Here is a 135,148-nt window from a genome sequence, read left to right as displayed (position 1 = left end):
GACATCTAGCTAGTTTCAGGTTCAATGTAACATGGCTGTGCACTAATTATTAATAAAACTCCATATTTTTTTTTACCCAAAATATTAAAACTTATTTTAATATGCACTCACTCCTATTTAAAAAATGAATATTGAATAACAAACCTCAGTTGGGGAAAGTATTCGTAGGTTCTGGAGGCCTTCATCAGAACATCAAAAATGGAGGATGACCCGATTCTGGACTCCTTTTCGGTGTCATGTATAGACTTGACATACAGAGTCACTGTTCTGCAACTATTTTAATATTTACACCTTATTATAAGATACGATTTATTTACAATAATTTTAACTTCAAGATAATAGATCTTAATCCAGATAATTTTCAATCGTCATTCTCGTCGTTAACGAAGGAGAGAATTTCCTCTGTCACGCTACTCCGTACAGTTCAATCGTAATTTCTTAATAAAATAATTTGTGTTAAACTTAAATTCATAAAAAGATAATTTTAAAGATCATACATACCCAAAATCTTTCAAGACGTGGAAATTAATAGAGCCGTCAACTGCCACATGGCCCTCTGCATAACAGTTTTGCAAAATCACGGTGTCGTCTATTTCATTAACTACATCATTAATAGTTAAACTCAAATGGATCTTTCTTATTGATGACTTCGATGTTTCACCGTTAATAGTGACTATTTTAAAATATTCACAACTCTCCGATCGTGGCGATGTTGACATTTTGGCGCTATCCGAACTATCCATACTTTGAATTAGAGTTACTGGCCTTTACTATTAATATATGTTACGACTTCTTTGATTGGATAAGTGAATTGATGTCAGCCAATTAGATAAACCTTTACATTTGACAAAGCTGGATGATCCCGTCGCCTTCATAGATAAGGTACGAATCGGCCGAGGTATGCCGAGTGGGAAAAAAATGGTTTTATTTATTTTTTGAATGTTCGTCTGTAAGATGTCGGCGGAAGAAATAAAATTAAAACATGAATTAGACACTTTTATTTTTATTTGATTTTGGCTCAAATTAGGGTCGGCGCTCCCGTAAAACAGGAAATAAAAAAAAGTTGGCCTAAAGAAAGAAATGAGAAAACTGAAAAAAGAAAAGGCGCTAAAGCAAAATGTGAAAAAATAGACGTGATTTAACAGTATAATGGAAAATGTTATTAGTATTTGTTTTTAATTTATTGAGTGGTAATGTAACAACAGTACTATAAAATTTATATATATGTTGCTGTTACATAAATAAAAAAAATATTTCCCCCCAAAATATAAACTTACAGAGCAAATTTTATATGTATTTCTCTAAAAATTTATAATTTTCCTCCTTCAATTGAATTTTTTTCTCGACGTTCGAAATTTCCCAACATGGACGAAATTACCCCATTTCCCTGTTCGATATTACCCCGTTGCCAATCGAATTTACCCCTTCCGTACCTACAACACAAAAGAAATAGATTTCATATCTAAAGACGAAACAAAGCGTCAAAACACAGAATAAGCAAGCTCTCAAAACGTGTAATATAAAGGGATATCAATGAGCACCGAGTGTTTTCTGGTTGCAACTGTATTTACGTTCAAGACCAATGGTGTACGAAATTACCCGGATTGACTCTAATTATTTTTTATTACACATCATGTTCCTCAAATCATTTAATCATTTTGTTTCACATGAAAAATCGCGTTTATATAGCGTGTATATCTTTGAAAAAAAGGAGGAACTGGGAGAGACTAAACAAAACTAGAACATTGAAACTTTCTTTGTCGACTATAGATTGTTAAATTACATGAACATGATAAATGAATCCAAATACCACTCTAACTTATAGACCTGAGAGAAAGCATATTAACCGAGCACAAAGTTTGAGAAAGTGAATTTATGGATATAAATTGTTTGGTCATAAAATTTGTGCTTTTCTCTTATAAAATGTAATGTGTAATGTAATTTATTACTTTAACAAAGTAATTGTAATCTAATTAATTATTTTTCTGAATGAGAATAATGGTAATTGTATTTGTAAAAATTCCAAAGTAATTGTAATTTAATTCATTACATTTCAAAGTAATGGACCCCAGATCTGATTATGGAACAGTAATAGTGTAATAAAAGAGGTATTACGTAAAAATGCATTACGTTAATGCTGATTTAACGGTCGCAAACATCCGTTTTACCGTCTCCGCTTACGCGTCGGTGGTAAAACTCAGTTTGCGACCGTTAAATCAGCATTAACGGTCGCAAATACCAACTGAGAAGCTAGTCATTTCCTAATTGATTGATTGATTATATATTGTTTTAAGTCCCATTCGAGAATATTTCCCTCTCGTTTCTTAACAAATGGGCGTGTCATTATGTAGCAATTGACGTTCGATAAGAAACACCCAGACTTTCCACTCAAACAAAAAATTTTACCACTTCAATGCGCTTCATTGTAATATCTGATTGATTGTATGTTGTTTTACGTCCCATTCGAGAATTTTTCACTCATAGAGACGTCACCATATATCGATGAAGGGCTTCAATTTTAGACCTTTACTCGGCACTCAGGGCCATTGAGCAGTGAGGGATCTTTATCGTGCCAACGCCTGCAGTGACACGGGTTCTCGGTTTTTAAACAAAGGATCCGCAACTTTCACTTCAAAGTCCCTACCGCATGGCGGAGGAACAGTTACTATCTATTTTTTTTATTTATAACTAAGATAACAAACTAATTCTGAGAGTTTTTGTTCCCCGCTTAAGGAAAAAAGAAGAGCATGCGTAGATCGATGGGGGAGAGGGGGTGTCGGACCCCGATCCCCCCCCCCCCCCCCCGGATTTGCAGATTTATTATATTGAAGCAAATGAAAAAAAAAACAATATGATTTCTTATCTTTTAAAATGTGTACAGATTCTTTTTACTAATATATAAAATTCGCGCATTTGCCTTTCTGGCTTTAGGTGCTGTTGTATCTAAGAGACGTGCAATATTGTCTGTGTTTTAAGTGTGCTAAGCATTCTTCTAATGCTTTATCTACAGCTAGTGATTTGGTTTCCCCTCAGCCTTGCAAAGATTCCACATAGGCTGAGGATGAAGGTCTGAATACTACTCAAAGAATCCGTATTCTGGAATGAAGTGTTTCTATTAACATCATTGATTAAAATATTTATAGGAAATGCTCACAATGAAAGCGCAATTTCCTTACGGTTACAACAATACTAAATACATGTACAATGTTTATAAGGCTTTGAACCAGTTTTTTAAAATAAGCATTATTCAGAACTTTTCCAAAGATCCTCGTATGCAGTGCTTATTATCGGCCGCAATAGCGGCCGATCTATTTGTGGTTGTGTTAGAAAGTGCACATGGGGAAATGAGACGTACATGTAATTTCTTTACAATTACTAGTTCAATAAAATAATTCTCTAATGATAACATCCATAAAATCGTAAGTAAATATTTTAAAAATTCTCTTTAAATGAAGTCTTAATTGTTGTTATGTTTCAATTTCATTCTCATTTCTAACCAGATAATCATTAATTTATAATTATATAAAAAAAAGATTCTACAATAGGTACTCCCCAGCCCGGGAGTGTGTAAAATATGAACAAGTCGTAATGATTTTCCGGATAACAAAGTGGTAAAATTGCATGACGTATAAAATTAAAAAGTTGTTCAACCAGTTAAAGTTTGTTTGTTTGTTTGTTTTGATTATGCTACAGCTGCGAATGACAAAAGGATATTTTTTCTACATTTTGCACCGTGCCTTGTAGCATAGAAACCTAGAAACTATCGGCATCATCACGTGACAAAGATCCAGGGTATCAGTACGTGGTTCATTTTGAGATCTGAATATAAATATTATAGGCCTAGTTATATCTTCATTTTAATGACAATAAATTCTTATCATTTATCACTGTCTTTATTATACTGATGAATCAATTTGATGAACAAATGCACTAAAATTTCCATTTACTTATTTATTTTTTTATTTTATTTATTTATTTAATTATAATGAAAGAAAAAGTGAGCAAGCTCACATATCCCACGCTCCCCCAAAACTCAACAATGCAACACGTAATGAAAGGCACAGCACATTTAAATGCACAGTATAATTCAAAAAGGGGCATTACTTGTAAAAAATCATTACATCAAAACTTCTTGCATATAAGGACATTCAAATCTTTGGATGTTACAAATTTAATTGGGCTGAAGTTTCTAGATAAATAATGGAATCAAAATTTCTTGGTAATATACAAATCTATACATTATGTCTGAAATACCTACAAAGTTTCAGGAAATTCAGTGCAGGAGTTATGCTGACAAACTGTATTTAAATTCCTCAGTGACTTCTATTTGTTAATGAGTGTAAGTCCATGTCCAACAGATGACAATTTACACATTTAAATAATCGATGGAAACAAAATTATGATGTAGTCGTATGAATTTGTTTATATACTGTTCTTATGAAATTATTTAAGGCAAAGCACCAATTTGAGAGGGGTTGGGGTGGGGGCTGGGGTGAGAACTATCGAAGATTTTGTGTATGTGTGTTAAATCATTAATATTTTGATCTCAAAATCAACAGGGGTCTTTTAAGGTCATAAAATATTTCACATAAAATTTCATTAAAAAAGCTGATTCCAGTGGATTTCCTTATTACCTAGCTGGAAAGTTTCTTCAATAATAGGCAAAACTCTTAAGGCAAAAATAATGGAATCAGAATTTCCTGGTAATATGCACATCTACACACTGTGTACTAAATATCTGCAAAGTTTAACAAAATTCTGTGCAGAGGTTTAAATGAAGTTGCATTAACAAACTGTTCATATCTTTATTCAAGATATGGCCAAAAAATCTAAGTTGAAAAGTGCCGAAATTCCCAGAAAAAATAAAGGAATCGGAATTTCCTGGTAATATGCACATCTACACACTGTGTACTAAATATCTGCAAAATTTGACCAAATTCTGTGCAGTGTTTAAGAGGAGTTGCCCTGACCATCTGTTCATCTCTATATTCAAGATATGGCCAAAAATCTAAGTTGAAAAGTGCTGAAAGTCCCAGAAAAAATTAAGGAATCGGAATTTCCTGGTAATATGCACATTTACACATTGTGTCCTAAATATCTGCAAAGTTGGAGGAAATTCTGTGCAGCGGTTTATGAGGAATTGCGCTGACAAAACTGTTCATCTCTATATATTATTCAAGATATGGCCAAAAATCTAACTTGAAAAGTGCTGAAATTCCCAGAAAAAATAAAGGAATCGGAATTTCCTGGTAAAATGCACATCTGCACATTGTGTTCTAAATATCTGCAAAGTTTGACGAAATTCTGTGCAGTAGTTTATGAATAGTTGCGCTAACAAAAAAATAGGACTGACGGACTGACACACTGACTGACTGACGGACGGGTCAAAAACATTATACCTCACGCAACTTGTTGCGTAGGGTATAACATTATACCTCAGGCAACTTGTTGCATGGGGTGTAAAAATGATCACTCATTTAGCTTTGAATATCTTGTGCTTTCCTTTGATGCTTCATTGTGAAAGTACTTTTTGGAATGCTAAGGATGTTTTGCATCAATTTTACTTGTTAGGGATATGTGAACCCGACGTATCAAACTTAAGCTGTCTAAAGTTAATTCTTCGTTTAACCAAACTTCATACAGTGTCAATTCTCCGCGAACTACTTTCCCTACGAATAATGGAATTGTATCGTCACTTGATACTGAGCTGTTTGAAGCTTGGCGTTTAACGTCACCTATAAAATTCAAAACCTAGGAGGGAGGGAGGAATAAAGAAAAATTTAAAACAAATGTATATTTCATCAAATCTATTCCGTACATAAAAAACCCCCACTATTGAGTAATAAGAGTATTAGATTTGATACCTACAATTGTAAGTTAGTTTTGCAAGTAAAAGGTTCTTTCCAGGTTCATTTGGAGAGATGAGCCTCCAAATCAAAGAAATTGTATCCGTTTTCTGTTGATAGAACGCGTGTATATGTGAAAATTTTTAGTTATATATTTCATGTTTCATGAACAAAGGGTTGAAGTTTGATTTTAATAATGGCATTTTGGAAAAGTGATTGGAGGAATATGTGTGATTTTTTCCGGCCATGAAAACATTTGGTGTTAGCATCGGCAGTTACTTGCGAAATTAAGAAGTATTTTATAAAATAGTTTCACTCCTATATCATTCACAAAAACTTCATTAAAATGAATTACAGTCTTTGTTGTCATACGGGTTATTATTATTATTATTATTATTTTTTTTTTTAGATAGATTTGCTGAATAGACTTGCCTTTATTGTACGTAGTAGGAGGGAACTTTTTTTTTTACATACACTTAATCCAATAACAACTGAATAAAGATTGATCGTAACAAGGTGATAGTACATCAAATAATTAAATATATGTATCGTGCATGTCCAAATTCAGAAAGAAAATCATATAAATAAGTTATAATCACCATCAAATGTTGGAAATCTTGTAATTACACGGTAAATGAAGTTCTTCAACCATTCATATACGTCAGGCAGATGTTCATTTGTCATCAGCAAATTATCACACATGCATGCAGCCTATCTTTGTCTGTTTATATGGAAATAGTAAACTAGTGGTTGAAGCGAGTGACCCATCAGTTAAAGGTGATCATCAACAATGACTACAACATTAAATCTAAATCATATTAAACAGAAAAGGGGGCGTAAATCTAATGCCTTTGATCTGATAATGAGTTTTGTGACAGACGAGGAGGAAAGGAGTTAGTAATGCTTAAGTAGAAAACTTTAACAGTGTCATTATTTCTCAGTATATATCTTAACAATGTTCCAAGATCAGCAACTAAACATTTTTCCTAAAACATGTAATTATGCTGTTAGTTTTTTAAATATATGTAGAAGTGCTTTCCAACTTTTTTGTGTTGGTGATGTTTCGTTTTAGGGGGGGGGGGGGGGGGGTTAGGTTTGATAATGATCAAGAATGCAAGACTATAGCAGAGGAATTTGATTATTCTGTCTTCTATACATCTTATCCTCAATGATATACATCGTAGAAACACTACCAAAAAAAAAAAAGAAATTTACAGGTCGGCATCATGTAAGTCTTCACATATTCTGTATTCAGTACAGTAAAACACGCTTATAATTAATTGACGCTTATACCGAATTGATTTTCATTCCCCGTGACTATAAAATGTATTGTGAACTTAACAGATATAACGAATTACATTTTTAACGAAACAAAATCGTCCGTCCCCTGGCACTTGGTTATAAGCGTGTTTTTACTGTCCCTTAAAAATTAAGATTCATTTGTTTCCTTACACGAATAACTGACAAGTTGGTGATTTTTGGTGTTATGACAAAATATCAGACACTCGGTCGCTCATTAGGACGGATATCTGCTTTGTCTATTTATGGAACAATATATACACTGTACTTGTATATATATACTGGGCCCATTTAAATTAACGAAAACATAAGCCCAAACTAATTGGAACAGAATTTATTACTTTGTAATAAATGAAATCTAACATGTACAAAATATATGCAGGAAAAATTCAAGAAGAGCTAATGAATGATTTAATTACCTATTGGAATAAAAAATGAAAAGGGGAAAACTCTTAAATCTGTCAACTGTTTTCCTGAAGTTTTTTGATGTGTTGGTTAACGTCCCTCTCGAGAATTTTTCACTCATTTTGAGACGCCACAACTTACCAGTGGAGGGCTGCAAATTTTAATCTATATTCGGCACTCAGGGCCATTGAGCAGTGTGGGATCTTGTTCGTGCCAGCACCTACTGTCACACAGGACCTCGGTTTATAATGTCTCATCCGAAGGACCGGTCTCTACGTGCCGCAGAACGATTCGAACTCGCGACGTAGAGATCAACTCCTTCCTCCACGACTCTAGCCCAGACTAATTGTCATGTTAAAAAATTGGAAAATGATGTAAGGCCTAAAAGCTTTAATTTGCTGCTATTTCTCAACATTGCTGGTTCGTATATGTTTCGACAGAAATTCGAACATGAAAATGCTTGTGGATACGGGTTCCACAGTCACCTTGCTGTCAAGACACGTACTCGACTCTTTTAAGAAATATGAATCGTCGATTTTGATTACCGCTGATGGAGAACCTATGACCTTTGTAAGTCGCTGTACTTTGAATTTTGGCATCATGAACGATGAATTTTGTCAGTCAGTAATGGTAGCCAATTTGGTAAATCTCCAAGGAATTCTTGGATTAGATTTTTAGCTCGTAATCATGTTACATTTGATACTAGTAGAGATGTTTTGAATTTTAAAAAAAATTTAACGTGGTCTTGACGAGTGATTCTGAAGGAGAAAACACGTGCGCGCGCGTGCAAATCATCCAGACTTGTACAATTCCCGGAGAGTCAGAAATATTTTTGAAAGGAAAAATTAAAAGGGCGAAAAATCTTCATACCAAAGTTGATAAAACAGACAAGACTTGGAGGTGGTATTTTCTGTGTTAAACCCCACGCTAGAGACAGTTATACTTATACTGAAAGGAAAAAGAAACGCAGGGTAACATAATATGCGAAAAAATTTTCACTGTATAACCGAAAATTATGAAAATTGGTCAGAGGGATATCTTGGTTACTGTGCATTAAAGTCAGTGTTCAGAACTACACAACCGTGAAATGTATGACGTCATATAAGGAGAGTGATAAAATGCCGAAAACACGTGCATAGCGAAGACGACATGTTTTTCAACACATCTCGTAGTACGAGTACCATTTGCTGCACTTAAGTTGTACACATCGGTTTTCGATATTTACAGTCGATTTGTATTTCTTGAAATCAAGGTACGGTGGACGAAAGTACCATGGGGTCTGGTTATTGCATTGCCTAAGTCAGGACAAAGACAACGACAGGTTTCTGTGCAGCTTGTTGTGAATTTTTCCACAATAGAACGTTTTACCCGGTCTCAGAGAGGGCGTAGAAAGGTTTCCAACCAACCGTGACGATGACTTTGACACGTAACAGCGCCACGTCAAGATCGGGCTATTCATCCTGCCACCTGTATAATCACCATCACATTACCCTTAAACTGCTATTAATACAGCAGGCTATCATAATCGTTACATTCACCCCAAAACTGAAGGAAATCGATAGCGCGATTTTGGTTTGTGAGCTCGTCAACTTATGTAAGTGTTCCTTTAACTCCAATCTAATTAAAATTAGGCTTGTAATTTTCGCTCCTCTACGATACGCTACAATACAAGATCTAACAACACCCCGTCCGAGGTCACCTCAGTGTGACCTTTGATACAAATCAATTAGCCAATGAAAAATAACCAATGACGTCAAGAATCGACCAATGAGAAAGTGTTTGTTATATGCTTATCGCTTGGCATTTAAAAATGGCTGCGCCCATTGAGAAAGTTACGAATTCGCTAAATATACAACTGAAGCCTCAACAGCTGGACATTTTGCAGTGTCTGCTTGATAGGAAGGACTGCATGGCAGTTTTACCGACTGGCTTCGGTAAATCATTACCTTATCAACTACTTCCGTTGGTACAACGAGAAATCGGCCGCACTGGGATTGTACTTGTTTGTTGTCCCCTTGTTTCGTTGATGAAAGATCAGGTTGAGAGAATAAATGCAATTAAAGGTGTAACGGCCGCATATAAAGGTATATTTTATTTTATTCCCAGTTTTTGCTTCATGACGTTTTGTAACCCACTTGCGAACTGATATTGCTATTCAACAGGTCTGGTACAATCACTAGAATTATCTACGTAGCTTGAAATACCTACATAGCTTTATTTGCCTACCTGAGGTAGCTTTATTTAGCTACTTAATCAAACTTATTTCTGAAATTAGCATTTTCCTTATGAAGTGCAGAAAATTGCACTTTGATGCAGTGATAATTTTCAACTTTGAACTCATCTGAAAATAATTCATGAAAAAATCACTCATAGAGATGTGTGTTTTTTCTGCACAATTGCAATCAAAAAAGTTCTAAAAGTTTTGGGGCTATGTACAACAGTTAACTTGTGACCAAACAGTTACATCCAGAATGAAATAGCAAAGAAAACCAGTTTTGGTTAACATGAGCACAATGTAAAGTAATCATACTTATCCACGCCTCACTGCACACAAGGTGGTGTAAAGTTACTCAAACAATGGAAATACATCTTTTCCTTAAAAATGTTCAAACGCAACAATGTTTAAACTATCTCTGCTTTGGATTGCTTTTTAAATAATTCCTAGAATAAATATTACTAGACATTTATTTGCGACTTTTTGTCTTCTTAAAAAAAAAAGCAAATTGTGAAAAGTTGCCCTAAAATAGCTAAATAAAGCTACCTGAGGTAGCTCAATAAAGCTACGGTAGGTAATTCTAGCTACGTATGATAAATGTACTGATTGTACTGTACCTGTTCAAGAGGAATTTTCTATTCAAAGGAATTATTTAATTTAACAAACACGAATATAACATGAATATAATTTATGCAGCTTTTTAAAACACTTACTACCAAACAAATACATAAAATATAACACGGGGCATCAGTCATTAACTCAATATTTGAAAATTGAGACAGGATAATTGATCTTAATCTTGGTTATACTTGAAATACTATTGAAACCTTGCAGAAATTTTATGACTTTATATGTTTAATAAATACCAAGTTTAAAGTTTGGCAAAGAGAGCCTTAGTTTTGTTCTGCCATGTATGGTAAAATATTACAATAAACTTTATATCTATGGTCTGCACAAAAAAATATCATTCATATGCTTGTTTTCCTGTGATCACCTGCTGCATGTCATCCACTTAAGCATGCTAAAAGCATTCCCTACTTTTTACAGGTCAAGGTCTAGATAAAGAGATTTTGAGTGGCGAGGTAGACATCATATTTGGAAGTCCGGAGTCACTGTTAGGTGAATGGCGGGCTGAACTACAGCAACTCAATGTCACTGCAATTGTTATAGATGAATTTCATTTAATATCAACGTGGTAAGAATTTTTAAAATACATTTTAGTTTTGATATACATTCAAAGAATTGTAAAATGAGGGAAGAAAATTTTTCTCAATATGCTTCATGAACTAAAATATTGTAATTATATATGTTATATGTTTATGCCCATTAGGCCCTGATTTGGTAATAAATTCTATTCTTATGTATTCATATATTTCAGGGGACAAGATGATGAACATATTCACAAGAGAGCATTTAGGAAATGGTTTGGTGTCTTGGAGAATTACGTTCCATCTTTCCAAATGCGTCACTGCTTGCCCTTAGTGCCACTTGCACACTGAAAGTACAGAAACGTGTGTTGAAAGTGGTATCCTTTAAGCCAGATTTTACATTTGTGTACTTGTCACCGGACAAAAGAAACATCAAGTATGTTGTAAAGAAAGTGGCAAATGACATTGAAATGGCAATGACATGGTTAGTGGATGGACTGGTGAACATGGGAAGTCTATTTCCAAGAACACTAATTTATTGTAAATCAATTAGTGATGTGGCAAAGATTTACGATTATGTGTCAGACGAATTACCAGAGGACTTGTGCTCAAATATAGCTATGTATCATTCAGAGACTGAAGAATCTATCAAAGAGACTGTGTTATTGTCCATTCGGGAGAAAGAGAGCCCTATAAGAGTTATTGTTTCCACTAATGCTTTGGGTATGGGGGTGGATTTTAAAGATCACACAGCATTATTTTATTTGGTTCACCTCATTCTATACTTGAAGTGGTGCAGGAAATTGGACGTGCTGGGAGAGATGGTGAAAAGTCTGTGTCTTTGCTACTTTATAATTCCCATCACCTTGCCCGATGTGGCCCAGAAGTAAAGAAACTCTTTAAGAGCAATGACTGCATAAGAATACAGATGATGGAATCATTTCTTAAGGAAAGTGAACTTGATAAAGTAAAATCTTATGCAGGAAATTGTTCATGCTGTGACGTATGTCAGAACAACTGTTTATGTGGGGATTGTTCTCAACTGCCATTGGAGAAATTGTTTTTAGGGAATCATGTAACTTTTCCCAATGATCATGAAATTTCAGAAGATTCTGACTCTTGAGAATAATTCTTCTCGACATGGGGATAACAAGAATTCTGTGAGCACCAATTATGGCCCAGCTCTGATTTGAATATACACTTTCATGTTAATATACAAAAGTTCTTTTAAAGAAATATTGGCATGGACAGATGCAGGGATAAACAGGAAGTTGACATCAAATTCAAACAAAAATGAATCCCATCATATGGCATGCTTAAAAAAAGAGCGTGCTAAAATTTCAGGCATCTGCGAAGAGTAGCTGCTGAGAAAACATGTGAAAATTTGTTAAGACAGACACAAACATAAACGCACAAGGTAAACCAGTATACCCCCCTCTCCTTTGGGGATATAATAATTATAGGAAATGCTAATAAATTATATTATTTGGACATTTGGTATGATATATTTTGTGAAGTAATTTACAGGGTTCGAAATTCACTACATACAACTCGCAAAACGCGAGTTAGAATTCCCCAATTGCGAGTTAAAAATTAGGTAACTCGCAAAAACTTGCGAGTTGATTTTTTTTGCATTGAAACTGTAACAAAATTATATAATATGACAGAACACAATGCCTTTGATTTAAATCAGTAATTTAAATAAAAGTCACACTGTAGTTGTATTTTGTGTATTGTACAGTAGTTACTTTTTCCTTAAATTTTTATATAAATTTAACTTTATATGAAAATTGCGAGTAGTCTTATAAAATTGCGAGTTCACTTTCTTGGTACTCGCAATTATTTGCGAGTTGTAATTTTAGGGAGTTTCTAACCCTGGTAATTAAATATTCAATAACATATATCTGCATTTTAGAGTTATATATTAGACAATTACTGCTGGTTTTTTGAGGTCAATACGATGATTTAGAAACCCGAGGAGTACAATATTCACCGAGCCCGAAGGGCGAGGTGAATATTGTACTTCGAAGGTGGCTAAATCGTCATATTGACCGAAAAAAACAGCAATAATTGTTTTATTATATGATTCAATGATTAAATAACACACTCATTAAGCAATCCATGCCATCTTACTTGTTCACATCTACTGAAGTACTAGCCCAACATAATGAAAGAAACAGGGTTAAAAAACAGTTGTATTATTCTGGAATTTTTAAATCTAGGTTAGGTGCAATGTAGAAAAATAAATGTCAGGCACATATATAGGATTGATTTTGAAAAAGGGGGCATTAAAAGGAAAAAATTGACAACTTATTTGAAAACAAATCTTTGACCCCCCCCCCCCCCAAAGAAAGGAAAAGAAATCTCCCAAATCAAAATTTTATTTGGTAGAATGTAAAGGTCCATAAACTTTTCGAGGGAACTTTCATTGAAATTTTTTATCCTTAAAATTTAAATTAAAACTTAACATTCTCAAAAGTTGGAGAGAGGGTTAGGCCTCCTGCAACCCCCCCCCCCCTTCCCCTGACCCCTCACCCAAGAATCTATGTGCCTTAATGTTAAGTTCGTACGAGTGGATGTCAGGTGCAAGTGAAATAACTTTCCAAAACTATTTGCATCAATTTGGAATTTTCCTATCTATTTTTGTTCCAATGTAGAATAAATAATTCCTTATACTGACCTGAAGATCATGTGCAGGTCAATATAACGTAGTATTTTTCTAACATTGTTGGATCTCAGCCAATCAGAGAGATGGGAATTATTCATTCATATAATAATCATATTTACTGAAAATAAAATAAAAGACGCTATTCTGGGACTACCGGTAATCATATTTATAGCCAAGTGCTGAAACATTGCATAAAATATTTTAGATCAAACATTTAAGAATTTTAATGAATGAACAAATATTGAAACCATTATTATAATAATCAACATCATTTATAAAGCTTTTTATCTTAAGACTGTTGCCTATAATTGATGCCACTTGTAACACCTTCCATGCTATATTGATATAGTTACATACTAAAACAAATGCTCATTGACTAAATAATGAATAAGGTACCGGTATGCATCACAATTTCACAGTCACATAGTTACATACTAAGACAAATGCTCATTGACTAAATAATGAATAAGGTATGCATCACAATATCATAGTCAAACGAAATTGGCAAGTTCAAAATTTACAGTCTCTTAGTCTTCCATATGGTGACCATGGTCTATGGCGATGCAGCATGGTTGACAAGCCTTGAGAACAATTTGAAAATGGATTCCTGTCTAAACCAGTTGTTTTTACTTTTAACTTCCTGTTTTCATTTTTCTGTAAAATGTTATTCTCCAGTAAATCCTTTATACTTTCTCAACATCAGTTGCATAGGAAGGAAGATGATGAAATCCTTTCCTTTGGCCAAATTCACCTGCCTCTTCGAACTGTTTTGTGAATTGTATGAGCAAAGGATACTCTTTCGAATGTTTCAGTATACTTTCCTTAGTTTTGTGCCCAGTACAAGAGGCTTTGCTGTCTCTGTTAAGCATTTCAATGTACTCATCCAAAGCAATGTTGTTATTCTTGCCACCTTGGATATTCACAAATCTGTTTGCTATGAATCGTTCCTCCTGGTCAGCATTAAGAAGTCCTGAGGACAATGCCGTAGTATGAATGGAGCAAATGGAATATTTGATTTTATTTGTTTTGTGGTAAATTGGAAGCTCATACTTTGCAGATCGTACGCATCTTCCACCATCCCCCATATCTACTGCACTGTCAAACTTTCGATGGAGCATAACAAGTTTAAAAAGCATCAACACATAATCATGCAATTCATCATTGCTGCATTCTTTCTTTTTCTTTGTCTTACTCAAAGAGACGTCATGAAATCCAGACTCGTGAGCTTTTAAAGAACTTACTCTTTTATAGTCCTTTTCAAAATGATGACATTTAAAACGACCATTTTCTAATGTCGAAGTCCAGTAGTTTTCCTCATGCTGAGGATTTTCTAGAACACTCCTTATTTCCTCACAAATATCTTGACCATCTTCAAAGAACCATTTTTCCACCAGCTCCCTACACACGTTATTCAACCACTGAATGCTGTCATTGGGTGTCATTTGTGAAAAATCTGGAAGTGGAAGATCATTCATGTCTACCGACCCCAGCTTGTCCATAAAGAGCACTACACAGATGGCATCAAGAATAGTATAATAAAGCATCTTGTATGCTCTGTACGCATTCTTTACTGGTCCTTTAGCACTTCTATGGCCCAAAAGGTTCCTGTAGTAGTGGGCAGTACATGGGTCACCTGCCATGCCAGTGCTGTATGTAAGCTTATAAATGGCCTGCAAAATTAGATTTAATAAAATTTATTCATTAAAACAATATTTTGCACCTAGGAAAAAAAATGACAGAACTTTGAAATATAAGCAATTTAAATGAAGTTCTAACAGAACGTAGTTAATCTGTAAGAAGTAAATCAGTAAGTAAATATTCACTGACTGCCTTAAAAACTTTTTTTTATTTTATAGAAAGTATTTTATAAGACTTAATAAATAGTAACTGTAAGGATATAGGTAATTTTCATTTAAATTTTACTTACTTCGAGAAAATTCATCAATCTGTGAAAGTCTTCTGATTTTGAAATGAATCCCTCTAGCCGTCCTTTTGATGTCAGTGAATCCTTGAGTGCAACCTGTGCACACTGTATTCTCTCATCAGTGAGACGACCCCCTTTAAAAAACGTAATGCATAATACTGGCTTTCAAAATGTTGCATATTTGGCTGCTGTGGTTCAAGATCAAAGAATATAATTAACATCTTGATTTGTGAATATCATCAGTTTACACATCTTGGATTCATTACATGCTTTTTCACTATCAAGTATAGAGTCAGATTTACCAAGGTATTTAAATGCCTCATTGACATACCTCCAAAGAAAATAGCATCAACAACCTCTTCATTCTCTAATGGGACATACAGGTCGGTAAGATGTCTAAGGAGCCGAATCACTTCGTCCGTTTTATTTTCATTCGTATCAAAGAGTCCCAAAGAATACTGAAAAAAAATCACCTCTGGTTAATCATATTATCTACATGTACAAGTTGTAAAGTTAAAATTAATGATTTTATAGAATGTGAATCTTACTTTAGTTTTTGTTTTTGTTTTTAGTCCTGCAAAAGCTGAATGTTCATGATCCAAGTGCTTTAGGAAAATAGTCTCAAAGTGCTTTGACACTTGGGGAACATGTCTAATAATGGCTGAAGCAAAAATAAATGTTAGTTCCTTCAATAACTGTGTTTGTTCGAGGACAGAGGGAATGTATGTGAGGTTTTCTTCGTATCCATTTGACCCCGCTGGACTGGTGGTGGTGTACCTGTCAACAATGGCATAGATTTGGAACAAATGGAGACTCTCTGTTTTTCTGTCACTGGTTCGATAAGAAGGGAGAATGTCCTTGTCCCAATTGTCACCCACCAACTGGAATTTTTTGCCAACCTCTTCCTTGTTGGTCCATTTTATCTATAAATATTTAATTCTTGTGTAACATATCTTTTGATTTGATAAAAAAAAAATTTTGTGTTGCCTACGTCACAAAGTAGTCAAAAATGTATCAATCTGCTTGTCAACACATTTAAAATTTGTACAATTTGAAGGCATTTTTGAAGGGCAAAAAGTCCTAGTTTTTATTAAGTGTAATGACAAATATTAAATTGTTATACGGAGTGCATTTCATAGCTACTAAAGATATACTTCTATAACCTTGGTTGGAACAGTTAATGCTTTTTTGTAAGCCACTTTGCAGTTTATAAAGTGTAAATTCATTTAGTAAATAAATGTATACTAACTATACCTAACAATACTTGTACAGTTAAACTGTCAACATGTATTATGTTACGTGTGTTAACTTTAAACAAGAAGAGCTGCAAAAAACATAACCTCCCTGGAAAAAAAAAATTACCTTTAGGATTTTGAGTTCTTCATCCAACTTATCCTGCCAACTTGTCAGTTTATTGTGAAGTGTCTGGGGATGAACACATAGTCCAGCTTTACAAAGTGATTCAATGGTCTGTAATGAAAATAACAGTTTAGGTTTGATTTCCTTCATTTCAAGCAAAGGTAATAATTTGAATTTTTGAAGGCAGAGGGAAAAGAACCTTGAAATCTTAAATTTAAGTATCCTGCAGCCCCCCCCCCCCCCAAAAATGCACTTACTCTTTGAGTACAACCACCACGAGCAAGGATAAAGGCTGTTATGTAGTGCAAAGCGGACATCTCTTGATTTCTTCCATGCAAACATATAGCACTGGCCTGGAGAGCATCACATGAAAGAAGGGTTTGCTGAGAATCCCTGGGGGTGGATTTTGCACCATGGATGATATAACAGAGAGAGTATTAGGACATCTGTTCTGAAGATCTTTACTCAGATTTTCCCACTGAAAGTTAATGAAATCTTCATATTCTTTTTTTTTGAAGAAATGAACCAGACCTTCGATGACAGATTTTGCTACACTCATCCTCTATTATTTTAGTCACTGCATTCACCACAATGTTGGGATTTTGCTGACATAAAGTGTTCACAATAGTCTTGTCTACATTTTTGTTGTCCAATATGGCTTTACATACAACTTTGTGTGAAGGAGATACAACAAGCACAGACTTTTTTCCACTTGGGTAATTAATTGACACCTACAAAGAACCAATGATAAAATTTTAAATCCTATTTTGTCCCTAATACAAACCAAATTACCATGTATATTTAAACATCTTTATGTGTGATGAACTGCTATCAATTCAGTTTTTGAATAGATTAATTATCCAAATTATTAGATTTCATTTTTACTTTTCAAAATAAATATGGATATATTAAGTATTATAAAAATGTAGAATAATTGATTGAATGACTTATACATGCATATCTTAGTAGGAAGAAATGCAGTCTTACCATATCAAGCTGGAAAATTGTAAACTGGTCAGAACAAACAGGAAACTCTTGAAGTAATTAACTGGAAATAACTGCAACAAATAAAACAAATAATAACTAACAAATACAACAAAAGGCCATAATGCTCATCTGATTCATGCTCCTGCTGTCCTTCAGAAGATTTGTTTTATAATTTTTCCCCTAATATATTCCTTTCTATAATTTTGATCCCTTATGTGGATCCATCCTAGCCCCTAGTGGTCATGACTAATTTGCACTTTAAGCCAAACTTTTCTAAGGGATATGGGGACTGAGTCCTACTAAGCAGTCTATTCATAATTTTAACACACTTTGAATCCACACTGAATATTTGCAGTTTAATCCCCTGTACATTGTAGAGCTTATTACAAAAAACAAAAAACCAAAAAAAAAAAAAACAAAAACAAACAAACAAAACAAAACAAAACAAAAAACAACCTATGTCAGATAAAACTGTATTATTGTGGCCAAATGCACCCTACACATACCCCTGGGGCCATGAATCAAAATTGAATCTACACTACCTGTGAAAAATGGGGGAAAAAGACAATGGATGGATGACTGACAAACTTTGATCAAAAAAGCTCTCTTGAGTCTTTGCTCAGGTGAGGTAAATAACAAAACATAAAAAAGAAAGTTTAATGAAGTCAACCAAAACAGTCACATGTTAAAATGCAATAAACATGATCAATCTGGTAAAAAAGAATTCCAACAAAACTAAAATGTATTTCATGTATAATAGCTTTCACAATAAATGAATGTTTTGGATGACCATTGAACATGAAGCATGCATATAACAACATAAAATTGAGAAAAGTCTCACCTCTACTTCCCCTTGACCTTGAATAATCTGGTTAGATTTTTCAATTTGTTTTTCAATATCTGAAATACATAAAAACCTATTAAAGCTATGAAATAAATTCATGATGACATTTATTAGAGTTTATGATTTTTTTTTAAAATTAATGATACACCATATTTACACCAAATTTGCATATTATACAAAGTTGATTTTACCATGATTTAATTTGAAATTTTTAAATAGTTACTCTGCTAATGACCTATCATTGATTAAAATACCTCCACTGGGGGGATCTCTTATGTCCACAAAAGATAAGGATTTCCTTGCTGGCTTCTTGTTTTCTTTGTTAGCAGGAACTGTAATAGTAATAATATGAATTAGAAAAGACTAATTTGGGGAATTGATGTACTGATAATTGATATACTGATAATTCTTATATATCTTATGTATCATGTCTTATGCAAACACATCCCCCCATACATGTGTGATCTGTGTCTGGCATTTTGGAAAAAAATCATTAGGCACTTCAGAATACATTTACATGAATGAGGAGGCTGGAGCACAAGTTTCAAATTCAAGCAGAAGATTTGACACTTGAATTGTTCCTTAGTATCATTATGCACTAGAAAGGCACAATAAACATGTTCAAATACATGTATATTTAATTTATGTATTTCGTATCCACTTGTACAAACTATTTGGAAATTTGACAACATTCTTAAACAATCACTATGACATTTATTAAATTATCATACAATTAGTCTAATCTATCATACCATTCTTAATTGTCATACCATTTGGATGTGGCAACATATTCCTAAACATGGATTCAGCTAAGGTATCAACAGACTTCTCTGCTTCACGAACAGACACCTGCTGATTTTAAAGAAAAGAAGAAAGCTTGATTTGATTCCATTTGTCCACCATATAATTAAATATATGAAAAAATAAACCTTATTATTAACTGTATGGAAGTCAAAATCTAGATCATGTAGATTGCTCAATTATATAATCAGTATAGGCAGGATAAATTTGTCCCCTCTGCAATGTACTGAATTGAACAAAATTGAATTCACATATTCCATGAAATCAAAAAATTCATATAGTTAGTGTCTGCTGTCCAATCCTTTTATGTTTCATTCATAACAATTAAAATATTGTAAAAATTAAAAGTCGAAAAACTTAAAATATTGAATACCTGTTTCAAGATGTCTCTATCAAGGGTACGTTTTGTGTTGTCCCTAAACACGCTTACTGGCGCCAAATTCACTGGAGTGACTTTTCTGATTTGTACTAAAAGAGGATCTGTTGTTGCACACACTTCTGATTTTGAACACTTCTTTAATCTATCCACTGAACTCTTTTGTTCTCGCTTCGTGACAGCAAACGATTTACTTGGCGATGGCACACAAACCCTGTATCTATCCAAGGTAGCATTCAACGACTTTCTGAAATGTTCTCTCATACTCACAGCTTCTCTTTCTATTTTAAAAACTTTTTGGACATTTCGAAAACACTTTTGGCATACACCTGCGTTTGGAGGAAATGTGGTCCGAGTGTCCTCAGGAAAGCCACAAACATTTTTTATATCACCCACTCTTTCGGTTGTAAGTCTTAATTTTTTGTCTACATATTTGTGAATCACAACTTTTCCTTCGTTGTCCACTGACTTACTTATGAAAGAGAACCCGCAAATTACGCATACCATTACCGAGGGGATAAATTTTAACTGGCGTCATGGGCGCCGCCATTTCGTCCTTTCGGATCTAAATTTAACTTTCATAACGTTCGGAACTTTTCTTGAGTTATCGAGTTGCGGTACCTTCAAAATTTTTACCAGCGTTGATTTCATTGGTTAATTCAAAGGTCACACTGAGGTGACCTCGGACGGGGTGTTGTTAGATCTTGTATTGAAGCGTATCGTAGAGGAGCGAAAATTACAAGTCTAATTTTAATTAGATTGCTTTAACTCGCGCATGCGTGCGTCGATTGCCTTCTTTTGGCATCTTAACTCCCCTCCCGATGCTGCCAGGGTTTGTCAAGATTTTCTCGCAAACAATAACATTTATCCACTTGACTGGTCTCCGTCAAGTCCATCTTTTTCGCATCAACCGTCTGTGGGACTAGGGGACGATAAGGTTTAAAATGTCCAAGCTGGTCTCAATCAACTAAAGGCTGCCTTCTCGGAAGGGTTGAATAATATCCCTATTAGAAAGATAAATACACTGATGAACTCCATGCATGGGAGAATCAAGGCTGTGACAGATGCGCGAGGGAGACATGTGAGATAATGAGAATTTCATTTTTCACTTTTGGGGAGTACCGTCATATGAGTTTCAATAACTCATGAATTGTTTGGGAAAATCAAATGAGATTTTGGTTACATTTTTATTAAAGATAATTTTAAATGTTAGGTGGGATAACTGGAAAATACGTCTGAAATGTATAACCTTATTTCACCTAAAAATTTTACCCTGCGTTTCTTTTTCCTTTCAGTATATGAAAACGCTTACGTTGCTCCTGTCGAACCTGTAACGGGAAATTCATCACGAAAGACTCAATGAGTCAATAAAAATTCCGACGGACCGACCACATACGACTTACCAGACCACTTAAGTTCTCTTATGTCTAATGTTTCTGATAGATTATCAGTAAAAGAGAAGCCTTTTAGCCCAGTATTCAGAATTTTTTGTTGAACCCGATGGACGGGTATGTCAAACAGACCTTGTCCAACACAAAATTAAGCTTAACGTTGAAACAGCTGTACACATTCCAGCTAGGCGGTTGCCTATACACCACCGCTTAGCAGCTAATGAAGGAATAGACAAAATGCCCAAGCTCAAGGCCTAGTTGAACCAAATAAATCGCCAAGGGCAGCACCCATCGTATTGGTTAAGAATAAAAGACAATGCCACTCGATTTTAGAAAAACTGAACTTGAATACAATAAAAGAAAGCTATTCCTACCCAGAATGGACGATTCTCTTGATTCGATGCCAGGCGCCAAGTACTATTGTACACTAGATCTTGTTCAAGGTTTCTTTCAGGTTAAAATATATGAGGAGGACAATCCAAAAACGGCTTTTGCCACTCACAGCGGGTTGTACCACTTTCGTGTAATGCCTTTCGGTTTGGCCAATAGTCCTAAGTCATTTGAACAACTAATGGAACTTGTGCCCAGTGTTCTACAATGGGAGCGTTGTCTTATTTATCTTGATGACATTGTTTTCGGAAAACGTTCACAGAAACTTTAAACAATTAGAAACAAGTTTTTGATAGGCTCAAGGGTGTTAACTTAAAATTAAATCACCAAAAATGTACCTTCTTTGAAGGTGAGGTACGATATCTAGAACACAGTGTCTGTCGACAGAAACAAATGTGATTCAGAAAAATCAGGGCAGTCTCGGACTGGCCGACGCCTGGGTCAGTCTCTGAGGAATTTTTTCGACAATAGCTTTTTGGCTGATGCAATTAACACAGAAAAACAGAAAATTTTCATGGAACGAGGAGTGCGACGCTGCATTCCAAAACGTAGAAGCTTTACTTTCAGCACCGATCTTGTCCTATCCGACACGCCAAGGTCAATTCGTGTTAGACCCGGATGCGAGTAATTCCAGAATAGGCGCGGTCTTGTCGCAAATTCAAGATTGCGAAGAACTAGTCATTGCTTAAGCTTGTAAGACCCTTTCTTGTTCTCAGCGAAGGTACTGCACAACCTACCGAAAATTGCTCGCCGTACTTTTCATTTAAAAAACATTTACCGTTCACGGTAGCTCAGTCGGTAGAGCCCTCGCTCCGTGAACGGGAGGTCGTGAGTTCGAATAATGGGTAGCAACTGTTCCCTCGCCATGCGTTCGGCACTTTGGAGTGAAAGTTGCGGGTCCTTCGGATGAGACTTTAAAAACCTAGGCCCTGTGTCACGGCAGGCGTTGGCACGATAAAGATCCCTCACTGCTCAATGGCCCTGAGTGCCGAGTAAAGGTCAAAATTTGAAGCCCTTCACCGGTATATGGTGACGTCTCTATATGAGTGAAAAATTCTCGAATGGGACGTTAAACAACATACAATCAATCAATCAGATATTACAATGAAGCGCATTGAAGTGGTAATTTTTCTTAGATTGAATAGAAAGTCTGGGTATTTCTTATCGAACGTCAATTGCTACATGATAACACGCCCATTTCTTAAGAAACGAGTAAGAAATATTCGTCGTAATGCTGTAGGAAATCTCACTCTCTGCGAATAGCAACGTCATTTACACTGAAATGGAGACTTTATAAAGTTAGAAGAGAGGGTTAGAGACCCTGCTTTTGTAAAACACATATTGCAATATGTACATAATTATGGATGTTATTAGTAACATGTTTACTAAAGTTACCACAACACATCTATCGGTCGAACTCGATTTTACTTGGTGTTTATGTAGACTGTCAATTTGATTGGCTATGTTTATTTCAGTATCTATACTTACCTGCATCGAACATTTAGCAATATGTCACGGACTCCTACTACTGTGCCCGAATTATTTTTAGAACGAGTTATTTTCCCTAAACTCACTCTCTAATACCCGACATCCGGGTACCTCAGTTTATGTTCGGGCAGCCATTTTGGTTTCACGCGGGTTTTTTTCTGCGGTGAATTTTTTCAGGCTTTTTACCTACTACTTTGCGTATATCATTCAAATAATTGGTTTAACCTTTAATTCTAAAGTTTTTGATCGTTATTTTGCTTTTTAGCCGTGGTTTAGTTTGTGTTTGTCGTTTACTTTACCGTAAATTACTTAGGTTGGTACTGACCACGTGTAGTAATTGGTAAGCATTGCAGACGAATCCTATAAAGCATGCAAGCGATGCCAAAGAGAGATGTCGTGCATTGACGATCAAGAAGAATGTTATCGGCATCGTTCATGTTCAGAATCTAGTCCTTGCAGGGTGTGTAAGACTTGGTCGAAAGATAAACGGACCGCGGTTACGTGCATGATAGAAAAGCATAAACAACAAAAAAAAAGCAAGAAACCTGCCACGGTGTCTAAAGCCCCCGAGGAAAAGAAGACAGCGACACAGTCAGATTCTTCTAAAGGTAAGAAAGTCGCTCTGCCGGGGGATAGTCCTCAGAAGAATATCTCGAGTATTCAAGTAGCTGAGTCTGCTGTGGAAGTTCGGAACGTTCTGTCCTCAGAACAAATTCCTATAGCATACAACGAACCTGCTATGGCCCGTCATTCCTAGGACATTTTAGACCATTGTTCGGCCGTTCCGTCCTCGGAACACGAGAGCCCTAGCGTTAGGCCAGGTCATTCCCATGACCAATCAAGCCAGAATATTGCAACTCTAGTTGGAATTGAATTTTTTTTTTCATTTAATAAGGATCAGACATCACAAGGGCAAATGCCCTTCATGTTTCCCCCATGGATGATGGGAAATAAGCAGGATATTATAGATAAAAGAGTATCTGAATTGTTGTCAAACAAGTGCCTGCCGAGGCCCCTAAGGAATAAGACAGAAGCAAGTCTGGCACTAAGCACAGGAGATTTAACAAGTTTCAACCCCTGTCAGATAAAGTTTCAGATTCTTCCGAAGAGTCTGAAGATGAAAGAGATGTTGTTCGCATAACAGAGTCATCAAATGAGTTTGATGAAGTAGAAAATCGCTCCGAGACAGGTCAATCAACTTCTCTCCCTTGTACTTCGAAAGTTGACTGGAAATGCTTCGTTTCAAGAGTTGCATCAGACCTAGGCATTCCTGTGAAGGAAAAGAGGGGAGAGACGGAGTACAAGTCTTATGTCTCCGAGCATCTATTAATTCCAAAGGAGGCTAAACAGTCTGGTCTGCCTTTGGAAGGCTCAATCGTGCACATATTGGAAGAGGTTGATAAAGAATGGCAGGACAAGGGAAAGATTAGATGTTTTCGGTCACATGATGACTAGAAATACATGGTGGATGAGGATCACTTTAAGAAGTTTTGTACCTCTCCGCAGTTAGATGAGAATATTGAAGAAGGTATTATGAGTTCTGCAGAGTCAAGAAGCCAAAAGAGTGCAATGCCTTATAAGTTTAACAATAAGACATTTGAGTCTACAAATAATGAGTTAAGAAGAATGGACACGAGCTCACGACTCTTGCTTAGACAGATTTCTTCTGGCTCATTGATTACTACATACTTAGACAGAGCAGTGTCTGACGAAGACAGGCATGAGGCTACCCAGGCTTTATCTCAGGTTTTCCAGTCAATGGCAGATGTGACTGCCAGAGTGATGTTGAACTCTGTTACTATGAGAAGGGGTCTTTATCTTAAAGACATGGCCTTCAAGAATAAAGCAACTGAAAATGAATTACTGCGTCAATCTGCAATTGGCCCAAAATTGCTTGGTGGAAAGTTTTTTGAGGTGTTGCATACACAGCAAAATGTGCCACGTACGTATCACGTACGTTAAACGTATGTGATACGTATGTGACTTCACATACGTATCACATGAAAAAAGCACCACGTACGTTAAACGTACGTTTTCACACATATGAATATCATGCGTGACACGTACGTTAAACATACGTATTGACTACCATACGTTACACACACGTTGCACATGTACGTTATTCATACGGTTCACGTATGAATAACGTATGTGTGCAACGTGTGTGTAACGCATGTTTTAAGAAACATGCGTTTAACGCGTTTGTTAAATAAACTGCTCATATGATATATGTATAAGTTCCATACATTGAACATTTTTTTTCACATACTGTAAACAGGTTAAACAAAAATGATTCAATTCATGCATTTGACATAATTTTCTTCAAAGGCTTATTTTCTTTTCATCTGTTGAATGATCCACATTTTGAAGGTACATATCTGGTTATCCTTCACCTCAAATTTCCTGATCCTTATTGCTCTTAAGGCAATCACAACAAAAGACATATTCAAATCTAAGCCAAATTTAATGTTGAATTTTTTGAACATCAATCTATTCTTCTGCAATTCTCTTTTATCTGTAAAGAAAAAGAAAATATTAAATGAATTTGCATAAGGAAAAACACAATTTTTTGATCAATATTATTTTCCACATATAACTCCTGGTTGATTCCCTATAGAACTAAAATATAGAGTTGAATAACTACAGTTTTTTTTTATTATTAATAATCTTGGTCATTTAAACTAGACTTTTCACAATCCTCAAGTATCTACCTTATAATCCTCTACTTGACAAATTTAAAATTGAAGTATTGCAAGTGAACTCAGAAAATAAAACTTGTTCATCATAGTTATGAACTTAGTTTGTTTGCTTTAAACTCAGGAGGAGCATTATATAGATTTTCAATGAATCGATACATAATAACACTATATGATCAATGAAGCCTTGCCCTAACACCTGAATCACTTAAATTACCCTGGGGCCATGAATTTCATAATTTTAGTAGAAGACTCAATGCTTATTACAATCATGCTAACAGTTTGCTTGATGTCCAGGTTTAAAGAAATTGCATTAATTTTGATGGTTTTAGCTCCATCCCTTTGGCCCCAGGGGGAGCAGGGACCATGAAATTCACTATTTTTGTTTCCATTCAACCACAGATGCTTTATTAATTTATGCGATACAAACTTGATCCCCAATTGTGGCCCCTTCCTACCCCCGAGGTTCATGATTTGAACAAAATTGAGTCTACACTACCTGATGATGCTTCCATATTAACATGACTAATCATGGCTTTTCTGTTCTTGAGAAGAAGATTTTTTCCTATATATTTTTATGTAAAACTTTGATCCCCCATTATGGTCCAACCCTATCCTCAGGGGATCATGATTTCAACAAACTTGAATCGACACAACCTGAGGATGCTTCCATTTCAAAATGACTATTCATGGCTTTGCTATTCTTGAGAAGAAGAATTTTAAAGTTTTTTCCTATGTATTCCTATGTAAAATATTGATCCCCCATTCTGGCCCCTCCCTACCCCTGGGGGTCATGATTTGAACAAACTTGAATCTACACTACCTGGTGATGCTTCCTTATCAATATGACTAAACAAGGCTTTGCTGTTCTTGAGAAGAAGATTTTTAAAAATTTTCTTATATATTCCTATGTAAAACTTTGATCCCCCATTGTGGCCCCTACCTACCCCCGGGGCTCATGATTTAAACAAATTTGAATTTACACTTTGACATACAAGGTTTCCTATAAGTTTCAACTTCTTTTGGTCCAGTGGTTCTTGAGAAGATTTTTAAAACATCCCACTAAATTTTCACTATTTCTTAATTATCTCCCCTTTAATGAGGGTGTGGCCCTTTATTTGAACAAACTTGACTCCCCTTTACCCAAGGATGGTTTGTGGCAAATTTGTTTGAAATAGGGCCAGTGGTTCTGGAGAAGAAGTCGAAAATGTGAAAAGTTTACAGACAGATGGACAGCTAGACAGACAGACTACAGACAAAATGTGATCAGAAAAGCTCACTGAGCTTTCAGCTCAGGTGAGCTAAAAACAGATAGCAATAGGTCATGACTGACTCAGGTTACCTAATTAGTTAAAATCTTTTTTTTGTGATTTACATGTAAGTCAGCTCATGCAGGTGCAAATATTGCTTATCACAGATATAAATACAACAGTAAAATTTTAGACATAACCATATGTCTAACAATTAAATTCTATATAATAATAATAGAACTTACCCTCAGCATTAATCTTTCATAGCTTGGCATGGACCTATATGTTTTTGTGTCTGTTCAAAGTGTATACTTTTTGTCCTTGAGGTAAAAAAAATTGCATTTCAGACTTGTAAAGGAAAACAAACAAGATGAAAAATTACTTATTTTACTGATATTCAGATAACATTTAACATTTTCTCCTCTTGTGATTTAAATGTAATGCACATCATTACATGTTATATGTAATTGCAAGTCTAAAAGCAATGGGATCAGAAAATCTGATTTCTTTTTAAAGAGTATTACCATAATGCTGGTTAAACTTTCAGAATCTGTTTTTGAAGTCCAGACTTGGCATTTAGGTGTTTACATAGGAGATGTCAGAGCTTCAGCCACCATCCTGGAGTGTACATTTAAAATCACATAAAAAAATCACAATCTCATTAAAATACATTAATTATATTCATAAGGACTGTATGAAAAAGACAAGTGAAAAATAAGTGTTACACCCTGATTGCCCTAAAAGACAATTTATATTTCCTCTACATGTTTTGTAAAGAAATACATTGGGTGGGTGGAACTTTTTCCATCACGGGTTTTATTTGCATCTTATTGGTAGGCTAAAAAAAATCAGTTACAATAAATATTTTTTATAACAATATGTTTTAAACCTCACCTGAATTTTGATATAATGTGCCAGTGTTGATTCACACCTGGGCTGGGGTGCTGACCAAGACAGCTGACTGCGTCAATATTTTCTTACTTAGTTTACATTACGTTATACACTAAAATAAAAGAAACACGCCCGTTAGTTTACATGCAACACAGTCTGAAATATAAAGTAATTAAATAACTGTTGATGTTATATATTCCTCACCGTTATCCTAGCCCTCCATACACTGTCTTGCAGACGTCAGACTTCTTACCAGTGACGTCACCCGTAACGTAAATAATAATTGGAGGTGAAAATTCCGGAACGTATATTTTACATATTTTAGTATTATGCGGACGCTACCTACTGTATAATTATCTAATATCTATATAGGTGAATTCCATTTGAGTTTTGTTGTGAAATTATCGTGATTTTCTTTTTTTTTAATTCAGCTTTTGCTCCTGAATTCGGAATGATTATATCTACCGATGATCGAGTTCAATTTTATGTGCCTCTACCGATATCCGATATACACATTACGAAATTGGTGTACTTGTAAAGTTGTATGTAGACTATGTTTTACTGCTCTAAGAGTAAACTATACACCAATGCGAACTGATTACTCCATGTCAAACATGCAAGTGGACGTAAGGTAAACAATGTGAAATAAATTGGAACATTAAAGACGCAAAACACGCACAAGTCAACAACGCACACACCTGTGAGCTTTCAGAGGTGATTGGGTTTTAATCATCGATCATGCTATGATATTATTTTTTGAAAAAAAAATAGTTTAATCTTTAAAAATATATTACTATATAATGATTAAAATCCATGCAACTTATGATCTAGGGTCCCGTTTTAAGAGGGATTTTATACTTAGACCAAGTTGGGGAATGGTCGCAATACTCCGTTTCATGAATTACACATTTACCAGGTCCAGCACAATACCCCGATAAAGGTATATAGCTTGATAAAGCTATATACCTTTATCAAGGTATTACAAATACCTTGATCAAGGTATTTTATGTAATGAAAATACAAAAAAAAAAAAAAAATCCTAAAAAAATTAAATTTAAAAGTCGAATTATGAGTTGTGGTCAGTGTGTTCACTCGTGCATGAAAAGTACTCAGGTATCATGTAAGAACGTCCCCTCACACGACATGCTTTTATACTGATTTCTTGGTGTTTGGGTACTTTACATGCACGAGTGAATTTACTGAGAACAACTCAGAACTCGACTTTCAGTATTTATTTATTTTTTTTTTAAGGATTTTTTTGTATTTTCATTTAATAAAATACCTTGATCAAGGTATTTGTAATACCTTGATAAAGCTATATAGCTTTATCAAGCTATATACCTTTATCAGGGTATTGTGCTGGACCTGTTTACAGGTTATTGATTGTTAAACATTATCTTGATTAGTTCTCCATATTCACTTTGAACTATTAAGTAAAAAAAAGTATTTGGTCTGAGGTGTACTTTTGTACAAAAAGTTCCTGTATTTGAAAATGTCACCAATTTAAGAATATTAAAGCCCCAGCAACAATAAAACTTTTAGGGATTTTTTTCACTTATTGACTAAAATTAAATACTAATTTTACTAATTAATTAAACATAATTGAAATAAAAAAAAAAATAAAAAGGATTGAATTTAATTATAGTTGACCTACATTTATTATACATGTATGTAAAAGTACCATTAATATAGAAAATATACAGCCTTCTCAAACACAGCTAGCTTTTCACACACATGTAAAACAATTTTTATTAACATACATGTAACGTAGCTGATAATACTCATACTTGTCATTAACATACATGTAATGTGTGGTTTATAATACATGTAAACCATGCATATATTAACGTATGTGTAATGTGTGGTTGACAATAAATGTAAACCATGTGTGTGAAACATGTGTAATGTATAGTTTATAATACACATATAAACCATGTGTTTATTAACGTATGTGTAACGTATGGTTGACAATACATATGTAAACCACATGTTCATTAACGTACGTGTAACGTGTGGTTGACAATACACATGTAAACCATGCGTTTATAAACGTATGTGTAACGTGTGGTAGCACATACCATATGTTACACGTACGTGAAACGTACAAAACACATACGTGTATTCCAACCACACGTTTCACGTACGTTATGTGAAACGTATGTTGTCACACGCACGTTATCCATACGTTGTACCACGTACGTGTAACATGCGGTTGGAATACACGTATGTGTTACGTATGTTTCACGTACGTGTAACATACGGTACGTGCTACCACACGTTACACGTACGTGGCACAATTAGCTGTGTAGCAGTGCAGAAAATCTTAGGGATGCCAAGGAAACTCAACATCTGAGATTTAAAACAAAAGGACTTAAAGAGGAAGTCTGACGACTCTAGAGCGTCAAAAGCCTCGGATAAGTCAACATACTCAACTCCGAAAAAGAGGAGATATGACAGCTCTGATAGGCAGAACAAGACTAAGGACAGCTCGTTCTTTCAGAACAGTCAGCACTCCCAGCAGTCTAGACAAGGTTTTAAGAAACCAGACAACCAAAAGTTGGGGTTTCGCCCAAGAAAACAATAGATCAACAGAAAACAAACATTCCATCTGTCGGAGGAAGACTGACGGAATGCTTGGAGGAATGGAAGCAGATAACTTCCGACCAGTGGGTTGTAAATATAGTCCAGAAAGGACTTCGTCTTCAGTTTGCCTCCACGCCGGCAAGAATCGGCGTAAGAGAAACTGTATTCAGTTCTTTACAGAAAAATATGTGTATATGCGAAGAAATAAAGGATTTATTATTTCAAGATGGAAACTTTCTGGTCAATTCAACAAGCTATAAGAAAAGGAGATTGGACAATTTCAATAGACCTGAAGGATGCATACTTTCATGTTCCAATCTATCCACATCACAGACAGTTCCTTCGGTTTTGTTTCCAAAGAATGCATTACCAGTTCAGAGTAATGCCATTTGGACTAGCAATAGCTCCCAGAGTTTTCACAAAGCTGATGGCTGTAATAGGACAGTATTTGAGGTCTCGACAGATTCACATATACATGTACCTGGACGATTGGTTAATTAAGAGCCAACATCGTCAATTGCTAGTGCATCAAAGAGAAATATTACTGAACTTGCTTCACAGCTTGGGCCTGTTAGTAAATTGGCATAAGTCTCAACTGATACCAACTCAGGAATTGGACTATTTGGGGGCGCATTTCAGTTTGACAAGGGGAGCTGTGTACCCATCAGAAGAAAGGTTTCGGAATCTTTCGCAAGAAATTGCACAGTTCCAGAGATCAACATGGATGCAAGCACACAAGTTTCTCAGGCTTCTGGATTTAATGACAGCATAAATAGATTTAATCCCGTTAGCTCGTTTACATATGCGGCCTATCCAGTTTTATTTCCTGTCTTTATGGCAACCACACAAGGACAGTTTGTTTGCCCTGATACCCATCAATCAAGATTTGGTCACTCATCTGGAATGGTGGACCAACAGAACAAATATATTCAGAGGAGTTCTTCTTTACCAGGAAGAGCCAGTAGTTCTGTGGACAGATGCATCAGAGATGGGTTGGGAAGCCCATTTAGACACACTTCAAATTGCAAGGAAGTGGAATGTGTCTCAACAAACCCATCATGTAAGCTGGCTAGAAATGAAAGCTGTTCAGTTGGCCTTGATGCAGTTTTTGCCCCAGATCAGGAACAAGCGAGTCCTCCTCAGGTGCGACAATTCAACAGTTGTCTCGTACATCAACAAGGAGGGAGGCACAAGATCATTTCTACTCTGTCTTCTGACCTGGGAGATTTTTCAGTGGGCAAAGAGTCACAATATTTTCCTCAGTGCAGCCCACATACCGGGAAAGAGAAACATCCTAGCGGACAGTTTATCCAAGGGTCGATTAAGCACTCGACTGACAGAGTGGAGCCTGTATCAGAATATTGTGAGGAATATTTTTCAGAGATTCGATCCTCCAAATATCGATCTGTTTGCAACTTGGGAGAACAAGAAGCTTCAAGTGTTTTGCTCCCCATTTCCAATGGAAGGAGCCTTTGCAACAGATGCACTGAGTGTAAGCTGGACAGGGATGTATGCATAATCATTCCCTCCTCCAGTTCTGCTCCACCTAGTTCTACAGAAAGTAGCACAGGAACACTGCACTTTGATACTGATAGCACCATTTGCACCACGTCGGTCATGGTACCCATTACTCCTGGAACTTCTCATAGATCATCCAAGAGAATTACCAGTGGTGTCAAGAATGCTGACACAGAAAAGAGGTCAAGTGGTCCACCCAGATCCAGAAAATCTAAGACTAGTAGCTTGGAAAATATCCAGCATAAGCAAGCTGAGAGAAAATTTTCTCCAAGAGCTCAGAAATACATGGAAAAGAGCAGAAGATCATCAACCAAAAGAGTATATGATGCAAGACTGCGAGTTTACAAAAACTGGTGTTGTGAACAATGTGTCCATATTCTTCCTCTGTAGAAGACATGGCAAATTTCCTGGTATATTTGCATGAAGCAAAGGGATGTAGAGCTTCAACCCTTGCTGGTTAAAGGGCAGCAATTGCTACAGTCCACAAGGGTTACAGTCAGTTCTGAGAAAAGTTTGTCCGACTTGATAAAGGGAATTTTCATTCTAATCCTTCCATTAAGCCCTTGTTACCTAATTGGGACTTACCCTCTGTGTTATGGGCTTTGACAAAACACCCTTTTGAACCCATGGAATCTATAGATTTGAAATTTTTGACTTGGAAGACTGTATTTCTGGTGGCTTTGGCATCTGCAGCACGAGTAAGTGAAATACATGCCTTGTCTATCAAGGAATCAAATTACAGAGAAGAAAGTACTGGTGTTAGACTTCTTCCTAATTTACAATTCTTAGCCAAAACCCAACGTCTTGGTAAGGCATGGAATCCAATTTTTATTCCCAGATTTGACAGATTTGCGACTGAATCAAATGATCTGTTACTCTGTCCATGCAGGTGTCTATAGATGTACAGAAAGAGAACACTCTTTATTACATATCAAAAGAATTTACATAGGTCAGCAGCTAAAGGCTCTATATCTAGATGGATTGTTTCCCTTATAAGATATGTGTATGAGAATTCAATAGAGCTAAACTTAGGAGAGGTTAGAGCACATGATACTAGACGCTCGGCTTCGTCTTGGGCCTTGTTTAATGGATCCTCACTCAGAGAAATTTTACAAGCAGCACACTGGGCGTCTGAGAATACATTTACCTCATTCTACTTGAAAGATGTGTCTTGGGGTGAAGAAAACTTTGCCAGGTCTTCCATTCTAAAGACAGTAAAGTGGGCAAAGAAAAAGAACCTTTAGGGTGAGTAGATTTTTATTTACTCTATTCCCTCCTCCTTTGGCTACAAATTCTGTTAACTGCTAAATGTTCCATGTAGGTAAGTATAGATACTGAAATAAACTGGGGTTTGTTTTAAGGTAAAACCCCTGTTTATAAGATACGTACCTGAATATTCCCTACCCACCTTCCCATTATAGAGTTTTAGGGGTAATTTTATTTCCCTCACATAAACTGAGGTACCCGGATGTCGGGTATTAGAGAGTGGGTTTAGGGAAGATAACTCGTTCTAAAAATAATTCGGGCATAGTAGTAGGAGTTCGTGACATATTGCTAAATGTTCGATGCAGGTAAGTATAGATATCTTATAAACAGGGGTTTTACCTTAAAAAAAACCCTCATATACATGTATTTATGGAACACCTGTTCTACAGGCATTCGAATGAACCATTTGACGGTTGTTTTTCCTTTCTAAAGAAATAGGCGTGTCATTACATGACAATCAACGTTCAGAAGAAAGCTCGAAACGTTCCATTCAAACGGAGGATTTTACCACTACAATGGGATTCATTGTATACAAGTGGTAAAAACTTTCTAATCCGGACAGATGATTCGTATTTTTTTGGCTAAAAAGGAATATAAGGAAGGAATATTAGCAAGATGGCTCTCATTACCCGATACTTGTGATTTTTGTATCGAACACCGCAAAGGAGTCTCGCATGGTGATGCAGATGCATTATCGCGTAGACCGCGACGCAGATGTTTACGCACCGAATGCGACCAGGTCTTCCATTCTAAAGACAGTAAAGTGGGCAAAGAAAAAGAACCTTTAGGGTGAGTAGATTTTTATTTACTCTATTCCCTCCTCCTTTGGCTACAAATTCTGTTAACTGCTAAATGTTCCATGTAGGTAAGTATAGATACTGAAATAAACTGGGGTTTGTTTTAAGGTAAAACCCCTGTTTATAAGATACGTACCTGAATATTCCCTACCCACCTTCCCATTATAGAGTTTTAGGGGTAATTTTATTTCCCTCACATAAACTGAGGTACCCGGATGTCGGGTATTAGAGAGTGGGTTTAGGGAAGATAACTCGTTCTAAAAATAATTCGGGCATAGTAGTAGGAGTTCGTGACATATTGCTAAATGTTCGATGCAGGTAAGTATAGATATCTTATAAACAGGGGTTTTACCTTAAAAAAAAACCCCTCATATACATGTATTTATGGAACACCTGTTCTACAGGCATTCGAATGAACCATTTGACGGTTGTTTTTCCTTTCTAAAGAAATAGGCGTGTCATTACATGACAATCAACGTTCAGAAGAAAGCTCGAAACGTTCCATTCAAACGGAGGATTTTACCACTACAATGGGATTCATTGTATACAAGTGGTAAAAACTTTCTAATCCGGACAGATGATTCGTATTTTTTTGGCTAAAAAGGAATATAAGGAAGGAATATTAGCAAGATGGCTCTCATTACCCGATACTTGTGATTTTTGTATCGAACACCGCAAAGGAGTCTCGCATGGTGATGCAGATGCATTATCGCGTAGACCGCGACGCAGATGTTTACGCACCGAATGCGACCAATGTCTGCTGTTCAATTCATACTGTAGTGATTCTCGAAATGTTTCCGACAAAGACGCATTCCTGCAAAGTTCTTTTAAGTCGTCTCAGAATACAGAATCTAGACTAATGAATATACATGAACTAGACATGTTACCTCACTGGAGTCATCAAAGTATGATAGAAACACAGGCTGATGACAAATCTATCGGTAGAATTCGAAAGTGTCTTAAAATGGTGCAGATATCTCTAATCTTAAAAGTACTAGCATTGAAATGAAAGTTCTGATACCAGAACGACAGTTATTAAAACTTGAAAATGACATTTTATGCCGATTGTGGAAAAACGAAAACGGTTTGACGTACTTACAAACGGTTGTACCTAATGTTTTAAAGTCCAAATCTTAAACCAATTACACATTTAATGCAAAGTCAGCAGGTCATTTAGTAGAGAAAAGACTGTAGGTAAGGTAAGAGCTAGGCACTACTGGCCAGAGATGACCTACAATACTTATCTGGCTGGTGTCAGACTTACGTTTTATGTCAAGGGGAAAAACCCTGGCCATGTGCATGGTTGGGCAAATCGCCTGTACGCCGCGAACCAGTGTATCGACCGCTACATTGTATCGCCGTAGATATAATAGGTCCTCATCCGGTCACCGAAAAGGGGAATCAATAAAGCATGGTGGTCGGAGATTACTTTCGAAATGGACAGAGGCTTATCCTTTTCCAAACCACAGGGAACAAATTTAAGGGTAGCCGACTCATTGGGTTGCGAATTTATCTGTCGATATGATACCATTATGAGAATTCATTCTGACCAAGAACGAGAATTTGAGTCAAATTTGTTGAAATGAATATGTGAAATTTAATCTACACCTACACCTTTCCATCCTCACTCAGATGGGATGAAAGAGCGCTTTAACAGGACCATACAACAGATGTTGGCGATGTTTGTGAATATAGACATAGATGTTTACCGTTCTTAACTGTAGTTTATCGTGCTTCAGTACAGAAAAGTACTTAATGCACCCCTGATATTTTAATGTTAGGAAGTGAGACTTCAATCCCTATTGATATTATCACTGGATCACCAGCTCGTCCTGATGACGCGTCATTAGAATGTCCTGTTGAATGGTGAAAGGAAACAACACAAAACGCATTTGACTTTGCGCATGGAAATTTATTGAGTAATATCAAAAAACAAAACGCTACTATGACACAAAGTTCAAGGATAGGAATTTTGAACCCCAAACTAGTCTTAAGCTGGTATCCACCGGAAGCAAATCAAAAACTTGGCTTAGGTTGGACAGGGCCTTACGAACTTGTCAAAAAAATATCTGACATTACAGATGAAAACAACGATGCAGCGATGGGAAAATGAAAATTAGTACATGTAGACCATTTGCCGTTGGTTAATCAAAGACTAGAACGAAGGGCAGGAGGGTGGATGTTGGAAATGATATCACTAGTGTTGATGTTAGCGATGAGCCTGGAGAGATTTAAGACTAGAGGAAGGTCTTGTTCGAAATAAAAATTATAAAATATATAGTACTAGTATTACATGAGTTCACGAATCAAATACACATTTCACTTTTTTTCTTTACAGCATAACTAGACATTGATGTCCTGGACTAGATGATAAACAGGGATTTTTATTTGGAGGAGGCCATCCTTAGCCTGTACAAGGAGAGGGAGTTCAGCTCTGTTGCCGACATGCATTACCAGGTGCCCAAGTGCAATTTCAGCGGCATTGGGAGGAACGTCATGTACGGGAAGTACAGAAGTGGGCGTATCCGTACCAAGGTTGCAGGACTATGGTGTGTCTGTTATTAAGTCACATTTTAAGTATGTCTACAAAGAGTCTAAAATCACCTTCATCGACGCCATCATTGCCAAAGATACCAGCCATGTGGTAAAGGCTACGAACTTCGTGGATCCAGGTTACGAGGATACACCTTCCGGCGCACCATCGCCGAGGCTTCCGCAGTCTCCTAACCCCCTTCTTTGACGGCAACCCTTCCTCCCAAGGCATCCCGTCCTCCTCTGACGGCAGAAACGAACATGGAGAAAAATCCTTAATGAGAGAAGACAGGCATATTGCAACGCCATTAGATGTGAAACTCTCGCAGACACATACGAGAAATAGAGAAAATGTTATTCTTTCCTGGAAATTTAGGATTAAATCAATCAATCAAAAACCAGGCGAAGAAACAAAAATTAGGCTAAATTTATCCATCCAGAAATTTGACGCGGAGATAACTCTCCTACGAATTCGCATCGCAAAGTATCTAACCAAGTTTGAGGAATGTGATGTAAGAATGGAAAAAGAAATTTCAGTGTAAAGTCCCCGATCCGGAAATTTGTCCGTTACAGGTTTGATTATTATGTATTTGTTTATGTTTCCGCCCAAGGAGAAATGTTTCAATTTAACATGTGCTTGTACTTGGTAAAGCCTCACAAAAGTAAGTAATTATCTAAATTCATAAAATTTCAAGAAAAATAATATTAAGAACATATTTGAATTGTTTTATACCAGTGATGCTGCTAAATTTAAATGTTTAAAAAATCTTTTAGTAAAATGTCGGTCTGTTCAGTGAACTCATGTACAAGAAACTATTGTTAATGACAATTATTATGTTTTTTGGTAAATCTGGATGATATATATGTCATTTGTTTATGATTCTTTTTGAATTGCTTGTAGTTTTTTACCCTCTTCACGAGGTGGAATGTCGCTTCCAATAAACTCAAACTGGAAACATTACAGTAAAAAATCCTGTTTATCCGGCTAATAGTTTGTATGGATCAAGGTCTCAGGAAACGAAGAATCATGAGCGGTGCGGGTAAGAAACTCTTTGATGAATCCGTGTCTCGACATACAACAGAAATAGCTGCATTGAAGAGAAAGATTGACTATTTTACCTCACAATGTATAGAACAAGGTGTAAATCTCAGAGATTGAGAAAACACAGGAAGAGCTTAGTGATCTTTTTAAGCAATTTGACAAAGCAGTCCAAACATTTAGACAGTTTTTAGAAGGACACAGAACCGCAGAGAGCGAGACTGAAATGAACTCATTGCAACAAATTTCATCGTCTGTAGCCAAATCAGTAGCTCTGTTCACATCTCACATGAACTCTTTGCGCTCAAGGATGCATCAAACTAAATCACATGCATCTCAAGGCAGCAAAACAAGCAAATCAGGAAAATCAAACTTATCTCAGGTTAGTTCCAAATTTACCCAAACACTTATACAGCACACTACCAAAGTAGAACAAGCCCGTGCACAAATGAAACATGCTGAAGAAGAAGCAGAATTAATCAGACAGGAAGCTGCTATCAAGGCCAGCAGAACTGTGTTAACATGCAAGAAAGAACTTGAAGCTGCAAAACAAGGGTTAGAAGCTGTACGGAAGGTTCTGGAATTTTCAGATGTTGATGAAAATGTTTTCGGTGAATATCAAAATCACGATAATGACAATTTGACAGAACGATATGTGAATGAAAATATGAGAATGACCATTCTTCCCCCTGATCCAGTGGTTAGTGAAATACCTTCCGCAGCAGTGGTAAATGTACATGATATTAATGTGTCCGAACCTACACAGAATTCGTTGAATTCAGTTGTTCCTCAGGTTTTGCAACAGACTAACACAAAGCAGGACACTGCATTTGATCTTGCAAAGGCAGTAGTAAAAAACCAAATGATCCCACAAAGACTTTGGAAATTCAGTGGTGAACCTGGACGGTATAAAACCTGGAAACACAGTTTTCTAAATGTTATGAAAGACATTAATTCTAGCCCATTGGAGCAACTAGATCTTTTATTGAACAACTTTGGGCAAGGATGTAAACTGCAGTGTGAAAATATTAGAACTACAAATGCTCGTAATCCAGAGAAAGCTCTCACACAAATATGGGAAAGACTGGACCTGGAGTTGTTAACTGAGAATGATAGGAAACGTTACTTCGATCTGTTTGACCTTGCAGCTGAGGTTGAGTCCTTGAAAAGCGATGAATCCTATGGATCATCCTTTGCATATTTTGACTCCTCTACTGGAATAAATGACTTCGTTAGAAAACTGCCAAAGCGATTTCGGGAGAAATGGATGACAACGTGCGACAAGTACAAAGTCAACAATGGAGTGTCTCATGTGAATTTCCACGTATTTGTGAATTTCATGCGAGATCTTGCGAGGCTTAGAAATGACCCAAGTTTGATATTGGAGAACTTACCTCAGAATACAACCACTCAGCATCCACCACAAAGGAGGTCGGTTCAAAGGTCGGATATATTTGTTCACAAAACAACTGTAGCACCAGATCATCATGAATATGAAGCTGATAGTGACAATTCCTATATCCGATGTCCCATTCACGGAGGAAATTCCAACCATGCTCTTCGAGATTGTCAGAAACTCTGTAAGAAGCCTTACTAAGAGAGAATGGATTTCCTTTTCAAGAAAGGATATTGTCTGAAATGTTGCGGCCAAAGACGCCATTTGAAAAAGAACTGTCGTGAGTCGGTCAAGTGTGAAAGATGTAATCGACTGAACATGTAACTATTCTTCGTCCAGACTCCTAGGAAAGTCCAGGAGAGGGAGCAGTCTGATGTGAATACATGTTGCACAGAAATATGTAATGTACCCCGAAACACTTCTAAATCTTGTTCAAAAATTGTGTTAGTGACAGTGTTTCCAGAGGGAGAACATTATCGGGAACGAAAGGTTTACTGTCTAATAGATGACCAAAGCAACAGATCCTTGGCATCATCATCGTTCTTTGATGCTTTCAACATGTATGACCCAGAGACAGAATATGTACTATCAACATGTACAGGGAGATCAGTTACATCTGGACGGAAAGCATCAGGATTTGTAGTGCGCTCACTAGATGGATCATGTACTCTCATATTACCAAGTCTTATTGAATGTGATGAGATACCTGACACCAGGAACGAGATTCCATCTAAAGCTGCTGCACGAGGTTATTCACACTTACGGGATATTGAGAAATGTATTCCTGAGATTGAGGAGAGTGTCAATATTGAACATTTGATTGGTCGTGATCTAATTACAACACACCATGTATTAGATCAAAGAATAGGAGCAGATGGTTTACCTTTTAGTCAAAGACTACCCCTAGGTTGGGTGATAATCGGGAATGTTTGCCTTGGTAAGACCCATCAACCTGAGACTATCAGTGTTTTGAAGACCTCTATATTGTCAAATGGAAAATGGAAGAGCCACACATTTGATTCCATGTGAAAGTGAGGTCTTGGTGAAAGAATGTGACAATTTTACACGTCTACAGTGTGATGAGAAACCAGGCCTCTCAATAGAAGACAAGAAGTTTCTTCACATCATGGAGTCAAGTTTCCATAGATCTAGCGATGGATTTTGGGAGGTGCCATTACCCTTTCGGGACGGTAGACAACCTCTACCAGATAATCAGTCAATGGCCTTGCGTAGAGCCAAGTCATTTGATGCCAACTTGCGCTCTAACACAGAGAAGAAAGAGCAAGTCGTTGAATTTGTAGAGAAGCTTCTACAGAATAAGCATGCTGAATTGGCTCCAGAACTACCTGTTAATGTCGAGCGATGGTACTTACCAATGTTCGCTGTATTTCATCCGAAAAAGCCGGAGAGCATTCGTGTTGTGTTCGATTAATCTGCCAAATATCAAGATGTGGCATTGAATTCTGTGCTTCTTCAAGGACCTGACTTGCTGAACAGTCTGGTGGGTATCCTTCTTCGATTCCGCCAGGAAAAGGTAGCCATTACCATGGACGTACAACATATGTTTTATAATTTCAAAGTACCAGAAGAACAGCGATGTTATTTGCGTTTTATATGGCACCAAAACAATGACTTCGAACAACCCCTTGTTGATTATCAAATGACTAGACATGTATTTGGCAATACTGCATCGCCTGCAGTTGCCAACTATGGATTTCGCAAAGTTGTAGAAACTGCTGACGAAGATGTACAGAACCTCATCAGAGAAAGCTTCTATGTTGACGATGGATTGGTATCCTGTAAAACCGTTGAACACACCGTTGACCTTGTCCTTCGCACGAAGCAAGCCTTACATGACAACAGTAGAATAAGACTTCACAAGTTTGCGTCAAACAGCAGACAAGTGCTAAATGGGCTGGACCAAGGTGACTTAGCAAAGGATTTAAAGGACCTTGATTTAGGAACGGCTACTCTTCCCACCCAGAGAAGTCTAGGCCTACTTTGGAATACAGATACAGACAGCTTTACTTTAAAGTCAAGTCTGCTGAAAAGTCGTACACTCGACGTGGACTTCTATCTGTAATCAATAGTGTCTTCGACCCTATTGGCTTTTTACAACCTGTCATCATCGAAGGAAAACTCTTACTTCGTGAAATGATGTCTGTGACCAGCAAAACTGATTGGGACGACCCATTACCAGAACCACAATATAACAAATGGATCTCATGGATGAACTCTTCAAGCTATCTTGAGACTCTTCACATACCTAGAATGTACAGTGATATCTCGTTTGAGGATGCCACCCATAGAGAGGTTTTGGTATTTGCGGGTGCATCAAAGAATGCAGTGGCAGCTGTTGCATATCTCAGGTTATATGATGAGAAAAGATTTACAACTAGCTTTCTGATGGGTAAAGCAAAACTTGCACCGACACATGGGCACACAATTCCTCGCTTGGAGTTGTGTGCAGCTGTGCTTGCCACCGAGATAGCAGAAAATGTGCGAGATCAACTGAAGATTCCTCAGAACAACTTTCACTTCTTTACAGATAGTCAAGTTGTGCTTGGATATATTTCCAATGAAGCAAGAATATTTTACATTTATGTTGCTAATCGTGTTGGGAGAATACGTCTTTTTAGCAAACCATCACAATGGCATTTTGTTAGAACAGAATGTAATCCTATAGATGTTGCTACCCGTAGCATTGATGCATCACAACTTGAAAATTCAGTATGGCTTCGTGGGCCAGAGGAGACACCTGAAGTAACAACCAAGTCAGAGTTTGAACTTGTTAATTCGGAACATGACATTGAAGTTCGACCAGAAGTCACCAGCTGCAAGCAAGGAGTGGATACAAAAGATTGTCCTAAAACACCAAACCCCTTTTCAGACCGCTTCTCAACATTTTCATCTTGGAATAGACTGGTTAGGACAGTTGCTCGTATCGATTATTGGGCTCGCTGCAAACGAAGGAGTGAGAGTTCCTGTACTCGATTTGATCATCCTCAGTTGCTAAGGGACAGTGAACTTTTACTAAAAGATTATTTAAACATTTTAATTTAGCAGCATCATTGCATGTGTTCAAAAAGACAGCTATATGGAAGAAATGAAGTACATGAAAGAGTCAGGCAGAATTCCAAACAACAGTACCATCCAATCTCTCTCTCCTGTGTTGGACAGTGAAGATGCTCTACGAGTTGGTGGGAGACTGAAGAAAGTGAAAGATGCAGAACTGAGTGGGCAACAGCGCAACCCGATAATTTTACCTAAAAACAATCATGTCAGTAACCTGCTTATTGGTTACTTTCATTCAAAAGTGTTTCACCAGGGAGCCATTTCACAGAGGGTGCTGTGCGTGCGGCAGGATATTGGATTGTTGGATTGAAGAGGAAAGTTTCATCTTTCATCAGATCTGATCGTGGTACTAATTTTGTGGGTGCATCAGAAGATTTGTCTATCAACGCAAAATTTATTGAGACGGGACCAGTGTTAGACTTTCTCTCCAACTGTCGTACTACTTCGAAGTTTAATCCTCCTCATGCCCCACACATGGGTGGGGTGTAGGGACGACTTATTGGAACAGTCAAGCGTATACTGAATTCCGTGTTTTTGCAACGACAAGGTAGAGACTTAACACACGAAGAACTCGTTACTCTTACGTCAGAAATATGTGCCATTGTTAATAACAGACCGCTGATGGATGTGTCGTGTGATCCGGACTCACCACACCTACTAACGCCGTCAATGCTTCTTACCATGAAGACTTACCCAGATGTCAAGCCATTTCCACCCCTTGAAACAAAGGATGCTCTTAAGTCAGCTTGGAAAAATGTCCAAGTCTTGGTAGAAGAATTTTGGCGACGATGGAAGTCCGAATATTTGCACCAGTTGCAAAAACGTGAAAAGTGGCAAAAACAGTCGAGGAATATCAAGTCTGGAGATGTGATCCTTCTCAAAGATGAGTCCCCTCGCAATGAATGGCCTATGGGAGTTATGCGCCGAACATTTGAAAGTGGAGATGGACTTGTTAGAAAAATAGAAATAGCTGTTGTAAAGGACGGAAAACAAGTTTTGTGTGTAAGACCTATAACAGATCTTATTCTTTTGTTGGAAGTTGATGAGTGAACATTTTATTTTTTGTCCTCTTTGTGAGATACACGTTGGTCACTGATGTACTGTATTACATATGTATCAACATTTTATGCTGGTTATTTTATTTTCATATGCATGAACATAATGAATGTGCAGTGTAATTTTTTGTGAAGTTTCAGTGATTTTTGACAAAATCAGAGGGGGAGTGTAAAGTCCCCGATCTGGAAATTTGTCCGTTACAGGTTTGATTATGATGTATTTGTTTATGTTTCCACCCAAGTAGAAATGTTTCAATTTAACATGTGCTTGTACTTGGTGAAGCCTCACAGGAGTAAGTAATTATCTTAATTCATAAAATTTCAAGAAAAATAATGTTAAGAACATATTTGAATTGTTTTATACCAATGATGCTGCTAAATTAAAATGTTTAAATAATCTTTTAGTAAAATGTCGGTCTGTTCAGTGAACTCATGTACAAGAAACTATTGTTAATGTCAATTATTATGTTTTTTGGTAAATCTGGGTGATATATATGTCATTTGTTTATGATTCTTTTTGAATTGCTTGTAGTTTTTTATCCTCTTCATGAGGTGGAATGTCGCTTCCAATAAACTCAAAGTGGAAACATTACATTTCAGAGAGAACCAACGTGGATATAAAAGCCAAACTTCTTGATCTATGGAAAACAGAAGTGAAATTTGAAATGGATAAATCTTCTAAAATTCTTGAAAATAACAGGAGTGGCTAAATAATTATGAGAAAAATTACGGGAAAGAAGTGATGAAAAATTCCCCAAACACACAAAGAAATCGTAGGAGCTAAGGCAATGGAAATGCAAATCATATGGAGAAATGATGTACAGTTTATTCATGAGGTTGCTCCCACGTGATTTACTTCTCATTAATATTCATAAGATCCTGCATAAACTCGAAATATTCCATTTCTTTAAATTAAAACCTGCAAGCACAGTTTGTTTTGTTTTTTAAGCCTCCATTAGAGTTATTTGGGCTGAATTTTGGGTTCTTAACAGTTGACAACTCATGAAACCATCTTTTTTTGGTAATAAATAGGTCACACTGATGCAAGAAATTGCCGTTTTCAAATTAAAAAGGTGGTCGCAACTTTCACTTTGGCATCAACAATATTGTCATTTCCGGTAGAAGATATTAAGAAAAATCTAAACATCGGCGGAAGAAATTTATCCGAAGTAGTTAGTATATAAAAATCTGCGGGTTTTTGTTCGTTCTCTATATAAACCTTTATGGAAGCTTTCGCCTTTATAGCTCCAATATGGCCGATATGTAAATGAGAAGAATGAACACCATTTCTCCATATGTTCCGGATATCGAAAACCGGTTTTCTTATGCTGATGCTGTATGCAATAATGAACCACAGAGACCCGAATTTCATGAACGGAGGAACAGCAATACACATAAGAACAGACAAAATGATCACAACAAGGATAACCAAATGAGGAAAAACAATCAAAGAAGTACATGTATGGTAAGAAATGGAAATTATCAAAGGAAGACACCACCAAACAATGCCGGAACAAGGAATCAACACTGGAATCAATTTCTTTTTAAGTAATATTTTGCTCTTAAAAATAAAAATGACAAGAAAGAATGAAAAAAAAATCATTGAATTATTATAACACAGAGATTATTTATCACAAAAATTATTTTTCCTGTGACGCCATCTTTCAAATAGTATAAGCGGTATCTCTTCAAACTACGGCTATTTTCATGTCGCCGATATTGAACGACGACTAATTACTTGTAACGTACCAGTGACGTTGCGGTCTAACAATTCTTTTGTTGGACTGACAATCTGGTCAATAATGAAATTTTAAGATCAATGAAAAAAACATTTACTTTGTTGGACTTTTTATTTGTAATAAATATAAAGAAAGATATTTATAAGGGTATAACAAATATATATGCTGACATTCCTTTTTGACTGATTTCTAAGATGTGCTTTAATCATATTCATTGCAAGCCCTGCCCTTAGAAACTAGGGCCGTGTGCAATCCCAAAAATTTTGCATCTATCTATCTGTATTATATTATATATATATATATAGAGAGAGAGAGAGAGAGAGAAAACATAATTGAAAACAATAATAATTTATGGTTGCCCCACACAATAATAATTTCTGGTGACGTTTTCTTTGCTAATCAACAGCCCCACTCCCCGTGGAAATTACTTCCTACAACTTCATTTGTAAATCCATATATATTTATTCGTATTTTGAAGACATAAATTAAATGACTCACTCTATCAACAAGTGTCTGTACAGTATCAATTTTGCCTACTCTGTATGTGAATGCTATTTTAATGCAAACTTCCAGTGCTTACGCTATTGAAACATAGCATATTGCAGTGATTTTACAGCAGGGGTAAATCGATGTTAACTAATATATCAAATTAAGAAAATTTCTTTATGACTAAGTTAAAAATTTGTCCTATATCGATGGAATTTTTAACGGCTTCTTTAGTGTGTTTTATATTTTTCAGATTTTTTTGTGAAGAAAATCGGATCTTTGAGCGCAATACATTCCATTGATAAATATGTAAAGAGATATTGTTTTATCTTATTGATTGCCTAAAAATTCTATCTGCTTAGAATGTTTACAATTTAGTTAAAATACTTGATGCAAGTTTGATTATTGCAATTTTCCTAATTATTATAGCCACGCCTATGGTATCAAATACATAAAAAAGAGTTGACCCATACATGTAGTTTAATATTTTGTTTTGTTTTGTTATTCAGTCGACATTCCGTGTACTTTTAACTTTAAAAGAATGTGTAAACATGACATCTTCCAAAACGAGGATGCTTTGATCATTTTGTTATCGTTTTTTAATTACTTCTTATCACTTGATCACCATCTGTTCAATCACTAAGATTAGCTTTTAATAGCAGAATATACTTTCACTAGAAATCGGATCAATCAAACATTGTTCACATGTTGAATTAGACTCGATACAGACAGATTTGTGTTTGAAGTGGGAATTACAAAGTTTACGCAGTAATTCAGCTGTATTACTGAGTATAGATTTCTAATGGTTCTGTAGGTCCACTCTTGCACCAAGTGTTTGAAGATGTTTGTATCAACTTATTTTTTATATATCTCAAACCTTGCGTAAGTTTAATACTGCGAGAAAAAAATCTAAGTGAGAAAAATTAGGATATATCTACAAAGTTCGTTTAATAACTAATTTCATTAAAGATATATCCATAGCCTTCGTTTATTTACTAATTTCCAGACTACAGCTTGAATTCCCCTTACAGATTTACATGTAGTATATACTTATAATCAACATAGTATTCAAGATATTTTTACTCCATATTTGAGGCCAACATAAATGTTCAGTAAAAAATATTTTTACCCCATATCTGAGGCCTGAGTCAATGCTCAAAAGAGTTTCCAATAAAATCTATTCTTGCGCTTGTTCGTGCAGATCATAACGTTTAAAGTTATTGGTTATTGGAATTTGTTCGTTAAAATGTTGACCATCCTGTAGTTTTCTCGGTTTTTTCCCCCTCATCCGTCGTATATGTCTCTCTGTTGTTATCAGCCGGAAATATAATCTTATACTCAAGAACGTCTCAATTATTACCGATGTCGTCTGTGTTTACTAATGGTTCTGGTTTCTGCTGACTGCAAAAACAAACTCGGAAATCATTGGGACAAATGCTAAACATGACAGATTAGATACCTAAACAAACGTCTTGGTGTCATGGATCTCTTTATTAAGCCAGTTTTAAGCTAACATGGAGGATCACAAGGACAGACGAATCAAATGGAGATAGTGAATTAATAAAGAAAAAAATAAATGTATACCAACTGGGCCAGACACTTTTACATAGTGCAACATATTATATGTTAAAATTGTGGCTCCATGGTTGAATGAGAAAAATGGAGATCCACCTTTTCAGTTCTAATGGTCAGAAGCCAGAAGAGCTTTAGCATTAGTAAGATGTCTGTTCGTCTATCTGTATACAAGTGAGCTTTTCTGATCACATTTTGTCCATCTGTCTTTTCACATTTTCAACTTCTTCTCAAAGACCACTGGGCAAATTTCTACCAAACTTGCCACAAAGGATCTTTGGGTAAAGGACCGTTCACGGTAGCTCAGTCGCGCTCGCTCCGTGATTGGGAGGTCGTAAGTTCGAATCTCGGCCGCGATACCTAAGTCGATAAAAAAAAATGGGTAGCAACTGTTCCTTCGCAGTGCGAATATGCCCCAAAATGTATAGGTATACATGTATCTTCATATATAGTACTTAATCAATTTCTGTACACAATATGAAATTGCTTCTTTGAAAACTACTTGAGGTATTGCGTCACAACAAAAGTGCCAATTGAAATACATTCCGACATACATAAAGACAAAGTAACATGACCCATAAATTTATTCAATGGTGTCTTCCTTTTATAGTAAAGAACCTTTGTACACAATTAGAAAACATTACGTTAAAAACGGTTTGAGTTGTCGCGTCACAACAGTAGTGTTAGACAGGCAGACGGACGGATGGACAGAGAAAGGACAATATGATTTCAATTGGATGCCGGCATTTTCATGTGGGGCCGGAATTACGAAACAGTAAACAACATTAATTCTTGTGTTTGTAAGAAAAAGAAAAATAGCTTTTATTGGTATCGCATTTTTGAACCATTCACGGTAGCTCAGTCGGTAGAGCGCTCGCTACGTGATCGGAAGATCGTGAATTCGAATCTCGGCGGCGACTGACCTTCGCCATGCGCTCGACACTTTGAAGTGAAAGTTGCGGATCCTTCGGATGAGACCTTAAAAACCGAGGCCCCTGTCACGGCAGGCGTTGGCACGATAAAGATCCATCACTGCTCAATGGCCCCGAGTGCCGAGTAAAGATCAAAATTTGAAGCCCTTCACCGGTATATGGTGACGTCTCTATATGAGTGAAAAATTCTCTAATGGAACTTCTACTTGAGAAGACGAAAACACTTGCTGTGGCCTTCAACTAGACATTTCGATATATCGACGACGTATTATCAATTAACAATAGTTACTTTCATCCATATGTCGACTCGATATATCCCAGTGAGCTTGAAATAAAAGATACTACAGATTCTGACACATCTGTTTCATATTTAGATATTTTACTAGGCAAAGACGTTAATGGTAACCTAACAACAAAACTTTATGATAAACGTGATGACTTCAACTTTTCAATCGTCAGCTTCCCTAACTTATGCAGCAATATACCCTTATCACCTGCATATGGGGTTTATGTCTCTCATTTGATTCGATACGCAAGAGCATACTCTACGTATGAACAATTTCTAAGGCAAGCTATTGACAAACAAGTTGACGAAACAAGGATATCAACAGTCTCGTTTGAAGTCATCTTTTCGCAAGTTTAAGTCGATACAATGACCTAGTCAGCACATACGACCTGTCATTGTGTCAAATGCTGACTGACGTTTTTCAAACTAATTGTCAGGCCATTTTATTCTTACACTGAACTGTCTACAGATTTTTCCGGTTTTTGTTTCCCGATCATGACAAGGAGCACACGGCGGGTGTGACAGGTCGGCAGGGGATGCTCACTCTTCCATGGCACCTGATCCCACCTCTAAATTTTGAGGTCCTTGTTTGCTCTGCTCCAAATTTGTATCGTTTCATTGGACTTTCGAGATTGAATACTGTTCGTTATCTTCCTATTTCACGTAAAACAACATACAATCAATCAAGCAATCGCATTTTTGTAGATGAATATTAGTACTTTGTAGTGTTGAGTTTTAACGTACATGAAGTTAATTATGTATAGGAAGCAAGTTTAGAGAAAAATTAAAAAACGTTCACCTACTTAATCAGTTCAAGGGCTGAAAATTTGACATCTTTTTTTAAAAAATGAAACGGAAGAATTTTTATTTCCTAACAAATAAATGAATTAAAACTTGAAGAATTACTTTCTCATGACAAGGAGTATACATAAAATGGTAAAAAAGAAAGCAATACTAATGTTGCCGTGGTGATTTTTCAAATCACTGCATCGAGTGTGATGATAAACAGCATGTAGGTTATGGCTCAGAGGATATGAGGATAGTAAAATCTTATGAGAAAACAAATCAGAATTTTGTTCTTAAAAATAACTTTGCTATGCATTATCAGACTTTATTTCTGCAGTCTCCTTGTATTTTTAGGTCAGAGACCAGAAGAGCTTATGCATTAGGCCCAGTAAAATGCCCGTCTGTTAAATATTTTCCAAAAGGCTACTCATCTTAAAGTTTCAAATGGTCTGTTATCAACCAGACCTGGTACAGAGGTAGACTATACTAAGATAGATAATTCTATGTATCGATTGTTTTAGTTTTGACAAACGGTGTTGACATGATTATTAAAAGAAAGAAAGAAAAACCCTTTCAAACACTACTCCTCCTACAGTTTTGGTCTGATTTCAATAAAACTTGGTACACAGGTAGACTCTACTTAGATTTGGTATTCGGTTTTTCAGTTATGAATCGGTTTTTCGAGTTCGACAAACAGTGTTGTCATAGTTACTGAAAATAGAAATATCTGTGCAATTCTTTTAAAATTCTACTTCTCCTTCAGTTTAAATCCTATTTCAGTAGGTGGACTACACCTAGATAAATAATTCTATATATCGGTTTTGATTTCAACAATCGATGTTTCCATTTGTCATTATAAATAAAAATTTCTGTGAAATTCTTTCAGAACATTACTCCTCCTACATTTTTAGTCGAATTTATTATAAATAAATATTTCTGTGAAATTCTTTCAGAACATTACTCCTACATTATAACTATAACTATATTATTTTGCCCTCGAACCCAGTCAATAAATGTTTTGTACTTTTTATTTATTTATTTTATCATTATTATTTTTTGACATACATGTATGTCGAACACCAACGAATGCAAATGAGATTTAGCTGACCCCGCCCATTATGTGACGTAAGCGGTCAAGCATCTCATCTACAGGTCCAATATCTCACTCTGCAGTCAAACATCGATTTTTTTATGCCCGCTCAGTAAAACATTAGAAATGTTAGATTTTTTTTAGTATTGATTTGTATAGGAACAAATTTTATAGGTATAACAAAAAACTTTGTTTAAACTTGTTTTCTCTGGAAATTTTTTAAAATTACGAATTTCGAAAAGCTCTTTCACGAAGAAAAATTTATTGTGTATTAATAAATAAATGAAAACTATAATCCAGAAAATGCAGAGTATAAATGCAAGGGAGCAAAACCAACACACCAGTATTTCAAATGCTGCAAAGTTGACAATTGAACACACCCGGTAGAAGGTAAACATTAACAATAACAGAGCTCGTGCCAATGTTTACCAACATAGAAATTTGACCTTATTTTATGCAAAATATCGTAGTCATTGGATTTTTTTGAATTTTCATGTTACATGTAGTTCAATTCATGAAACTAAAGTTATTTTCAATAAAAATACAAGGGCAATGCCACTGTGTCGAGGCCTCTTTAAATGGCGTTGTTTTGACATAAGCTACAGGATGGGGCTTAAAGGATGTTTTTTTGTCATGAACTTAAGTATGGACTCTAAATGGTATTGGTATGGCCATAATGTACATAATGGAGGCTTAAGGATACTTTTGGGTTATAGATGAGGTTAAAAAGTTTTGTTTTGCCATAAGCTACAGCATGTGGATTTAATGGCGTTGTTTGGTCACAAGCTACAGTTTGGGGTCTACAGAGTGTTGTTTGGTCATAAACTACAGAGTGGGGGACGTATATGTAGGGTGTTGTTTGGCGAGACGGCAGGGGGCTAAGCCATAAACTTTAAGATGGGGCTAAAGCGTGTGTTCTGGTCATATGCTACAGGACGGCCGCAGAAGCGTGTGAATTGGTCGTAAACTGCAGGATTAGGGCTGAGATGTGAGGTTTGTCTGAAATGGATGTTGTTTCTGTTGGAATCTTTATCAACTTCAAATCCTTACCAGATTAATACCAAACCCTGTCGTTGCGAGCAAAATTTGATGATTTGAAGATATGTACATGTATGTACAAAATTGTGTTCTTAATTTTTTTTCCCTGTCAACTTTCATGAACAATTAATAAAAGACAAAACCATTGGAAATCGAATGATTTATTTTGAATCGATGACAATTGCTACTATATGCTGAAGTTTAGAAACGATGGGGAAGCTGATGAATATATCCAAATGTACGTCCTTCGTGAAGCATATTGATAAAACATTAACAAAGAATGAATATTGCACGAGTTTTGTAGATCTTGAACAATATACAACTAGAATATTTCAACGATTTTTTTTTCTGCAAAAATGTTCCATTGTCATCTACACATCATTGAAAAATAATACTGTTTCGACATAGTACATTAATACGAAGACATATGCATTTTTCTAACATTGCAGGATGTTTTTGGATAGTTGCACTCTGTACTATGAGGAAAAAGTGTACGCAAATTGAATATGACAACTGTCATATTGCTGTACTACTCTCATATTTCTTCGTGTTGTCTGTAGCAACTAAAGTATACTCTGAATTGTTTGTTGCTGTATAATTGGCCTTTTCTGGTTTGATATGTGTATTATCAGTGGTCACTAAAGTATATTCTGTTTTGCTGGAAACTGTATTTTTGTCTTTTTTCGATTTGAAGAGTCTCCAGCAACACAGTTTTCTAACTTCTCTACGAAAAATTTCTCCAGTTATATAGTAAATAAAGAAGTAACAGGAATAGTTTGACATGCAGATTTCCTCTACAACTTTTCTTATTGTCATATATCGCAGGTATCTCTTCCACATTGGATCTGAGGCCATCGTGTCCATATCTGCTACTTGTCCGGGTTTGATAACCCCTTGCAGTGCAAAGACAATGGATGCCGGAAGAAGTGTGCATATTAAGTAAAAGGAAACGGATAATAAAGTAATTGTTGAAGTTTGGCCGCCACATCCCCTCGTTTGTTGTGGTAAAGCACTTTGATATGTAATTCTTCTAATCTCTCTGATAACCAGGATGTTAACTACCAGAACGCACACGGGAACAAACATAAATAACGTCAGTTCGGTCGTCAGAGTCCAAATCTTTTCAAATTGTTCCACATCCTCCGAAGGGTAGCACGTTCCTTCGGAGGGATGAAACTGCCAGATATATGTCTGTAGCGATGCAATTTGTAACGAAAATATAAGTAGACCTATAGAAACGTATATTGCACGTTTCACAGTGCAAAATCTCTCCTTCACAAAAGGGTGATTTACAGCAATGTACCGTTCCACGGTGAAAGCGAGAACCAACAGTGGTGCATAATACTGGGGTACATAAATTGCCATGTTGAATACCTCACACATAACTGACATCCTGGTGTAGGATGTAACACCCCATGCAAAATTCAACTCTTGAACGATGTGTAGAAGTAGAAAAATGGTATGTACAATTGATAGAACACCGACATATATGGCCGACGAATTGTTCTTTCGCATCTTCCTGCTAAGCCATATTTTTGTTGTGATAGGATTAGCAATTAGGCCTATAACATAGAAAATCGGTGAGATGACACGGTCTATGATTGAGATCTGGGGTGCTAGATGATTGAAAATGTCGAGATAATTTTGTGGAATATCGCTGTAGTTTGCTGTTGGTGCTGACACGCCGAACGTTGAATTTTCCATGACTCTGAAACAAACAGATTCATTATGTATTGACATTCTTTGAAAATGCTCATTACAATCAAATTGAAAGCGGTATTTTTATTCCATTGCCGTTTTAGTTTTTCTACCGATCACGTAAGAAAAATTATTTGTCTCCGTGTATTCTCTTTCTTTTTTGAAGTATATTTGTAACTACATTTAATGTAAACAATATTCCTTTTGAAGGAAGTGATCGGAAAATGTAATATTCAGATGTCAAACCAGGCTCCGGGGCCATAAAACTTAGACGAGCTCACTTTTGATCTCAGTCTCACTTTTACTAAAGGAATGTATAAGGGAAAAGTGAGACTGAGATCAAAAGTGAGATCATCTAAGTTTTATGGCCCCGGAGCCTGGTGCCTACTTAAAGGCATAGAATGTTTAGAACAGACAAACACCTAATAAACTAATGTACAAGTAAGAGTTACTCAAAACACCAACGAACGAATAAACTACCGTAAAGGGGAAGGGTGTACTTCCGTTTTGGAAGTCAATGAAATTCTTGCGCATGTAGAACAAAAACGTAAGTTTATTCACCGTATGACTGTATATATGTTTGCATGTCAAAGTAAATGCATTATAGAAGCACCTTAATATTTTACATGTTCTAAAAGATGTACATGAAGCTGTCGGGGCATTGTAAACAAAGTAGTCCGTCACGTATTGTGTGTGCCAATGGTTACATTTGCTGGATGCCTTAAATGGAAGCAACTGTGATCGGCTCTGGTCGATCACTAAAATAACAAGCTAATTCAAAGAATTTGTGTCCCCAGCTCAGGGAAAAAGGAGAGCATGCGCAGTTCGGGGGGGTGGGGGGGGGGTGGTTTCGGACCTCCCCCCCTTTGGATTTGCAGAATTAGTTAATGTAAACATGTATATTGCAGCAAATAAAAAATACCAATATGGATATAAAGATGTGTTTGCTTATTCTTTTTATATGATGAATACTATCATTTAGTAAATAAAAAAAATTCAAAAGAAACAAAACAAAACAAAACGGGATCGTCCGGGATTTGAATCCGGGAACTCTCATTTGCTACGCAAGAATCAAAGAGGCACTTGATTATACATCAAATTAAATGCAAACATTAGGTCACATATAATGTTTATATTCACATTCGATATTGTCGAAATTTTACACAATACATGGTGTCTAATTTAGCCTTTACTAAACAGTTCTAATAGATGTAATTAGAATACAAAGTCCGTCGACAACATGTATTTTATGTAATAACTCTCCACATGCCCCTGTGCTAAAAATAGTACCAAGCGACTTTTAATATGATAAAAAAAACGGGGTGGGACACTAAGAGAGGGGCGAGAGAAGCCATAGGGAGTTTTGGTATAAAATTTCATTGCAAAAGCTTCTTGAGATATCGCCCGGAAACGAAAGTGTTACACACAGCCAGAATGTCTGAATTTACGACCTTAAACTTTGACCATTTGACCTCAAAATCAATAGGGTTCTGTTTTAGGCCATAAGGAGTTGCTATGTAAAATTTCATTGCGAAAGCTCAAAGGGTTCTTGACATATCGCGCGAAAACGAAAGTGTTACAGACAGACAGAAATACAGACCGACGGACAGACCGAAATTAATATCCCCCACTTTCAGTGAAAGCGGGGGACAAAAATCAAAATATTTTATTCAAATTTACATGCAAAGCAGCGCTGTGCATTTTTGAGCTTTTGTGGAATTTTACAGATGTTCAATGTAGAACGATGAAAACTCATTTTTCGGATTTTTTTTCGATTAAAGTTGAAAATTATGTTGTAAAGAGCACAATTGCATCATACAAACGTTTCAATGACTCCCTCTAACTAACTTTAATTGAAATGGGACCATTTGTTGCTCACAAACACCAAAAACTAAGGAAGACTTTGAGTTTGAGGAAGATTTTGAGGTCAAAAGGTCAAAGTTCAAGGTCGTAAATTCATATATTCCGTCTGTGTGTAACAATTTCGTTTCCGGGCGATATCTCAAGAAGCTTTTGAGATTTTGCAATGAAATTTTATATCATAACTCCCTAGGGCCTCTCTCGCCCCTCTCAAAGTGTCCCGCTCCGTTTTTTTTAAATTATTATTTATTGTATTAAAAGTCGCTTGGCACTATTTTTAGCACAGGGGCATGTGGAGAGTTATTACGTATAATACAGGTTGTCGGCGGACTTTAAGTTAGCCTTTACTAAACAGTTCTAATAGATGTAATAAGAATATAGACACCATGTATTGTGTAAAATTTTGACAATATCGAACGTGAATATAAACATTATATGTGACCTAATGTTTGCATTTAATATACTTGATATCAAATGCCTCCGTGATTTAGGGGTATGACTCTCGCTTAGCATGTGAGAGGTGTGGGGTTCGAATCCCGGACAATCCTTCTTTTTTCAAATTTTTTTTACTAAATGATAGTATTCAGCATGTGAAATGAAAAAGTTATGACGTTTGGCTTGTACAAACTCATAAAATCATTATTACAGTGTGATACATATCCTATATAAAAAAAATCTTTTATACACATATTAAAGAATAAGCAATCAAATCTTTATATCCATATTGGCATTTTTATTTGCTTCTATATACATGTATACATTTAATAATTCTACGAATCCAGGGGGGGGGGGGCGTCCCCCCCCCCCCCCCCGAACTGCGCATGCTCTTCTTTTTTCCTTAAGCGGGGGACACCAATTCTCTGAATTAGCTTGGTACATATAATACAGGTTGTCGGCGGACATAATAATCTATTTACAGTGTACATCTATTGGAGCTAAATTAGACACCATGTGTTGTGTAAAATTTTGACAATATCGAACGTGTCAAAACGAAAAATTGGACGTTATAGGACAGTGGAAATCTGTGATATTTTCAGGCAAAGCACAAGTATTTATTGGTCAAACGAAAAATATTTATTTAGAAAAAACTCAATGAGAAGAGGTGAATAACACGTAAAACACTAATATGCACGAAGGATTTGATCCGCGCCCAGTTTCATACAAATAGATATAGACAAGTGGAAATCTGTGATATTTTCAGGCAAAGCACAAGTATTTAATTGATGGTTTAACGAAAAATATATATTTAGAAAAAAGCCAAATAGAAGTGGTGAGTAACACGTAAAGCACCAATATGCACAAAGTACATGTATTTGGATTCGCGTCCAATTTCATACAAGCAGTTTTCTGGGTCCGGACCCCCCCCCCCCCCCCTTAAGCGGGGGACACAAATTCTCTGAATTATCTTGTAACTAATGCATTGAAAATTGCAGGGGCAGTAAAGGATTTATAAATACTTTGGATTTTTTTTTTCAAAACCGTACATGTATTCACTATCTGTGCAAGAATTCCAACTGACCACACTAAGATTCTTTTCACACACTTAAGTGCTTTAGGCCTACCCCCTGCTGTTTTGTCAATTAACTATATTATTAAAATATTGGACGAACTTAATTATTCAATGGGTGAAGTGAGTGATCTAATGTTTAATTTTTTCCCACACTTGTTATCGTCGGAACTATCACAATACCACATTGATTTCGGCATACAAACATCTCTTGATATTAAGAAAAAGCTTAAGAAAGTCTGTATGCAGTGTAAGTTAATATTGATAACGGCCCTAAAATCATGCCCATGTTATTGGAATAGCTTTTTTATGTCTTCTTGCATGCGATGGTAATGTCAAAGTGTTTTAGTTCTTTGGAAAATCCTAGCAACCTTCATTTCTTTGTAATGCTTAGTTCAATCATTTCGCACCAGGGCACGTGCAAAAATGTAGGAATTCCAAACGACGCCATTTTAAACTCCATAGAATTGATCAGATTTTAATTTTTTTGTTGACAACTTAATTTTTTTTTCAAATCCTGGCACGATGTAAATTCAAAATTTATTCACAGCATAGCATTGAAAATGATGTAAAATTTTAATGAATTCATATTTCGTTTCTATTTTTCTTGTGATGAATGAACTTCACATTAAACATCTTAATAAATTCTATAAAACGGATCCCAAGCAAGGTAAGTGTTTTTTTATGAGAAAAACAAAAAGATTTGGACTGCAAAAACGAATAGGGCTTTTGAAATTTTGTACGCCTCTTTTTACACCTCAGGGACTCCACTACTTCATCAAAAGAAACGACAGATTCGATAAGAGTATATGTCTTTTCCTTGTCAAAAATAATTCCGGTATCCGTTTGATAAACAGGATTTCTAGATGCTGGAAGTCTATGGTTTCTCATAATTGATCATATTCAGATATCAAGACTGTAACAGCTAGTGAAGCGAGTAAATATCGCGTGTATGGAACGCGTTTTACGTACTTAGTAAACCACACAAAGCTTGTATGAATGGAAATAAAGGTTGTTTTTCGCTCTACGTTTTACGGACAACAGAAAGTCATAGGAATCCTTATCTCTTTCATTAATTCTGGCAAGTTATCTTCTATTAATGCAAAAATATTCGGTCTAGTTTTTATCAACTAGCGATACTTTGTCAAATCATTTCAATGAGTTTTTTTTTTAGGGAGAAGATAATTCGGGTAGAGCCACTTAATATTTTAGCAAAATGACAGTAAATGGATTGTTTATCATTCAACTCGGGTTTCTAGATATGGTAGAATTTAAACAGGCAAAAGTAATAAATAATGCTTTGGTATTCAATTAATGATTGTTTTTAATGAAGTTTCAGTCTGAAATTGAGTTCTGAAATTGATTATGTAAAAATAAGATCGATATTTTATTAACGCAGTGCGATCAGTCATGTCACACGATGTTGATTAATCTGCCCTTTATCAAACGGACTCCTTCCAAAAATAAAAAAAAATGCAACAAACACATACATGTATAGTAAAGAAAAAAAATATGATTTTTTTTAAATTTCTGATTGCAGAAAACATACCCTAAAACATTTTAAATCATTTCTTTCAAATTTGTTCAAACGTGTTTTGATAGTGATTCCTGATACGTAAAAAGAAAGGTAAACAACATACATATTGATAAATTGCCTGTACTTGCAGGTAATGACGTAAAATGTCCATATTATATTGTTATAAATATATTTCATATCAGACCTGCATTGTTGCTACATGAAATACAATGGCAGTATAGAGTACAGTGATAACATGTTAATGATTACAATATTATATAAAACTCAGATTGACCGGGTACATACAGGGCAATGCCCCTCGAATAGCAAAAACATACACAAATTGTATCGCAGCTGTTGGATTTGACAATAATTGCGTGGAACTGTTGGATATTACAATAATTGTATCGGAGGTCTCGGGTATTACAACAGTTTGTATCAGAACTATCAGCTATTACAATACATGTAATTGAAAGCTAAAGAAGAGGGCATTGATATAAGATTTAATGGTATCGTGTAGGTTTGCGTGAATATATTGCCACAAAGGCTGTTCTCTTCGAATTATTTAAGTTCTATGCGAATTTGCCTTCTACATGTGACATACAAGCAAACTTTTCCGCGACTGACTTTTTACTGTAGAGCATGTGACAAACTTTTATGTAGGAAAGGCACAAGACACCTGCCTCTTCGGTCTATTGGAGAACAGTTTTTTTTTTAATTTTTATTTACATGTATGGTTATCATAAGAAAAAAATACTATTATAAATATTTGAAGTTAATACAGACATATACTTTACTTATATCAGCTCTGCACATTAAATACTTCCCCCTGAATACTTGGATTACAATACTAATTACAAGTGTTCTTAAGTAGTTCTTGAGAGGGGGCTGGGTAATTAACCCTCCCTACACTTTTCTATATATCCCTATTTCACAATACCTGGCAATTAAACGCTATGAGTTCTGTTTTGCAATTTGTTGTGTATGAAGGAGTAACGAAGTCAGCTTCATGGTTTTTGACATTGGAAACTCTGATCTACGGTCAGATATAATAAACGTCTAAAACTTCAGAGACCGTACAAAACACTCAGCATGGAACAATATCTTCTATTATTTATCTCCAAAGCAACTCAAGCTACTCGCATTTATTTAATGCAGCATTAAATTCTTGGAATGTCTAGACAACAGTAAATATAATTTATATCCTCAAGTTAATGCATATTTAAAGGTTTAGAATTGGGGACGTTGTAAAACTTCTGTCCTTTACAGCAAATGTACCAGTGTATAGATACATTATTCTCGATAATGGTCATTTCCATAAAAATATTTATGTATTTCATCATATGAAGCATTCAAGATAATAATTACTTTTTAAGAACATTTATCAGACATACATGTAAACATGGTAAGTTTTGTCTTCCGCGCTGTGCTCGTTTCGTTGCACTCTCTTCGTTCCTTACAAAAACCTCCTCTTTGTGCACTCATCCATAATGTTTATTCAAACTATACTATTCCTTTAAGATATTCTTGGGAATTCAAATGAGCCCAGCCCTATACATCCTGGTTAAACAGCGTGCATGAAAACAGATTCATCCGCGTTAGAGCTGCCGTTGATGCAATTTTTTTTTGGTCCAGGATAGCATCTTGCATATAGTTTGATTGAACAAACAAAGATCGTACACGTGGATAAAGAAATCATTAAATTATGATAACAAAGTACAAATCAAACATTTACCTTAGATGTTCTGAAATATTTGATTTAATTTGCTTTTATGGAGGAAGATTTTGAGTTGTCGAGTAAAGTGGCTTAAATGAAACACGCTTTGTTCATCAGCTGTTAATTCGATGGAGAAAAATTACAGGTACTTTAAACCCTAGCCCATCTCATTTACTCAGTGCGATCTTTAATCTCTGATTGAATTTTTCAATCGTAATATTAAATCAACCCAGTAGCAATTTATGCAGTGTAAACAAACAGATAAATCATAATATTATGTAACTCATGATAAATGATTTAATCATTTACTATTAATACTTAAATAACAATTAAAATGTTATATATCATCCGCATAGAAACAATAAAACTGATGCATCATCCTTGAATAATTGAAAAAAAAAAATCACAAACAAATGAAAGTAAGATAGAGTATTTTTAAGAATACGTGCAATTACATAACAAACTACATGATTGTCGGCAAACTGACACTTTAGACGGGGATGTTAGAATATTAAAATTCTTATAGATATACGAGTAACATTTCCTCTTTTATTAATTAGTCTTTTTTAAAAGCTAACTTAAATAAATTCTGAAATAAAATTAATGTTAGAGGGACGAAAAAAAAACTATTTTCTGGTCAGAGAATTGAAGGTATTCAGATGTTTTAACACGAGGATCGCTCTGGTTATTTACCAACCGAACAAGAACCGTGTACCCAATCCCTTTTTAAATGCATAGTCATATTGCAGGATTTGTTTAATTAAATGGACAGGTATCAGAATTGACAATCAACCTACTGATTTTTTTTTTTTTTTTTTTTTTTTTACTTTTGTTAGACGTCAAATTACTATTGTAAGAAATAAAAGGGTAAGTATTCACTGGAAATGAACTACCTTAATCTTCCAACAAACCGCACGGGTGTCTGACCACTAAAGTTCACAACACCAATACATAAAATTACTAGAGTTCTATCATTAAAATTTCATAAACGATGCATTAAAGTAAATAACCATTAAAGTTCAGACAAAGCTTTGATTTAAGATGGCTTACCTGATTCTTTTAAAAGCAGGAACACTGATATGGAAAACTAAACGAATTGACAAAGCACACTGTTTCCTAGCAGGATCTAATGCTGTCCACTGATATGTAGAGTTTTGTATTGATTTAACTTACCAATAATGCTTTTATATCTGTTCGTGAACAGTTACCGATGTAAATCAGAATCAAACAATAGATGTAAATAAACACTAACAATGTTTGCCCATGTCCCCATGTATCTCTATTGTGTTAAGCATGTAAATGAATTCGATAAAACAATCATTTATTCAGGTCCAAATGTCAAATCAAAGTACTGGAAGGCAAAACAGTGTTATGGAATGTCGGATTCCATAAAACTTCATTTTTTGGTATCGCATTCATTTGCAAATAAAAATATGAAAATAATTTATAGCTACTTTTCCCCCATGCTGCAGCCAGAGTTTCTTTGTTATAAAATCTAAAGCTATATGGCTTTAGGGGCTTAGCGTAAGCTACCTCTGAGAAATTTCTTAGCCAGGGAAACAACACACTTTTAGATCACTAGAGAAAATACAGAGGGATCTTTAGGATTTGAAAAAGAATCTGACCTAAACAAAATCACATGTTCAGGTTTTATACCTCTTTGTGGCGTGAACTGTTCATCTCTTCTGTAAAATACATGTACCTGTATCTTATATGAAAAGTATTTAAATTAGTTCTCAAGATATGTATAGGATTTACACAAATATCGTCAGAAAGTATTCGAAATAGTTCGTACATAGATATCAAGTTTCCTTCCTGGCTCACTCCTGATTTGACTGGTTCATATATTTGTTCTCTCTCTCGATATTATTGAAAAATACATGAATTGCGATTCAACTAACATCATGTCCCTTGTAATATTTATAGGAGACTTAGCTTACGTATCAACAATTGCAATTTCCACACATCGGCTGCTTTCTCTGGCCGATAACGGGGCCGCACTTTTGTTCCTGATTATTAAAGTATTATCTACAAACATCACATGTCCGACACTGGATTATATCATAATCATGTAAAACATTACGTTTTGTGGTAAAAGTGCAATTTATGAAAGGTTGGACATCTAATCTAGCCCATGTTTTCTAAAAATTCATTTCCTGTCACAATGGAGGTCGTTCTTACTGAAATACGATAAAATGGACTAGTATAGGTTCAACATGTATGGATTTCTGGGTTATGCGATTACTTAATTAGCTGCAGAACTTAGTCTCCGAGTAGGACAGACATACCGAGATATCTTTGATGTCTGTCTGAATTTTCTTTCTCAGAGAGTTGAAGTCAATACCGTGCTTGATTGTATTTTATAAGCCATATTTTATTTTTAAAACTATGTAAATGTGTATAATTAGTCATATATTGGGAAAAAATCCAAGGCTTTAGGTCAATACATGCAAGTATGTTCTACCCAGCTTCAGCTTTGTAATGTAAATTCAACCTCAGATCAAATTTTAAAATTGGGTCATACTAGTATTGTACACAAATTGCTTTATGACCTCAGTGCTAAGCGTAGACCAATCACAACCTTTTCGACAAGCGGAAAAACAACCTCAAATATGTTACGTAGGCGTCCATGACCCCCCCCCCCCACCCACTTATAAACTTTGGATCTCTTATCTGTAGAGTATTGTGCTTAACTTCAGTGAAAGTAAAGATATTACTTAAAATATACTACAGAAGGGACCATCAACTCTGCCTATCCAATACTTTAATAAATACGAAGCGACTCCATTTTGTATAAATTTTTAACATCTACATTCGAGATGTTATTCCGAGCTTGCCGGAAAGGCCCGAAAAGATGCGATTGAAGCGTAGACTTTTCTTAGGCATGAAAATTATTCGTTTCTCTTGTGATATTTTTTTTTCAATTTTGCGTGTTGGAGAGTTGTTTTAGAATGAAATCCACTAACAAATTAGGAAATTGTCTGGAGAGTAAATGTCTTCGGTTCGCATATAGAGAGATAATAAATTACCTATAGAGGGGTTTCTTGTTAATTATGCGCATCTGAGAATTGAAAGGTCTCTTGCTTATTATGCGCATTAGCGAATTTCATTGTTCTGTTCTTTTACATGTTTAGAACATTGCAAGTAGATAATACGAAAGGGAGGCGACCGTTGGCGTCGAAAATAACACTTTGAATGCATATTTTTGGTTGGAATATTTCTGCAAAAGACAAGTGTCTTGAATTAATGGGTCTGGAGCCAATATACGTTCTATAAAAAATAAATAGTATACCTCAGAAATCTCAACGAGAGATATTTCATATTGTTAATTTTCTCGTGATTTTCAAAGTCGTATTTTGTGTTTGATTTTGGTCGTTAAGCTTACGATTATGTACATCCAAGTGCGAACGTAATTTAAATGACAAGTGGGATGCAAGATTGATTCAAGTTTATCTGCAATAAAACCTAGAATCATGGTTAATATACATTTACTTTAGCAGCGCATCTCGGTAAGAAATTGATGCATTATCATTCCCTCGAGGTTGTTACGAGAAATCTGGTGGTATTTTTCTTGACATGTTTAATACGAAGATGTGATTTTTTTTTCGTGGTCGATCATTTTCAGAAAGATCATAAATCGAGGTTAAACCCTACGCACAGCTTATGACCCAAGGGAGAATAAAATATAAGCAGCATTAGTTAGGAATTTCCTGTTTTTATATCTTAGATATATTTTACTGTTCATGTTTTTTAAGATTTTAATGATTACACAATCCGCGTAATATGAACACGTCTTAGTTTAAATAAATTCACTCTAGACGTCAAAAGCAAAGGCCAAGTCAGACTGTTAAAGAAAGAAAGTGGGGGGAAAGGATTTTAGGTAATTAATAGATAAATAAATCATTGAGTTTCATAATTCTATACTTTTCACAACACCTAATTTAACAATTTATTCAGCTTTTTCGAAATAAGAACCTATAAGGCTCTCCCCATTGTATTACTCATGAAATAACGATGTAGAAAAATTTTTAAATCGAAAATATGCACAGCGGGTTTTCGTTATATTAATAGTTTAAAGATTTTAACGTAGAAGATGTTGTTTTTATTGAAATGAAAGAGAGCGTTGCGGAAAATTAATGTTGAATTTATCAGCTATACAATCTCCCCGGTAGCAGAATCTTTTTGTTACATTAACGAATGAAATGCTGATTTTTGTAACCAGCGATGTAAAATGTAACCAGATCACGATGAGAGAATGACCCAAAGATTGTGTTGCCGTAATGTATATTAGTTCCCGAGCTTTATTAGATTAATTGAGAGTCTAGTGAATCAAAATTGTATATTGGAGCACTGAAATCAAATGCAATGCAATTAAGGCATTGTGTGCTTTTATTCAGAGATAATCCGGAGATCTGATTTCCACTATGCGTTTTGCATATATTTCACTTTATATTACTTCCGCTTTTTCATTTCTGGTTTATAGTGACACACGTAATGGAAATTCAAATTGAAAGAAGTTGATGAAAATATTCTAGTGAGAACTTTTCACGAGTATTGAGATTCATAAAAGCCGATGATATGGTGTAACTATCGTCATCTGATAAAAGTAAGAAAAATGAAACTTTAAGAAAAGATTTAACCGCGATATTGCACGGAACATAGACATAAATAATGTTATTTATCTCTGACGAGATGTCGAGTATACAGTATCCTTTGTATAAAAACTTCGTATCTCGTCCGCTTCTACACATATACGATGTCTAAATACTGTCTTAGAGAATAACGAGATTCCACCAAGTTCTTTAATAATACGAAGATCTACTTTAAACCAATTGCTTCGATGGAGAATAATACCGGAGGCCATTGCAATTTGCATTGTTCTGTGGTTTAGAATTCTAATGTGCGAAATACCACGAAAATCGTCTTCAATTTAGCATACTGTTACACGGAATCAAGTACTTTTATTGGCTTTTTTTCTTCTTTAGTAAGCATGCGAGAATGAGAGGATCATAGCTCGTCAAGATTTCCTTTTTTAAAAAAGCAAAGGATCGTAGCTCTAAGCAACTCTGGCTAAGTTCATTTAGAACTGATAATTAGCGAGGAAGATACTGCATCTCTCTAAGATATTTAAAGAATTTAACACCGTGGGCGTCTTTTAAATCGTCACAATTGTGTTTGTTTTATAATTTAAACCGCTGTAAATGTAGTCCAGTATGTAAAAACAAAATTGAATAACGTTGAAACAAAAAATTGATTTTATATTTGTTATTAATTTTTAATACATCTGAATATTGATTTCGGGACTGTAAAAATTATAATTATTTCGAATGCACAAAATACAAGTATTGTTCAGAACGACATCTCAATTAGAAACTTAAACCTATATCCACTTCCATACACATCAAATCTAAGAGATTTAAACATTTAATTTTACTGCTATAAAAAGTTTCAATAATTATACTCAAGGAACGATGAAGTTGCAATTTACCAAATGATTCGAGTCCATATAGCATATACAGCATGGAGAAGAGGGTTACACTTTCGAGTGAATAAAAAAAATCACAAATACAAAAGTACTGAAATAAAACCAGTAAAACCTGGGTTAAAATACGGGTGCATGTACCATACCTAGTACTTGTGAATTACCTCAGAAACCTGCTAAAATGTTACTTTGACATACCAAAGACTAACTTATCATTTACATTACTGTTAAAATGATTATGATTTCTTTTATCATTAATTGACTATGCTTTGTGTTAAAATCTCACATTAACGTTTGAGAATTCACGTTCGTACTTAACATACAAGTCATAAATATATAATTTTTGTTGACATCTGAACATCATTATGTCTCTCATTGACAAATAAAACCCACTACTTCTTGCTGGGAGGCAGATTACTTCTCTGAATGAAAATGTGGCAAATTTTGTACATATGTTATTGTATTGCTTTCATCTATTCGGAGAATGGTGGGATGACTGTTAATTATTTACAAGTAATTGTTTAGTCAGTGAAAGTGCATTACAAATGTACAATAAAACACTACATATAATGATCACCACCAACATTCTTCATTGTTCAGCAGATGGCGTGGAAAACAAATGTGAATGATCGCTCTAATACGAAGCAAAAATACAGTTTTTTAATTCAGTAATGGGTTTCTCGAAATATGAAAAGACACCAAAGCAAGACTGTTTTTACACATATTATTTGCCTCCGTGAACATAAAAATGGAAAAAACTAAAATTCTTCCAACTCAATACTAACCTACGGTGGCTGGTATAGGACATGGTATGAGAATTTTTTTTTTATTAATTCGTGGCCACGAAACAAAATTCGTGGGAACGAAATAAAAATTCGTGGCCACGAAATAAAATTTGTGGGAACGAAATAAAAAATCGTGGGAACGAAATAAAATTCGTGGCCACGAAATGAAATTCGTGGGAACGAAATAAAATTCGTGGCCACGAAATAAAAATTCGTGGTCACGAAATAAAATTCGTGGGAACGATATAAAAATTCGTGGGAACGAAATAAAATTCGTGGCCACGAAATAAATTTGTGCTACATAATTTTTAGCTTCTTCTGTTTTATGTCATTTAAGATGAACGAACTTATATATAATTATCATTTAATTGGAATGAGCCAACGGGATTTATGTGTAATGAGCAATGAGATTCGATGCTGTTACGTAGAACATGTTTCACATGAGAAGTTATACTCCTAACATGCTAAGATTTTGTGTCTTTATTTCATTACAACTATGTGACAAGATTCAATAGAAAATGTGAGAAAACAGCAAATAAGCCCTTAAAGTCATTAATGTTCGGGTTGCCTTGACTAATATCAGGAACAAAACTTGCTAGAGTTATTATAGTTAAGAAAAATACATAACTTGGCTAATATAAAATTGTCCCTGTGTATCATATCATCTAAAAAATCGTGACTTCATGCTGTGTCATGTAGCATGATGACAAGCTGAAGAGAACTTTCATTTTGTTTTATCATTTGGTTAGGATATCATTTTGGATGCAGTATCATTGAACTGCCTTGAACTCCAGAACAGTCAATTGAATCGGCTTGAATGTCTTGTTTTAATTTTGGGCACAGAGCAAAAGAGAGAGTTTATTATTATTATTTTTTTTTTTACATCTAGACTATGTTCATAATGCATGTACCAATTCTCAGCTGCTTCTAATATATATGCAAATTAAATATATGGGTATTTATAATGATGTTTATCAGTGCGGGCCAGTTACAATAATCTAACTGTGTCTGTGTGTCATGGGACAGACTCTCACTAGGTCCATAGCAAATTATCATTTTAACACTATATGTACATTTAATTGTGAAATAAAAATTCGTGGCCACGAAATAAAAATTCGTTCCCACGAATTTTATTTCGTGGCCACGAATTTTATTTCGTTCCCACGAATTTTATTTCGTGGCCACGAATTTTTATTTCGTGGCCACGAATTAATAAAAAAAAAATCTCATACCATGTCCTATAGCAGCCACCGTACTAACCGGAACCATAAGACAGAAAAAAATTTCCTTCACACAATCTTATGCGATTTGTTATATTAAAATAGTAAGAATTGGCCGGTTCAAAATAGCACTTACATAATCGACAGAATATGACATGTATTTTAAAGGGAAACAAAGGCAAGATCGTCGAGTTGGTGAACGACGTCGATAAGCGACAGGAAGTGCTGTTTTCCAAACAAGGATAGCATTTTCTAAAAATGAAATTAACACTTGTTTGATATCACATCCTACTTTGATTTTTACAAATTTGTGAAGAGGATGAAAACAAAATGTCATAGTCATTAGAGGCGCCTTGTTGAATGAAATCATTCGATATGGAATAATTCGACACGGAATATTAAACTTCGACATAGACATATCATCATCAAAAGTAAGAATCAGAACGATCGGGGCAAAAAACTCCGGCATATCTTGTTCGGCTATTTGTTCTCTCCAGATATCTTAAAACATTCACATGTGATCAATTATATTTATGGACAGATTTTCGTTGAAAATAACCGAAAATGACAGCGATTATCATCGACCAATCTCCGTGTGCGCAAACAACTTGATTTAGTCATTCCGTGGATGAAGACGACGTGATACGAGATACGTTGACAAAGATAAACGACAAAAAAAGCATCTCGTTAGTATTACAAAAGAAGTAATCAATGTTATTTGCACTTGAAAAAAAAGGTGTACTTACAAAAAAAAAGATAATAACACACACACACACACATACACACACCCTCACCTACACACACAAAACACGTTTTCCCCCTAATACAATTCATTTCAATGATGTGAATTTAACTAAAAACATTTGTGTTTTACGTGCATAAACCAAACAAGGATTTTTTCTTTTCCTTATTTTCACAAAAAAAAAACAAAACAAAAAAAAAAAAAAAAAAAACAAAACAAAAAAAAAAACAACAACAACAACAACAACAACAAACAAACAAACAAAACAAAACAAGAATACTACGATGTACTTACATCTGTTCAAAGTAAAAGTTTCTCCATCCAAAAACTAGAATAAATTGATTCCGGATTGTTCAATTCTTATATGATGAATCCGCAGCTGACAAAAGTTCTTTGCGCACCATCAATAGCACTGTTATTTAATTCGATAAAACATCTTATATTACAAATCTCTACCGCATGTACACAAAGGGGGAAGCTACGTTATGGATGAACATTTCATCGAGCTCACGTATTAACATTAAATATTGGGAAAATTTTGGTAACATTTGTTCTATAACGCAGAAAGAGAAACTGGGTTGGATAAATGGCATGAAAATAATGTCTTCCCATTATAAAATCTAAAATAACCGCCTTTTTTGCTAATTGAATTTAAAAAATAAACCCATCAAATTATCGATTTTTTAAAATACTTTTAAAAAGTTTATGTACAAGTATTAAATTTTTGATGTTTTTTTTTTATTTACGTTAAAGGCATTATTGATTTACGGTTAGATAATTTCCTATTACAATAACATGAATGGGATCTCGCTGTGCTTATGAAGCACTGATGGCCCCGTATGGCAGCTTTTTGCGAAGGTTAAGTTTCTCAAATGGCCAAATTCCAGGTCAAGAGATGAAATATGCAAGCCCTAGAACCAAACGTTCTAATGTTATGGCCAAGGTTAAAGTTTTTTAAAAGTAAGTCAAATTAAAAGGTCAATGTTAAGGGGCTAAAATTGATGATATCCAAAGGAAGGTCTTGTCACAAGGAATACACAAGTGAACTATGAAAGCACTAGCACCAATTCTTCAAAAGTTATGGCCAAGATTAAAGTTTTTCAAAAGTAGGTCAAAGTCCAAGGTCAAAGGGTCATAGTTGTTGGTATCCAAAGGAAAGTCTTGTCACAAGGAATACACATGTGAAGTATGAAAGCCCTAACACCAACTGTTCAAAAGTTATGGCCAAAGTTAGTTTTTAAGAAGTAGGTCAAACTCCAAGATCAAAGGGTCTATGTTGTTGGTATCCAAAGGAAGGTCTTGTCACAAGGATTACACATGTGAAGTTTGAAAGCCATAGCACCAACTGTTCAAAAGTTATGGCCAAGGTTAAAGTCTCATAAAATTTTGCAAAAGTGGGTCAAACTCCAAGGTCAAATATGATGGTACCCAAAGAAAGGTCTTGTCACAAGGAATACACATGTGAAATATGAAAGCCATTATAGCTCCAACCTATCAAAAGTTATGGGCGAGGATAAAGTTTTTGCGGACAAACAGACAGGGCAAAAACTATATTCCCCCGCAATCGAAGATTCGGGGGCATTAAAAAAATGCGAATGCATACATGTATAGATAGCTAATGAATGTTCCTTCGCCAAGCGCACGGCATTACATGTAGAAGTAAAAGTCACGGGTCTTTCGGATGAGTCACAGAAGGCGTTGGCAACCCTTACTGCTCAGTGGCCCTGAGTGCCGAGTATAGGTCTAAATTTGAAGCACTTCACAGGCATACGGTGACATCTCGATATGTGTGGAAAAAATTCTCGATTGGAACGTGAAACATCATACAACAATCCATCAATCTAACAGTGGATTGGGTTAGGCTTGGGGGTTTGTGTCCGAAATATTCGTCTTGAAATATAAATTTTCTAACTGACACATTTCAATTACTAGTGCGTGCAGTGCGGGAGTAACCGTAGATCGAGCGGGGTTGTCTTTCCACGAGTACTTGTGGATATATTATTTTACATTTACTATCCTTCCTGATCTCTATCATTTATTTATGAATGTACATGAATACTTATAACCTTAAATTGTTCGCCAAATTGTAAAAAAAAAAATTCGCTGGCTGCAAATGTGCACGACACTGTCCATTTCATCTTTTGTATCGTTACCTGTCTTCTGCTCTCCATTTACCATCGCGTTATGATAATCACCATAAAAATACATCGTCCGACGTATTAACTTATAATTGAGGTGGCAGTAGTCGCACCATTAAACATAAATGAATTCAAAATTTTGTCTATTTGAACACTCCATCAAGTTTTGATTTATAAGTTAGTGCCGTTTTTTTTTTAAATCTCTCTCCTACTTTACATATTTGTTTAAAAATATTTTATTTTTATTAATATTGTGCTTTAAATAGTGTGTTTATAGTTCCGTAGCTTGACAACTAAAAAAAATGAAGCTGTAAGATTGAGTATATAATTAACATAAATGTACATGCTTTACATTTTGCAAAACGTTATATTACCATATTGCAGTTTACTTTCATATAAACATGTTTAAGCAAAGCATTGTGGTCATTATCAACCACGTGTTTGAAAAATTCGTCAGTGGTATAACAATAATATGAATTTTTTACTGCACTGTGAAATACTCATTAAACAGGTACACTTGCGGCACCAATATAAACACCGAATCCGACGAGACCTCAATTTCCTAACATTTTGAATGGTGTTAACGATCTTTGTTGGGCAAATTTAACCTAACAGCCGAAAGCAAATACACAATACACCCCCTCTCCGTACGGATACGTGATTTTTTTTTAATCACTAGTATAGAGCAAAGACAAAGGTTTTCTTAATTAGTGGGAGGAAAAATCTCTTTTTGAAATTCAAGTAAAACTGTGGTATGCCCGATTTCACGTCGATTCACGTCACTTTGAGAATAGTTGGTCCTTGTTCTGACAGACGACCATCAAAATCTTTCCAACAATATAACTCCATAGGGACAGATAGGTAGAGAGCTCATTCATTGTTGATAACATCACTGTAAAGCTTGATAGAGAGTGTCGACATCCATAGCAATACAGACCTTATTAGTATGCAATCTTACTAGATACGACTACTGCTGTCGTAGACGACTCCTAAACGGAACATAAAGGCAAAAGTAAGAGCATATACGGCACCCTAATCAATACTAATTGCCAAAGTATATGCTTTCAAGATATGTTTACTTCTGACAATGTTATCTGTTTTCTCGTATGTATCAAATAAATCACAACTCATCCTTGGGGGAGCCTGCGGGCGGTCACAAGGAGAACATTAATCGTATGAAAATTACCCCCAGCAGACCTTGTCTGAGGGTATTGGTCTTGCCTGAAATTATACAGTATACTATCTAAAATCATCGCTCTAAGCTGAATAAACAAGCGAATATACTAGATTCTGCTGACGGACAAAGCTTCCAATCTTTATATCGAACTGGATGACAATAGGTTTGATGGTCATCACTCTCCTTACTCTCTATTGATGAAAACTTCATTGTAGACAACAGTTTTTTTTTTTTTATTGAAAACAGAGTTCTTTTTCTATATGGTACCTTCTGTAACCATTTCATGTATAAGGTTAAAAGTGTAGACCTATTAAAGGAAGATCTGTGAAATTGCATTGTCCATACATGTAGTAATTATATGTGTTTATTTCTAATTTGATACAATGAGATGTAAAGATAACGAACAATAGTCGTGCTCAAAAGATCCAATAAAACTAATAGATCCAGAGCAAACATAGACCCATGAAAACATCAAGGTGGGATCAGGTGAAATGGAGGAGTAAGCAATCTTTGTTGACCGGTCAAACCCGCCGTGAGCTCTTTGTCTTGAACGTTTAAACGGAATTTCGAGCAGATATTTATTGTTTGGCAAATCCCACAAGCTTTTTATTAAGAAACCGAATATCAACAGCAGTAAACAACTACAAAATTAATCTTTTGGAACAGATTTGTCATAAAAATTACATGGTAAACAGCTACTTTCCTCCCTTAACTTATCCTATCTTGATTAAACTATAGGTGTTATTTTTTAAATTTGTATGACGAATAGCATATTTTTGCCAATTTTCTTTTTTGAAACCAATGTACGGTCGTATATGTTGATGTTTATCATCAGGAAAACTTTTTTCCACCTACACTGAGAAAGTTCTATAAAACTTAAGTTGTATTTGGAATTTTGACATGTGCTAAATAGATTGCATTGCCATGGAACCCCCAACAATACATGTACAATGCACTAAGATAGAAAAGAATTCAGTCAGCTCCTGAGGTGGTGGAACTAGCACCCGATTGTCAATGTCTTGCTGGCATTGTCATTTCTACAGATAACAGGTGTATTAGTTTTACTTCATTCACCTTTGGATTTAATCATTTGCACACCATGATTTTTATTTGTCTGACATGGTCCTATCTCTGTTGGCTGTCAATATCAGCTTATAAAAGAACATTCCAATGATCCGCACACAGAAACCTTATATGACAGTGCCTAACCTAGACAATAAAATACTTCATTTTTAAGAGGATTGACTGCACACTTTTTCATATTTCTAAATGGGAGAGACTATCGTTCTCTCCAGTTCAAGACTACCCTCTTGTACTTACTTTCACAATAAGTAAATTTTTCACAATAGTTTGGTAAACGCAGTTAAAACTGTTTGCAACGGTATGTGATTTAATTAACAAAACAATTCTTTAATGATGAAGACAATTTGTTAGGCACTTCAATCTGTGTGAACATTTAGTTCCATTGTAGAGTTTAGAAACTTACTAATTAAAAGCATTTACGCAAGCAGTGTACCGATTTGTCTACGATTGACAGATAAACAACCCTTATATTGGGCATTTGCCAGTAAATGAGATCATTAAAAAGACAATGTTGCCAGATACAATAAGAGGTCAGAATTATTATGTTTAAACGCTCGTTCCTGGTGCTAATAATACTTGTAACGTGTCACGTTATGTGAAGGATGTCTCGATATCAACTTCAAATGGAAACCAGCAAATCAAATCACGAGTTCTTTCCGGTCAAACAGATTCCCAGCATACTGTAGCATAATGGTAACGTAAAGAATGATAATCAGAATGGTTAGGGCTTATTTTCTTTTAGTGGAACCACCTCCAAAAAAACTTCGTTTTTCGAGTGACTGACAAACTTGGCCTCCTCTTCTCCAACATTTACTCAAACTTGTACCTATTGTTCCTCTCACATGTACACAACATAAACAATTGTAGATAAATGTGTAAAAGCAATTAAAATTCTAAGGATTATCTTTGTTGTTCTAGGACAAAGAGATTCGACAAATATTTTTAATAATACCATATAAAGTCACCAAACAAGTTTTTTATAAATACATTTTTGTAATACTGTTTCATAATGCAAAAAAAAAAAAAAATCAAAAAACGACAAACAAACAAAAAGACAACGGATATTGACTTCGACACAATATTTATTCTAAGCATGCCAGCATTTATTTTGTTCAATAGTCCTTCATGACTACATACTTAGAAGTTGCTAATTAACAGCAGAATAAACCACTCTTTAAATTAAACAAACACACATCATCACACCCCCACCCACACACTTTCAATACATAGTTTTGGTTGGAACCAGAGCATAGTATAAACGGATGTCCGCCGCTTAATCCACCACTGATTGCAGCACAAAGAAATAGTTTTTTGATTATATACTGAGAGGTAAAAAGAAACGCATATTTTTGCAGGATTGATCCACTACAATTGCGTATTATCGTAGTCGATAGGGCATGTTTACTCCTCCTGGGCACCTGATCCCACATCTGAATACCTAGGGATCCGTGCTTTATGCCCTGCTCAGAGATTTTATATATTGATTGTAGGTTGTTGTTTTTGTTGTTTTTTTTTTTAGATTGACCACTGTTCGTTATTCTCGACTTTTTCATTAAAATAGTTTTGAATTTATTTGGGCTTAAAATAATGTCCAAAAATGGATATATGCGATAGAAAAATCATTCAACCATGACTCTGGCTTGCTCTAACTGAGCACGAGTAGCCTTTGAGATTCGGACTGAAAAAAAAATTGAAGCTGAAAGTTTGGAAAAGTTTAACCATTTTTGCAATCTTTTTTTTGCAATTTTTAAAAAATATCCTGTAAGGAATTGAACAGATTTTGATTCTAAAAGATGCCATGATTACTGAAATTCTAATCTAGAGGTCTGGTTATTGCCTTACTAATGGAAATACACTGTAAGTGAAACTGCTAGTAACATTCTGGAAGCGTAATGCCAGAATTAGTGAGAAAACTTAAGGCAATAGTCTCATAGATGCAAACCTCAAATTAAGCACGCAGACCATCCTTTTACAACCACGTATCACATAAAAAGAGCACACGTCGCTAGGTTATGCCGAGACAACGTGCGGACACAGAGTGGTCCCCATTCAGTCCCGAACTAGCTGTCTCCAGTTTAGCAATTTTATTGAGAGACGAAATGGATCGTCGAATTTGACTTCCATACCCGATATTACATTCAACCAATGAGCTGAGGCAAGCAATTATGGGGGAGTGAAATCTCATCCTTGTTCGAAGAATCAACCATCTTACTATTTTAATACAAGATGCTGTAAATGTAAATATCGTCTTTTGAAATTTTGAATTTTAAAATTCAGATCCTACTCCCTATGGTCAATAAATGTAATGTTAAAATTTCGTTTTATTCCATATTATGCCTTGATTAATGATAATTATGAAATAAAATATTACATGAAATCGCATTTGGCTATCATTTTGTCGCGAAGTAATAAATGCTGAACCTTGTATATTTTGGTATGCGTTTCTTTCTCTGTTCAGTATATATATAAAAACATGGTTTCAAATAACGATTTCCATATTATCAGTAAATAGTCAGGTTTTTGTATTCCTCGGTTAGCATGGTGAAATCTGTTATGTTTATATGATTTGGACGGCAAATCCTTTAAACTGTTTACAGAAATATAAAACAACCCGGATCAAAGTAACTGCATCTTTCCTGTGTTTCTATGGAAAGCGGAAAGAGACACCGTAATTCATATTAACTAAACAGCTGAAGGCACGTAGTTGTACAGCCATCTTAATTAAAAACAAAGCCAAAGAAAGAAAAAAACAGTGATTGCAACATAACTGTAGTCTGTCCCACGGTTACCAATGTCATCACTTTTTGCATAGTAACTTTAATATCCTTCATATATTAATTATGAAACCTTTTTGAACTCCACACAGCCCCTTTCCATGAAAAAGCTTGAATACTTTCACGTACGTTTCAGATATACCCATATATTTCTTTTGTTTGAAATATACCTGCAAATTTTCAACAGAATTATACATTATTGCAAGAAGTACTTGAAATGTATCCATATATAATGAACAGAGATATCTCTTCTATCAGTACACCCATATATGCTCTCTGTTTAGAATAAAATATACCCGCTTTCATAAACCTGATTATTATATGATTGAATAATTCTCATCTCTCTGATTGGCTGAGATCCAACAATGTTAGAAAAATATTACGTTATATTGACCTGCATGTGACCTTCCAGGTCAATATAAGGAATTATTTCCAGGTCAATATAAGGAATTATTTATTCTACATTGGACCAAAAATAGATAATCATATGATAAAACAGTTATTGCTATTTTTTGAGGTCAATACGATGATTTAGACACCTTCGAAGTACAATATTCACCTCGCCCTTCGGGCTCAGTGAATATTGTACTCCTCAGGTGTCTAAATCATCGTATTGACCTCAAAAACAGCAATAATTGTATAATATCTCTATACCTACATATGTTTAAAGAATACCCGCATATATTAACAAGTATCTCTTTATGTTTAAGATATCCCAATACACACTACAACCGAAAGACAATATATGCTTTAATGAATACTAGCCAGCTTGTAAAACTGTTTTGAATTAGCATGCCATTTTTGTTTGTTATTTTATTTCTAGTTTTACCATCAATTAATTTCTTAGAAAGTTTTATGGTATTAGGTCGGTAAGATAAAGACTGCAAAACAGTGGGCAAGCGCCAACCATTAGAAGTTCTTTTTTTTATAACAACAAACAAATGAGTTATGATAAATCTCTTCGACGGCAGTTTTTATTCGTAGGGATTAACGCGTTTGTTACACGGCCAAACTTTCTCGTCAAGCGCGTTATTTTCTAGTGACTGTTAGAATTCATTAGGACGGCTGCTAGACTTCATTATGGAGAATATGATTGATTCACAGTTAATATTTAACGTTATAACTACTCGTTTCTTTCTGACCCGAATAATGCTTTGTTTGCCTCTGCTTCAGATAAAAAGATATTGTATTTGTTTTGTATAAACAAAATTAGATATCAATGTAGATTTAGAATAGAATTCGCAAGATTAGAATGGAAGTACTATTCATCCTTCTTTTTCACCACGGTCGATGAAAACGTTCATGGTGAAAAACATCTTTCAGGCGATAAACGTGGCATAATTTGGCATTTGAACATGTGCATTTTTTATGGAGTATATTAGTCATGTTTTACATAAAGTCCTACTCAAATGGAAGCGTTTTGCAAGCTGTAACAAAATTAATAAGCTACATGTGAATTTTTGTAAATTTCTAGAAATCAAATATATGAACCGTGCTTCCGGCAAACAATACTTACTCCGTAAGCTAAACAAGTACATTTTGCGTTCTTTACTATAGTTCGCATGGATACGTGAAATAAATTCAACACTTTGCCGTCCTGTTATATTTTTTTCTACTTCATGAAGGTCGCCGGTTATTGTTTTAGAAATTTTAGCTAGTCTGACAACAATATAAAACAAGTATTTTCTCGTTTTTTCAACGAAATATAATTAACATGGGAATTGTTGTCCGGGATGCAAGCATTAAACTAGCATTTTAAAAAAAAATGACATTTAGAATATTGCTTATCTCGAAAGCCTTAATTCTATTTGACAACCAAATTGCTCCCAGCAATTGCTTGATCGCGTCCTTCCTCCGTATTTATCTCGCCAAATTTTCAGAAACCCATGCCATTTTCAATCATGGTAAAATCAATCAATATTAATGATCCTGGGAGTATCATGCATAAATTGATCAACTTTTCTGTAATTTTTATTTTTATCTGGCCGGCTTTAACTTTTTCACTGTGTGAAAGGTGTTGCCCCCTAAATATATTGAACGATCTATTTGGACCTTTTGTCAGTCGCACTCGGTTTAGTTTACCTTTAATCAATGTAAACATCTGTCCATCTTTTTCAGTGTATTTATGTCATCTTCATTATGGCCCAGTTAGAGGGAAAAGTGATTTACGCCTCTAAAAGAATTCCAATACAAACGTCATTTTTGCCAATTTTTACAGGAATTGCTTAAATGTTACGCAATCATCATTTGTGCAAATTGAAGTGTCGAAAACATGTTGTATTATCAATGAACTGTCTAGAAAATTGGTTTGTTTGCTGTAAGTTATGATACAAAGGCTTAGATAATTATGTTTTATTGGTCGAGTCAGTTAAAGCAGAGAATGTACAAAACAAATCAACCCTTACTTCAATGTCAGATTGTGCTTTTATCAATGACGATTTTTGCATTAATTATATTTTTGTTTATTTTTAAATATTATATGTATGTTCATACATTGCAGTTGTTTAAAAAGTGTTTTTGATTATTAATGTTACTTTTCTCACTGGCACATGTACATCTATAAAACTCCATACTTTGTACTTTAGTAAAGTAGTAACTTTAATATCCTTCTATCTTTTTCTCCCAAAGATAATCAATGAATATTTATTGAGGTTTGTAAATTAAAAGAGGTTTGACGAGGAACCGGAAAATTCTCAACGCATGCAGGAGATTAGATTACCAAGGACAATACCATAAATAGGGATCAAAACAGTGGCATTCACTGAATCCAAGGGGTTAATCAATTCCGTCCTTCTGAATGAAAAAGTTCTGATAAATGTACTGGTATATTGTTTCAGGATATTTAGCAGTTTTATATATCTCATAAATCTATAAATATACCTCTATATTATTCTATGACGCTCCTTCAAAGTTTATGATTCGCAGTATGACACTCATTATATTTAGGTACATGTACAAATAAATAGGTACATGTACATATTAATAGGTACATGTACATATAAATAGGTACATGTACATACAAATTGGTACATGTACATATAAATAGGTACATGTACATATTAATAGGTACATGTACATATAAATAGGTACGTGTACATATTAATAGGTACGTGTACATATAAATAAGTACATGTACATATAAATAGGTACAGGTACATATAAACAGGTACATGTACATATAAACAGGCACATGTATATATGAATAGGTACATGTACATATAAACAGGTACATGTACATATAAATAGTACATGTACATATAAACAGGTACATGTACATATAAATAGGTACATGTACATATAAAAGAAAGATACATCTTAATATGCATGTTTTAATGATTTCTTTTTTGTGTGTGAACAGTTTTAAGAGATCAAAAAAACAAAACACAAAAAAGATAATTCGTAGTTCTGGCAAATGGTAAGGAATCTCAGAGTACAATCTTGTTAGCATGTACGTCAATTACATGTACAAATTGTCCAGAAATATTTCTCGAATGTATATTTAGTGCAATAATCCTTAAGTTATAATTTCATGTGACCTTTTATGCATGCATCCTTAGTTATACAAATGCCCAAGTTAAGAAAGAGCATTTGCATTCAAAGTACAGTCGTCCGACATCTATGGTTGCATTTGCCTGAACGTCTTGTCCCAAATTAAGAAAGCAAAATCGACGTCTCTTCGGTAATTAGGCGTGTGGCGCTGATACAAGCGACAGAGGGCAATAATTTTATACGTCGGCGACATTTTCCTAATTGAAAACGGGGCTTTATAACTTCCTACATTGATTTACATTTGACAGATTTCACCAAATCAAAGTATAGAATGACTGTCAATTTTACATCAATTCGAGGACTAAACTACACATTGGGTCAAAAGATTCACATTGTTTAATGTGTAAATCAACAATAAGAAATATTACAAGGATTTACAAAGACCTGCTTAAGAAATTTTACTGATATTTATTGTAGAATTGAATTATGTAGTGCTAGTCGTTCGAAATGTTTTATTTTCCACCAAACCCATTTTCATTTAATAGGAACTTAAGATATCACATATCGTTCACGAAAGACAAAACTTGCTTTTCGGAGGTTTCTTTGAAAGGAAAACAAAAACACCATGCATCCTTAAGAAATCTGGGAAAAATCACGACTATTTAGATGGATCTAGGTAACATTTAAAAAATAAATAATTTTCTGCTGATAAAAAATTATACATTGCCGTCTTTTACCACAAAACCTTTGGAAGCTTTCAAGTAATCTATCAACTTACCACTTACTTAATACAATTTTTTTGATAGAATAGTTTTCTTAACAGTTCAAATATATATATATATATATATATATATATATATATATATATATATATATATATATATATATATATATATATATATATATATATATATACTTAAATTAATTCTTATATTAAGAATAGGAATAAAACACGTAGGTTTGAATATGATTTATTATCTGATGATAAACCTCCCAATTTCTAAATACTACTACCATGTCCTTTTCCGTATCTACGATATCAAACACTCTGTCAAGCCCGGAGAAAACTGCGGTAATGTATAAGGCATCATTTGCAATGACGCCTGAAAATCTCTTTTATATAGATCGGTAGATTCATCAACGTTGCTTATTAGAGGATATACAACATTGATTGGAAGAGAATTTGTCAGAAATATTTATTTCCGTATATATGTATTCTCAATTTTCTCTAGGGAAAAGTCTAATTAGTCATTTCCAATAGATTTATCTACTATAATTAATAATAATTCATTTTCAAAATCTCTGAATTATTGAGATGTTAATCTTGAAAATAAAAAAAAAACATACGCCACACATTTCACTAACAATGTATTATAACTCATCCAACAGATGTCATTTGAATGGATTTGACTTGAAAGAAGAATACCTTTGTTATGTACATGTATGTCAAAATTTTGCAGAAGAAAGTTCAAAGCATTTGATTTACATATCATTTTGAAAAAAAAAATCCCATGAACTGACTAGAACTGACCAGCATCACCGTGCAAAATTAAATGTTTTAGAAATCTGATTTTGAACTTCTTTCCTCACTTCAATATGTTTTAAGGAACCTGCTGTTCACTCAAGTTCCGGCTTTATACCCATTTACTCGCCAACTACAAAAACTGATTGATTTTGATATTTACAGAAGACCTCGTATCATACTTAGAACTCTGCAACAATGCTATAAAGGAGACAATGTCGATCTAATGGCAATTTTCTATGAAAGAGGTCTACAAGTTTTTGTGGTATCGCTACTCATTACATCATATTTATATTTTTTTCAATATTGTTTTGACATGTGACTATATCTCTGCAGAGGAATGAATTATTTTCGTTATGAAATGTGTATTTTGGGTTTATCTCACTGCAATATGTCTACATAGGAAATTGAACCTCTTTTACGGACAAAATTATTGAACTAAATGAGGAAATGTTATCGTTGATATTATTTATGGCAATTTCAGTGAACTTGGTGAACGCGATTCGTTGGTAAGGATGTCGATTTTGTTTTTAAATGTCTTATATAGATAAACTTTAGTGAGGTGATGATAGTATATTAAAACTGAGGCTTGCACCACCTCAAATTTTGGAAATGTTGAAAAAAAAGATACTTTTTTCCTGCCTACTGCCACAAAATAATAATTTCAACTTGTGAAAGTAAATATGGTAGGCGTATTTCTGTGCATCTATGCATCTATTTCTCTCTAGGAAACATTTAATGGATAGATAAAATAAAAATGCTTAACATAGGTATTTAAACTAACATTATTCGACCGACGATTTCTACTAATTGAAATATTTGCTCACCATTTGCCACTTGGGAAAAATGCATTTAGAATTGGCATTTAGATTACCGATTTGAAATACGACTTCCATATTTTTATCAAGATAGCTTTCTTTCAGGTCATGATAAATGCTCTCGGTAACACAAATGCTTGCCTGACAATCCAACATTTAGTGAAAAAAAACATAAACCAGAACCGTAACTTTTCCTCCTGCGGGAAATTTTCAATTTTCTGGTTACTGATGATTAAAATAATTGAAAATTCACCAACATGCATGGACACTGTATTCAAATGAAATATTACCATATGCAGATGGTCTCAGAGAAATAGATTTAAGTGTTGGGATTTTAAGAGCAGACTTGGCTGTGTTTGTCTCAAACGTAAATTTTTATTTATAAACCACACGAAGGGATTTTGTTTAGAATGTGACTAAGCCCTTTTCCAACATACATCTACATTAAGCCTTGATTTTCAATGAGCAAAGTTATATAACATCGTTAGAATCATCTGCCGTATCTGTATAATTGCTGTAAAAATCAAGTTTTCGATATTAAGTGCTGGACACAGATTGTCCCTTTGCCGTCTTGTGGAAAATTGCTGTAATTGGATTCTTCCAGTTGGAATTCATTTTTCATTCAAAGCTGACTGTCAACAAGGTACATTTGATTTTTATACAGTATTTAAACACACTTCTACATTATTTTTTGTTACCCTTTGAAATACACACAATAAGAAAGTAAATAAATAAATATCAAAAGCAAACAGAAAGGCCCATGGATCACAACGCTCACCTGAGTCACCTTGCTGTTACTCATCAAAAGATTTTTAAAAGATTTTCCCCTCATTATTCCCATGAAAAATGTTGACACCATACTATGGCCCTTCCGAGCTCCAGGGGTCCTGACTTAACCAACTTTAAAATAACACATAGATGCTTCAGCATTTACCCTGCATACTTCAAAATAAAAATAATAATCCCGAATTTTAGGCCCACCCTGATCCCAGGGTCTTTAATTTTATGAAACTTTAATCCACACAACTTATAAATGTTTCTTTATAAATAAATGTAATTTAGTGTGGTCCTGCTGCTCTTGATTTTTTTTTTTAGATTTACTACATGTACATGTATATTTTTCATATGAAACTGAATCCTTACCTTAGCCCAACGCTAGCTCGAGGGGCCATGATTTGAGTAACTTGAATTTTCACTTCTGTGATGCTTGCACATTAAGATGACTAATCATGGCACTGCTGTTTTAAGTAATATTTTTAACACTTTTCCCCTGCATAATATACTGATGACTTCACCAGAGTACACCCGATAGACCGGACGCAATTCATAGCGCTCCGGATTTCTTTGTTCACAATTGTTTATAAACTTCAAATTAAACATGTAACACTATATTTAGTGTTTGGTAGTTTAGTAGTAGTGCTAGTTGTTTTTGTTTCTCTATTTCCTTTGTTTTTATGACTTCTTAACTTTTTTCTTTGTCCTGAGGAAGGGACAGGTCGTCCCGAAAATTTGACAATTATTATTGTTAGTGTCGTTGGTCATTTTTAGTGCTTTATATATATATATATATATATATATATATATATATATATATATATATATATATATATATATATATATAATATATATATATATATATCAGAGTACTGTCTTATTTCAACCAAATAAACACTTCCTTCTTTTTTTTACAATATGGTGACATAAGTTTCTTTCATAAATTTGCACTAGTCAGGTTTCTGAACAAATAAAATAAATTGTGAATCAAAGATGCTATTATGTTGTCGAATCAAATGAGGAAAAGTTTAGAAGACAATGTAACAAAATGCAAAGGTAATTTCGTCTTATTTATGACACTTTAACGATCAGTTTTTAAAATAAACTTGTAAACTGGATTTCTTCATCGTCAGCTTTGTGCAATTATAAAAATTCCCATGAGCTACCTCGGGAAGAAAGGGGAATAGTTTCTTTCAATTTCTTAAGAAGTGGTTACAAACATCGGTTATAGAATATTAAATAGTTTGTTTAATTTTAAGACAATATATGATATCATTAGAAGTGGAAGAGAAATTAGATAATATGGGCAGTGTGCTTTGCTGTTCAGTTTAAATGGTATGTTATGTAAAACCCTGGTTTTATGTTTACTAAAAATTACTATTTAAAGGACGTGAGCAGATTTAATTTTGAACATGCAGTTAATAATAGAATTGCCTTACCTTCCAGACAGGTAAATATATAACAAGATCCGCTCAAAGAACAGCTAGATTGTCTCTGATTAAACGATCTTCGTTCTCATTCCAACTGCATTACAATCTGTAAAGACAGATGTCAAAGACTTAAATTTGTCAAAACATTGGTCTGCATCGAGTTGTTACACAATATCACAGTCAATAACAGGAAGTTAGCCACAGTTAAAGGGAAAATCGTGCATAAGTATTTAATAAAAAACATCACAAGGTATAATGATAATGAAAATGACTGCTGGTGTGCTTTGATGTTGATCTAAATAAGAATAAGATTCCGAAATAACAAACCATTGATCTAGGTTGTAAAAAATGAAAGAAGTCGATAAAGTTGCCAATACATTAACTAAAAAATCTTTAATTATTTGCAATCAAAAAACATTAATGACTATAAAATTATGTAAACTGCATCAACATCTGAGACAAGTTAACGGTAGAATTTCCGAACAAAGTGCAGCAAAATCCCAATTAGTAGTCTGCCATAATATTAATAAGATCTCAAATACCTTTTATTTAACGTAAAAATAAATATCAAATCCCCGTGTGACCTTGTCTATGGCAACTCAGGACGATAAGACAAATTGTGCTTATCTATACTTCTGTTAAGATCCCTTTATATAGAGGTCGAAGAATGCAAATTAAAACTTTTGCATACTGGTGCTATCTGTTGAATATTTTGCGTCCTTTTGCAGACTTCCTGAATTGTTAAAAGTGATAAGAGGTCTCATGACGTAATTGTGTTTCTTACACTGATTATCCTGCTCATAAATTGAAATCTGTGTAACAATCGGCGAATAAAGTACATTAACAACTCATTTGAATTGTGAATATCCATCACGTTATAGCATAAACTGATGGAATGTTTTTGCTAACGAGTTATATGAAGTCACTGCTAATAATAAACTCGAAGAATTATTCCTGTATTTACACTGGAACACAAGAACGAAAAGCGCGCGCGTGTGTGTGACCTTAAAAAATGGAACAATGGGGAAACAGACAGACTGACGGGTCAACCAAAAAATGTTCCGAATACGTCAGCATTTTCTAAGGAGTTTGTTGCCAATATCGTTAATTTAATATAAATCTTTAATTTTTGATAGTTCTGTACGTTTCAAGAACTTAAACATACTATTCCTTTGAAAGATTGATTTCACTCAGAAACTCATCAAAAATTCTTTTAATTTTTTTTTTTCAAACTTGTAACTAAATTGAGTTTCGGCATGCGGCATGGTCTGTGGTATTTTAAGGGAATACCGCATATAGTACCTCCTGCAAATGTTATTGACAAAATTTAGTTTTTGTCAATGAGGTATTCCAAAGAAAGTAAATGAAGGCTCGCTATATATTAATATACATTTTCCTTGAATAAACATCAATAGATAGGATAGGATTCGTTATTTTTTTTTTTATTTCAAGAAGTATATTTCAGTTCTAAAAAGTTTATGGGATACGAACTCAGACTTTTCGCTCATGTATATTGCATGAAGATCTGATGATCAGAAATTTCTACCCGCTGGCACAGCTTTGAGTAAAGTAAATATAGAAAATATCAAATGTTTCTCTTTACTTTAATCGGTTAACCAGAAGAGATGTAACTCATAAATACTGGGTCAATTATACAAATAAACATGATATTGCGGAATCTATAATATTAACTAAATTAAGTGGTAAAGCGAAATCTAGATAAAGGCGATTGATGTTCCATCATTCTTTATCGTTATAAGACATTTTTATTAACACTTATATTTCCAATATAATGGCATAAACCTGGGATGTGTAATTTTGTAATCGGTTTTTTAAATTTGGATCTCTTCAGACGCTTGGAAAGAAATTACGCCACCAAAAAATTCAATTGACTCTCTGTAAAGTGAATATGATTATTTATATTTTGCTGAAGTACAATTCAATATCCATTTACACAGTGAACTGTGTTTGTTTGCAGTTTATATTGCCTTATTACACCCTTGTGCATCTGCTACATGACGATCATATCTTAACGTGCAAATTACGCAGTGCACTGCTTTAACCATCTGTTCTTTAAAATACCTGCAATTCGAGATACGGACTTTTGAAGTCTTGTGTTGTTGCTTCTTTTACCAGATAATCGGACATAAATTTCCTTTTATTTTTTATGTCATTATTAGAAGAGAAACAATTTCAATTCTATGAAGCATTTTTAAACCAATACTAAACTTATCTTCATGGGCGTATCTTCGATGTATCCTAATATTAATAACCCAAGTTCTTAATTCTTAAAAGCAGAGCAAAATGGGACTTGATCCTTCTCTAAATATTCAATTGAAAAATCCCCAAAACAAACAGAGACAAACCTTTTTCAAACATCGTAATGATTGATGCTTAAAGAGAGTCTGAATTAATCAATGTTATTTTTAAAAATAATAAGAGTTGTCTATGGTCATCTTATAATTTTTATTCCCCCGTAATCAAAGATTCGGGGACATATAGTATTTGGTATGTCTGTTTGCCCGCAAAACTTTAACCATAGCCATAACTTTTGAATGGTAGGGACTAAGGCTTTTATATTTCACATGTGTATTCCTTGTTTCGAGACATTCCTTGGGTACCAACATTTTTAACCTCCTTGCCTTAGCCTTGGAGTTTGACCTACTCTGGAAAAACTTTAACCTTGGCTTTAACTTCTGAACAATTAGTGCTAGGGCTTTCATATTTCACATGTACATTCCTTGTTACAAGACCAACATTTTTGCCTCTAACCCTGACCTTTGACCTTCTTTTGAACATCTTCAACCTTGACTTTAACTTCTAACTAGTTGATGTTGGGGTTTTCATATTTCACATGTATATATTCCTTGTGAGAAGATCCTTCTTTTGGTACCAACATTTTTTACCCCATGACCTTGACCTCGGAGTATGATCATCTTTTGAAAGACGTTAACCTTATTAATGAGCTGACATACGGGGGCATCAGTGTTTCACGAACATATCTTGTTCTTCATTTGGAATACTTAAAACATGACATTGAAAAATAATTTGTGAAATAAAAATACATCAGCCTTGGTGAATGGAAGGAAGGGAGATCCTGCTCTCTAGGCATTTATGAATTTAAAACTTTACTGTTAAGAAGTCATTTTTACTAATTTAAAAGTCATGACAGTAATTAAGAAGAGAACAATCAAGAAATATTTCATTTTAGTGTGATATTAAACTCTCATACATGGAGCAAGGTCACAATTTCGTTTTATCCAATATGTACGAAATTCAAGATAAACAGCTGATATTCGAATTACATTTGTCAATGTTTTCAATTGTGTTTCTTCGGCGAAGTTAATTTGTATCCAGACAAGGATGTAATATTTCTTGGCGATCCCAAGTGCAATGAAGAACAAGACAAATGAATGCAAACAGCTTCTGGTATAATTTCAATTACAGATTCAAATATAAACCTGTACATTCTCGTGTAATTAATTAGAATCTCACCACCATAAACATATTGTTAGTGTCTACAAGACGTAAGTTTTGGAATGGAGTAAAAATTAATTTGATCCAAGCTTGTCCTATGCATTAACCACATGTACCTTAGTAGAAGCTATCGACAAACATTCACAGAAACCCAAACTTCACTTTCCATATTTTGCTATAAGAAACCATCTAAAGATGTAGTTAAACGCGCTTCTTTTTCTTTCAATTTCACTCACCTTTGATAAGTTTACAGATGAAGACCCCGAAGAGCTGTGTTTTTCAACAAACTAAACATATACATATATCTGTTAATTCTTCCCTGTCGAATGCTATAATACACCAGGTATTTTTCATTGCATTCAATAGTGTACATGATGTAACTGTTATCAATCTATGAACATATGGTGGATTTTAAGATAGGACAGCTTTTGTGACGAGTATTGTAACACGATACGTGAGTCCCGTCTACAAAACATCTATTCATTCTGACGGTTTATTACATACAAATAATACTGTGTAATATGAATTTTCAACGTGTATACATATTCGACATTTTAAATAATTGAGGTCGTTCGACATGAACTACTGTACCTGTTAAAGCTTCCTTTTATCATTATAAAAACTTCATTTTCTAATTTGTGTTGAGTGGTTAACGAGTATTGAAATACACAACACCGTCACTTTCTTAACAACTAGCGATTACAATACAGAAATGAGAAAATTGTCCAGGGACGTGGAATTTTACCTAAAATTTACTGTGTAAAATTAAATGTGTTTTTAATATTGCTAGATTACAAATGATGATTTATGCTGATCAAATAAACTTCATGCTTCTCCTTTTGAGTCCTATATAAAAACAAATTTTCTTTAAATCAAACAAATGACAATTTATAGATAAAATTTCAGTTTTGTAATTCTTCATCTGTTAATTAATGCTGCCCTATTAAGTTCTTTGCGATTGTAGTAACTTCATAATGTTTTGTGTAGTACATGTACGTCATAGCAGGTTTATCTTTACTTTATGGTTTAGATGCCCCGTAAACTAAAACATCTGCCAGTCTTATTATTATCTTCATGTTCATCTTTTTATTAACCTTTTATTCTTGATAAAAGCTAGGATTTCTTTATTACAGACAATAGAAAATAGCTTATATAACAGAAATTATTCAATTCTGAGTCTAAGTTTTAAAACCCTTAACCGAACCCTCTTGACGGCGAAAGTTGCATATTATTTAAATTTTCCAATGTTTCACTGCCATTTAACATCGAGACTTCACTTTTCCTTACACACAATCAAACAGATTGTGTACAAAAGGTTGTATCAAAAAAACATAAATTCCCACCTATTTTTCATATTTTTGCGACATTTGGAATATAATTGCCTCTTTACGACTCTCGATCAATAGTTAAAAAAAAAAAACTTTAATCATAGAGGCATTTCTTTATTTATTTTGTTGGTAAAAATGAAGAAAAATGAGCTTCCTGCAGATGTATATTGGCAGGTAAAATGTTTATATACATGTGCAAGAGATCTTCAGCCACCTGACTATGTGGGGTGTACGAACTTTTTTAGACTGACTTCATGGTGAGCTTAGAACGAAAAAACAATGGATACTGACATAAGGGAAGTCTTACCATGCTAATCATGGGTCATGGACGTTGTGTATCGAGTGTCAAATTAAGCTAATATTGTTAACATCAGTCTGTAAAAGAATCCGTAATGGAAATCAGAGAGAACATCTACATATAATGTAAGTGCTAAGTTTGATTAACAAAGATCCCAACCTAATTAGTAGGGCAGATACATAGCACAGAATCTTGAATCAATAATATTTAATCTCAAATAATGCTGAAATCATGTTTATAAAATGAGTGAAAATCACATTTGCGTAAGCTACAAATAGGAATAATTTCCTTTATATTTCTTCTTCCTACTTAGGGTAAAAGTTTATGACACATTTGATTAGCATTCAAGTAAATATCTCATTTCTTTTTCCATTAGCTATGTGTACGCATCTTTCAATTTTTTTCAAGGGATATCTAATCAAGCTGTGTTTAAAGAAATTTGTGTATTTTAGGTAAGGTTTTATTTCAATCGCTGAATACAGTGTATACATTTCAGAAATCATAGTATTTTTTTTTACCTGTGACCTTTGCCCCTGGTCTGGAAATTATTGTAATGATTAAACTAGGGCACGAGAGAAAAAAAATCTCACACTCTTGACTGCTGCCGTACATATTTCAACAATTTATAAAAATTCAGTTGTATTTATCTATTCGTTTTTGAATAACAAACTTGACGAAGACTTAAAAAGTACGCAGTAACAGTGTTAATGAACAAACGAAAATCCAACACTCACTCACGCACACTAAATTAAAACAAAGAAGAAGAAATACAAAAAAATTAAATAAATAATATTTTTTAAAAAACGAAAGCAAAGCCCCCCCCCCCCCCCAAAGAAAATTCTACAATTCCGCAGACCTAATCTATAGGTACAGTGTAAAAGTGTTTTAGCGAAAATAAAAAAAAAAGACATGCATGCTTATATATATATATATATTTTAATTCTTCAAACTTTGCAAACAAAATAGAAAAATGAAGATGTTTAAATATCCACAAAACTGTTCAACCTGATATTTCTTACTCTGATTTGTTGATTTAAATTAAATACTCACCGAGCCACAGATAATCACCGACTAAAAACTTTGCAACTGCCTGCTGATAAGGATTCCTCGATAAGACTCAAAATGTGGGATAGTAAGCGTGGTGGAATGGGCTCATTTTGATGTTTATAATTTCCTACTGTATAATAATAAAGCAACCCTTCGTCTTGGGCTTGTTTATTGATGCAGACTCCGAAGGAAATGAACCTATATGAATTGTCTGTCGCCTTTCGTCATGTCTTCGCCTGGCATCCCGCCAACAAAATTTGAATATAGTGGAATATTACAACACTTTCTGTGATACAGGAATAATTTTAGGAATTACTAATAATTCTTATCCTCTTTTTTTACAGCTGTTTTGAAAACTAGTTTAACATTGATCGTGGCTCCAAGGACTTCTAATCGTATGCGCATTTCTCAATTCACATTAATAGTGACAAAATCTGGTTACCAGTAAATGATGTGTGGCGGTGGCTGAAATAATTGCCCGCTAATGTGGACGATTATATTAATATAACTTGCAAAAATCCTTGTGTTAAGTTAATTTCACTGTTGTAGATGTACATATACAACAAGGACAAAATTCTAATGACAGCATCATTGAGACACATCTAAAAGGATGGATCTATGTATAACTCTTTCCCCTTGAAAACGAGCACGGATATACCCGGAATAGAACGAAAACAGATACTAGTAGTTTTGATAGATATGTATAAAATGATCTATTTTAACAAATTTTCTTTATGAATTTAATTAATGTCATCTTATAATAATACTTATGAACTTTATTTCCAAAACTTAACAGAAGAGAAGAAGCAATGCACTCATTGTCAGTGATCAGCTGGGGTGCCAGGAACATGATAGATTGGAGATGCATCATTATTTTAGATGATTATGTAAGGACCACATATACTGTAAAATCGCTTATTTTCGTGGGTTCAAATTTTTGCAGTTTGAGAAAAAAATTATTGGTTCGTAAGGATTTGATTTCATGGTTGAAGATGTGTAAAGTTGTTATAGATGAGAATTTTAACATTTCGTTGTGGACATGAATTTGTTGGTTTCTTCATTCCACAAAAACAACGAAAATAAACTTATCGAAATTTAGTGATTTTACAGTACTAATCAGAGTACCTCATATTATCAGATGTGGATACTTAAAAATTCCAAGGAACTTGTGGAAAATTTGAAATCACAAGAATTTACCAAAATCAACAGCTTAAAAACTTACGACTTTTCAACTTTATACACAACCATTCCCCACGATAAATTAAAGTCCAGGCCTTTTGATATCATTGACAGCTGATTTTTTCAATAAAATGGAACTCGTAAATTTACTTACCTTGTCATTGGTCATTTGCAAAATTATTTTGTTAAAAACATTCTGATTGTACACACAAGTACTCTGAAGTTGACATTAAAAATATGCTTGAGTTTCTGATTGACAATATCTATGTGGTTTTTGGAGACCAGTTCTTCCAACAATCTATTGGAATTTCCATGGGTACCAATTGCACCCCGTCATTAGCAGACCCTTTTTGTATTCATATGAAGCAGAATTTGTCCAAAATCTTATACGTGAAAAGAAAAAAACACTTGCTGTGGCCTTCAACTCGACATTTAGATATATCGACGACGTATTGTCAATTAACAATGGTTATTTCCATTCTTATGTCGATACGATATATCCCGGTGAGCTTGAGATAAAAGATACCATAGAGTCTGACACATTTGTTTCATATTTGGATATTTTACTTGAAAGAGACATTTAAGACTTTAACTTTTCAATCGTCAACTTCCCTTACTTATGCAGCAATATACTTTCATCACCTGCATACGGGGTATATATCTTTCAGTTGATTCAATACGCAAGAGCATGCTCTACGTATGTACAATTTCTAAAACGAGGTAAATTATTGACAAACAAGTTGATGAAACAAGAATATCAGCAGTCTTGTAAGTTCTATGGTCGATACAATGACCTTGTCAGTTTTTCATACTAATTGTCAGGCCATTATTTACACACTGAATTGTCGACGGATTTTTTCGTTATTTCCCGATCATGACAAGGAGCACACGGCGGGTGTGACCGGTCGGCAGGGGATGCTCACTCCTCCATTGCACCTGATCCCACCTCTGATGTTTTGGAGGTCCATGTTTGCTCTGCTCCTATTTTGTATTGTTTAATGGACTTTTGAGCTTGAATACTGTTCGTTATCTCCATATATTTCATGATAAACATACAATATAATAAAATATCATATCATAAAGAAAAGAACTGAATATAAAGGAAGACTTCAAATAATCGAATGAGCAATATATATATACAATGTAATGATGAACACATTATGAGAAGTCCCGTTCCATACAACAGCAGTCTGCATGTGTTTATTATATTGTATGCTTATAGGAATTCAGCAGAAAACAGTACATTCTTAGATATTTATCGATTATCAATTTCAATTTATATATTTCGCTCAAAATGGTTTGACTATGGATTTTATGAATCCGTCATCACTTATTTCTCTGCAGATATTTCTTTTAACAGAAGTATCTAATATGCTGCCCTTTTTTGCCTTATAAAACTCCTCCCCTCAAACGAAAGCAATATGAAACAATTTGTGCTAGAGAGGGGGTTTTAACAAACTAATTACACAGCACATCAAAAAATACTGTATCAAGCTTACCCCCTCATTTTCTTCATCTTAGAAGCAATAATACTGTTATTGCTTGATTATAATTAGGGCTACTTTAACTCAGCCAAATAATGAACTAATTACATACATGCTACATCCAATGGTATTCAAAGCATGCAGTTGATTAAGCTTTACCTTTCTGTCTGATTGTTAACATGCAGGATGAAAGACTTGACTTAAGTCGATTCAACAATCTTAAATAATCTTCTATGAGACAATGTGTCTCTCCAGTCAGATTAATCTAATTTTTGTACTACGTCAACCTTTTTAGGCCAATAGTTTAATTTTTTTTATCTGGGAAATTTTCATTTGGTTCGGACTCATAATCCAAAAATGAGTGTCAACAATGTTGCAAAACACAGTCATTTGACTGTCATTTCTATTCATAAAATAGAGATGTGGACACATGCCATTATTGACACTTTAAATGATTATTGCAGCGCAAGTCGGAACAAAATATCCGTCAAAACTCATTTCTTGCGACTAAGCCTAATTACAAAACCCGTAACACGAACAACAAGGCTTTACTAATGGATTCAGTGCAGTTAAAAGAACTTCGTTTAGAATGACCCAGCCAAGTATTACAACATCTTTTCATTTAATGCTCATTTCTTGCTCATTTTTAGTTTAATGCTCATTTCTTGCAATGTTTGATGAATGATATTTATATGTAATTTTATTAATCCATTCAAGTAAAAGTTGTCTGTAAGTACAGTTTTAACCATTGTCTATTATTGCTCGCATTTTATATCTGGCCTATGAATAATAAATTTGGCCAATCAAGTGCTTCTCAACGAATACTCTTTTTACATCCTTTTTTAGTTGTATATCACTGAAACTCAAAGGTGTCAAATGCAATTCGTGTCCTCTTTGTATATATAACAAATTTTCAATGCTTACCTTTTAAAAAGATAATGAACTGAATACACCCACTTCTAAAACCTAATTTTTGCTAAAATTTTACTCAAATGAAATATGGAGAATATAAAGTACAGTACAATGTAATTAAGCTCAAAACTCCATTGAATCAATACGAATCGGGGGCAGAGCACACACAGACCTCTAAAAATATCAGAGGTGGGATCAGGTGCCATGGGGGAGTAAGTATCCTATGTCGGCCGGTCACTTCCTTTTGCTCCTTGTCTTGATCGGGGAAACGGAGAAATCCGTAGAAAATTCAGCGTGTAAATAATGGCCTAACAATTAGTATGAAAAGCGTCAGTCAGCATTCGACTTAATGAGAGATTGTATTTGATAACAAGGTCTTTGTATCGACTATAGACTTGTGAAATGATGACTTTAACATTAAAAATCACATATGTATTTGGTCAAAATATTCCCGTCAGAATTTTTAATTTGCGGTTTTCAGGTGAGCCCTTTTTAATGCTCATTTTACCGGTGATTTGGGGTGGGGATGGGTGGGGTGGCGGCATCTGCATCATTCAGTCCATGAATTCTGAAGAAAACGAACAAAAATCAAGCTAAGCAATCCAATTCATCATGATAAATTAAGAGCAGAACAATTACAATTCCTGGAAAGATCAAAGATTGAATTAGGTGCCATGCAGGACCAATCAAATCCCTCATGAGCCCTCCGTCTTGATCGGGTAAACGGATGAAAGTATGGTTTATTTGTATTAAGAGCGTTAGTCAACATTCGACCTAACAAAAGGTTGTATATGCAAACTTGGTCATGGTATCGCTCATAGAATATGCAAAATGTTGAATTTAAACGAGATTGTGTGCACTTATTGTGCTCCTTTATTAGCTGACTTGTTTTTATGTTCAGCTCACAGTAGATAATCTCCTGAACTTTTGAGAAGAAAAGACTTGCTGTGACCTTCAACTCGACATTCAGATATATCGACATTTTATTAATTAACAATAGTTATTTCCATTCATATGTCGAATCGATGTATCGATCCAAGTGAACTCGATATAAAAGAAACCAGAGAGTCTGCCACATCTGTTTCATATTTGGATATTTCAATGACTATAGAGGATAAGGACTAACGTTTAGCTATACCGTATGACAAACGATATGACTTCAGGTTTTTCATCGTCACCTTTCCTTATTAGTCCTCAAAATGATGAAACTATAGGTTTCCTCTTCGTCCGTCCATCTGTCTGTGTCCGTTTGTCTGCCTGTCAGTCTGTCTCACTTGGTTTTTCTAAAGGCTTGTAGATTCAGCTGATTTTTTGGTATGTGAGTTATAGATCTAGTTTGCCTTTTGTTCCGCTTCAATGATTTTTGACGGAATTACGGAATTTTCAATTTTTAATTTGAGACAAATTACACTTGCCAGTAGGGGACTAGTAGAGCTACATGTAATGCAACACTCTCATAATGTTTGTTAATGTAATTATATTCCACTATCACCTGCATAAAGTGTTTTTGTCTCCCAACTTATTCAATACTTAAGAGCATGCTCCGAGTACGATCAATTTTTTAAACCGAGGCAGGCTATTGATAATTAAGTTCATCAACAATCTCGTTTATTTCGTAAATTCTTTGATCGTTATAATAATGACGTGTTAGCAAATACATCATTTTTAGGTCACCTAAGTCACTCAGGTGACCTATTGCTATCCGTTTTCCCCGTCGTCGTGCGTTATGTGTTAATATTTGAACATTTTTAGCTTCTTCTCTGAAACCGCTTAACCAATTTCAACCAAATTTGGCATATAGCATCTATGGGTAAAGGGAAACAAAAATTTTGAATTTCATGGTCCCTGCCCCCCAGGGGCTGAGGGGTGGGGCTAAAACCACCAAAATTAATGGTGTTAATTAATGTAAATATATTGATTATATAGTTAAAATGCATAATTTCTTTCAAAATATTTTTTGCTATTACTGGTTATAAAGCAAAAAACAAGTGTACAGTTATGATGAGCAAGGGTGGTTCTTCCAGAATTGTGAGTTCATGGCCCCTGGGTCAGATGTTCTGATGTAAGGATGGGGCTTTATTTATTTAATAATATAGTGAAAATGCATTTCTTTGAGTTTCTTCTATGCTTCTGTGCATATTCGAGGCAAACAGAGTAAAAGTTTTAATATGCAAGTTTATTTTTACCAGAATTTTGAACACCTGGACCATTTAGTCAAGTGTTCTGGTTCTGGCCAGGGCTCTATTAACTTGTATTCTGCTGAGCAGTTATTCCCCTTTGCCATTCACCTTTGATGATTAATCACTGTAAATAATGTATTTGAAAGGTTAATAGAATTAGAAAATTATGCAAGAATATTTATTGTATAATACAAAAAATACTTTCATAGTTTTAATGATCAGGTAGACCTGGAAATAATATATGAATAAAAATGAGACAAAATAACTTATCTTTTTAAATGTTCTTCAAAGGCCAAGAGAGGCCAATGTGAGAAGTACATGTAATAATATTGGGTTAAAAATAGATATTCTGTTCATAGTCTCCATGGTAATAGTGATAAATGGGGACAGATAGATACAAGACCAATTATTTTTTTACGCTAAACATACTATTTTTCTTGCTTTTGGGAAAACAAAGCTTCATTTATCAGTTTATGGATCCTCTAAATTGTTGTATTGTACTCAGGTGACCGTTAATGCCCTTGGGCCTCTTCTTATAATGACATATTAGCAAATACAACCTATCATTTGGTCGTATTTTGGCTAGCATATTTCATCTCAATAGTTAAGGCTGAACACGCCTCGTAAAAAGAATCTGTCCGCCATATTCGTTTGGACTCTCGCTATATCTGAGGACACCTATATATAGCGCCGCTCACTTGGTCATTGTTCATTGTAATCAATTGTCACCGGTGTAGACGGACGTATGCTATACAACACTTGGTAGCGACAAAAATAACTGTGTGCTTCTTCTAATGCAGGAGAGTAAGATACCAAAGAGATTTACAACAGTTGCACAGGTCAGTGCAGTATACAAACAAACACAAATATACGTAACTGCAATAAAATGTAAACAAAAGTAATGCAAGATAACCAGCACGAACACGGGTCGCCATTCCATGTCGATACCCGTGACAATAAAGCAGTCAGGTGTAACGAATGCGAAGAGTATACCCTGGTGCTGATATCTTAGATAGTAATATCGAAAATGGCGTATGCCTATTTACGAATCGTGTTCAGCTTTAACCTTTGTTTTATACTAAATTTGACTACGGATTATTCCGTCTACTTGATCAATACATAGGGCCCCCAGCGGGTGTGACAGTTCAACTGGGGATGCTTACTCCTCCTAGGCACCTGATCCCACCTTTGGAATTTCCAGGGGTCAGAGTTTTATGCCTTTGTTCACAGATTTGTATTGTCTTTAGGTTTTTAAGATCGATCACCCTCTTCGTTATATTCAACTATTTCATTGATACCATTGTTACATTAACTTATTTGCTGGTACCCTGTCTCGTTTTAGAAATTGATCGTATAGAGAACATGCTATAGCTTTATAAAATCAACCGAGAGACACACAGGTGATAACGGTATATTGATACATAAATTAGGGAAGTTGGCGATAAAAAAGTTGAAGTCATCACGTTTATCACAAGGTTCAGTTGCTAATTTGCTATCAGTTTTTCTATGATATTAATTATAGTAAAACATTCAAATGTGAAAGAAAAAATGCCAGTCTCTATGGTGTCTTTTATATCAAGTCCAGTGTGATATATCGAGTCAGCTTATGAATGAGACAAGAATTGAAAAAAAAAATCATCGATATATCTAAATGTCAAATTTAAAGCCGCCGCAGATGATTTCTTTTTGTTATGTTTTATGAATAGATTCTGCTTCATAAGAATACAAAAACAGGATTGCTAATAAAAGGACACAATTAATACTCATATGTATTCCAACAGATTATTGGACGACATGCGCTCCAAAAACCACATAGGTATTGTCAACAAAGAACTCATGCACCTTTTTAAAATCAGCTTCAGAGTACTTGTGTGGAGAATCAGAATGATTGACAAGATATGAAAATCCCCGAATTCCATTTTTATTCATTTGAAGAATAAGTTGTCAAAAGGCATATTCTTTATCGTGAGGAATGGTTTTATAAAGTGTTGAAAGGCACACGATGTAAAGACGCTATTGGTATCAATTTCCGTAACGTCAAAATGACATTAAATTATGCAACGTCAGAATATTTAGCGTGACTTGTTAACTACCATTTTTAATGGAATTAATAAAAACCTAGCATATTAAGAAAAATATACATTGCAGTTCATTGACTGTAACTAATATACATGTAATTCTTTGATTGTTGCGTTTTTCCATTTCGCATGCATTGTGGGGGAGAATTATGATACATTTGGAAGCATTTTCCCCAAATATTTAAGAAACTAAATCTAAAGTTATTACTTTAAAAATACTACATTTAATGATGATTTTCTTTTTTTTTCAATTGCAATATGACATTTTTTATTTTTTTTCTAATAAAGGGGTTTTACTTTCTTTTTTTCAATTGATGGCAAAAGAAATACTAATCAATATGCTGGAGTAAATCTGAATGTCAAGTCAAATCAGCCCCCCACCCCCCTTCCTGATTCAATTTGCCTACCCATGCCTACTTACCGATGCCCTTGATGTAGTGTTACGCTCCTCAAATAGCCTGGGACACACTTTAATGTCATCAAATTCAGGTTTGGAATCGATGTATAAATTTATGTGTAGGTCTTTTCTTTTTAAAATTCGAACTGCTCTTGAAGAAAACAGTTTTGGACAGATTCTGACAAGGGTATACATGTACATGTGTATATACTGATATAGTATCGCCCTACCACATTTAAACCATAACGATTTGAGTTATAAGTTCTGGACAAGTGTGACTTTCAATGTTGACTCCGTAGATTGCCTCTTACACAGACACCTCCTTCAAGAATCAAATCAATTTCTTGTCTCAATGAAGTTTCATTTTTGCACATTTTGTATTTAATGTTGTATGGAGCCAAATTAGAAAAAATTATTTCAAAAAATGAAAACAATTTATCAATTGTCCAATTTAACTCTGATGTTTTTGTGATCGATCGGATTTAAATGTGACACATCTCAAGTTTAAATTCTGTATAGATATGTTTTAACTTTGAAAAAATATAAAAATAAAAAAGTCTTAATATAGTCTCAAAAAAGATTCAATATTATTCATTCAATATTATACAATTATGGACTTTCCAGGTGTTGAATACGGTTTGATATTCACCAGAAAAATATCAATATTGACCGAGTTTAAAATGTTTTTATTTTAGACTATGCTTTTTTGTAGATTTTTTCCTTTGAACATTTTTAAGTTTAAAAATTAACTTTATACTTCATAATTTTAGATGAAAATTTGTCAATAAGAATGATTTATCGAATGTATTTACCCGACTATATCGTCAATGACATGTAAAATGCATGACAATTTGCTACTTTGTGTGCGACGCTCTTGTTATATGCAGTGTAGATGTTATAATATGCAGTTTAGATGTTATTGCAGATATTGTCGATTAATACATATTATTCGATATATCAATTTTTTGACAAATGTTCATTTTAAAAATGTATTGAGTTTAAAATTACCGACTGAATGGTACTAAATTTAATTTTCATATAGCTTATTGTTTCCAGTGGTAATCAAGACTTTACAACACCAATAGTGAGCTCTTCTTCTTTTTTTTTTTTTAAATCCACCTTTGATCTAACAACACTTCTCGGATATGTTTTGACACAGTACTGCTGAAGTTTCTCCTTCACTGCTGTGAATATTCTCGTGAGGGTTTAAGAGGTTTGGTAGAACATTTACTGGGTCCCGATTTGCATCTTTCGTTTTTGGTTTTGGAATACAGTATGTATAATATTGTAGTTCAATTTGATTGTTGGAATATTTTAAAGTGACATGTGATTTTGAGGAATCTCTTCCTTTGAAAGAGAACTTTGAGTTTAAGTTGAATTTCCACTAAGGAATTAAATCAAAGTTCCTCCAAGATGCAATTCCAAATGCCATATAATGTTTTCTACCCAGTTCTTCAGTGACTTCAGAATTACCGAATAAATGATATGCATTTTGCCACTCAACCATGCAATAAAATATTTCAATATCCATGTTAAACTTGTGTTAACTTCTTCTTCATAATAGTATTAATTGTTCTACTGTCTGACATAATCCTCTGGGTCTCAATAATACTGATAAAATTCTGTCACCAATTGAAAGATAGCACTGGACACTTTAAAATGAACGATTTACTTAATAAGTGTTTTAAGACGACCCTCGTCGATAATTGTATTCACATCACCAGTAATGACGTGCACAGATGATTATAGTTCAAAGGAAGAACATTAAAACACGTAGAAGGATTTGATTTCAGATGGTCAACATCTGTGTATACATAGTTATACTTTGTAATTAAAAAGATTGGAAGCAACAGTGCAAGAATATTATAAGTTATACAGGATTAGAACTTCAACTAGGTGGAATGCAAGATTGAACCTTTTTGTGATTCAGAATGTTGCCAATTTTTACTGCTCAATTCCTTTGTTTGCATTTTTTAGATCATGGAACTGGTGGAGTTATTTCATATTTATTCTCCTCCGCAACACGTTTTAGTTTATAGAGCCAGCGATGGACAACATCTGTAATCACAGATCACAGATCCCATTCTGTATTTTGGTGTTTGAAAAAGTAAAGGGAACAGAGTAAAGTTTGGTGCCGATTTGATGTAGACCTAACTAAATGTATTTATAGACGTAAGGTAAAAGTGAATCAAATGTGACATTGTATATATCTGGTTTATTGTAAGGCCGATGTCCATGACTATGCCCTTGTCTCTGTTATCGTAAAATGTCCCATGATATTTTTTCTATTTACATTGCTACACAATAAATCCAAAACTGTCGACGTACTCAGCCGTTGCAACCATATTGAAATACTGTTTCCTACTCCAGCGTTCTGCCTCACTGCGGAAAGGTGAACTTAACGTTGGGCAATTAGTATGATCAAGAATTCTAAATCATAGACAAAATGAAATGGTCAGGAGAACGGAAATGTAAAGAAGCTGCTGGGCTTCCGTTCTATGTCAGGATAAATGTATTCTTTCATTGTAAGTGACCCTTTGATTTCCCGCCATATAAGTCCATAATGAGAACATACGACTTCGTAAACACTAGGTCAAATTTTCCCAAGTTTTGGAAAAAGAACTTTGCCCAGTGAGATTAATGATAAATGAATACATAATTTTAAAATTCACAGGTTATAAGTTTTTTTGTATATTTCAGCCCTAAATCGTACAAATATTCGTGTCAGTACTTTTTTTTAAAATTATAACTTTCATTGATATCTGCATAAATTGTTTTGACATTTCGAAGACAAAGTTTGGGTGTTAAAATGCAGTATTATTGAATTAAGTGATGATAAGCAGAACATAAATGCGTGTTTTAGTGCTATTTATATTATGTAACTTGTAAGTTACGAATCCTACGCAGAATGCAAGCTTCTTCAATTATCTATAGGCTTGGAAAATGAGGAAATACTAATAATTATCAAACGAATACAAAAAAGGTACATGTATTCATTGATATTGATATTCACCTAAGCCAAAGGCTCAACTGAGCTTTACTTATCGAAATTGTCGGTTGTTATCATTATAAACTTCACTTTTTTTGTTCTCCAGAACCAGTAGACCAATTTCAACCAGACTTGTTAGGAAGCATCCTTGGGTGAAGGGAATTCAATTTATTCAGTTGAGTGGCTTACCCTCTTTCAAGGGGAGATAATTAATAAATAGGAAAGAAATTGACGGAGTCATTTAAGAATTTTCTTCTCAAGAACCACTGGGTCAGAAATTACATGTACGTCACTTGAGATGTTCAGTCTGTGTAAGATGTCTTTCAGCTATATGGGTAGCATACATAAAGAGTGATCGTCTGTAAGAAGAGGAACTATATGTAGCAGACAATTTTTTTCATTTCTGTTATAACAGAACACTAGCGTTTGGTGGGGAAGCACAAAATTCCAGTTTGTTTTTGTTGATCCTCCGCTGAGGAAAGACCTCCTCCCAGTATGTTTGTTTCGCATCAAAAACCGCCAAAATGTTTTCCTGCAAACATCTGTCACATTTTTTGGCCGTTGTCTTGTTATTTCGGAGATTAATGTTCTGTGGCGTGTGGGGACTGAAGCAATCACTGGAAAATTGGTTCATATTTATCTTCATATCAATTTGTGTATATTCTCGCCGGGGTATTTCACATTCCACGAACCGTAAAGCTTAAAATCGTAAAGCCTAGCAATAAATATTAGCTAACTTCAAAACAATTTTCATCCCATTTCAGTAACTAGATATTCATAATTGGTTATACTCTAATCACATATTTTATCATAGAACAGTTTTGTATAATGTATTGAAGAGGGAAGTTCTCTCTCTCTCTCTATATATATATATATATCAGGCCCGTAGGAAGCAATTTCAGTTTGGGGGGGGGGGGGGGGCACAGCCATACATTTTCAGTTGAGGGGGCACTATCAACTACCAAAAATTTCTTGACAAGCAAAAAAAAAAAAAAAAAAAAAGGTAATCAGACGCTTTTATTGAGGGGGCACAGGCATATAGTATCTTTGTTTTCTATAGTTATCTATATATCGGCAAAATTATTGGGGGGGGGGGGGCACGGCCCCCCCGTGCCCCCCCCCCCCCCCCCCCCGGTTCCTACGGCCATGTTATATATATAATTTGATTAAAGCCAAAATTAGAAGTTGAACTCTATTTAATGATTAGAATATTTTTATACAGGTACTATGAAATTATTAATTCTTTGGATAAGTAATTTTCTTAGTTTTGAAGTGATATGAAATAAAATTGGTAATCTATAATTGACTTTGAGGTAAATATTAATATATAAATGTTTGTATTTTCTATTGTTCAAAATATATGTATGTGATATGATATTGTTTTTAAATTTCAGATCTGCCAATGTTTTTTTTAATTTATTTTACCATAATAAAATCATACAACCTATGTGTGTCCGCCTGCTTGATTATGTGCAGAAAAGATAATGTTTAAGGAAATGCAGTAGAAAAATGGAATGGTAATTAAGCAAACAAAAGTCTACACATACTATTAAACTGAAACTTTGTGAAAGGTCGTGTAACTTTGAAGGAAGTTTTGCTGAGGTGAGTGAATTTTAGCACGATAACTCGACCGACTTCCATACACGATACTTCTACTTTGAAAAAAAAATGACTCCACAGCAGGTGGGCTTGCAAAAAGTTGGAAAACAGCTAATAAACATTGACACTGATGTATGGAGAGATGGCATAAAATCGAAGTATTGTCACGTAATATGAAATGTCTCATTTAGATTTCTCCATAACACACCTTTATGGTCTTTAACTGTATAGTGTAATCTAATCATAATGATTTCATAGCTGTGGATTCAAATGTTTACCAGACTGAATTGTATACGAAAATATCTTATATCGACAATTGAAATTAAACCTTGTATATTGCATTAAAATCCTATGAGAGACAATCCAGCAATATTTCACGAAAAGGTCGAACGGTTATCAAATCCTATCGTATTTGAGGAAATTTAGAGTGTGAAGTGAAGTTATAAAACAATATTACTGTTCTGTTTTACGTAAGGAACTTGATAGATCAGGTAATCAAAAGGAATTCATTCATTTACAGTTCATACATTTAGACAAAACAACAGATACATGTATTAGAAAGAACGGTTTGAGGGAAAATGTTGATCAAAATCAACTGTTTGTGTACGATTTTCTTCCATGTCACAATCAATACAATTGAAGTAAAAAAAATAATAAAAACAACTGCCATGTGTACTATCGGAGAATATTCTATGGATTTCTATACACAATAGCCAACTTACTGCCAATTGCTAAGTGTCACTGCCAACTGCTTACTGCCTCTGCTTATGGATGATGGTACCTATTGACATTATGCTTGAATAAATCCTAAAAATCAACAACATTACAACAATAAAAAAGTGAATGCATCCAGAAATGACAGGCATGTCCCGTTAAAAACAAAGCACTGAACCCAAAATTTTTATCATAAACAAATAACGAACGAGTGGGGTTACGCACTACTATTACAAAAGAAAAACGGGGAGAGGGGGTTCTAGGAGAAACTACTTATTTATAAGGGGAAAGGGGTGTTAAACGATAAACTCTTCAGCTAATAAATATACTGACAAACACTACACAGGAATCAAAAATACTTTTATCGAGGGTCAATTTTTTGTGATGTCTTTTAGCTTTTTTCTCTCAAAATAATAATCTCGTAAATCACAAAGCATTTTTTCTGATTTTTTTCTGATTTTTTAAAATAAATTTGTCTAATTTAGACCAATTTAATGTCTTATATTGCCCAAAATCCTATTTAGAGATTATCATATTTAACCCCCCCCCCCCACCACCACCACCGCCCATCTCTCTGAGTAGCCTGTCCTAATATACTATATACTTGTATGACTTTTCTCTGTTTTTACATTAGAGTGTAACCTCCAGTCCAACCACTCAAAATGTCAGGAAGTTTTGTTGTTCAAAGGAAATAACATCTCCTCTCTTTTGATCCGTCCATTTTTAATGACAAATTTCAGCTTTTTAAAGGAGTTTATTCGTGCATGTAATTTAAATATAATACAGTGGACAATCTCATCTATAAGGAGTGACAGTAAGCAGCTGGCAGGGACAGTATAAGCAGTGGCATTAGGCAGTGACAGTGTAAACAGTGGCAGTAAGCAGCTGGCAGTGACAGTATAAGCAGTGGTATTAGGCAGCTGGCAGTGTCAGTATAAGCAGTGGCAGTAAGCAGCTGGCAGTGACAGTATAAGCAGTGGCATTAGGCAGTGACAGTGTAAACAGTGGCAGTAGGCAGCTGGCAGTGACAGTATAAGCAGTGGCAGTAGGCAGCTGGCAGTGACAGTATAAGCAGTGGCAGTAAGCAGCTGGCAGTGACAGTATAAGCAGTGGCAGTAAGCAGCTGGCAGTGACAGTATAAGCAGTGGCAGTAAGCAGCTGGCAGTGACAGTATAAGCAGTGGCAGTAAGCAGCTGGCAGTGACAGTATAAGCAGTGGCATTAGGCAGCTGGCAGTGTAAGCAGTGGCAGTAGGCAGTGACAGTGTTAGCAGTAGTCGTAGGCAGCTGTCATCCTCGCAACGTCGGGGGTCATGAGACAACACGTTGCCGTTGGACCCCTGACAAATTTCATTCGAGATCTTGCGGGCTGACTGCAGCGACGTCTTTCGGGAAAATTACAAATCTTGATTCTTTAAACCAATTACATAAAGCCTTTTGGAAATTAACAATGTGTAACATGTGCAGTTTAGGTGTCAACTTTTCCTTTCTGTTTACATTATCTGTCTACTTCAATTCGATTGGTTCTTCTCTGAATGAGAGATATCGAATGAAATTTCTCAGGGGTCAAACAACAAACGACTCAGAACCCCTAACGTTGTGAGCATGGCAGCTGTACACTTGAACCAGAAGGGGCAAAGATATTTTGTACAGAAGGAACGCTGATATATATCACAGATATCATTTCATGTCTCATCAGATTGGAATAGGCTGATGCATTTTGAAGTTTTAACTTGGTAAATTGTGAACTAGATACTCCTGATCCGTGTAGAGCATGCTGAAATAACAAACATCCAAGTAAGATGTAGAGCAACACAGCAGCAGGGTAGAGTATTATAAACACGAGAAAGTTTTCTTAGTGAGGAAACTGGATGATTTGTTTGAAAAAAGGGAAGAAAATCCAAATAAATTCCATAAAAATTTCATTAATCAAGAGCAGCTTATTCAAGTTAGGCAGAAAGCCAGATCATTGGCAGTCATTCTGACCGAGTTGAATGTACATGTGGAAGAGAAATGTCAGAAAGCATACTTTTGGAATAGCGCCAAGCTGTCAGAGCATTCGGCAGAGCCGGAAGGTCGTGTGTTCGAATCACAGCCGCGACTGACCTAAGTAGATAAGTAATTCTAGTAGGTAGCAACTGTTCCTTCGCCACTTTGAAGTGAAAGTTGCGGGTCCTTCGGATGAAACCTTAAAAACCGAACCGCGGTAGGCGTTGGCACGAAACCTCACTGCTCAATGGCCCTGAGTGCCGAGTAAAGGTCTAAATTTGAAGCCCGTCACCGGTACATGGTGACGTCTCTACATAAGTGAAAAATTCTCGAACGGAACGTAAAACAAAAAACAATCAATCATGGAAGAGCGCCATAATCGTGAAACCTCTAGAGACATTTCAAAATCGGGACAGGAAAGCATTTCTATTTCTCCCAAAAATGTATGCTGCCAGGGAATCGATCGACGTTGCTCCTGAAGCTCTGTCTGAGAATTCGAAGACGGTATATAGTAGCAGCTATATTTAACCACTATAAGACAGCGGGTTGAGGGATAATTAAACGTCATTCTAACCATGACAAAGAAAGAACAAAGACTGAGGGCTTTTCAGCTACCAAGATTACTATATAGTAACAGCCACAGTTTATCAACCACTGGAAGATTAACATATATGGTTAAAGTATGGCAAATCATCCATTCAGTGATTGTTGACATTTTAGAATCTGCGAACAGATCCAACACGGCCTCAAATAGAAGATCTCAGATAAAGGAAACCTTATACTGATAACTTACTGATAACTTCATCCGGAAGTACATAATTCACCTTTAGTAAAAAATTGAAATAGAAATTTATTTGTGGAAATCAGTGGCGTAACTAGCAAAAAATAACTGTATTCAAAAATAAAAAGGCAAAGGGTCTAGGTACATGTACGCTTTGAGGCCCCCAGCGGTTCCAGGGCATGCAGGGCCCTGGTTGGGGGCCCAGGAGGCGAAGCTCCTGTAATATCATGGTTTTCAAATTTTTTATCGTAACTTTTCTATATTTGAAGACAAAAAGCTGAGTTTTGACAGAATCCACATAATGTTTCTTCAAAAGCATTTCCGTTAGTATGAAATCATTTCATTTACAACAGTGAAATACTGTAGATTTTACTTGTATCATCCATTGAATAAAACTGATATTTTCACAGGTGTTAATTTTACAATCAGAAATGCAGAGTACTACGTGTCAGCACAAGTTTGCCTTGTATAAAATCAATTTACAAAAAATATCAAATCTGTCATATTTTAGGGTTCAAAATAACATTAAAGTTTAATTTTAATTAAAGTTGGCTATTTGTTCCAATTTACTGCGCCAAACTTTATTACTTAATTATTTCATTTCATTTTTTTTTTTTCATTTCAAATGCATCTTTATCGCAAAAATTATAAACAGAAAAATCAATTTTTGATATGGAATGTATTTTATAAGACAGTTTTTTTTTAAGTATTTATAATTTCAGGAGTGCGATTTCTACTACAAACATCGAATATCCATTTAAAAATGCTATTACATTTTCAATTATTGATTGTGTTTAAAATAAAGTACTGGTACAAGGAAGTAAATTTGGATTTTAATTTACCAGGGGAATGAATAGTTTATATAATTGCTTTGAATTTAATGTTTTATAAAAAAAAATTAAAATTCCAAAAAGTAGATAAATTTACAATAAATTAGATAAAACGATCGAGAAGAAAACAGTATCAAAAATCCATTAAAAAAATGAAAATTTTATGGTTAATATGTATGAATAAAATAAATCTGGAAAGCCTAAGTCTTTTTCTTTTCAAATTTCATATATTTTTTTTTACTTTAATCTATAACTGAACTTTCGAATTCATTTGTTGTTGAAAATCTGTATTCATTTGCGTTGATGCGTAAAGGGTGCCACGCTACTGGAAATGCACCCATAATATTGAATACACGTGTATTCTTCTATTGGAAACTAGCAAAAACACAAATGGAGGTGCTGTTTCTGAGAGTTGTCGATGGATAAAAGATCCTTCGGAGTACAAACACTGAATTCAAAAGTCAGGCTAATTATTTTGTTCAGACAAAGGACATTGAAATCGAGTTATATCCGTAACTGACCATATTTAACTGTAATACATTTATATTCAGTGGCGAATTTAAGGGGGGGGCGCACCCGGCGCGCGCCCCCCTTAAATTGTCAAAGCGTAAATCAGTTTCGTTGAGAAAATGTAAAGATATCTACTCTGCAGACCTCATTTTTACCCTACAAAATCTCTAGAATCCAGGAGCTTCCGGGGGCTTTGCCCCCTGGATCCCCAACAGGGCTTCGCCCTGGATCCACTGGGGGCCTCAAGGCGGCCCCCAGAACACCTGCCTACTTTTTGCGCCCCCTCTAACTTCAATTCCTGGATCCGCGCCTGATATTTCAGAATGAAAATTTTTATATCCAACGAACGGGAACTTTCAAGACAAAACGTGTCTTATAACCTGTACCTACATGTATGCTTGTGCCTTATAAAATGCTTCTCTTTTTACTTAAATCTTATTATTTTCAGAAAAAAGCTAAGTACATTTTTGGAGTTGCATTAACGAAGTCCTTTGCAATAAGCTTCATCTTCCGATATCGGTACAGTTAATAATGATTAAAATATTGATTGATCTACTTTTTTCCCAGACTAGTGGTCTATGCGGTGTGATATGAGAAATTTACTTGCATTTTTTAAAATCTCGATTCATATTCTGAAATATTTGAAAAGATAAATATCCACTTACCCATTTCTTTTTATGTGTGCTTAAATTTTCTCAATATGGACGGAATAATGGGTCAGTAAATATGAAGAATCAAAACTCCATACAATATCTATGTGTTACTAGTGGCTTTTTTGCCTTTTTGTTCTTGAAATATGCGTTAAAAATCGTCGACTACTTTAACTGGACAAATGAACAAAAGGGGTAATTTTAATTCGTATACGATAAAATTTGTTAATTACTGACACAAGATTGCTCTAAAAATGTTCATGAATTACGTAAATTTATTAATCTGACATTCATTGATTCTGACCATTTGAAGTAACACATTATCATGATTATGCATATTTAATAAATTTTGTATTCGACTTAAAATATTTTGAGTGAACCCCTTGAAATACAGCTAGACTGAGCTAGTTCTTATTTTTGTACGTCAGTTTAGACTTGGCATTTTTGTTGAAGTTGTTACGGTTTCTTCTTCCGTAAAACCTACTTTTTTGCCCCCATTGAATGCAAAATCGTTAATGACGTCACAAACAGTAATGATTGATCCTGTTTTGAGAAAAAAAAATTGAGAACCGTGGACACATTTTGAACATACTACCAATCTAATTAAAATCAGACTTCTTAGATCCGCGCCGTATACACTCTTACGCAGAGTGTATACGGCGCGGATCTAAGAAGACTGATTTTAAGGTTTGACGACACGTTGCTCAATATCTGTTTTGTATCTCTCCGTAATATAAGTTAATCATAATTAGTATGCGTATTAAAGATATTAAGATATCAAAATAGGCAATATCTTCTATAAGCAGTGGCAATTGGCAGTAAACAGTGAGCAGTAAGCAGCTGGCAGTTGGCAGTAAGCAGTTGGCTGTCGTATGTGGAATTCCATAATAATTACCATTGTCTTGTGATTCTTAAACTGTTTTAAAAATGTCTAAATAAATTTTTGATATTGACAATGCTAGTGATTTCCAATAGGATTATGTAGTAAATAGCATCCTCTGGTATCTTGCACAAATGCCTGGTAAAGTACCTAATTTTTTTTGTGAGGAAACTTGTTTCAGTAGCAATACTTCAATGACAATTTTTTGGAAAAAATTATATTTCAATTAAAACCCAAATTTGTATGGGAAGATAATTCAGCTGAAAAATTTTGTGCTGTACTTGCAAGCACTGAAATAAGTAAGAGACTGAATAGGTTTGTGAATAATCAAATTATCGAAAGTACACAGAATTCTGTAGACAAGGCTTGTGCTGAATTGACAGATATTATTCTCTCTGCAGCTAAACAATCTTTGAAAGAAAAGAGAAATTTATCTAACAAAAAAACCCCACACACAATAAAAATAATAAACATTGGTTTGATAATGATTTAGTCAAAAAAAGAAATAATTTACTGGAATATGCAAAAATTCTTACTAAATACCCTAAGGACCCTATAGTAAGAGGACATTTCTTCAAACTTCGTAAAAATTATGCAAAACTCCGAAAATTTAAATATAAAGAGTTCAAAAACAGTATGCTTAATAAAATTGATGAATTACATGAAAATAGCCCAAAAATGTATTGGGAATTAATTAAAAAAATCTCAAAACAGAGTACAGATGACAAAGGTTCTTTAATATCCTATAGTGACTGGATACAGCATTTCAATATGTTAAACACTAGTGAAGCTTGTTTTAACTCGAGCATTGCTGCTTTGGAGGAACATGTTTCTAAACTAGAATCTAATATGTACTTCAATGAATTGGACTATAGAATCACTAAATCAGAAATTTCTGAGGCAATAAGCAAATTAAAGTATAATAAATCTCCAGGATTGGACAGAATATCTAATCATATGCTGAAATATGGACAAAGCTCACTCATTGATAGTCTGCAAAAATTATTCAATAGCTGTTTAGCTGGTGGTATTTATCCAAACCAATGGTCCGCTGGTATTATAACTGTACTTCAAAAATCTGGTGATGCACATGACCCAAATAATTATAGCGGGATAACCATAACTAGTGCAGTAGGAAAATTAATGAATAGTATTCTCAACAATAGATTAGACAAATTTCTTGAGAAACATCAAATAATTAATGAATGTCAGATTGGTTTTACAAAAATGGCAAGGACATCAGATTATATGTTCATTCTTAGAAACATAATTGAAACTTACTGTCAGAACAGAGATGGTCACTTATACACATGCTTTATAGATTTTAGAAAAGCGTTTGACACTGTAATTCACTCAGGTATAAAATATAAATTGCTTAAGTTGTGTGTTGGAACAAATTTTTATATGCTTATTAAAAGTATGTACAATAATAGCAAGTCATGCATTAAAATAAAAAAATCACCACACAGATTTTTTCACAATAAAACTTGGTGTAAAACAAGGTGACAATCTCAGTCCCAATTTGTTTAAGATATTTATGAATGATTTACCAGAGTATCTTAAAGATGCAAATGACACAATAATAGTGAATGGTAAAAAAGTACATTGTCTAATGTATGCAGATGATGTAATATTACTGTCACATTCAACAACTGGCTTACAAAGTAATCTTGATAAATTACAAAAATTCTGTTCTGATTGGTGTTTAAAAGTTAATACTAATAAAAGTAAGGTTTTAATCTTCAATAAAGCGGGAAGAACTCTTAAACATAATTTTATTTTTGAAAGTAAAGAAATAGAATGTGTGTCTTCTTATAGGTATTTAGGAATATATTTTAATGCAGCTGGAAATTTCTCTAGTGCTCAAGATGATTTGTACAAAAAGGCAATGAAAGCATACTTTAAATTGCAGAAAGACTTTTTATCATTACAACCAAGCATTAGAACATCTCTTCATGACTTTGATCACACTATCAAACCAATATTACTCTATGGCAGTGAGATTTGGGGAATCTTAAATCGCCCATCTTTGTTTAACCGCAACACAATATCTTTGCATGATTTTTACTCCAAACTAAAGTGTGAAAATCCCCATATGAAATTTTGTAAATTTATCTTAGGTCTTCATAGAAAGTGCTCAAATTTTGCAACTTTGTCAGAACTTGGTAGATTTCCATTACACCTTGATGTTGTAAAAAATATAATGAACTATGTGAATAGACTAGAAAATCTTGGGACTTCTTTCCCATTATTGAATGCAGCATACCTTCAAAGTAAGCTTAATGCTAATACATGTAAATCGCAGTCATGGTATGGTATACTATGTAAATTTCTTCAAATTGCTGGGTTAAACCATATTATTACCATAAATAAACCCTTTTATTATATGATTGAATAATTTCCCTCTTTCTGATTGGCTGAGATCCAACAATGTTAGAAAAATACTACGTTATATTGACCTACACGTGACCTTCCAGGTCAATATAAGGAATTATTGCAGGTCAATATAATGAATTATTCCTGTTCCATTTTTTCATGTTACAATGTGTTCTTCTTGATATTTCTCGTAAAAACTTACAATTAAAGCAAAAAAAAAAAAAAAAAAAAAAAAAAAAAAAAAAAAAAAAAAACAGTCTTGTAGGAGTTTGCTATCATTTAATCATATAATAAAACAGTTATTGCTGTTTTTTGAGGTCAATACGATGATTTAGACACCTTCGAAGTACAATATTCACCTCGCCCTTCGGGCTCGGTGAATATTGTACTCCTCAGGTGTCTAAATCATCGTATTGACCTCAAAAAACAGCAATAATTGTATAATATTTCAAGAAAAAATGCAAAGAATTATTATATAATCATTACACAAATGAATGGTACAATATGAGAAATTTACAAAAAGCAAAACTTGAAACTTACATAAAATTTAAAACTAATTTGGTTTTTGAAAATTACCTAGCACTGTTATCACCTGAACAACGCAAAGTACTTACAAGGTTGCGGACATCAGCACATAATTTACCAATAGAATGAGGTCGTTACTTAGGGATTCCCAGACAACTAAGAATTTGTACAAATTGTTCTTCTCACCAAGTTGAAGATGAAATTCATTTACTCTTCGAATGCCCAAAATATAATTTACTTAGGCAAAATATGTATGAAAGTATACAACAACATTGTAAACAAATTTTACTTCTTGATAACATGAACAAATTAATATGGACATTGAATTGAGAAAATTATGATGTTCTTAAATCCCTTTGTGAATTGATCAAGGGAGAAATATAATGTGTCTTCTACATGTATATAGAATTTAAAAATTGTATACTTTTAACACTCAATAAATGTTAGTTTGGTCATAAGATATGCAAACATGGTGACTTATAAAGTACCAATGCACTGTCCCGTGGTATCTTTTGCAATTTAGTGGAATATATCTATTCAGTTTATATTTTTGTATATGTATATCTCTGGCTTTTTTGCATTATGGTACACGGTGGTACTTGCTTATACTTTACAATGTGTATTTCAAATTGTACATGTTAGCAATTATCTCAACTTATGAACCATGAGTAAATTGACTAAGTATATGTATTAAGAAAATGCTGAATATTACTATTATCAAATTTTGTGAATAATTATTATATTTATATGTTCTGTTTAATAATCATGTATGTAATATGCTCAAAAGGGCCCCGATTTGGAATAATAAATAAATACAAAAAATATATTATTGAGGAACGTGTCGTCTGGCCGTTCAAACATTCTACCCCAACAAAAATGCGCGATCCCAGCTTAAAATACATGTACATGTATCTTATTTGTGGCTGTTGATATTTTGCATTAAAATGTGACACCAACATCGATGGCGCTCAACATTAACGCAGTGATTAGTAAAATGTATGAAATGAAGATTTTTATATTTAAACATTGAAAGTCACTTTCTGTACCCAGCGTCCCCACCACACCTCTGTTGGATGATACATGTACAATCGTTATTGGGACAATAATATCGGGTTCAACATTCTTGAACTGCAGACCGGAAGCACATGTAAACAAAGAAAGTTGTTTACATTTATTACAAAAATAATCTGACTCGGAAAGTGCTCAAAATGGGTAAAATTCTTTATATTTTTAATGCAAAATAATGTTGCAAAATTATGTTAATTAGTTTCTTTGAAAATATCAATATGAACATAAAGATTTTAACCATCAGTATGTAAAGCTAAGGAAATTAAATTTGGTTAGATCATGATTCGGGCCTAGCTGCAGAACTGTACACTGCTGTATACGTAACGTTATGGTTTTATATATTAGTCTTTGAACATAACGCTACAGATCCCGTAATGCAAATATGGTGCAATTTACGGCGCAAGATCTGCGCACGGTTGGGGAGAATTTCTCCACTTTCCAGCATTGGTCAACCAACTACCTTTCACTCCCTAATTCTAGACATTTTTTTTTAAACCAAACTGTATTTTTTAATCCTTTATATTTGTCCCTACAGACCAATCAACTCACTTGTTTTGAATTCTGTCGGATGGTAGAAAATTTAAAGCAAGGGAGTTAATTGATCTGTAGAGACAAATATGTGTCTAAAATTAGGGAGTGAATGGTAGTTGATTGACCAATGCTGGAAAGTGGAGAAATTCTCCTCAACCATGCGCAAAAATCTTGCGCCGTAAATTGCACCTTATTTGCATTAAGGGATCTGTAGTGTTGTGGTTAAAGACTAATATATAAAACCATAATGCTACAGTTCTGCTGGTAGATCATGATCAGTGTTGTGAAACAGAAGTGTGTTAATAAACTTTCATTAATTGTGGACAAGAAAAGAAACTGTGGATATGAAAAGAAAAGAATCTGTGGATATGAAATTTATTAAACACAGCTTCTAAAAATACTATTTCTAAGAGTTTGTTTGTATTCATGACATTAAGCTGTCCATATTTTTTTTTTGTCCAGTTGTCTACACATTCAACTGTACCCCCTCCCTCCCTCCCCCCCCCCCCCCTACAGAAAAAAAAAGATTTAGAATGGCAATGCATTGATTAATTTGTTATAAGTATACATGTATTGCATTATCCTGATCTAAAATCTAAAATCTTTTCCAAAAGAAGAAAGAAGCACTTTATTAAAATGAAAATAAACTTATAGAATAATTCATAAAAACTTATTTTCACCAGAGAAATACTCTAGTAAAATATGAGATTTTCCAAAGGTTGCTTACCTTAGTATAAGATGACGAGCAAACACACAGGTCTACATGATGAATAAACACAGGTACATACAACACATTTAACAGAACAGGTAAACGTGGTGAATAGGTTGACTGGTAGGACTCGACTAGTGTGGGAATAGGCCAGCACGGGTGGGTATGAAGTCAGGGTGTAAGGTCACAGTGATTATATTTACATATGCCATTTGACTACAATACATAACATTCATGACATGTCTGGAAATGACACACTATCTATCTTATGTCACGCTAAATACTCGTACATTTTTGTTAAAGATCTAAGTCTCCAAAAATTTAAGAATCTTTTTTCAGGTAATAACTGTTTATAACAAAAAATATCATTAATGTACATGTATACAGCACAGGAAGCATTGAATCACAGAGAAGAAATGGAAGAAGAAGATGTAGATGACAGGGATGACAGTATGGAAGAAGAAGATGTGTCAGAAGAAGATCCAGAGGAAGACAAGCAGGGATCATTGGCTAAGGCAGCCATCACGGGAAGAAGTGTCACATTACAGATGTTAATTTCAGAGAAAATCATAGATCCAGGCCCTGCTCTTCTTTCCTTGAAGTACCTGGTAAAGGAACACAAAGTTATAGTGAGGCAGAGGCTGCAGAGCAGCAATATGAATATATATGCATATCTAAACTCTGAGATTTTTTAAAACAATGAATATGCTTGCTAAATTTAAGGTAATAAATATATTGATTATTGCCTGAATTTTGTAGGTAACATTTTACTCAACTATTTCAGGGACGTAGATTCATTGCTGACTTGCTTCCAGATGGCAGAATCCAGATGCCTGGAACCAAGGAGACCTTCACCTCACCAAGTGCCTGGGCAATTCACTGCAAGAAACAAGTTAATCCTCATAAGAAATCAGGATGTGGATGGGCTTCTGTAAGCACTACACAACATCAAGCTGTGAATGGATAATGAAAACTTAAGAGGGTTCATATTGATTATTTTTTGAAAGAATTGAATTCATTTGTGTTCAGTAGACAACAAAAAGATCCAGCAGTGGGTCCTGATAAATTCATGGCATGTTAAAATATGTTGTGAAGTACACTGAATAGTGATTTTTTCACAGTGTTAAGTTTCAGTGAAGAGCCTAATATTACAAACCTTTTTTATGTCAGCATGAGAAATGTGAGACAATTGAAGTAAAAAGCCAAGTCTTTTTTTTATACTTTATACAAGCCTAGCTCATATATTTCATGGAAGACATTTAAAGAATATCTTGGAGTTTGTTAAGTGTTGTTCTGCAGCTAATACCAGTTATCTCTCTTACATTAAATTCCCTCATGTAGGTTTTATACAAGGAGAGAAAGCTTGACATTTGGAAGGCAGCTTGGTTTCGTAAGCATAGAACATCCAGTCCTGCCCGCAATAATATTGACTCTTCAAGTTCTCAGGTTCCACTCCACTGAGTTTGTCTTTTGTTGAAATGCCTAAAATTTTGCTGGTTGTCATAATAATGAAAATAGTGATAAGTATATCTAATCCAATTACATATAAAGTAAACACTAAATCATGAAAGTTTGTTTAAATTAGATTATTTGTAAAGATGTTTAATTCCCCACAGTCACCAAGGTCTCCTTGGAATTCTCGTGAGGACATAAATGATTCACGACCAGAGGCTCAGACTAATGGAAAGCTGGCAGTGTCACGATTGGCTGATGACAGACAGACAGAGGACTGTCAATCATTGCTAATGCCCCGCCCTGCTCACACCAGTACACCTAATCAAAATGGAAAATCTGAATCCAAAAGGTAATAGATGAAACTCAAATCAGTTGTTAGTTCACCTGCACCACAGGTTCAAGTGAGCTTTTCTGATAAAAAAAATGCTTGCAGTCAAGACATGTGAAGTCTTATCGATATGCAAGTGTCCTCATGCAGTGTAATTCAGTTTTGTTCAAACCATGACCCTTGGGCAAGGGTGGGGCCACAACAGAAGATCAAAGTTTTAAGGCTATAGCTTGTCAACTTGACTTCAAGCCTTTATATATATCATTAAAATTTGCTGGAATCATGGAATTGCATAAATTGATGGCTACATTTTTGTGTATACATACATACAGCCAAACCTTGCTATCTCAAACTCAACGAGAACAAGAAAAAAATTTTGAGATATTGAGGATACGAGATACCCAAGGTAAAATACTTAAAGGATAAAGGGTTGAGACTTTCAAATCACTTCTACATATCCATGGTATTTGAGATATCAGTTTTTGAGGTATTTAAACTCAACTGTATATGTCAGAAAGGTACATGTTGTGGCCCCTGGGCCTTTTGTTATTGGCATGATTGTATTAAATTGAAACTAGAATTTTAAATTCAACTTTCAGATCTTAAGACAGAAAAATGATAAAATTTTATGTGAAAGTGTTGGTTTTCATTCTTTAATGTAAATTATTTCATTAAATTTTATATCAATTTATAATTTTTTTTTTTTTAGAATGAAAGAAAATTTGGGTATTAGAATTCAAGAAGAGGGTGAGTTCTTAAAAAAACATTTTGATTTTATGTTAATGAAATGTTGATTATATATTTTGTACAACATTACATGTACATTATTATCATGTATTATTTAGCAAGTTTCAACAGTCCTTGTTAATGTATGTACACTATTTTATGTTACACTGGTATGGTGTTATCATTGGGATTGATTGTTAATGTACATGTATATCCCTTCATTAGCTACTTTTTCATGATTTTGTGCATCGAATATGAAATCTGTGATGAACTGAATAGAAAAATGGATCATAAAAAAATTACAGTTATCTCAAACTCCATGGGATCAAGGAAAAAATTCTGTTTATGAGAGTAATCATAATATTGAGGGTTAAAATAACTTAAAAAAAGGTGGTTGGGACTTCCAACGCACTTCAACATATTCATGATACTGGAGATATCGATGTTCAAGCTGCGGAAGTACAACTGTCATGTGTAATTGAAATGTTAAATGATAAAAGAATGTATTAGAATTTTTAAATTTCATGAATCGTAAGTATTGACATACAGTACACACCTGACAACATGAAGATCAAACAATAATTATTGCATGAATATGGTCAGTTTATAAAAAATGATCTGTAGGTTTTGCTTAGAATGTGTGAAATTTTAGAAATATAAAGTTTTTTCATGGAATAACAGGTTAACATGCAATGCCTTTAAACAATTTTAATAGAAAATTCTGTATCTTGGTTGTACTCTAATGTATATTTAGCAATAAAGGGAAAGTGATTTAACTTGGCATCATATGGTACTCTTAAATCCTCCAATACTAAAGAAATAAGGAACATTGCTTTATTTATAATTCATGTTTTAAACAAATTGATTGATTTATTTGATTTTTTTTCAGCATTAAATTTATCCCTCAAGGCACCAAAGTCACCTCCTAGAAAAGAATCGCATACTTATTCTGAGTCTGAGTCCTTTACCGAGAAGAACAACAACCACAGTGAGAGAAAATGTATTAGGCACGCAGCTCTCAAATCCCGCAGCCAAAACATGTAAGAAAATGTATTAGGCATGTATCTCTCAAATCCCACACTGTCATGGTAGCTCTGTTGGTAGAGCGCTCTCTCCATGATTGGAAGGTCGTGAGTTCATATCTCGGCCCCGACTGACCTAAGTCAATAAAAAATAGGAAGCAACTGTTCCTTCAAGAAGTATTCAGCACTTTGAAGTGAAAGTTGCGGGTCCTTTGCATGAGACCTTATAAACCTAGGCCCCGTGTCACGGCAGGCGTTGGCACGATAAAGATCCCTCACTGCTCAGTTGCCATGAATGCCGAGTAAAAGTCTAAATTTTAAGCCCTTCATCGGTATATGATGATGTCTCTATATGAGTGAAAAATTCTCAAATGGGACGTAAAACAACATAAATCAATCTCAGATCCCGGAGCCAAAACATGCAAGAAATCAAAACATGTAAGAAAATAAATGTGTTAGGCATGCATTTCTCAGATCCAGCAGCCAAAAAATGTAAGAAAATATACATATTTCTTGTATCTTTATTTTTGCAACGTATCCAAAGTGAGGTTTTTCAGAAGTTTGTTTTACTTTGTTTTTATATCTGCTTTAACTTTTGTCTGCTGTCGGTTAAGCAATCTTAGATGATGTATTTTGCACATGATAGTGAATAATTTAATTTCATTTAGAAGAAGTCTTGAGAAAGGTTAGTGCTCTGCACTTATGGAGTCGCCAACTGTAAAGTGGTTTTGTTATTTAAGTACTCATTAAGAGGGCTGGGTGGTTGTGGCCATTTTCAGACTATATTGATCTCCTTTAGAAGAAGAGCTCCATATAAAGATATACAAAAATGATCAAATTTTAAAACTTAAATGTATGAAATTTTTCTTTGCCAAATGATAGTTGACAGCTTAAGATATCATATCTAAAAAATTAAGTTATATCTGATGGTTAATTTGTTGACCCCCCAGCCTCCTTTTTAAAGTGATTTGAATTTTGACCTGGTTTATGCACATTGTAAATCTTTCCATTTTATTTGAATTCTCACAAGAACTAGTGAAAGTTTTACACATTTTGGTTAGTGAACAGATTGATCATGTAATACATGCGTTATTTTTTGATCATGTAATACATGTATTATTTTGGTCATTTTGATGTCAGAGACTCATTTTTTCCATGAATTACCAATGTTGAATTAACACCTTATCGTGGAAGTATTTTAATTCATGGGGACCAGTTATTGTGAACTAGCTGTTATGAAATCATGGAGATGTACTGAATAAATATATTTTCATTGGAGAGGGTTAAATTGTTCATGAAAGATAAATATAATAGATCAGTATTCATTTAGTTCGTAAAATCATGACTAATATAAAAATTGAGCCACAACATTTATATAGATTCCAAGATAAATTTCTGTGTGGAAAACATATCAGCTGCTTTGTTGTTTTTTTTAATGTCAGTGACCCCCATACCCTTGTGGAATGTGAGTCTTTTAAGGAACTGGACAAAATCCAACCTTTTACAGTGTCCATAGCCAGTAATGCACTTCTTCTAATGGTAATTCACCAATTAAATTGTACTTAATTAAAAATTTCAAATATTTTAAAACATTTTATTAAAGTAAACTGTTCTTGTTGTTAATATACATGTATATACAGTTGAACTTCAGAATCTCAAACACTGATATCTCAAATACCATGAATATGTCAAAGTGAACGGGAAGTCCCAACCACTTATTCTTTAAGAAATTAACCCTTGATATCTCATATACACAGATATCTCATTTTTCGGTCCCATCTAGTTTGAGAAAACAAGGTTTGACTGTAATATATATATATTGTTTTATATTGTACGTAACTTATAAAACTTGTAATTTTTGGCTAAATTACAAGTTTATATACCTTTGTTTTTTTTTTTCATCTGGCAAAGCAATTAAGAAATACACTTTTAATTAGCAACTCACAATATTTGTAACTGTAGGACTTCCATTGTCACCTGACTTCCAGTGAAGTGGTGGGGTACCTCGGGGGAAAATGGAACCAGAATACACAACGTAAGCATAAAACAAAAACAAGAGTAATAAAAAACTGCTTCAGGTCTCTAAATATTTGTGAAGAAGAAAATCCTTATATAAACAAAAGGATATTTTTAACCTGTAAGTTTATTTTTTATAAGTCTGTCTAATTTTAATATTTACCTGCTAAGAATAAGAATAAAAGTACAAAAAAGCAAATTCAAAGAACTGTGGTCTCCCACTTGGTTTGGATGCAATGATCTATGGCAAATTGTAATTGTCTGTCTGTCCTGTTTTGTCTGTTCATCATATACTTTTTTATATTTTGAAGTACACATATAAGTTAAATTTTTTGTACACATATAAGTTATATTTTTTGTGAATTTTGAACACATTGCCCACATTGAAATACATATATACACATGTATATACACTGTTCCTAGCTGAAATAATGTGGGCTTGCCTGATTTTTATGATGTTGCAGGCTTTGAGGTAATTAGATCATGCGGTCAATTCATAGTACATTCAGAAAGGTCTTGTCACAGATAATGCACATGTGAAAAATATGAAAACCTTGGGTCTTCTGGTGCAAAAGCTATGGCCAAGGTTAAAATTTTGAGAAGTAGGCCAAACTTCAAGGTCATGAGGACAAAAATCACAGTACACTGGGAAAGGTCTTGTCACGGGAACTACACATGTACTACACTGTTTCTTCAGGTGCAAAAGCTGTGGCCAAGTTAAAAATTGTTGAAAAGTTGGGCAAACTTGAAGGTCAAAATGATGAGGTCAAAATTCATAAAATATTTGGAAGAGTTTTGTCACAGATAATGAACATGTTAAATATGAAAAACCTTTCTTCCCTCATTCAAAAATTATGACTTCATGTTATGTTAAAGTTTTTGTGACAGAGGGAATGACAGATAGAACTTCAAAGTCAAGATCATAAATCATAGTACATCTGGAAAGGTCTTGTCACTTGTAAAATTGAAATCCACATCTCCTAGCTGTAATTCATAAGTTATGTCCAAGGTTAAAGATTTACAAAAGTTGGGGACAATAAATAATAAACAATCTTATATGTCTCTCATATACATTGACATTTTTATGTGTTTTATAGATTTGACCATTGTTAATGCGTTTCCCTGTAAATGTAGACTTGCAGACAGCAAAAAGGCACCCCTTGTAGAAGAAGAGGTGAGCTTCTTTTGAATTGTATAATTTAGCATATTTTTTTTAACAATATAGCACATTTGTTGTTAAATAAGAGATTTTGACTGTAATATCCCTGTGATTGTACAGATCCGACAGTCTATGAATGAGCTGGGTCTGATTTTGGTGGGATGGTATCACAGTCATCCTTTCTCAGAAGCTCAGCCCTCAGTAAAGGACATTGACTGTCAGATGTCCTACCAGCTTTGTATGAAAGGATCAGGATCTAATTACTTCCCATGTGTAGGAGTCATCATAGGTAATCACAGTCGGTATTCCATTTCTGATGAATCCTACCTCAACAAATTAGATTTTTTTTTTCAAATCTCTGACATTTCTTTTGAGAAATTGAGTAATTTTACTGCAAGGTTTCCTTCTGATAGGCAGGTACTGCAATTTATTTTGAAATGACAACAATTAAGGTAGTTTATTATATTATTTTCAGCTCCATATAACAGACAGAGAACAAAGAAGGAATCTGCTTGCCGAATGTACATGGTCATGCCACCTCTGGATGTAAGAATTTAAAAAAAGAAATGAATTTTAATTGATGATATTTAATAGAAATGTTGTTGATTTAAATGAAAAGTTCTTTTTGTAGGAGCAGCCCTCAGATTATGGTATACCTATGATTGTCAAATTCTCCCTACAGAAGAATCTGTCTGTGACAGAAGAACTACTTAGTGAAATGGTAAGTATTTTTTATGACATTCGAAATGGTGAAAGTCTCAGTGATTTATTATTGTATTAATGCACAGGAAAACACTTATCTAATTTTGTTCAGAAATGGTTGTCTATAATTACATAAGTTTTTGCATGGTCAGGTATTTATTGAAGAATACATCAAAAATTTTGAAGGAGTTTTATGCTTAAATATTTTTAATAACGAATGTTTACTGAAATTTAACTGTTAAATATTAAGTGTTATGAAATAAATATTCATGTAATGGTGAGGTCAATATACCACTGCTTCCATTGCTGGAGAAAAAACATCTTTTGGACAAAGATATATTTCTAGATTATTGTGCTTAATATTAGTGAGCATTTAAAGCCTAGTTAAGCTAATTGTAATTTAAGTATACAATCAAGTAAATTTTTTTCATTAAAAACTGCAACAATTTACTGCTATATATTTTTTAAGAAAACTGTGACAGATTTTTATCGGAGTGCCCCAGATTGGCTGAAATTCAGACAGTGCTGGCAGCCGACCATAACATACCTGGACAAATTGAAGGTCAGTCTTGGTACCAAAGAAACTAGGTGTAGATGCTAGTACCTACTGCCTAAGATCAGGCTATCTTTAAAAAATTGTTTGTTTGCTCTCTCCCAACTGACTGGCTTAAAAATGACTGACTCAAAACTGTTTTATTTTCCAGGAAACAGTATATATTTCTTTCTTTTTGTTCTCTGTTAAAGGACTTATCGCATGATTTTTCAAAAATCTTAATTTTATGAAAAATATTATCTACAACCTTGTTTATTAAAATTCTGAATACAATAAACGTTGTTGAAAGTATATTTTAAGAGATATTGAGAGTTGAAATTCAAATACGGCAATATGCATATTTCAGTCGGATTTCGGCGAAATACTGCTCTGACGTCATAGGCGACAATTCAGTGATAGAGAGATGAGGAGTTGCACACTATTTACGAAGTTATCAACGACAAATGCAGCTTAATTATGAAAAATGCTGATAAAATTAATTCCTAACGTGATTTTCAATTACTATAGAAACATTAACTAGTTCTAAGGTATAAGAATTTTGAGATATTTTCGTTTTTTATTCCAAACATTTAGAATCTGTAGGTCTGATTACGGCAATGTTTCGTGATCGGAAAATTATTTTCAAGACCGCCATCCTTTACAAAACATATGAAAGCATACTTGCAAAAATTAATATTATGTTAAAAAGGAAGAATAACAGAGTTATGTAATATTAAATGTGTGAATCAAATAAGTTAATACATGTGATAAAATGACAAATCAAATTGTATTGCGATGGCGAGTTTCTTCATCTTCGCCGTGTCTCCCTCGCTATCGTCGCTGCTATTTTTACAATGTTAACGGATTTTTCAGATTATTTCTTGCTGACAATTCTAAAATATAAGGTTGGACATTAAATTTCATATCGATAAAATCAGTGATTTGGTCGTCCATAACGCAGAAAATTCAGGTTGTATCGCGTATATTTTTGTAAGATTTACGTGAAGAGCTGATCAGCCATTGTCGCCTTTGACGTCACAGGGTCACATGATCGCTATCTAATTAACTTAGATTTTTAATTCAGAGGTTTTCATTTGAGTCAATAATTGGTTAATTACTGCGGTTTATCCACAGTAAAAACACAAAATTTATAAACTGTGGTCATAAGGAACGTTTTAAGCTTTTAATTTCAAATAATTTAGAAACATGCGATAAGTCCTTTAATATGTTTGTTCAAATTTCCTTGGGAAAAAATTTTCCCACCTACTTACCAACCAAATTTTTTAACCCTGAGCTGGGAGAGGGCAAACAAACATTATTTTAAAGATGGCTTCAGTGTTAGCCTCATTTCCAAAGTACTACATGTATGATCATAAACACTTACTGCCTGAATTCAATCATAGTACCAATGTAGTACAATCATTAACACATACTATCTGAACTCAAAGTCAATCACATTACCAAAGTAGTACAATTATAAACAATACCTGAGTTCAAGATCAGTCACATTTACAAAGTACTGCAATCATTTGCATGCACTGCCTGAGGTCAAGGTCAGTCCCAAAGCGAAATTCAAGGCAGTTGTACTGTAAACGTATCGTTATCACATTTGTATCACATTTGTATTCTTTTTAGTGCCTTTTGCGGAAAGAATTTTTCGCAAATTGAAGTACAATGCTAAATGTCTTGCACATATATACTGTATACAGGGTTATTTTCGCCCTTTTGCACTCGCGCCCAATTTTGCCCCGTTTTAAATTTGCCCAGTCACAGTTCTGTTTAAGAAATTATGCTGTGTTCTTTGAATTTGCCCCATTTTAAATTCGCCTACCTGTGATTAGGGCAAAAAGGGTGAAAATAAAACGGGGCGAAAATTTCCATGTATACAGTACATAAATAAGAATATTAAGAAATGTGTTAAATCAAATCTGCGCTGACTTGTTCAAAAATCAATTTCCACCAAAAATCCTACATGCTAAATATAATACATTTACAGTATTACTAAACACATACTACATTCACCTATATATGTCTTAATAAAGGACAGTTACATTAAAAATGTACTGGTAGAATGCTAAATATGACATACCTGGTTGAATTGAAGTCTATTCACATCACCTACATTGTAAGTAGGTGTATTACCACATATTAAACAAATTAAAGGTCAATCCACTCAAAAATGTACTTACTGACTATTAGATACATGGATACCTACACATATTAATAACAATAAGACAGTAGATAAAATAAGCCAAAAAGATTTAGATGATATGTAGCATTAATTTTCACACACTTTCTACAGTATGTTAGTAATAACCTATTTTATGATTTCATTATTTATCTATCTTTTTCCCCTCAAAAATCATGACAATTGTATCAGTTATCAATTAATAGAAGAACCTGGATTTTGTTAGAATTTGTTTCTAAGTCTTTCATGTAAGTGTGAGCATATACAGTGAAACTTGTCTAATCCGGATGTTGTGGACTCAAGAATCTTGCCTAATACAATGTAATCTGTAAGTCCCTATTGATAAATTCAGTTGTTTCATGTTGTGTAATTCTGAGTGTTGTCCAATCCGGGCAATTTCTATGGAACCAGTGGGGTCCAGATTAAACAAGTTTTACTGTAATAGAATATGTTGAAATCAAAAATATGAATGGAAAAGACAGAAAAAGTTCACTGCATTCCTTAACACAACTGTCAAAATAATTTAAAATTAAAAGGGAAATTACTTTCATTGATGACAAAGCTAATGGCTGGTATATATAAACTGTGTATATTTTGAGAGTGCCAAATGGTTCTTTTTCAAGTTTCTTTCTTTTTCTTTCAAGTTTGAATGATTTCATGGATTTAAAAAAGCTAAAAATAAGCATAAGGTCACTGCATATAGAACTTAAGCAATTTTTTTTGTTGCCAGATAATTGCTGATTTTGTCAGATCAGGCTGTGTGAAATGTCTACATCCTGTCACAGAAATAATTATTCCATGCTTATGCATGAAGCTTTACCCAATTTTTTTTAATTTTGTACATAAGATCAAAGAATATTTATTAATTCATGTTAACCACACGATTCTAGCAGCACTTTCCAAGGACTATAGAACGTAAGCTCTCTATATCAACAAAAATTATGTTTCAATTTAAGTATGCATATGCAGTGTTGAACTTTTGCATCTTTGTTGTTAAGAAGGACAGAGAAAAGGCTGATTGGGAGTACAAAACACTGTCTGTCTTCATTATAAGAAAAAAAAAATGATAAAAAAAAATTAGAATACCTGATTCATAAAATTAATTCCTTATGAATTACACGTGATATTCACTGTATATGCTTTTTAATGCCCATTTTATATATTTGTTTTCATGAATTCTTGTTCTGTTTCATTCAGCAAATATTTGATCAACAGTTATGTCTTCATGAGTTAGGAATTTAATACCCGTGACAAATTCTTCGTTGTTTATTTAATGTACTATCCAAAAATGAAATTTACAAGATGTATAGTTTTGCATGTTTCCATTTATTTCTTGGACTTGAAATTAAACTTTGAATATAAATATTAAGAAATCTTTATCTCTAAAGTTCACTACATATAGCTTACTATGAAGTCATATTGTAAAGGCAAGTTAGAATATCTGGGTGTATAGCCTTAACATACCTGCAAACAGAGAATCAAAACTAGTGTAAAAACAATGCCCTAAAAATTGGTATGAAACATGTCAGTCAAAATACAACCCAACAATAGATTATAATTGAAAACAAGATCATTATATCGACCATAGAATTTGCAATATGCTGACTTTAAATGAGATTGTAAAAAGCCCTATAATGTCAACTTATTTGTAAGCCTCTGTTTAAAAATTGATCATACTCAGAACATTTTATTACATATTCAATCAGTTGAGTAGGTTTCTCGCAGCACTTTTCAGGTCCAGAAATGTTTTTACATAATTATTTTTATGAACAGAAATAAAATATCCCTGGGGTAGTGTTGAACTTTTCACTTTTCATTAAGGCATATTTTTCTATTTATAGACGTCACATTATGACTTCATAGCGGAGTGTTTCTGTTAGCCTATAAAGACTCATTGGCGTCTATACAATGGATAATGATAGTAAATTTTTATCTGTGGCATTTTTGATTTATCAATGTTACCTTTTGCAAAAAAAGTGTAAATTTGCCAAATAATGATCTGGGTGCTGCCTTAACATACCTGCATTTACCAGACCAATACAGATAGCTCACAGCAGGTGTGACCAGTCAACAGGGAATGCATATTCCTCCTCACTGTTTATTATCTACACAGTTTTCATACATGCTAATAGACAGCCTGATGTCTTGACCCAGTCTCTGATTGTAGTTACCTCTCCTTCAGAGTACTGTTCAAGTCCATGTCTATGTGACATTTTAAGATCACTGTAGATATTGTGGCTTTAGATTTCAAAGAAACTGCATGTGTGTATGTTTTTTTCCCTAGGGTTCCCTTGCCACAAAACTGCCTGAAGATCAGATGGAGAATGGAACTTTCCTGGAATTTGTTCAACATTTGATTCTGTCAAAATGAATGCTTTCAAAGCAGTACAAAATAAGCACTAAACCCACCAAAGTTCACATGGTGTTTTGTTAGGTAGTTAGCAAAACTACTTGACACAAGCATCAGAATTTGAATCATTAATGAACAAACATATAGCAGCTAATTAAACTGTGCCTAATGTGTTAGTAAGTAGGTTTAACTGGTGCTGTTTGGTTTATGTGTATGGAGTATTTCTCTGGGTGTTCCAGTTTATGTCTGTTAATGATGAGATTCAGTATGTCTTCCCATTTTTAAGAACATTATGTACAGAGTTATTTGATAAATTTTGTATGCCTTACAGATAGTTAGAGCATTATTACTAGATTCATGCACTGTGTTAAAAATGTTACAGTACTTTGTTTATATGTTCACTAGTTACTTTGTATTTTCAACAGTTATTTTGTTTATATCAAGTGCATACATGTATAGTTGTATGTGTATTTCTATCATCTAAAGGTTGTACATGTGCATAAAGATGTTGTGCATAAAAACAGGACTGAAAACGAAAGCATATTTTATGTTTTAAGAATATATCAAATATTCCATAGAAAATTGACAATTTTCATTCAAACAAACAAGAATATAGAAAACCTTTTTTAACCAAAGGGGTTTCCTGACTCTTTTGTGTAATGATGCAAGCAAAGTTGTGTTTAAGATACATGTAGAAGCATTATGAATTATACATGCATATCTAGGCAGCAGTTTTTAGAATTGTATTCATTAATTAACACTATGCACAAGTAAATCAGGTGACTTATTTACATGTTAAAGTTATTTTTTACAATGTAATTCAATGTTTACACAGGTTTTTTTCTGTATCATAATTCATCCATTTGCTGTACAGTGTACTAAATAAATATGCACCCATCATCATAATATATGGAAGCTTTATAAGCAGTAGATTAATATAACAAATTCACATGAATAAGCAGATGAGTAGATATCCACTTTGGAAAATATGTAGTATTTACAATTATGAAAAATATATTAACATGTAAATAATTTTTTTTTTATCACAACCAAAATGCATTATACAGTGCAGTTCCCTGCAATTTTCTCATTATTGGTTTTTCCTTACCATACATGTAGTCTAGGGCATATAAATATTAGTCTGTTTCAATGATGATTAGGCTTCATTCTATTCTCAAGCTGATTGTTTATATTAGGACTACAGATAACTACATGAATTTTGATAACTAATTTTCACATTGAAAAATTAAGATACCCAAAAAAGCTGATTATAATATGCATACACTTTATTTTGTACTTTCTATAGTTCTTGTTTATATAATGTTAAAAGTTAATAAACGTTTCTTTGCTGCTGGATTACAATACATTTTTATAAAATTATGTGTATTTATGTATATGCAATAAACTATGCAATATTTCACTTTGTCTTACTGCCACGTATGTTTTAGCACACCAGAACTGAAGATTCAAGATGTTTCACAAGATATATAGAGGAAAATAATCTCAACAACAGCAAGGCTATGGTTAGTCATGTTAATGTCAAACATCCTGAAGAAGTGTGGTTTGAAGTTTGTCAGGTCACCTTAGTCACTCAAGTGACCTATTGCTATCTGTTTTTGTCCATTGTGATGCATTGTGCATTTAACATTTGAACATTTTCAGCTTCTCTGAAATGACTGAACCAATTCCAACCAATAGCAACTATAGGTGAAGGGAAACAAATATTTTGAATTTCATGGTCCCTCCCCTCTTTTGTGCCTGACCCATCCAAATTAATGTAATCTTTCAAATCTTCTTTTACTCCTGGACATCAATCAGTCAAACTGTTAGCATGACTGTAATAAGCATTGAGCCCTTCACCAAAATTGTGAAATTCATGGCTTCAGGGCCAGGGACTCTGGTGTTAGGGTGGGGCTCTATAGATCATTTAGTGAAATGCATAAATTCTTCAAATTAAAAAGCTTTTCTCCACAATATATTTACTAGAAGTAGACAAACTAAGTGCATAAATATGATGAGCAAGGGTGCTTCTTCCAAAATTTTGAAATTCATGGCCCCTGGGTCAGGGTTTCTGGAGTTTGGATGGAGCTCTATTGATTATATAGTGAAATGCATTATTTCTTTGAAAATCTTTTTCTCTGCTCTTAGGTATTTAGAATACAAACAAAGTGAATGGTTATAATGAACAAAAGTGCTTCTTCCAAAATTATATGAAATCCATGGCCCCTGGGTGAGGGGTTCTGGTGTTAAGGTGGGCCTCTATTGATCATATAGTGAAAATGCATTAAGTAAAGGAGAAAGGCCGAAAACTGTCCATTCTGTGAGAGAAAGAACTAATCGAGGGCCGTAGGCCCGAGATTAGTTCTTTCTCTCACAGAATGGACAGATTGAGGCCTTTCTCCTACTTAAAACATGATTTCCTTTGTTTTGAAAATAAAATATAAAATGTACAAAATGACAGGTAGCAGACATACAATGGCAAGTTCATTGTTTACGGAATGGACAGTCACAGGTAAGCTAGGGATGCAGAGCAATTTGTTGAATAGCCATTGTGTTTCCAGATGCAAATAACAAAAGGTTTTTGTCTTAAGAATGGACAGTTACAGGTGGATTTTGTGGGATACTAGTATTTATACAAGTATGCGATGCTTCAAAATCAGTTTACAGTTTGCGTTGTAAAGGCATACATGTTTTCCTGTAATGGAGAGAGTATATGACAGAATCAAAATCTTATAAACCAAAATATGCACAAAATTAGTGATATTTGGATCTGGAAACAGAAAAGGAAGAGTAAAAGAAATATTAGCCAAATTTTGACCCAAAAATGAACTTCGACGACAGATATAGATGATCAAATTCAAATCAAACCTGGAAATGTTTTATTTGAATTCTATTTTTGGGGATATATTAACTGCAGCAGTGTAATGGTGAGATGCAAATTGTGTTCTGAGTGCTGGATTAGCCATGAGCCAATCTTCGACCTGAAATGTTTTTCAAATCAAATCGGGAAATGTTTCATTTTTATTTATTTTCTACCGAAATATTAACTGCAGCAGTGTAGTGTTCATAGTGCAAACTGTTTTCTGGGTGGAGGATTTAATACTAGACGTACTTCTATCTGAAAATGAATTCTCCCCGAGGGAATGATTTTTCCGAAATTTAAATCAAATGTGAATTCGAAATTGTGTCATTTGAATTCAAGTTTTGTGAAAATTAAGTTTTGGGTATTGAAATAATGTGCATCATTCATGGATTTAAAAGAGTGAAATCGAGCGGATGCTGTGTAGACATTGTGTTCTGGAATAACTTTGGTCTCCGCGTTCTTTTTGTTATTTACATGTAAATTAAAAAGTATTTAGTATATTTGTTTTTGTTTCCCTCTTGAACACATTCCAAAGTTTACCTGTAACTCTCCATTCTCTTTGTTTTAACTGTCCATTCTTTTTGAAAAAAACTGTCCATTCTTAAAAGAATGGACAGTTTTCCAAAAAGAATGGACACTTACAGGTAACTTAATGGATTGTTTGAGGAGTTAGCTCAACATTAAGCTATAGAATGGACAATACAAACAAAAGGTTTACGTCACAATCATGTTTTAATTCTTTGAAAATGTTCTGCTCTTTAGTATTTAGCAGAGAAACTAAATGCATGGTATGATGGCTTAATGATGGCTTAATAGAGTGCTTCTTCCAAAATTGTGAAATTCCTGGCCTTTGAGACAGGGGTTCTGGAGTTTGGGTGAGGCTCTATTATTATCATATATTGGAATATATTCTGCTTTAAGAGGAGTTATTCTCCCTTGTAATTCAAATATGATCATTCATTAATGCAAATAATGTAATTGATGGATAAATTAGATGAAAGAATTATACAAGATTTTTTTAAATATATACAATATGCAAAATACGTTCATACAATGTAGTTTTAGTAGTCATTTAGACTAGTAAATAATAGATGAATTAAATTGAGAAAAAAAACCCTGATATATGTATATCAAATATTATTCAAAGACCACAAGAGGCCAATATGGTGTAGGAATCTGCTGAGTGTTCCATGTAAATCTCTTGTTATGTTTGGTGATAGTGGTAGGGTAAAAGATAGGGCAAGTTTCTGAGTTGTTGCTGATTACCAGACTACTATTTTGTTGAACTTTTTTCTCTCTTTTTGAGTTATTTATTTTGTGCTTTTATACAAATATTTATAATTCAACAGATCCTTTACAGGGTTGTATTCAGATGACTGTTAAGGCCCTTGGGCCCTCTGTATAAATTAATGCTTATGGGCCACAATAGGGGATAAAAAATTACCCGAATCACTAGCATCTATCAACTGAGCTACAGCTATCTGGCCCTACAACCGTAAATGGAGAATAGACTTGTCATGAGTCAAAATTTTTATCCTTTATATCTGGCATTTTATTTCTAATATATGTTTTAAAAAACTTTATATTTGTATAATATTTATAAATACAAACATATGATGAAAATTTTATTTGATTATCAAAATTATTTCAAAAGTTCTATTCATTTGAAATTTTGACTTAAGTCTGTTCTCAGTGTATGGTCTTGCAGCTGGACACCAGCCATCAAACCTGCCACAGTATTAATATGCAGACTTTGTCATGTTGTTTGAATATTTTTTTTTTCAACTTTTTTACCCTGGAATTAGGGTGGGGCTAAGATAGGGGATCAAATTTACATAATGCATGTATACAGGGAAAAATCTCTAGAACAGCAGGACTACACCGTGTGTTAGTCTTATTATTATAGAAGCATCCGCATGTTGTGTGGATTCAAGTTTGAATAAGTCAGGACTCCTTAGGCCACAATATGCGGTCAAATTTTTCATGGAAGTAAAAGGAAACTTAGATGTGTCATAATGCCACGAATGTCCCCGCAGGCAACCGCCAAAATTTCAAACACCATATTTAGTTTTAAATTTGTATTCGAACTTGACCTGTATTTTCTGGTAAAATACCTGCATATGCAATTTCAACCTTTTACATACATTCCTACAAAAGTTAGAAAGTGGAAACTGAAAATGAATCACTGGGCCAGAAAAGCTGAAACTTATGTGGAAGCATCCTGGTCTAGTGTAGATTTTAAATTGTTTAAAACTTGACCGCCCTGGGTAGGGTGTGGCCACAATAGGGAATGAAAGTTTACATTGAAATGTAATTAAAAAAATCTTTAAAAATCTTCTCAAGAACCACTGGACCAGAAAAGCTGAAACTTAGGTGGAATCTTCCTCATGTAATATAGATTTTAAATTGTTCAAATCATGCCCCCCAGGGGGTGGGGTGGGGCCAGAATTGGTAAATCAAATTTTACATTGAAATATAAAGGAAAAATCTTTAAAAACCTTCTTTTCAAGAACCACTGAGCCAGAAAAGCTGAAATGTATATGTTAGCTGACTGAGATTATAGATTGTTCAAATTATGATCCCCAGGGGTAGAATTGGGCTACAATAAGTATGACGAAGGGAAAATCTCGTGAAGAACAGCAGGGCCATTTGAAGTTACTCAGATGAGCGTTGTGGCCCATGGGTCTCTTGTTTTCTAAGTTCAAGAGGGCTAACTCTGTCAAAAATCATCGAACCATGACCACATTCGAACTTGATTTGCGTATTCCTATGACGTTTCCATATGTCAAATTTGAGTTGATTGTGTGCAACTGTTGCCGAGATAATGAACGGAAAGTCAGTGATGACAGAATGACGAAATGATGGAACAGGGTAAAACTATATGCTCCCGGCCATTTTATGGCGGGGGCATAAAAACGTGTGGTTAGATACCTATGGCCATTTTGCAAATTAGATCGGAGCTGCGTGTGATGACTTGCAAATTATTCTGTCAATATCCTTTGAGTAAAGAAGAGGTCCATGAGCCACAATGCTCACCTGAGTAACCTTGGTCTTGATTTTCTTCAGAATAATTTTTAAAGATTTTTATTCCCCCGCCATAAAATGGGCGGAGCACTTCCTGTGATCAAACTCAAATTCCCTGCAACCAAGGATGCTTTGTGGCAAGTTTGGTTGAAATTGACCCAGTGGTTCTTCAGAAGAAGTCGAAAATGTGAAAAGTTTACAGAGACAGACGACAGACAGACGCCGAACTCTTAGATCAGAAAAGTTTAATTGAGGCTTCGGCTCAGGTGAGCTAAAAAGTTTAATAGTGCAACGTTTTACACGGAATAGATCACAATTTTAAAATCAGTAGGATGAAAACGAGCCTGTGTCAATGATGAAATGATGAAATCGATGATGAAATATGAAGATAACGAACAGTATTCAATCTCAAAAGTCCAATGAAACGATACAAATTTGGAGCAGAGCAAACACGGACCTCAAAATTTAGAGGTGGGATCAGGTGATGAGTGAGATATCAATTACATAATCTATGGGATATACCCCATGTTTAACAATGTATGGAGAAAATGACTCATTATCAATATGCGTGGGATTTATCCCATTTGAGCAAATTTGTGGGAGAAAAAAATCCCAATAGGAGAAAATATCCCATCTGACACTTTTTTTCTCCCATGGGAGAAAGGGGGGATAGTTGTTAGGACTAAAAATCCCACCATTCTCCCATGGGATTCTCACTTATAGGACTTCATACTAGTATCTTTTAAAAAAGAGATATTTGAGAGTTTAACATGAGACCCGTAGATACTGCTAAGAAATCCCACCAAGTGCTATAATTTATTTTTGGACATCACAATTAGAAATGGTAGTAAAAAGTCTGGACAATGTCGTGTCCGGAGTTAAATGTCGCACTGTTAAAAGAACTTACGACTATAGGACCAAAATCTGAAGTTGATCGTAAAATCTTACAAAACAAACGATTCTGTTTAAAATTTCTTACATAAAAATATCTTACTAATAGCTTTTAAGAAAAGATAAAAAGCATTACAAAATCATAGTAATAAAGTCACTCACAAAATTACAGATCGTGGTCTTCGTTGTAAAATCTTATTTAAAATGGCCCTGGTGATCTTAACTTTTAGGGGGATGATGTTAACTTTTAGGAAGATGAAAACGTGCGAAGTTACAAAGGCGAAGTGAAAGCAGATATTCTCATTTCTCAATAAAATGTTTCCAAAGTTAATTATTTTGCAAATACAGCTTGAATGTTAACAAGACACCCCCTCTCTCTTCCATGAAACAATGATGATAACTATCATTGTTTAGGATCGCAAAATTGAATGTCACTCCTCTACAATATAATAACTAAGTGCACAGAAACTTAATTAACTGTTATAGATTATCAATGTTTAAATATTTCAAACTGTTTGCAGGAGTTAGCGGTGGTGATATTTTTTCAGCTTTGATGCATCAATGGTGTGTCCATTCTCTTTGAAACTTTCGGGATAGCGTGATTATACTGTAAACTGCACACATATTGAGTGATAATGACATGGAAACGCATTATCGGCTGCGTCTTTGTGGAGATGAATTATTCTGTGCCGATTTTATCGAGGCTGACCGAATTCTAACACAACGTTCATGATCCTATGTTTTTGTCATCTTACTTTACCGTGACAGAATCGTGCCAACTTTAAACACTCTTAATAAATCTTCTGTAGACAGAGAATCAAAGTACATCGCTCACTTGATCCAAAGAACCTTTTTGTCGATCTGTCTTCAGAAAATTTTTTTTCTACATTAAATTTAATTTATCCTTCGAGTTCAGACTATTATCAATTTATCTTGGACACAACATGTTTTTTTTTTCCATTTCTCCTTTAAAAAGACACACAAAACAAAATAAATACAATTTGTAAAAACGTCGCTATCTAAAATATCGCACAATTGTAAAATTAATAATTTTTACAATATATTATATCTCTGTTCATGTTATACTTTACAAAAATATTTCATTTATTTTTGCATTATCCCTAAAATTCACTTGAATTGGCTGTTTCCCTTGTGGAACAAGGGATCTAAACTATTTCTGTTTGGGTTTACAGTTGTAGATATATTCATGCAGTTTCCTGTAGCATATTGCGCAGCTCTTTGGATTGTTGCATTTTTATTATTCATTAATAATGAAGAATAAATTAACCAGGGACCTTGGGATGATATAACTGTCAATTAATGATTAATAATTCAGGATCAATTAAAGACCCATGCCATAACGCTCGTCTGAGTCGCTTTTTTCTTCCACAGACATGAATATATATATATGTATACATAATTATAAAAGAGATGGCTGACTGGAATCCTTTATTTCACTAAAGTGAAGCCTGTAGTCAAAGTGAATTTTTACAGACGACAGAAGGACAAATACTGGATACTTCTCAGTGAAATTAATTGACGAGCCCTCGGCTCAGGTGAGCTTTAAGAAAAAAATCGTACTTGAGTCGATTATGATATTGCGTTTCTGCCATGATACCCTAGCCATAATCTGGTGTGGCCCTTTATATTTACCTGAATCAGCCACCAAGTAATTGTTCAATCATATAAGACATTATGATGATTAAATCCTGAGATTGTTTATGAAATCTAAAGAATCTCTTTGGGTTAACAATAGGTACTTATAAAAAAAGTATACACAAACTTAAAAATCCGTAAAAATGATATCGAGCTCGCAGATATCATCCATGCCCCCTTCCCCCCCCCTTCTTCTCAATACTTCACGGTGTGCCTCGATTTGACTACCACATAAGTTTAGCACTATAAAAATACCTCCCTCAAAAGAAGGATACACAAAGGAGAAGGATTGATAAATGCCAAATTTGGCCCCATATTGGATATAAAAATCAAAACACAGCTTAAATTGGGAAAGTTTGCAATTAAGCAATTTAATTCTTGCTTGTTTCAAAACCAGCATCAATTCTAATTAACGGAGGTAATAATAGGGTGACAAAGTATAATATTTTACCGAATTTCCTCAGTTCTGACGGAATTTTGCCAAATTTGAGACACTTTTCGCTTCGGAAAACATAGAGCACAAGCTTGCCTACCTGAGATATCCAAATAAAAGATGCATCTAATACAAATGCATATATATCATGTATGCTCTGTGTTTTCTGAAAAGAAATGTGCTTTACAATTTATGAAAATTTGAATAAAGATAAGAAAATTCGGAAATTGGCATACTTTGTTACCTCTGTGAATCCATCATCAAGAATCAATACTCCTTTTGTTACAGATATGATTACGGTTTTTGATGACAAACTATTGCACACAAAACCGGGGGTGGGGAGTGGGGGGCAAAAAGGGGTCTTGTCCTTTAGC

At 34.3% G+C, this 135,148-nt stretch overlaps 3 protein-coding genes, 1 long non-coding RNA gene and 1 pseudogene across 7 annotated transcripts; 2 read left to right on the top strand and 3 right to left on the bottom strand.

Moving 5' to 3' along the window:
* The first annotated feature begins 9,360 nt into the window (after positions 1-9,360).
* LOC133192926 (ATP-dependent DNA helicase RecQ-like) lies at positions 9,361-11,803 on the top strand. The gene is made up of 4 exons (XM_061328930.1): positions 9,361-9,634; positions 10,813-10,960; positions 11,144-11,210; positions 11,303-11,803. Exons 1-4 carry the CDS (start codon positions 9,361-9,363, stop codon positions 11,801-11,803), a joined length of 990 nt encoding a protein of 329 aa, XP_061184914.1.
* A 2,461-nt stretch (positions 11,804-14,264) lies between these two features.
* LOC133192924 (uncharacterized) lies at positions 14,265-18,369 on the bottom strand (annotated as a pseudogene).
* Positions 18,370-25,592: 7,223 nt separating this feature from the next.
* LOC133192677 (uncharacterized) lies at positions 25,593-28,118 on the bottom strand. The gene is made up of 4 exons (XR_009721855.1): positions 27,982-28,118; positions 27,612-27,705; positions 27,333-27,407; positions 25,593-25,656 (listed from the first exon to the last, which is right to left on the bottom strand). It is a non-coding gene; the product is annotated as an uncharacterized LOC133192677 (long non-coding RNA).
* A 23,195-nt stretch (positions 28,119-51,313) lies between these two features.
* Positions 51,314-89,229, bottom strand: LOC133192092 (ovarian cancer G-protein coupled receptor 1-like). 4 transcript variants are annotated; one of them, XM_061327944.1, is made up of 3 exons: positions 89,054-89,229; positions 82,910-83,006; positions 51,314-52,876 (listed from the first exon to the last, which is right to left on the bottom strand). In XM_061327944.1, the coding sequence occupies exon 3, from the start codon at positions 52,870-52,872 to the stop codon at positions 51,685-51,687; it is 1,188 nt and encodes a 395-aa protein (XP_061183928.1). In that variant the 5' UTR covers positions 52,873-52,876; positions 82,910-83,006; positions 89,054-89,229; the 3' UTR covers positions 51,314-51,684. The 4 variants fall into 4 exon arrangements, with proteins under 4 accessions (XP_061183928.1, XP_061183927.1, XP_061183929.1 ...); XM_061327943.1 differs by lacking the exons at positions 82,910-83,006; positions 89,054-89,229 and adding an exon at positions 67,990-68,184; XM_061327945.1 differs by lacking the exons at positions 82,910-83,006; positions 89,054-89,229 and adding an exon at positions 60,640-60,708.
* Positions 89,230-112,257: 23,028 nt separating this feature from the next.
* LOC133192091 (MPN domain-containing protein-like) lies at positions 112,258-127,327 on the top strand. Its single transcript, XM_061327940.1, has 15 exons — positions 112,258-112,333; positions 113,817-114,037; positions 114,214-114,360; positions 114,771-114,875; positions 115,046-115,233; positions 115,922-115,959; positions 116,828-116,978; positions 118,403-118,499; positions 118,923-118,995; positions 120,074-120,150; positions 120,256-120,424; positions 120,611-120,681; positions 120,767-120,856; positions 121,307-121,399; positions 125,842-127,327. The coding sequence occupies exons 1-15, from the start codon at positions 112,330-112,332 to the stop codon at positions 125,926-125,928; spliced, it is 1,611 nt and encodes a 536-aa protein (XP_061183924.1). The 5' UTR covers positions 112,258-112,329; the 3' UTR covers positions 125,929-127,327.
* Positions 127,328-135,148: the final 7,821 nt, after the last annotated feature.

The sequence above is a fragment of the Saccostrea echinata genome, unplaced genomic scaffold (assembly GCF_033153115.1).
Source record: "Saccostrea echinata isolate AGI-Se365-2 ecotype Australia unplaced genomic scaffold, CSIRO_AGI_Sech_v1 ptg000025l, whole genome shotgun sequence".
Classification (NCBI taxonomy): domain Eukaryota; kingdom Metazoa; phylum Mollusca; class Bivalvia; order Ostreida; family Ostreidae; genus Saccostrea; species Saccostrea echinata.
This window is presented reverse-complemented; position numbering and strand designations above follow the sequence as displayed.

Bases quoted from the DNA above. Each gene is read 5' to 3' on its own strand.
- LOC133192926 (XM_061328930.1), top strand. From the start codon at position 9,361: ATGGCTGCGCCCATTGAGAAAGTTACGAATTCGCTAAATATACAACTG. The intron at 9,635-10,812 runs GTATATTTTATT...TACTTTTTACAG, and splicing joins TGTAACGGCCGCATATAAAG to GTCAAGGTCTAGATAAAGAG. The intron at 11,211-11,302 runs GTTCCATCTTTC...GTATCCTTTAAG, and splicing joins TTGGTGTCTTGGAGAATTAC to CCAGATTTTACATTTGTGTA.
- LOC133192092 (XM_061327944.1), bottom strand. From the start codon at position 52,872: ATGGAAAATTCAACGTTCGGCGTGTCAGCACCAACAGCAAACTACAGC.
- LOC133192091 (XM_061327940.1), top strand. The intron at 114,038-114,213 runs GTAAAGGAACAC...CAACTATTTCAG, and splicing joins TTCTTTCCTTGAAGTACCTG to GGACGTAGATTCATTGCTGA. The intron at 120,151-120,255 runs GTGAGCTTCTTT...GTGATTGTACAG, and splicing joins CACCCCTTGTAGAAGAAGAG to ATCCGACAGTCTATGAATGA.